This window comes from Silurus meridionalis, chromosome 21 (assembly GCF_014805685.1).
Source record: "Silurus meridionalis isolate SWU-2019-XX chromosome 21, ASM1480568v1, whole genome shotgun sequence".
NCBI classification, from domain to species: Eukaryota; Metazoa; Chordata; class Actinopteri; order Siluriformes; family Siluridae; genus Silurus; species Silurus meridionalis.
The window spans coordinates 1,976,151-2,118,563 of record NC_060904.1 but is presented as its reverse complement, the minus strand read 5'-3'; the positions used below and the strand labels follow the sequence as shown (position 1 = coordinate 2,118,563).

Sequence of the window (142,413 nt, the reverse complement as noted above, 5' to 3'; positions counted from 1 at the left end):
TTGGCAAAGAAAGAGTGTGATTAACACGATTAATGGCTTAAGATCAGACATGCTAAATGGAATAGGATTATTCAGATCTTGTCTTTTGTCAGATGATTCTGTTATGTCAAAATACATCACAATACTCCTGAAGGAATTGTAATAAGTGTTGGTGTTTTTTTTTTTTCATCAAAGGACATACTTTTTCTATTCGCTTTAGGTCTACTGAATTTTATTTGTACAGTTGTTTTTACGCTGCACAGAAATCTGGATGTAGATCAAGATCCCATGAAGAAGGAGAAGAAGAACCAGTTCTGAGCAAAGTTCTGCTGAACACTAGAGAGTGAGATTGCAAATCATTACAGTATGCAGGTGTCAACGAAAAAAAACCAAACAGCTCATGTAATGGAATCTGAACAAATTGTTAGTAAGAGTCCTAGATGAACACAGGACGGTCTTTATGATCACTGCAGCAACTCTAAGTTATAGCAATCTAGGTGAGATGTTCCTCTGAAGCATGTCTTAGATTTGGGTGTAAACTTGCGTATTTCTTTATTTTATTCTTCTTTTTATGGAGATGCAAATCTATGTATATCTATGTGTGTGTGTGTGTGTGTGTGTGTGTGTGTGTGTGTGTGTGTGTGTGTGTGTGTATGTGTGTGTGTTATAGTTTTGCTTGTTCTCCAAATGTTCACATGGATTCTCTAGTTTTTACCCTCTTCCCACCAATGCCAAATTTCTGTGAGTGTTAGGATGAGTGTTCATGGTGTCCTCCTCACACCCAGTATTTCCACAAACCTGAGCAGTATACAGAGTTTACAGAAGATAAATTAATGAATGAGAACGGGGATAATGAGCCATGCAAACTGGCAAAATTAAACTAAGGTACTCTTACACACAATATGAGATGACTCCAGACTAAAGAAAACTTACACTCGCCTTGACAGGTGGACATTTTGTGATACTCATCAAATTAAGTGGACTGTTTATTTTTCACTTGCAAGAAGTCATCAGCGTAAGTGACTACCGTACACTAGACTGACATCTTGTTCTGGCTGTCACAAGACACCCATCAATTAAAGGAAATGTCTAAGCTCAAGTCAAAGCATGCCCTGGTCAGGTTTTATGTATGATTTAAAGACCTCTGTACTTATAAGATGAGTCAGAGCTGGACACATACCTTTACAGCTTATGAGAATCTCTCCCTTGAGGTTGTTTTTTCCACGTTTAACTCCACAACACGAAACATTTTTATTTAAAAACAGAGCAGTATATCAATAAGAAGGACTGCTCCACTTACAAGGAACCGCTTCAGTCTGAGAAAATGAAAGAAATAAATACTGAGGATTGAATTTTCTCTCTGTGCCACATATGTTCCCTGAAAATAAAAATGAAAAAGAATCACTCGATATTAGCAGTTGATATTCTCTGGTATTTTTATTTCATTTATTTTAGTTTTTTTGCACAACACACTGATTGCTTGTACCACCTGAGACTGTTCGGTTGTTAACACCGCTACAGCCAATAGGTTCATTTTCTGTTGCTGTGCACTATGCATTAGTAATACATTAGAAGCCGTTAATCAAATGTTCTTTATTGAGTGTACAATAAACATGTCACAATACACACTAACAAGCAATTTTACCTTGTCAGACATTTGCCCATTATGTGTTAAGTGTTGGTACAAATTAGTCTTAAAATATTAATCAGACCACTACTACCCTGACTGTACTTTTAATCAGACTCAAGTATATGTACTTTTATATATTTATATAAAACTTTTTTTACATTATACATGACAAAGCAAACAGTTTGAAATGGTGATTTTTTTTTCCTTTTTTTCTTTTTTACCATATCCTCTAATTAATTCCTTGTTGTTTTTTTTTTTTTTTTACTAACTACTCATTCAGAAAGACATCTTCAGTGAAGTATCCATCTGTCGTCTAACCTAGTGAGAAGTGTATTTTCAATGTCTACCTATATATAGAAGCTTGGAATTGAATCCATCTTAGATGTACTCCTAAATAGAACTGGCTCTGGTCCATCTGGAATGAAAAAAAAAAACCCTTCTATTAATTCCATTGCAATTTAATGTCCGTTGTCTGCCACATGTCTTTAATGAAGAATGGAATCCTTGGACATCTTATATCCACCTTATATAACACTGTTTTAAAGCTGTATATCTTTATTTTGTCTATAGGATAGGGTTTTAAATAAATAAACAAATATATATATATAAAATGCAAAGCTAATGCGAACAAATAAATAAAATAAAGAGTTAAAATTTCAATATTGCTACGTTTTTTTTCCTCTTACACATAAATAAAGTTACATGCAGTCTAAATCCTTATAGTTTTTAACACAATCGAAGCTCCACTGCTGTGTTAATAAACTGTTCCCTCATTTCCTTAAAGTCCTTCATTATATTCCCCTAGTGACATCTCTGAACTTACAGAGAAGTCCACACCTATCCAAGTAAAATCTATTCTACCCATTTTTTTGCTCACTAGCTATATTAAAGTTCCACATTAAGCTCTCTCGTATGGTGCGAATGAAGTTTGAGGGTCCGCAGTAATTAAAGTGCAGGTTGTCGATTTCACCACATTACTGCAGTTCATTGGGCTGTGCTGTTCACTCCTTTCACCAGTGTGATGAAGGTTGACCAGTCCGAAAAGGCCAAGCCATGACTCATTGCCAAGAAAATTTATCACACTTATTTCACCAAACTTTTTGGTATATAGGGTTTAGTCAGTATATCTGGTGTTTGTTCGTTTTTGTGCTCTGGTCACTGATCTATAAACATCTTTATTCAGCACCCTGTTGTGAGAGATATACAGATTACACATTGAATTAAGGGTAAATTAAAACATTTAACACTTAAAAAACATGTCAATGATTCACTATTTTAAATTAATGTATGGAAAAAGCAATGACATAATTTACACACACACACACACACACACTGCATAATGCAAATACAATTAAAAAGCTGTTTACTTCTTATCCTATTTTCATTTTTGTGTGAAACTGCAATGTACACAAATACGGTTTATATTTAGATTTTATATGGTAGACCTACTTACCAACTGTTACAGCCTTCCTCTAATCCTGTCTAATTCAGGCATCATTTGTTGCAATAAATCTTTTATAAAATGACAGAACAAACTGCAGGTTGGTATTATGTATTGTTGTTTGGACTCTTTTGTTTCATGGATGGTGGCATTTTGCCCACAAAAAAAGAGACTGCACAGAAAAAAAGATTAAACTCACATACTGCCATCTCTGCCAAGAAATTCAGGAGCTTTGAGAATGGAAGCCAATGTCCAATTCAAAACTGCTCTTGAGGGTTCGGAATGACAACTGTAAAGTGGAAACAGAGTTGGCACGCAGTGTTTCTTAACACTCTTCAAAGCAATGAGTCATAGGCTTTTATTTATAGGAAGAATGCAAATGAGGTTCCTCAGCCATCCGCACCATCTATGCTGCACCCTTGACGTTGACTGTGGGGAAATTCATTGCTCTATCATGGTGACACCTGTGAAAGAATTTTAACTTCTTGAGCAAAGCCATGAAGACGGAGATGTAAGAATTTGACATAGCACTTATACGATGTTCAAATTAAAGATTTGTGGGTTTTTGCTTTCGAACATGATAAAATCACTGTTCTGGTGACATTCATAAAAAAGTTTCCTGGCAACTAGAAGTATGAAAACTAACCAAACTAACTACTGACTGAGGCTTATGATTTAGCTACCAATTTAACACATATTAAAGTTTTCTATATAGAGAAAGTAAAGGCAGAATGACAGTGAAAATGAGACTGGGCTGTCAGGAAAATCAATAGTTCCCTCATATATGTTGGAGAGAAATGCCACCCGACAAAAATTACACTATAATTACACTTAGCTCGGGCTGATAACTGAATTTACAGGTTCCTGTAATATTGCTGAACACTGGACCAGAAATATGTGGCCCCAGGCTAAACTAAATGCTGATTGAGGTTGTCGGTTTAGCTAACTAATGCATAGAACAGTCTTCTATATATGTAGACAAAGCTAAACACTGTAACATTATAAATGTGACAGGGTTATCAGGAATATCAACATTTCCTTCAAATCTGTAGGCTAATTTCTTTTGAAAGACTCCATATAACTAAAATTATATTGAATTTACACTATAATAATAAAGGTGTCCAGTGGCACCTGGATAAAAATTCTGCCTGTATTTAACTAATGTAATTATTAGATGAGCCCCACTACGCTAACATTAACTACCTCGCTAGCTTAATTTTCTTGTGCCTGTCTGGAAGTGTGAGCACTAACACCTTTAAATATATACTGTATAGTTTTTTTACACAAATATAATAACAGCTTAGTGATATTTTAATTGCGAGCAAAACTGCTCCTGGCTAGCACAATAAAATGCTTAGATTATTGTTAGCATGAATGCTTAAATAAAAATGCTGGCTAATTATATTGACAATAGCATAGTCAGTTTCAGTGTATGGTTAATGACATTGTTGAGATAGCTTTTTGACATAAAATATAGATGCACACTATTTTTTTTTACAGTCTTGTTTTATTTTTCAATTGAAAAAAATTAAGTAAAGCAAAAGTTACAGGAAGAAGCAAAACTGATGTCTTTTGTGTTCGTTTTGTCCACTTCAACTTCCTTTTACCCTGAAGGAAAAAAATAAATGAAAAAAACATTAAAACCCACTCATTTCTGCAACAATGGTTAAATAATTGTCCATCTCCGTTTTTTTGGAAGGAAGGTTATGAAACCAGGGAAATTCCTCTGCAGTAATTGTCGGGGTGTTAGCTACCTTTTGAGGCAGACAGCATGGCGCTTGAACCACTGGAGCATCACGTTTGTTTTGTGAGATGCCGGTAGAGAAATAAAGAGCGCTAGAGAAAGAGAAAGCGAGAAAGAGAGAGAGAGAGAGAGAGAGAGAGAGAGAGATAGCGAGAGAGAGAGAGAGAGAGAGAGAGAGAGAGAGTTAGGAAAACAACCGGAATCCATTTGAATAAAGGAAGGTAACTAAAGGGTCACAAAAGAGGATTCCATGATTTCATTATGCCATAAGATGTCAAATAAACAAATAACAACAATACTAATAAATCCCATCCAAAAGCAGCATCTAATTTTTGTGTCCGCAGTGGCCTCTATGTGCTTCTTATGATCCTCGAGCTGCCGGCCCAAGTACTTTCAATCATGCGTGTAACCTCAGAAATGCAGTCAGTCTTCTGGATAACAAAGACAAGCATGCTTTGGGCAGCAAGAATAGTTATTTTGCGCAAACATGTAAATTTGAATTATTTATAGCCACCCAGAGCGGCACTGGAATTTACGCAGTTACGCATCTGTCATGTCCAACCAAGTGATAGTTTAGTGAGCGGGGCTCGCAATTAGCAAATGTGGCAGCTGTCAGAGCCGAGGCCAGCGTGCCTCACATCCATCATAGCCCGGCATTGATCAGCGATACTCAGGGTGCCAGATTCAAAGGCCAGGTGACGTAGGTCTATAAACTGAACTTTCATTGAATGTAGCTTGTCTGCATCCACAGGGGAGATAATTGCCCTGTTCTGTGAGTGCTCTTACTTCTGGATTGTGCTTCAACTCATACTAATTGATGTCCATCTTTGCACTTGCTGTGTATATGTGCATTAGAGAGTTTAAATACTCTGAGAGTTTGTCTTGAGTCTACAGCTGACTGTGACACAGATCAGAAGCAATATACATACAATATAGGTCAGGTCTTAATGATTTCTTCTTCGTTTGGAAGGTGCTCTACATGCCATTAAACCTGTTGCATTGGTGATTTATAAATCAGAACACTTTGCCATGGAATTGAAAAAAAAATCGTAGGAATGAAAGGAAAAACAACACAAATAACATGCACCACATTCTGAGAACAAACAAGCACCAATTTTGTCTGGATTTTTCCATCCAAAAAAAAGCCAGAAATTATTGTGTAAATTCACTTTGAGTTACTTTATATTGCGTATTAGGGTTAATGTACGTAAGTTAATTTTTGAAATGTTTTTAGAAATGAATTTAATAAGGGGTATCTCGCTGCTGATATCTGGGGCATAAATTGCATGTGGCTAGGCTGAATGGCTTGGCCCTAAGCGACTGCCCCTTTCAAACCCTGATCTCAGAGCAAACTCCAGTTGGAAGACGTGACCCATTAAAATGTTTTATGATTCATTCATCTTCAGTAAGTGCTTTATTCTGCACAGGGTCTGTAGCTGAAGAATACGCCCTCGATGCCAATCCATCGCAGAGCACACTTAATCAAACCACAGCAGATTAGAGTTGGCAGTCCACTATCAGCATGTTTCTCGGAGGTGGGAGAAACCACAAGGAAACAAAATGGACTCAGGCAGGATATGTAAAACTCCACAAAGGCAGTACCCCCATGACTTTGAAAATACTACCTGCTGCACTATTATGATGCCCCATGTTTAACTAAATAGATTTTGTTATCTCCAGGATGAAACATATATTCCTCTCTATTAAAGGGTTTTTTTTTTTTAAAGTGCTCCAATTCTGAAATTTCTTTCTCTTCTGTACATTACTGCAGGTAACCTGTGTATTCTTCTGACGGAGATTTCTTATTAGTAAGTTAGAAAGTTATCAGACTTGTCTTGGCACTGTAAACCTTCTTAAATGAACTACAGCTGATTGTAACAAAACAAAAATGACTTAATCAAGCAAAAATAAGATTGTCACCAGTGTTTCATTCAGCTCTGCCCCCTTATTAAACGTCTGCATACGCAGTAAAAGGGGATTTTAAACATCAGCGATGGAGTGGCCCTTTGAGATGTTTGAATTTTCATAATAGCCCCAGCATATTTCCCTAAAGGGCTGGTTTGTCACTTGTCAAATGCAGATCTGGTGAAAAGCAACTTGTTTGAGTTGGGCAGATTCCCTGTGGTCCACCCCTGTCACTACTGACTGAGCGTTTGATTTGATGTTAAAAGCTCCCATCTTCTCGATCTGTCACCTTGAAGACGTTGTCACTCAGCCCTAATAAACACTCATTAATGGGACAACGCTGTCAGTGAGAAACTTACATTACAGCCTGTTAACTTACATATCTAAACTAGTGTTGGACTGCTGGAAAATCAGTATTCAGTTGCATTAGATAACATTTGAAAGATTGACAGCTCCATTATGCATGCATTCTTACATTTATTGGCATAATGTCTGTTTTATTGGAATTGATTTTTGAAACTACAATTCTACAACTTTAGGCTCTGTCCTAAATGTGTACAATGAAGCACGAGTTGCGATATTTATGTAATTACGTAACTACTGGTCAGTTAAACTGTATGCCTTCTGTATGTTCTTATATATGTATGTATGTATATATGTGTGTGTCAACTTTTCCATTCAATATAATTCATTTTGATCTGTATAGTGCTTTTTACAGTGGACATTTATACAAATAAAGCAGTTATAAGGTTGTATGAAAGAATGCGTAGGTTTATTGTCTTTTATATGTTAGTGTTGTTTATAGCTGCTATAACGTACGCTATAACGGAAGCAATTTATTTTGCGGAAGTTGTAACAATACATAGTTTGAATCATAATCATTTTTTAAAAAGTGTGACTCGTTAGTTATTATTGAATATTTAAATTATTTGAATAAAATATTAACCTTGTGGAATTGCTGCAGTATAAGAAAAACAAAACAATTCAGGATATACTGAAAAGAAAATTGCCTGATATGATGGGTAACTTATGTGTGTGTGTGTGTGTGTGTGTGTGTGTGTGTGTGTGTGTGTGTGTGTGTGTGTGTGTGTGTGTGTGTGTGTGTGTGTGTGTGTGTGTGTCTGTGTGTGTGTGTGTGTGTGTGTGTGTGTGGTTGTTGTTTTTTCATTATTATTACATATTGTATGTACACATCTTACCTCTTGCCCCAAGACAGCAAAAAAAAGGGGAAAAAAAGTAAGCACAACAGAATGGTTAGCTAAACTTGGCAGGAAGACATTTTTTCAAATTGCAAACAGTATCCACAGGCTAAATAAAGCAACTAAGGAAGATCAGAATCAGCATGCTTGTTCCTACTGTATAATTTTTTGTAGTTTATTAAAGGTCTGAATAGGCCCAAATAGAGATTTTTTGTTTCTAAGCTTTCTGAGGTTTGTATCTAATTGGAGATAGGCTTGGTTCATGTTCTACAAGTGAACAATACCTGAGATTTACATTGCCGAGGTTACAAGGTTGACTGCAATTCCACAGACACACAGTATATTTACCTACATGTTGTTTTCCTGTTTTGTTCTGGATTTAGTTTATGTGGTGTAAGAAGCATGTAATGCAATTGCTTGGGTAATGATAATTACAGGCGGTTTTGTTACCGTTACTGACGCTGTGGATTGTAGTTCGTGTTGAATTTGAGTAGTTTTTAAACAGCAGGGGATGAAAAACGTGGCTAAGGGGCTTCCCTTAGTAAGTAGTGGCACTGGATTTGGTGCATTGCCTTGCATGCTACCCGGGTGAGGGATGACCTCCGTTAGGGCTTACTGCCATTTCTGTTATATTCTTTCCAGACCACAGCGTGAACTACGCGGCTGCTGCCGAAGCATGAAAGAAAAAAGGTAGTGAAAAAAAACCTTACTTTGGAATATCACTTCAAGGACTCTGGCTCACATGCTGGGCCTTTTCTAGGAACGTGTCCAGCCAGTGTGCCTGCTCTCCTCCCACTCTCTGCCTAGACGTCCTCTCCTCAGTGTCTGCCACATCTCCCAGAACATCCAGCACACTTTAGTTGTATTGTACAACCCCTTTGATGAAAAGTACCCTTCACTCCACCACACTGGTTTTGATGGTTTATAATCATTTCTACACAGCACAGCATCATGTAAATCAGCTTCACTACAAATCCTGCATCAGCCCTTCCTTTTTTTTTTTTTTGGAGGGAGAAAATCACAGTTCAAATTCAGGTCAGAAGTGCTTGTATTGGGTGTGTACAAATGACATTCCTGAGAAAAGTCTAAACACACCTCATCCCTCTTTGGTTTTGTCCAAATATAGCCACCTTTGTCTGACTACATCAGAATTTCTTCAGGATGAAAGGAACATCAGAGAAAATAAGATTTAACGGTGGGATGTGTTCAGGTGTTTTTTGGTATTATTGCATGACTGTGCTGATTGGCACCAGCCAGATTTAACTCCACGTTCTTCCATGGGAAGAACTTAAAGGAAAACTCCAGCATTTTCCAACCTAATCAGCATCTGTAGCATGTGTGGGATAAGTTGAGCCAACAATATTCCTTGTAATGAAAAAAGAACAGAAATCCTGTTTACCTACAAATTCACTTCTAATAGAAGTCTAGGGATGGCTTTTGGATCTCGGTGAAAACCTTTTAAAGCAGATGACTGTATAAAGTGAATCTGAACCTATAACGTGCTATATAACAAAGGTTCAAGCATCCAGAGGTTCCATAGGTTCAATCAACCAATCTGTCACCACAAATTATACATATTCAGGGCATATAATTGGCTGAAGTGTTCATGAAAATGTACAAACATGAGCAGTTTCAATTCAGTTCTCAATACATTTTAGTAAACAGGATTTCTTTGTGAAGTTCTCATCTGTAGTAACCGCACTGTTCCTTTAAAACATATGGAAATGAGAATTGAATTTGTAAGCATTCCTCAAAGGTGTGTGTTTATTTTGTTCTAGGAAAACCCTGATGTATGGCATGTCTTTACTCATATAGCGTTGCATTTCAAATTCATAATTAATCACATGCAATGTCATATTTTAAGGTATCTGCTTCCATTTCTTCAGTTCACCTTCTCTCCAACGATTGTTCTTCTTGCCGTTCCTGATATATTTTTAGAAATGTTATATTTCTCATGGTTAAATGCTCCACTGGACAAAAAAATAATAAAAAAATCAACATTATCTCATCCTCTCTTTGGACTTGTTAACATCAATATAAATATACTTAGGCATTTTATCTGTTATCAAATACGTCGTTTTTGATACGGTCTGATCATCCGTGTTGAAATCATTTTTCCTTGACTTGGAACGGGTCAGGGTGAGGGACCAGGGACTGTGTTTCACCTCAAACAACTTGCATAGTAATCTTTAAAATTAACATTAAGGTAGTTAATTGTAATTGTATAAAATATAATTTATTATTAGTTTGGACTCTTGCAACTGCATGTATGTATTTTAACTCATTGCATTCAACAACTCCCTACTTTATGAACACGGCTAATCATCTGCCTGCTGAAAGTGATGTAGTGATATTTAGTCTTTTCTTTATCACTATTTAAAGAAGGCAATGCAGCAATGCTTCATTTTTTGAATCTTTCACCAGCTGTACACTCTGCTCAAACAGATCATGCTTTCAATTCCAGGATCTTTTCCAGTTTGACAATAAAAAGGTGACTGAGAAAATACGTTTTCAGTTTGGGAACTAATTTGTGATGATTTGATACTGTTGCCATTTTTTCCTCCTATTAAATGTGATTGTATTGTGCTAGAACTGGCAGTATGACACAGAACTTGTAACATTTCACAGCAATTATTATTATTATTATTCAGCACAGAAACAAACAAATGCACTAATATCATGAATATTTCAATATAATTAAAAAGTAAACTTTGTTCAGGGGGGGGCTGTCCTTCAGGTGCTGTGACATCACTGATTTTACTGGTTATCGGATCACAATTGGTAATCTATGCTCATCGAAGATCTCACAGTAAGATCCTCTGGAAGACTGATTATCCCATAATCCACACTTTGACAATGTGACCTTTGCAGGGATACATGTATTCCCAAGGCTGATGTGTGACACGTGATATCCTGATTCACCAACTGTTAGGCGATGTTAGAGCTTATATGCAGGGGAGATGTTAGATAACAAACGTGCATGGTTGATATCATGCCTGGGGTGACAATTATGCAATGTCAGGAAGAAAAGTTGTGTGCATATCAGAAGGTAATGCAATCATAAATGTGAGAATTCATTGTACCATTAGAGCTTGGTGCTGTCATCTTTAGGGCATTATTAGTCTTTTATTCTGTAGGTATGTGCCCTCCTGCCATGCAAAAACGTGTCAGTTAACATGCAAAGCAGTCGCTCTGCGAGACGATAAAATGAGGCAAAGGAGCTTTTGTTTGAGCAAATGCACTTGTTCAGTTCTTATTAGGATTTTCACCGTCACCATACCTGCAGGCATGTGGCACAGCGTCATTTCTGCACTCATTTCCACCACCATCAGCAGCCTCAATATTGCCTTTAATTAGCAGGGCTCGAAATAAAACAGTGTCATTCACAAATACGTAGGCATTTCCTAAATGCAAAATCACAGCTTGGCTTATCCTCTAGGCCTCGCTGTGAGTCAATGAATGTTTGCCTTATTTTCTGCAATGCAAATGAAACCCCATGAACCCTCAAGTGGACTCATATAAGGAGCGCGCGACATTGATGTCTTATTTACCTTATGCACGATACAAAGTAGACAAGCAATTTGACGTTTTGCATTGCGATGAACTGAAATGAGCCAAACATTTTGACCCGGAAAAATCACATCGCAAGAGTTCCTGGGTTAAATGATCTGAAAGGTCATAATAGATACCTTTAAATCTGCTTAAGTGGAGCTCATCCAGCATGATATTCCTGTCAATGTGTTTATTTTTCAATCCTTGCATGAACTCAAACCTGCTGTAAATATGCCTATACAACACAGAAAAGCATGGATGCAATTTGCAATTAATTCTGAATACCAGCACGTGCTTGGATTTCAGACATACTGAAGCACTCTTTGTGCTTTTCTGCAGTGTGTGTATATCTTGTAAAATGTGTTCTAATTATAGTACTCAGATATTCAACACACACATAGAAATCATTTCTAAGGATACACAAATCTCTTCATGATTTGATACCATTACAACTCCTTCGAGTGCAGGTGTAACACCATTCCAGCTGTCATATCTACAAATCAGGGAGACCTTCTTCTCTTTAAATCTTTTATTCATTCATATCGTCAATATCTAAATTATCAGATTGCAGTACAACGTGGGGATTTTGGACAATGACAATTGAAAACGTTGCAGCTCTAATCGTTTGAAATAAGTGGACAATTTATTTAGAGGAACTTCCTTTGACCCTCCGAGTCTGTGGGGAGAAACCAGTCAAAGGTTTACTATTCTGGTTAGGGGGAAATGGACCCTATACTAATGAAGGAGAAGAGAAGAAGGAGCTTGCAGAGAAACAAAGAAGGATCAGCTTCCTTCTACCGCTAAGTTCACAAAACGTCCCTCTGCTTCTGTGTGTGCTCCTCAGGTACAGGGGCGAGGCTTCAAAGTGTCTCTGTGCTTTGGCTGGGACTGAATTAATTAGGTATAGACTTAAAATAGGAGTAGGCCTGGTTTTAAAATAGGAAGACAATAAAAATTCAGTGGATGAGCTTTCTGTCTATTCAGGAGTTACAAAATACAGGCAATCTGTCCATAGATATGGCTGTAACAGTGGTTAAAAGTGTGGCTACTAGTTTTGCAATTTAATTTCCCATTTCTGCCATAGAATATTAATTTAACATTTACTCAATGCAAATTCCTTAATTACCCTGTAGGACTGTAGACACCAGCTTCACATTTTGTTATAGATAAATGTCTAAATATATATTGCTCAGCTTGGATTTGTTGCTATGATTATCTTGCGAAATGGTATTTAATTTATCTTCAAGTTTTTTAAATTATTCCTCTGATCTCCATCCCATTTTCTTGGCCGAAGAATAAAATGTAAAATCTATCCAACACCCCCACCTAGCGGATATATTCAAAATTGCAGTAGATAAACCATTAGATGAAAGAATCTGGTTACATATTATACATTCGGATTGATTTAACGCCGCAAATGATAAGGAATGATAACACAATCGATCACTGTTATCAATATCAATATGCAATCAATATTTAACTAATATTTTCAAAAAGATGAGCATTTCAACTTGTTGAGGAATATTTATTCTTAAGATAATCTTTTTCCACCTGCATTTTGATACATGCTTGTGAACTGGTTAGGAAAAAATAAATAAATACATTAAAAACGTTTTAATTAAAAAAATTAAAAAACGGACATTTGCATTGTTGTCCAGTAGGGGGCAACAACAAGCCGTCTAGTTGGCTGTCAACCCCTCGTGTCAAAAAGAAGAAGAGGAGGAACACGTGGGATTCTTGTGTCCAAGATGGCGGCGTGCAGTATTGAAGACGTGCTGGCTAAAGCCGAAAAAGACGAAGCAGAAAGGCTGAAAAGTATCACGGTACAAAAAGAATTAGACCTTGATTTTGATATAGGAAACTTGTTGGCGTTTGATAAGAACGCGATAAACACTCGGGGGTTCAAACAGCAGAATAAGGACGAGTTTCTCCGCTCACTGGCCCGGGACAACACTCAGCTTCTCATCAATGAAATCTGGAAACATCCAAGTGAGAAAGTAGAGGAGGTTGTCGTGGTCAATCTGCCGGATCCAATCACCCGGTTACCCCGAGAGAAACCCGCGCCCAAGCCGAGACCCCCGACCAAATGGGAGCAGTTCGCGAAACTGAAAGGCATCCAGAAGAAGAAGAAGACGAACCTGGTGTGGGATGAAGTGCACAAGGAGTGGAAAAGGCGCTGGGGTTACAAACGAGTCAAAGATGACACGAAGGAGTGGCTCATAGAGGTGCCTGAAAACGCTGATCCAAATGAGGACCACTTCGCCAAAAAGAACCAGGCCAAGAAGGAGCGAGTGGCCAAGAACGAGTTCAACCGCCTGAAGAACATTGCCAGGTCGCAGAAACTGAAAGTGCCCGGTATTGGACTCGCTCCAACCGGCCACCAGTCCAAAGCAGAGCTGGCTAAAGCAGTAAGTGTGGCCAAGAGCTCCACAGCTTCAGTGGGAAAGTTCCAGGAGCGACTTCCTAAAGAGAAACCGCAGAGAAACACAGGAAAGAAGCGACAGTTCCAACCTCTGATCGGTGACTTCGCTGGAGAGAAGCAGAAGCACCTGGAGATGCTCAAAGTGATGGACAGCAAGAGACCTCGTCTAGACATCACCAAAGCGGTGAATAAGCAGATGAGGGAGGAAGACGGTGAAGCTTCAGAAAGGAGAAGAGGGAAGAAAGGACGGAGAGGGAACGTGCCTGGAAAAGGGAGGCGAAATGCTCCAAGTGGGAAAGGAAAAGGAAAAGGCAAGGGGGGACCTTCCAAAGGCAAAGGGCGAAAACCTGCAATGAAGCAGGGCAAAAGATAAATAATGGACTTTTTAAAGCTTTAGTGAAATCTGTGACATTGTATTTGAAACCGGAAAACTTCCCACACTGAAATAAAGTACATTTCCTTGTCCCTGAAGTGCCGTCATCAAGCATGCATCTTAGGGAGCTTTGATTTGGTTGATTTTACTGGGAAAAGGTGCATGCAGCAGAAAGGTCCATGCAGAATACCTGTAATTAGTGCAAAGGTATATTATTAGTGAAAGATGAAAATACTCCAGAGACGAGGAACAGTAACATTTAATGGCATTGTTTTTGAAAAATGTACACACTGATATGATAAATATTGCAATAACATTTCTAGGAATTTTGTAACGATTATTTTTTTCATGTTTTGTGAATGTAATAATCTTATGAACCTGTTTGTCAGCAAGTCATAGCATTCTGAAATATTATAATGTATATCAAGAATCTAATGATATAAATATTTTAGATCTGGTCTAATTGAAAGATGCAGCAGAATAAAAAAATCTCGGACTGGAGATAGTAAAAATATTTTGTCCTGCAGAATGCAGTCCATTGAGTTATTTCAATATTTCACTGTCCAGACTGTTATCATCTGTATATTTAAACTCGATGCAGGAACTGTGCATTCTTGCCCTAAATACTGAGTTTATCCATTTTGGTACTTGGGTATTGGATGTGCATTTATTACCTGGAAGTGCCTTTTGGGGGTTTTTTTGTAGGTATTTGCTGTTTTGGCACAAATAGCTATGTGAAGGTGCTATCAGAATACTTTGTATGTATTACAATATTTGCTTACATTTAAAAAAGGTCCATTTTTACTTTTAAAGTTTTATAGTTTTAGCATCATATCAACCGGCCCGGTTTTTTAAAATGAAAATCTAAAATCGGAAAAGATCAGAATGTATTCACATAAAAAAAAAAAAAAGAAAATACCAAAATGTGTATATATGAAACTTTTCTCTGTGTCATGATTGTACTCAATCAGTATCTCTGATTCTGTCAGCTTTGTGAACAATGATTTGCTTTTCATAAAGGTGTTTAAATAAAAAAAACATTATCAACTCTGAGCTAATGGAAATATTTAATACCAGGCCACAGGCTTCTTTCCAACTGCAAAAGGCTTCACACAGCACCATACTTGTTACCTTTTATTAATTACCGTTTCACTTTTACATTTTGTTTTAATCGCATGCGTTCCTAGATATAATTGCAAAGCATTTTGCATAATTGCTAAGTAAATAATGTAAGGCTTTGGTGCCCCCTTGTGGTTATTCTGTTATAGTGCATTGTTAAGGACAAAATAGAAATTGAGAAGTTTTCTCTTTTTTCCCACGTTACATAAAAAAATTTAATTATTGATAAATATATATAGAGAGAGTAGATATTTTTTTAAGAATTAATATTACACAGTTAACCTTTGCATTTATTTAGCATATGTTTTTAGCCAAAGCTGCTTAAAATTGAAAATTTGGAACTACTTGGCCTCAAAGCCACAAAATAATATTTTTTATACGTTATTTAGCTTTATATATATATATATATATATATATATATATATATATATATATATATATATATATATATATTCTTTCTGGTTTCTCATGTTTGTGGTGCCTAAAATTTTTTATCCATGTTTATTTTTAACTTAAAAAAATGCAATGCAATAAGTTAAACGTAAGTTTGATCAATAAACTAAAACAGTAATTGCATTTTTTTCCCATGCAAAAAAACCCCATGTGCTGTGACAAAAAATGTAGTTACATAATAATATTAATGAAGCACTTTTAGTACATTTTATATTTATATCAGGCAACAAATTGTCTAGTCAGGGGTATTACTGTAAAACTGACAAATACAGAAATTATTGTGACTATATCAGAATTTAGTGCTTTTGTTTATAAATAAATGGAAAATATTTATTTTTGACAGGTAGAAACTGTCTAAAATATTGTCACAGAGATAATAAACCTTTAATTACTACTGTGTAATTCATTACTCAGACCATTTTTTATTCTCGTGTTAATCCTAATCTTTTTGCCCTGTTATAAAGACGTCTGCATGAATCGTCTGGAGCTACTTTTTTTTTTTTTCTTGATGACAGCATAAATCCATTCTTCATTTAGTTGATGGATGTTGTTTGACCACTCACACAAGTGGAGGCTGGGGGGCTCAGAGTGGCCCGAACCATCTGTTGACTGCTGTAAAAACAATCAAAACATTACCATCCCACCTCAAAGCACAAGAATATTCAGGGACACTCACAATCAAAATCAATCAGACTCACTGGGTTGACAGCAGTGCACATTTGAGCATCTCTAATGTGCACTGAGCCAGACGGAGAAAAGGGCAAAGGTCAAACAGATATCAGAGCTGGGGCTTTATATACTGGATTCGTCCAATGATGAAATGAACTCAGAGTAAAGCTAAATGGTATAATATAATCGGTGTGAATGACATGTTTACGTGTATATTATGTATTAATATTTTAAACCTGATGTTTTTTCTCACTCCTGTATATATGTGGTCTGAATTTGTGAATTTCAAAAGGGGATTTTATTGTACATATCGGCTCATATGAATCAGCTGTGTCAGACAAAGAAAACACTAATATATTAAGTTGGCTGGAGCGATGCAATAGAAATCATTGTTGATGTTGAACTTGTTTATTCACCTGCCTGTGTCCCTGTTTCCCCTCTGTCCCCTCCGATTGGTGATTAGTGAGTGGAGTTTATTTTTGGATAGAAAGTACAGCAGAGTGAGTATGTTCTCACAGAATGCAGAACATTTACTTGGAGAGTGATGAACACTTTCAAGTCTTCTCCACTGTCCTCGAGCCTCAGGGTTAATAACATCAAGGTGATAATAATAGACAATTAGAACGTGATTGTGTAAAATCTGACGTTCATCGTGGTCACTGCATGTTGAATGTCTCGGAAAAAGTCATTTTGTTGCATGGATATTTTGAGGCACAGCTTGGGAGAGGATAGAGATTCTGTTCTAGCACAATCTGATTGCTAATAATCATTTATCTATAAAACATACAGTACAGACCAAAAGTTTGGACACACCTTCTCATTCGAAGAGTTTTCTTTATTTTCATGACTATGAAAATTGTAGAGTCACACTGAAGGCATCAAGGGCTATTTGACCAAGAAGGAGAGTGATGGGGTGCTGCGCCAGATGACCTGGCCTCCACAGTCACCGGACCTGAACCCAATCGAGATGGTTTAGGGGTGAGCTGGACCGCAGAGTGAAGGCAAAAGGGCCAACAAGTGCCAAGCATCTCTCGGGGGAACTCCTTCAAGACTGTTAGAAGACCATTTCAGGTGACTACCTCTTGAAGCTCATCAAGAGAATGCCAAGAGTGTCCAAAGCAGTAATCAAAGCAAAAGGTGGCTACTTTGAAGAACCTAGAATATGACATTTTTCAGTTGTTTCACACTTTTTTGTTATGTATATAATTCCATATATAATTCCACATGTGTTAATTCATAGTTCTGATGCCTTCAGTGTGAATCTACAATTTTCATAGTCATGAAAATAAAGAAAACTCTTTGAATGAGAAGGTGTGTCCAAACTTTTGGTCTGTACTGTATATACTGTTCTGCACCTCTGATCTGGCAGTAAGAAGGAGAAGATACAGGGACAGATTTGAAGATCCTGATAAGGTATTGATTATATATTAAGGACATTTCAGTGTGTGTTTTAAAATTATATTTATGTGTACTATATATATGAGAATACTGCCATGTTCAATAAGAAAAAGGCGCAGACATTGTATTAGGCCAGAAATATGCATCTACATGCATTATGCGCTGTGTCCACTAGGCGGCGGTAGCACACAATTACGTCCCTCAGTGGCCAGATGAAGGTAAAGTGACTCATGGTGATATGGTACAAATCCTTGCAAACAGGAGGAATCGAGGTGGTTTGGGCAGCTACAGGGCTACGTTCCTGCCTTATGTGTCATCGAGATGAGTCGTAACACACACTATTTATGAGAAGACAATTTAGGGCTAAATAAAACGTTTATGTATCTCTATAGTAAAAAGGCTGTTATTGGATTAACAGTTAGTTCAACACCGACTGTAATCCTGAAGAACCCCCTGTCTTGCACATTTTTAATGTTTTAAGAATGTGGTTTATTAAAGCAGAGAAAACACTCGAATCTGAAAGACAATAAGGTGCTCCAGATCTATTGGTGGAAGCCTATATTCTAAGGCTATGCCAACTTTCACAATCAGGATCCAACACAGTGTAGTCATGTAAAGAACTGTGGAATTATGCATGTTTTTTTTATAGAGCGGCGGAGCAACTAAAAATGGTCAAGGTTTAGGGAGACACAGCTCAGTTCAGGTTGAATCTGTGGTGATCCTCTGGGAACGTGCCGGGTGAGTGTGTCTTTCCGCCCTGTTGCCTCCTCCAACGTCACTGCTCTCGTCTTCACCGCCCATCCTGCCAAATCCACCCATCCACCCACTCCAAAGCAGCTGCTCCCCCTCCCAAGCCAGCACACCCCAAACAGGTGGCTCATCCCATAGCTCATTAGTTAACAATGCACACAAACAGCATGCCAGATCTGATCAATTGGCACTTGGCTTGTAAGTGGTGTCCCTCTGCATCCATGAAAGGGAAAGAAGTGTATTTTTGAGATATGTATTTTTCCAATATGATGCATAGCGGATTAAAAAAAGTAACCAAAATGTTTGTTAAAGGTGTACAAATGTCATCATTATTGTACTGTATTTATTTGCAGTACTTTTGAAAATATCCATAAGCAAACATTCTGTGCTTGTGTAGCTGTTATGAGACCACACGGAGGTGACTTAGGCCTCATGAGATTTGGGAAGTATCCTAATAGCCTAAAGTGGTGGCAGTGACCAATGCAAGGGCTGCTCTCCCCTCCTTCTCTCTCAAAGTACTGGAATCTGGGTCAGCGGGAATAAACAGCGTCTTTGTGCTTGTTGTTTCCTCTTTGTGTGGCCCAGTGGAGGCAGGCTGCAGGCCTCTAGGGGCGGAGGAAGGGAGGAGGGACCTTTCCTGACTTTGAAGCACAGCGATTAGGCCCCCATCCTCGGCCCACAGCTCGCCCTGCCTGCCACACAGGATCCTGTCCAAACATTGCAAAAAGAGCCAGTGCCAGGGGGCCAGTAACAGGGCAATTGAACATGTGTGATTGGCACCGATCTGCAGCCCACAAAGTGAGAACTGTATCTGTTGTGAGATGCCCGACCCATCACAATGTGCTGATTGTTACATAGATACAGTGAACAAACACTGCTGTTGCTGGAGGTCTGCTCTATCTGTTTAGTGCATTTCCTCCAAGCAGTGTGGTATAATATTCCAGAACTGTTTGCATTCAGGTTGAGAATGTGTGTCTAGACAAAAAATAATAATCACAATTAGTCATTCAAAGTGGTTATTTTCTTTGACATAAAATTGGAAAAAAAGTACACAGTTTTTATTCCATTAAATTATACGGTGGATGGCACTGTTCCTTGTCTGCCTCACAGGGTGCCTTAATGAGCATGAGGCATCGCTGGGCTGCAATAATGGTGGGAATTGCACCCAAGCGTGCCAATACATAAATCATACCAAAAATAGTAATGTCAACTGAAGTCAAGTCAACCTTTAGTGCTTTACAATAAGAAATATACTGAAGTATCCAAAGACACCATCAGCCAAGACAACAATAATAATAATAGCACAATTAAATTAAATAAAAAATATATATTTGTCTAGAGACTAGCTGTAAAACAATTATTTAATAATTATTATTTGGTATTGGGACAATGCACAAAATCATGCAGTTTGAGAGCTTAAGCTGATGTTTAATTTGAACACCATAATAATGTAAAGTGTCATTTAAGTGATCTTTGACCATGCCATTGGTAGTAAATAGACTGGTTTAAGGCTTTGAGAATCTGAGGAATACACGCAATCTACGAAGCAAAATAAAACCTGCATAATTGTATGTTTTGCTACTGCCATACGATTGGCTGTTGGATAATTGCATTGCAAGAGGTTTTAATAAATACAGGGGTCTCTATTAAAGTGAATGGTAAGAGAAGCATGAATAGAATAGACTTTATTTGTCACATATACATTAGAGCACAGTAAAATTCTTTCTTCGCATATCCCAGCTTGCTTAAAAAACTGGGGTCAGAGCGCAGGGTCGGCATGAGCACAGAGGGTTAAGGGCCTTGCTCAGGGACCCAAGAGTGGCATCTTGGAATAGGAAGGAGGTAGGCAGTAGGAGGTTGGAAGAACTTTGGGCTAATCGGAATCAGGGCTGAATTTTGGAACAAATACAAGTATACAAATACATATGAAATATCTACAAAATGTGGGAAAGTTGATTTATTTCCATGTCGTACTGCAATGTCAAGTGGAAAAGTACTATAAGTGTACTTTATACGAAAAAAAATGACTACAGTCCGGTGGCAGCTCGGCTAATATGACCAAATGGAATATCAGTGTATTTGCGGTCAATTTGGGACGTGTTGAAATAAGCCATAAAAGAGCAGATTTATATGCCAGATGCAGGACATTTTGCAAAATGTTATTAGGCTTCCTGTACTGTATAGGCCTATTTTTTAATATTTGCTCTCATGTATTTCCATACTTCACTATGTTTCTCAGTTTATTCCTTTGAAACACTTCAAAAATGACGTAGCAAGTGAAGAAAAATGATCAAATATTTCTCATTATCATAATATTATTTTTGTATTATTATTATTATTATTATTATTATAAATAAATATAAGCTCATTAAACATAATAGGGACTAATCATTTGTTTAAAAACTAAAAGAAGTTTATATGTATTTACTGTATGCTGAGAGATGATGTAATACTGTAAGTATGCATATTAATCATGCTCTGCAAAACTGTCAAATGAACAGCTTTGAGCCGGTCACCTCGTAATATAATGAGATTCAGCTCCTGACACATATCAAACCACTAATGAGGGACCTCGTTATTGGTCGCAAGCGTTTAAGATCACTTTAATGAAGACAACATGCACTAAATCTTGCTTTGCATTCTACTCTTTTCTTTTGTTTCTATAAAGCAGAGCCTTCAGTCAAACCTAATAATTACCTATAACTTGTTTTGGGCTGAGACACTCTTACATGCATGCACACTGTTATCTCTGGGGTATCTTTTTACACACCATCTGTAACTTGCTCTCTCTATATATAGTGCATAAGACTACACAGCATTGTGCGTCATATGTTTATATGTCTAACATTTCTAAATCACTCATCTCTATTTTCAAGTAACTGATTTTTCTAGAGGTTTTTAGGCTACTAAGGTGCCTCGGCCATCTGCTCGATTGAGATTAACCAGCCTAAAAGCTGGGAGCTTTCTCTCTTGGCTTCTGATGGAGGGCTTGCTGAATGCTTTAATTAGTCTTAATCCTAGAGCAAACTCAGCAACTGCTGATGTCACATTGATGTCCTGGTTTGGGGGCCAGAGAAGGGGAACCCACGTACTGCAAGGCCTTTTTTTTCACATCTATGGCAGCTGGTACCTGGAGATAACCTGCAGAGCAGCTGTTAAGCTGGACAGCGAGAGCGTTCACTCATGCCACACCCAGAGAACACCATGGTCACCCGCGGTGTCCCACTCATTCACCAGGTGCTTCTCCTGCAGAATCGGGCCCATGCTGCATGAAAGAAACTATTCCATCTCTGGTTACACCCTTCAATCAACTAACTACAATGTCCAGATGCAGGAAAATCACAACTGGTAAATACCTGCTCCTTAACCTACACCTACTGACAATGTCTCACCTTCTTTATTTCTACACAAAGCCTGTCATGCAGCAACACAACTTCTTGGCTTGCTGTTTATTCATAGCTTCCTCCTCCAAGTTTAAACACTATAGTTATGCGCGTGGTCTGTCTAGTGTCCAAGCTCTCAGCAGGAGCCATGTGCAGGCCAGTGGAAATTCTGACCTAAATAAACGCACAGGCAGGCCTGGCTGAAGCTCCAGCTCCTCGCGTGGATTTCCCGCCCGATTTGAGGGTGCCTGCCAGATGACTAGGGCTGTCACTGCTATAATGGCTGACCATCTGCTGTCTGGCACGCACAAAAGCTGGCAGTATGCACACAGGCGAGGGGGAGGGGCTTCGTGCTGATGAGTTTGCACCCTGCCACATGCCGTTCAGGGACACCTCTAAACACCCATATATTACTAAGCAAGGGGGTGATGCTTGGCTGTTTATGCAATTGTTATTATGTATAAATCATTGATGACTTCCTCCAAAAAATTTATTAATTCAGCAAATTTGACCGAGAACCAACAATCTTTCAATCGTTTAGAGGGAACATTAAGAACTGAGCTACATCTGCCAATCACAAGCATGTGTAGCACTGTAGAATAACTAGAATATTAACTACAAAAATGGTTTCTTAATTTTGTTCATTTGTAAAGCTTCATGAAAGAGGGTTTATAGTCGGAATTTGTAATAAAACTGTAAATACTGTTATATAGTTTTTTTCTCAGCAGAGAATTTATAAAGTGGGACAAGCCAAAGAAACTTGAAAGGTGCCACATGAAACCTATGTGATGTCTTTAATGTCATTTAATGATTAATTATTTTTGCATTTTAATAATTATCATAATGCCCTTCTATGTTACAACATAGACTAGATATACACGTATATAGAATGAGCGAGTTTAACGAATATTCTAAATGGGTTCTAAAAGAAATTCACAAAATAAATTCAACAATAAACAGAAAACCCACTTTTTTTTTTGCTCTAATAACTCTTGCATGTATGTGTGCAGAGCATGTTTATTTTTGTTAAAGGCATCTGCTAAATGCAGTAAATAGAACTGAAATTTTCTGCTTTATAACCTGCAAGAAGAACCCCTTTGGTTGGGTTTTTCAGGTTTAAGGTTTTTTTTTTCAGTTTAAATTTACACTTATGCCATTTGGCAGGTGGTTATTCAGGGCAACTTTCAAAGTGCTTTAAAGTCTCTATCAATAAATACATTCTAATAATGGTTCATTAGGACAAGATCTAAGAACAGCATTCATCTAAAACTCTGCTGGGAAAGTGTTAATTTAAGAACCTTAGAAGGTCATTTAAAGACTGCTAGTGACTCAGCTTTTCAGACATCAAGTGGAAGTTCCACCATTTGGATGCCAAAACAGTGAAAAGTCTAGAAGCATGTCTTCCTTGTACCTTGTGAGATGGTATACCCAGTCAAGCAATGGTTGAAGATTGGAGTGAGTGTGGTGCAGTGTCATGTAAGATAAGAGTTGGAGGGGTTCTGGTCCAGTTTTGGTTTTGTAGGCAAGCACTAGTGTTTTAAATCTGTTGCAAAAAGTTACAGGAATCCAGTGGAGGTAGTGTATCAGTGGGCTGGTGTGGGGGAACCACGAATGACTATGAATCTTTTTACATTCTTCCATCTTTGTGCTTTTAGTTATGTCTCACTGGCTGAGAGTACCTGCCGTTCTCCCTTCTGTTCATGCACATGGAAAATGCAATAATGTTGCATTTAGACACTCTTATGTGCTAAATAATCAGCTTAGTGAGCAACTCTGAAGTATGCGCATCACTGTCAGATCATACAACAGGTGTTTTGGGATCAACCAGCAGGACTCCAGCTGCATTCAAGCACATACTGTACAAAAGCGCCAACCCAAGTTGAGGTCAATGGAGCCTTTGACATCTCTCAAGCCAATGTTTGGCCACTAAAAGACACAATAGCATGAGTCAGAAGGAGAAATGATTTAGAGTGCGTGTGCCATGGGCTTGTAATGGTTTTAGGCAGCAGAAGGCATGTCAGTGGGGCCTACACACTCCTCCATTTGGGGGCAATTGAGTGAATGGGTCTGTAAAACTAACAGACTCAGCGAACAATGGAGCCAAAAGACATTATTTCATGGCCGAGTGGGCCCCTTTAGCTGGAGCAGCTGACCTGCAGAGAGGCCTCTTGTTCAGAAGGGGCATATTTATGATGACCCCCAAATTCAAAAATGTCAGCAATCCCCCACTAACTTTCACCAGAAATTAAAGTTTGCAATCAGCTTCAGTGTAATATGCACCTGTGAGACTCATGGATAACTGGAATGAGTTTGGTAGCTGATAAAAAAAAGACACTGAAATCATAATACATTGAACAAAGCATTTTATTTTTTTCCCCCCTCAATAAATACAAGGGTCACAATGTTTATTGGCAGGATTCAGAGAGGCAGGCGATAATATGCTGAGCAAAATAGTGTTGGAAGTAAAATGTCTTGCTTGTGAAAATGTGTCAGATAAGATGAATGTACGGTTTGTCATGCAAACATATATCTACTTTCCTTCAAAGCCTACGATTAGGTGGTTGAGTGTTAAATAAGATTTTATACACATAAACTTACAGCTACATTAAAAACAAGACAGAAATATACACATATGCCTCACAACTCTGCTGTTACCTGCACTGTTACTTTAAATAATATTGAATCGAATGCTATTAAATGCGGTGAATATTTAAATGAACTCTGGGAATCGCAAATTTTTTTTGTACAAATAAAATCGCAAAAATGCTACCAGATGACAGGGTGTCAGTGTTGGATTAACCAACTGATTTTTAAAAAAGCTCTTAGCACATCACAGAGCCTTGCTTTAATTATAATGCCTTAATGTAGACCCTTTAAAAACCTACTGAATAATTTCACATTAACCGGTATAAAAAAAATAAAAAATTAAAAACATTCTCAATAACCTTCAACACCAAAGTTAGATTCAAGCAGTACAAATGTTCTACATCTCCAAAGGACTGTGCTTGTGTTTCGTTCACTTCTTTTCTGAATCTCAGCTACAGCACAGCCTTCGGTTTCACCTGAAGAATTACTTAGTGAGAGAAAGGAACTCTTATTTTAGTCCATTAAAAATATCAGTGTTTCATTTGTACAAGAAGAAAAAAAAAAAAAACTCGGCCACTTCAATCACCATCACAAAAAGACTGAAAATGTAAACACTTTAGGGGATTTTGTTTAAAAAAAAATTAAAAATTAAGACGCCGAAGAAAAAGACTAAAAAACAGACAACATTTAAAAAGTGCAATTTGCCTACACAAGCATTTAGAAGCTGAATGTTTCTACCTGTAGTATAATTCAACTTGTTTGAACTTTGGAGATGACTAGACTGATGCTAGATTGATAGCAATTAGTAAAGAATGATAACTGGCAGTGTATGTTGTTAAAACTTCTGATGGAAGGTAGCCAAATATTGTAAATAACAGAAATAAAATTCTCTTTATATTTTTGAAATAAATAAATTAGTAAAGATTTAATAAATAGATCCTACAGCCCTAAATGATGGATAAATCCATCTAATCTTGGAACGTGTTACTTGTGTGAGACTGCATATTAAAAATCGGTACCGAATACGACTTCAGTTTGAAAACTAAAGCAGCTAGGATGCAAGTTGTTGGTTTTGCTTTTAGGCTGCAGTCACTGCTGTGTCTGTCAGCAAAAGGTAGGTCTGTTTCAAAAACTGGACAATCCAGGTGCTCAATAAACATCTCAACAACTCGAATTATATCAACCGAATAAATTAGAAAATCAAAAAAAAAAAGAAAAACTTTATTACCCTTTCTAAAATACCCTTCCGTTCGACGCTACTTTAGAAGTTAAACGCTGTACAATACATTCAGTGAGTGTCAAACTCAGCAAAAAACATGGAGCAGAACCCTCATGGGTCGAGCTGAAACAGTCACATTGCAAGTGCTATCCAGTTCCCCTCTACACACTTAGAGCCCCTCCCCTTTACCGTTACCGTTACCCACAATCAGTAGTGCAACACTGCTAGTGCTCTTCGATCCTTAAGACACTATTTTTGCTTTAAAAAAAAAAAACTCTAGTAAAGTAAAATGTTAAAAATCCCAAAAGGACTAACTGGTATGCGCATGCCTTTTTTCCCGTTTTCTTCCAGTGATGACCTCCACCAGAAATCTTTTTCTTTGGAATTTCCTCATTTTTCTGGACCTGACATGACAAGAGGCAAAATAATAATAATAATAATTTAAAAAAAAGGTCATTAATGTGAAATTCTCTACACTCCAGTAACAAACAGCTGAGGCAAAAAAAGATCTTCTTGGCTTCTCCTAATACTCCACACTAAAAGTTACACAAGACGGCCAACGAATCACCTTAGGCTAGATTAACAAATCTAGAATGTTCATCACAAAAGTGTAATCTTAACAGGAAGACTGGTTGCGTTCTTTTAGTGACAAAATCGAGTCATTAATGCGCCTTTTTTTTTTTAAATACTTTGCAATACGCTGTAAGTCTTAAGCACACGTACAAAAAAAGGTGAATGTTTAGTTTCCTACACCAGATTGTCTAAAAGTGAAGTGCCAGGAATGAGGGGGCTGCTGTAGGGAGCAGAAAGGAGCTCTGGACCTCACAGAACCAGAGCTCTGGAGGTGCATGATGGCAGCTGGGAGGAATTCAGGTAGTGTCTTGCTTGCTCAGTCATGATTAGCTGGTCCTGTGTCTTCCCGAACACCACTGTCTCCCACTCACTGCTCACCTAACAAGATAGAGCATCAGGTTTAAGTACACAATACATATCACCAGATTAGAAAAGCCTTTATTAGTCACATATACATGTCAGCACAGTCAAATTCTTTCCTTGCAAATCCCAGCTTGTGCGGAACCTGGGGTCAGAAAGCAGGGTCAGCTATGATACAGCACCCCTGGAGCACAGAGGGTTAAGGGCCTTGCTCAGGGGCCCAAGAGTGGCAGCTTGGCGATACTGGGGCTTGAACCCTCAACCTTCCGATCAGCAACCCAGAGCCTTAACCACCTTAAGCTCCTTCTTTAAGCTCAAGATGTCATACCTGTAAAGTGTCTTACCTGCGTGGAGGCCTGGTAGACTGGGCTTCGCTGTGTAAGGAGCTCCTTTTTTGCCTGAGGGCTGAGAGGGCAGATGGGAAGTTGGGAGTCCATTTTCAGTGAGCCTGGGGAACAGATGAGCTCCTCCTCTCCTTCTGTCAGTGGGGTCATCAGAATTGTGCTGCTCAACATGCCATCGTTATGAGACTGTTGGAAAAAAGAATCTTATGACTACACTTACTTCACAAACATAGTCTACATTAAGCAAATATGTGGCAGGGCTGCTTGTTTTGTTGCTGAGAAATCGGAATCTGTCCTCGGCTCAGACGATTCTCCCATGATGGAAAACCATGATGGATTCCTTCTGGTTTTTTTTTTTGTTATATGTAACAAACATGACTTTAATCCAATCATTATTGGTATTAGATTGTGTGGAATGTCTACCATGCAAGTTGTTACAGTAGAAACTGTCATGGAATGTACTATATTAGAATGAGTGTGTTCATAGTATTATAAAATTAACATATAATTCATGTGAACCTAGGGCTTGTACTGTATTGTATTGCTGCCAAACTACCATTAATCTACTAGATTGAAAAGTATTAATTCAGACAATAAAATCCTGTACTGGTTACATTTTTGCTCTTACCTGTGTGCTACTGCTAATCTGCTGCTGAGGAAACAGTTGCACACTGAGACAGTCTTTTCCCCAACTGTCCAACAGCAAAGACTTCCTCACCTTCCTGGCTGGAGCCTCCACCTATACATCAGACAAACAATGTCAGAAAAAAAGTATTTGTTGAGGTAAACACTACACTGTACAGTTCATAAAGAAAAATGAGCAGCGTGAAAGTCCTGTGTACCTCATACGCTCTTTGTTCAGGCTGTCCATGAATAAAAATATCCGTCCCTGTCTCCTCCTTCAACACTTCCCTAATGTCTTCCTCTAGAAAAGCCAGTGGCTGAGGCTGTGCACAGAAAAAAAAAATTACAAATGCACATATTGTACGCTTGTCTCACACACATGCACTGTATTAACCATTCAATCAAGGTAAAGATACTGACCACCATTTTTAAGGGCCCGTGCATCTTTTCCTGGGCAGCCAAGGCATTTTTGAATGGAGTGGGTGTCCTTGGAGTGTGAACCATTATAGACTTGCGCACTTTGGGTGTCCTGAAACTGCACAAATAAAGATGTATTTATACGCTGCTGAATTCTCATGCACAAGAAGTACTGTTTTATGCCTTGTGATTTCTTGCTAACGTGACAAGCCAGGTTTTTATAGATCTTATACAAGAGAGAGTGTTTCTTATGCAACTTCAATTGAAAGAAAAAGAGAGTATGTGATAACAGGAACCAGATATAAACAGATAAATAGTGTGGTTTTAGTGTTAGTAATACTGCCAATAGTATCATATCTTACCCAGCATTCTCCTTCTGATGTTTGGGTGTGGTTTCTCTCTGCTGCGGAGTGCTGGAGAAGTTTTTCTGTGCGCACACCGGAGTGGAAGTTAGTGCAGGATTGTCCAGGTTTATATGCTCAGCTCCAGATATGTTGAAGAACTGTAAAAGGAGTTGAAATTAGAAAGAGACATGAGAAACACTCTGGGTAAAACAGAGAAACTGTATATGAACAAATACACTTTTGTGGTTATATTCTGGTTCACACTTCATACCTGAGAGGGTGAGAACGGAAGTCCTTTAACTGGTGTGCTTTTCAGAGAATTCCTGTTGTCTGTGAAAGAGCCACAGTTTGCCTCATCACTAGGTGACTGGTCTGCTCTCTCTCTCGTCTTCTTCCTTGATAGGCCAAGTGGAGGAGAGTTGAATTTGCCCACAGTGCGAGTGCTATGAGGAACGTGTTTCTCCTGAATCATTCCAGCACGGGGCCTGCACAGAGCAGGGGCAGGAGTAGGGTACCCAAGATCCTCTGTGTCCTCATCTTGAGCTGAGTATGCGTCATCAAGGACAGGGGGTTTCAGAGGACTGACGGATAGGTCAAAACTTCCCACCTCGCTCCATGCCATAGGATCCTGCATTGGATCCAAAGCGTGTAACAGGTTTGTTAATAATTTGATAAATAGAGAAGCATTTTTGTTGTAAAATTTTGGAAATAGAGAGAAAAAGAAATAAAAATAAACGTTAGTGATTTTGGTGTAAATGAGTGCCTCCTGCTCACCGAGTCGATGAGGTCTATCGTTTCTGCAAACTCAGGAATGGTCTGCAGACTAGAGAGCACAGCGCTAGCCTCCACTGCTAGAAACTTGCTGGGAGAAACATGCAGTGGTACAGGAGTAGCACGGCTCTTCTCTGCTCGTCCCACCTCAACACCTGACTCTTCGGAAGTCCCTGTGGTACTTATGGTATCATCCGCCAGACTCTCTGACCAGGTCGAGTAGCTTTCTGGGTTCTAAACAAGAACCAATCATTGTGAGTCAGACAGGTGAGTACTACAGCCAATAGAATGAGATTGATGACTGATTGATGATAGTTATAATGAAAAATAATGTAGTTTCCAGACTGGTGAATAAAAATAAAAAAATAAAAAAAACCACTAACGGAGAGACAGCAGGCTAATCAGAAACCCATTCCTGCTCTCGGAATGAGTTACTCTGATTTTACTGGTGTGAATGGTAAACATTAATAAGGCCATTATTACGTAACGAGTTAAATTATACTTTAACAGTTCCTAACAAGCTACTCATATTTCAGAATATCTCAAAGGTCTGGATAGAACAACAACAAAAAAAAATAATCACTGCTGCCAAGTTGTAGAGCACAAAAAGAGAAAAGAAAAAAAAGGACAAAGTTTGAGCTACAATGAAAGCAATGACTTTCAAGCAGGTTTTCTTCGCCAGGCGCTCTCATGCTGTGCGCTAAAGGATCTAGTTACTGACAGCAGGCCACTATCAGGTGGAGTAGCAATGAGGGTAAGCGAGGGTCACCAAGCGCAGATGTTGTGAGGGGCAAAAAAGGGGGATAAGGGAAGTATGGAAGGGGTAGGGAAGCCTAAGCGCACTACTCTACGCGCACACACAGTGGTTCTTACACAAGGACCGGACTGTCTTCTGACTTCATTCTCAGCGGACATAAGGAGCAGCTCTAGCTCCTTAATCCGCTGCTCTTTGTCGGGATCGTCATGGCACGGCTGTGAGATGATGAACCGGGAGGAAATGAAGGAAAAGACAGAAGGAGAGACGGAGACAACGATTTTACTGTCAAAAACACAAAACATTTCAACGAAGGTTCTGATCCCAAATTCCACTGAGGTTTTGAAATTGCTTTTTCTTTTCTTTCTTTTTTTCCACAAGGCCAGAATGTAAGATACGATTTGCAGAATACCCATGATGTTATTTAGAATAAGAGAAATTCAGAATCAGAATTTATAACACCAGCATGCAGAACACAACACTGACAGTTGAGAAAAATTTTTTGATTCGAGAGAAAAGTATTGCAGGAAGGGGAAAAAACAGGGAAGAAAAAAACAACACAAAACGAGGAAAAAAAAAAAAAAGCATGAAAGTGGCACTTACCGACATAAAGCTCGAACTCTCTGTCATGCTGTCCATACCCTGTCCATTTGCAGACCCATACATATATCCTGCTACCTACACAGCCAAAAAGAAAACAAATTAATATTTTTTTTGCAAAAATAACTAAATGCTTACTCACCGTTGGAATATTATGTCAGCAAATATTAAAAATGCACATTATAATTAAATAAATATAAACATTTTAAACATTCTAAGTTTGACTATAGCACCTCATGCTTGGCACTATAGCGGTTGTCACCTGTGACTGACTGCTGACTAGCAGATGGCTATCGACATGCGATTGCTCCACAGACTGACAGCCTTTATGGCGTCTCTTCTGTGGCTGTTCAGCACTGAAGCTCCTGTTGCCGTCCTGCAGGTAACCTTCCTGCTCCACCTTCCTGCGCATTGTGGAGTTCCAGTGGTTTTTGATAGAGTTGTCTGTCCTGAAAATAAAATACAGTTACACAAACGTTTTGCTAATACAGGGTTGAAGAACTCATTAGTTATTTAAATAGTTAGTAAACCAGGCAGGTGAAACAACAAACTGCTGACCAATTTTTTGTTCTACTGGTTAAATCTAGGGGTAAATAAAAGGATGTAATAAAGTATATAGGTGCAGGAATTCAGTTACTTTTAAAGCACATTTTCTCTTTTTTGTTTTTTTTAACAAAAGTCAATAGAATGTAAGGCTTTCTTCTTTCTGTAGATGTCTACTGAGTCAATTTGAGTTCAAGGCTACTGATTTTAGATTACAAACACAAAACATTATACCTTCCAGGCAACAACTTTGAGATCTCAGCCCAGCGGTTACCAAGCCGTTTGTGTGCCTCGTAGATAATGCGATCCTCTTCCTGAGTCCAGGAGGACTTCTTCACGTCAGGGTTGAGATGGTTGTGCCAGCGCTCTCGACATTGCTTGCCTATACGGCCCTGTAGGTGCTTAGCGATGACGGACCAGCGCTTCGGCCCGTATTTGTGCACCAGTTCTATTACCTGTAATGATACAGAATATTCATTTGAGAAAAAAACTAAAGTAAAAAATTCATAGCAAAGGTGGAAACTTTTTTTTTTTCTTTTTTAATCTTATTTATACTTCTAAAAACAAATGTCTCAATGTAATACAAGTTGTTCTGGCTTGTTTGAATTTGAATGTATGCAAGCTGAAGTTTTCCACAAATGCTTGCTGTTTTTTTTCTTCCATTTACAGGGAGAGCGGGAATCATATTTGCATAGTGAGACAGCATTTACTGCATTCCTCTGGTGCTGAGGTCACTGAAGCTATTATTATTCAGGGAATGCATTACTCCACCTCTTAGCTATTTGTTCCCAATCGAGCTTTGTGCAGACCTGGCTCTGAAACGTCCTCACAGAAAATGATTATTAGAGAAAGTGTGTCTTAACCTAAAACGTTCTACATTACACAAATAAATGTGGTACAGTATGCAGATCTTATTACAATCTCTTCTCTTATTTTGCAGTTTACTAAAAACCTCTAGAACTATGGTAAAGCTTCAACATATACTTCAGGGTGGGCTCTTACACAAGGGATTTCTGCTACCCTGAAATGTCATTATTTCGTAGCGCCCACCTCCCATGTCATCCCATCAGGCCGGTGAACACCCAGCTCGTCTTACCCTATGATCCTCCTCTTTTGTCCAGGGTCCTTTCACCAGTTCTGGGTTTAGAACTTTCTGCCAGCGGTGTTGACACTGGCCATCTGTCCTCGTCTGTGGAGAACCAACAAAATCCCAGTTTAGCACCTGCAGGTACTCTACACCTGCAATAGAACCTGAAGCTGCTAAAACTAAATGTATTTTAATTTGCTTACACTGTGATTTGCTTTTTTTTTTTTTTTTTTTTAAGTTGTTAAACGTTATTCTCTGTAAGAGCATATAATTAGCTAATAAGAATATATAAATGTTTATATAGTTAAATGTTTCTTCATTTTTCAAAGATTTGACCGATCACAGCACACTTTAACCATTTTCCTACTCTCTGCTCTATAAATATGTATATACATTTCTTTATTTATATCATTCCATAAAAACTGGTTTTGAAGTAATACAAAACAATTGCATGTAACCATCAAATGTATTTACTATTTAAATTGCATTAATGTTTATAAATAATAATTTTATCATTGATTTTTATTACTTACTGGGAAATAATTAGCGATCAATCTCCATGCATCTGTACCGTGCTGCTCGACAAGCTTCTTGAGCCTCTCGTCCTAAACAAAGTTTTAAAAAAATAATCAATGTCTCTTCATTAGTGATTCAGAAAGCATGAGATGGTTCATGCTTTCATTTATCTTTTGAATCTCAGGGAGTTTCCAATTAGCCTAAATTTACAGTCTTAAAATATTGCATCAACAGGGTTTCATCAGTCAGTGCTAAAATCTTAGCTGACCCATAAAACAGAGAAAAAACATTACCTCTTCTCTCGACCACTTCACTTTGCTGAGCAACTTTTTTGAGTTCTTGGGTTCGGTGTCAGTCTCTTTAGACTGACGGTCATCATCCTCATCCTCACTAAAAAAAAAAGGAAGGAAGGAATGAAAGATATTGAGGAGAAGTTTTCAATGCACTATTTTTTTTTTTTTTTACCTGTTGACCACCACCTTGTTTAAACCATGGTTTCAAAAAGAAAAAAAAAAAACATGCAACAAAAAGTCTGCAATCTGGCAACCCAGATTTTTTTTTACGCTGTAAACTATTACTGGTCTAATGAACCCCTAAAAGGTAAGCAAGTGCATTTTTTTTTTTTTTGGAAATGACCACAGAAACCCAGTTGAAATCCGTTCACAGGAATTCCTTGTTGCTTGGTAACATTTCCCCACATGCAGGGATCTGAAGGTTTAATCACGACACTGTGTCTTAAGATACTGAAGTATAAATGTCTCACCAAAGTAAGTCGCATTATCACTAAATCATAACTGGAAGAAAACACTGTATAAGACATAATAACAGTGACATAATCTGAAAATAACAAGAATTTGTGCACTTGTACACACTCCTCAGAGCTGCATGGTGTTCAAGGGTAAACTGTAGTCCAGCTCTGTCTCTTCATGAAAATCCAAAATCCTTCTACTAGGCATGTTTACGGGCCAAAAGCGGCCTCCTGTTGGTTGTAAAATGTTATAACTGTGATGAAAGAGCTATTTCAGCCAAGAAACATGGCAACTGGAGTTCAGCATGAAGCTCCCCCTCTGAGAAAGACTCTAATGGACTCTAAATAAACGGCCTCTTTTACTTTCTGAGGTAAACTGCTCACATCACTTATTCAGGAGGCAGGCCAAAGTCACTTTCAGCCAATGGCAGCACATAATCTGTCAGCCCAGTATATTTGAGGTTTCAAATCTATAACCTAAAGTTCCACAAAAAAAAAATATAAACACTGTCTCAACCAAAACAAAGTGTAATCAGATGTTAGCATCAGCATTTAGATGGCTTATAAACAATCCTGTAAATAAATTAATGCATGATTGAATGTGAGCTGTGTTCTGATCAGCAGTCGCTTTAAAAATAAAAAACAACACGTACAAGTGAAGTACTGTGGTTAAAAATTCAACCCACAACCGACACACACCCACACCCTTTATAAGGGGCACCGAAAAAGGGGCGAAAAAAAAAAACACACAAAAAAAACCACATAAAACACACGTGCAAACATAAAGCTATACATTATTCGACTGTTTGACACAATCTGTTCTCATTTACAAAAATGCATCTTTCTCTCTTTATAAAGGCAGCTAGTTGTTTTTGAGTACTTAATTTAGGTCCTTCTTTTCTCTCCCTGAATGAGAGCAAAGTCTTTGCACATAACCTCATAATGACTAAGTAGTTACATAATGACTTCATAGTCTGGAAATACCTAAGCCCGGCTTTTGCGAGTGCTGAGATCATCCCAACCGTTTCGCACATTTTTGGGGATTTTCAAACGAATTAACCTGTGAACCTGTGAAATCATGTCTGAATAGACATATAATGAATTTATAAGTAGATATTAATTTTGTACTCAATTCTGTATATACTTCACTATTCAGTGCTGTATATATGTCAGTTAAGTGGTAAAGTCCCTTCATCGTTAGTCTGAAATGACAGCGAATTTTGGAAATGAGCTCACTTTTTGTTTGCTGTTAAAATCTTGCACATCCTTTGCACAGCATGTTATGAATCGTTAAATAAGTTTCTATTAGCAACCCGGTGAAAAAGAAGCTCACTTTTTTTCTCAAGGGTTTAGGTCACTTGGCATATAAATGGGCATGCATCATATGTTTTCTGTAACTAAAAAGTCACTGTAATTACTATATATTTACATAACAGATCCATTAAATGGTGAATAAAGACACAATTGCTATAAGGCACCATGTACTTACATAATAACTCCATTTAATATGGCATGAAAAAGTAGCTCTAATCAATCTTATAAAGCTTTATCAATTGGATATGAAAATAAATATATATAAAATCCCTTTGAAAGGTGTAAGGAGTTTATACTGACAGTTTCATGTGTAAAATAAAGATAAGATAAATTACTTTAACACTATCTGGCTAATCAAGTAGCAGGTGATTTAGCTATAAGTGCTTGCTTATTTGTGTACATTGGATTATGGATTACCTCTAAAACCTGTATTATATTTGTATATAAGACACAAATTGCATGCTAGTTTTAATCAAGAAAAGAAATTTGATTAAAAAATAATAATTTATATAAATATAATTTTATATACACACACACACACACACACACACACACACACAGCACACAGCTACTTTGTAACGCTAACAACTATAGTAACTATAGTAACCCTGGTGTTTTAGTGCATATTGTTATATTGAAACGCAGTTAAAATGTATATACATGCAGTACGCCATGTCTATCTGTTATGTGTTTTACATTTTTATAAATACAGCAGGGAAACTTGGCGGAAAATATGCTTTGATCTGTGGCGCAGCTGTCAACAAGTGAAAATCCGTTTATGCAAAGTGCTTCCTTCGCGCTAATATCAGACTCCATACACAACAGATCATGCATCAGTAGATCATACACAACAGATCATGCATCAGTGGATCATACACAACAGATCATGCATCAGTGGATTATACACAACAGATCATGCATCAGTGGATCAAACACACCAGATCATGCATCAGTGGATCAAACACAACAGATCATACATCAGTAGATCATACACAACAGATCATACATCAGTAGATCATACACAACAGATCATTCATCAGAAGCAGATTAACAGTTACATTTGTTGCCTATTTATATGATTAATTGTTGAAGGTGTCTCACCTGCGTGGCTTCATGTTGGCCATGCGGATTGTGGAGCGTCACCCCAGTGACAGGATTCTTCTCCAAAGCAACAGTCAGAGAAATCCACAGTTGTACTTGCGCCTGGAAATCCGCGCGCGCACACACACAGACACACAGACACACACACACCAGAAATCAAACCCACTTCCGTTTATGACCTGTCAGACAGGTGTTCGAACGACTTCCAGTACAACGATGAGCGTCAAAAATCTTCCAGGCAACAACACCAACAACAACAAAACTATCCAAGACGCAGCTAAAAGCAAGTCAAGAAGAAGAGGAACATGCCGTTTTCTCTATGTATGTTTGCCCGCCGTGTCCGGAGCTCACGCCCTCCTCCTCCTCCTATTCCTCCTCTTCCTCTTCTTCTTCCTCCTCCTCCTTTTCTTCTTCTTCTTCTTCTTCTTCTTCTTCTACTACTCCTACTACTACTTCTTCTTCGGCTGATTTGTCCGTCCCGCCGAATCTCGCGCGCAGCCTCACTCCTGCTGCGTTTGAATCCTCGAATGTGATTGGCTAAAAAGGATAGGCGGCGCGCTCTGACACAATGCTCCATTCACAAATCCACCACCAATAACAACAGTAGCACACTGCCCTGACTTCTACATAGAACCTCACACACACACACACACACACTACATGATTACACCACGCAGATCATGCACTGTTTGGACAAAATGAACTTCACTAACATACCCACATTTACTTTATTTGAGCGTCTCACTCAATGGATTTCCCCTTGCCCTCACAATAAATGTCACTCTTCTTCTTCTAGGTTTTGGTTTCATGTGGTGTCCACATACTTTTGAACAGATTTACCATTAAAGACAGCTATAACCCAGAGTATGTATATATATATATATATATATATATATATATATATATATATATATATATATATATATATATATATATATTTTAGGGCTGTCAAAATTAATTATAAACTCGTAAACGCAAATTTGTTTTAACAGAACTCATTTTATTAATGCGCGCTTAACGCAGCGTTGCTGTTTGACCATTTTTATAAAAGATATAAATAATTCAATGCAAAAGACGAGGAATTAAAATCTTTAACGCAACACATTTATTCATACATTTATATATAAAATAAAAAACTCCACCAAAAAAAAAGGATTTTAATCAATAAACTATCTGTTTTACAGTTTAAGTCTCAAATCAAGCACCAAAATCCGCCATGATGCACACATCCGGCAAATAAAACCGTCCGTGTGGAAAAATAGCTAAAGTTCTTTTTGGTGTCCTGATGATTTACGCAATTTAAAAACACCATAATTACTTTAAAACGTTTACAAGAATATTTTGTCTTTATGCTCCATGTTGAGCATGGCTTCGCTTATAATAAACAAACATTTGCATAAAGCATCCATATTTGTCCATGCCCATGGTGATTAAAGTATTGAAAACTTGAAAAGTATTCATTTAAGGTACATTTAGAACAGATAAAATGTGTGATTATGTTGCGATTAATCCTGAGTTAAAATATTTTAATCAACCGATAGCCCTAATTTTTTAGTAGAGTAAAGAAGGCAGGAAACTTTGAAGTATTTGTGAGACTGGTTTAATTTCTAAATTGTAGTATATCGCCCTCTAGTGGCTGAACAGTTTTCTTCTTCTTCATCATCATCATCATCATCGTCATTAAAAATAAAATGATCAAATAGACAGTACTTTTCAAAGCATTATTAAATAGTATTTACTTGATTAATAATGTTTAATTAAATGTAGTTTAATGGTGTATTTAACGCACTCACGTATTTAGAATTTTTTCTAAATTGCTCTGATATCTTAAAAAAAGTCTAGAAGGTCTTTAAATTCTGACAGGTATATAGACTTCTATATATCTCTCTTTCAATTTCCATACACGTATAAGTGAAAATCAGAAAAATACAATAATTTAAGGTCATTACTATATTTCCTAACATGTTATATGATTTATGTAGCATAGGACAAAAATAGGAAAATAATGGGTTGCTGCTGTGTTTTTGCTGCCACAAATACATCAAAATTCACACCATCATCTTCTGTTAACGAGCTTTTTTTATTAGCTTTTAATAAATATAGTACATAGAAGAAGAAGAAAAATAAGAAGAGGAAGAAACAGAAGAATGAAAATAATAACAACATATTATTTTACAGACGTTGTAGAGATGTTGTGTATGCCCACATGTTCACATGTTTATGTGCAGAAGCCACACACACACACACACACACACACACACACATACATTCTCCACTGTATGAACATAAACATTCACATTTCTTGGGAAATAAAAGTTGAAAAACCACACAAACCCTCTTTGCACATTCACATTCAAGGTCATATAACAATTACATTATTTTTTTTGGAAACAATGTTTCAGTCCTAATACTAGAGCCCTATAACAAAATATTTTCATAATTTTCAAATATCCCACATGTATTTAAATAAAGAATGGAAAATATGAATAAAAGAAAGAAAGAAAGAAAGAAAGAAAGAAAGAAAGAAAGAAAGAAAGAAAGAAAGAAACGCTATTTATTTTTTACATTTTTCCCCGTGGCTTGGAGGAAGTGATGTACTCCATTTCCCCGAAAGGTGGCGCTGTTGTGTTGCGTCTACATAGAATATCTTCATTTGAAGTCGGTCCCGTGACAAATAGCTTCAGGAAAAACGTCAGTAAACTTTCGGGACAGCTTTAGTTGGCAGTTCCTTCACAAGCAAACATTATGGATACCGGAAAATCCAGCTTCTGCTCGTTTATCTGTGGAAAAGTTTAAGAGGTTCCACACAACTAAGGTTGGGATTTCTGGTTTGGACTTCCTCTGGATTGTGCTGTGCGTTCTGGGGAAACTTGGTTAAAAGGCAAGTGATAAAACCAGCAGTCATGGAAACTTTCTAACAATCTGCTTGTAGAGGCAACAGTGGGAGAAAAAGATCACAGAATAAGTTGGTTTGTTTTGGTTATTTTGTCTCTTCTTTGCTATGAGACATCTCATGAAATTAAGTTACAATTTTTCGGGCTTTCAGTTTTGTTTGTTTGTTTGTTTGTTTGTTTGTTTTGCTTTCATGTTTGCTTGCATGGCTACTTTGAAGATGGGACTGAAAAACTTTCCGGAAATATCTGAAATAAAAAAGATTTGGAAGCTATTTTTAATATCTTGAATTGAAATTCGGAAAACTTGTCATAATTATTGATTAATTAATTGATTGATTGATTTTCTTTGGTATTTCTTGCATGGGTGGATGATGGGTTATATAAATGAATATTTCAGTTGTCTATGTCCCTGGTTTTTCAATGTGGGGTCCAACATTATAGCACAAGATGTCGCAGGTAAAAAAGGTGCAAAAGGTTCGAGAACCCCTGGTAAACATAGAGTATCATATACTTTTAATTTTTTTGCAGCTCAAACTTGACATTCTATAACTTCGAAGTTAAACATTCACTAAACTGTGAATGTTTTGTAATGTCTTCAAATCAGACATCAACAATAGTCGACACTATGAAACCGTCCAAACACACTTTTGTCATTGCCTCCTGTTCAGGTGTATGAGATCCTGTATAGCATGTTACTACACGTATGTGTGTTGATTTGGAAGAACATCAGATGACTTTTAGAGTGATTAATCCCAAATTGTTATATTTTGGTACATTAACCTCTGTAGGTTATTTTTATATTGCCTAATATCTTTGAATGCCTGGGTGGAACTTTTCCTCTTTTTCATGGTGTTTGCCCAGTAGTAGACTATTCTCAGTTCCTACTTTTACTTTCAGAATTAAATGTCAGACTGTATTTCAGTTGCTAGTCTTAGAACAGACCTTGAATTGTGTGCTCTGCTTCCTTCTAGTGAGGTCTGGACAATAAGGACCTGAGAATCCTTCTACCTTAGATAGCAATTGGGTCAGATATGTAGGTGTATGTGTTCTTGGTTAAAGCTAAAATGTGTTATAAAGACCACTGAAGTGTGGGAAAACTGCTTATACGTTCGAAACAACCATCCAGGCTTGAGTGAAGACCTCATTATGTGTATAAATTGGAAGCATTAAAATGTAAGTGTATGTTGAAAATGATGTTGCTCGTATCTATTGTCACAATTGACAACTTTTTTTCACCTACTAAGCAGAAACCAATGACCAAGATAGATTTGTACTTAAGATCTGCTGCCGCTGCTATAATCATGAAGCCTGTCCTTGTGTGCATACCAGGACTCTTCAATCTGCTCCATACTGAACATACTTTCACATGAACTATTGTCTATCTTCATTCTTCTGTTTAGACCCGTATACTGTAATGCATTAAAATGGAACTATCCATTGTCACCCAGTGTCTGGTTTGCTCGTTAGGGATCTAAATCTGCCTCCGGATTTTTGTAAAGCTGCTTTGTAACAATGTCTATTGTTGGACACACAAAACAAATAGAGTGAAATTGAAAGTTGCACTGCGAGTCATGAGCTGAAATACGCTTAAGTACATTTACATCTTGGGGGGGTTTAATAAGTACTTTTTATAAATATTCAATCAAAACACATGTATAATAGCAATCTAAGGGCAGTTGATGAATTCTGTCATTCTCAATATAATTTTCAATTAATCCCACTAGAACTTCAAACGGGTGAAAATACAACATTAGAGAAAGTTTTAGCAAAGTTGCTATTTGGAATATTTTGTTGGGTATTTTTTGAAATAAGCAATATGGTTCTGATTACACTTTTCTGGATGTTTTTGTGGTATTCCTGTGTCATCAGAATTATGCTGAGGCCATAACCACAAATGCTAACTTCTGAGAATAGGGTCATCCTGCTTCTGAAAGCATTCATTTGACTTCATGAAATTGTTCCAGCAAAATACAGGTTTGTGTTCACAAACTGTCCTTAGACTTCCATTCTAAAGAAGTTTATATTTTCACAGCACAGACTCTCAAAATCGGCTCAATTTCATGGTCCACGACATGCTACAGATGCAGTGTGTAGAGATTATCAGACATAATTCTTGGTTATTTTCCTACCATGTTCCTTGGTCTTTAGTCTTTTTTTTTTTTTTTTTTGCGGTACTACAGTGTCCTATTGTTGTGTTGTGAAGTTGGTGTGTAATCTGTAGTTATTTGCATTCCGTGTAAAAGGTAGCTGAGTGTTTTTTTTCTTTCCCCTCAGGGAGACAGAAATATGTACGGAATGTTAACAAGTGGTTCCTCTTTTTTGTTTTATACCGTTTGGAAGAGTACCAGGACCACCATTACGTTGAAGGTTTTTATATTTAACTATTTGGAGGGCAAGAAAGGATAATCAAGGTTTTTCTACAATTAAAGCTGCAAGGATTAATTTGTAAAGCCTTGCTTTATTCTATAACATTAAAATTAATCCCAATTTACACTGTAGTGCACATTTACTCTGTTTACGTGTGGTGAGACCTGTGATGTATGGTTTAGAGACAGTGGCATTGAGTAAAAGACAGGAGGTGGAGTTGGAGGTAGCAGAGCTGAAGATGTTGAGGTTTTCGTTGGGAGTGACGACGATGGACAGGATTAGAAATGAGTTTATTAGAGGGCTAGCGCATGTAAGACGTTTTGGAGACAAAGCGAAGGAGGCGAGATTGAGATGGTTTGGACATGTGCAGAGGAGGGACATGGGGTATATCAGTAGGAGAATGCTGAGGATGGAGCCACCAGGAAGGAGGAAAAGAGGAAGGCCAAGGAGGAGGGTTGTGGTGAGGGAAGACATGCAGGTTGTTCGGTTGAAAGAGGCAGATTTAGAGGACAGGGGGTTATGGAGACGGATGATCCGCTGTGGGAACCCCTAATGGAAGAAGCCGAAAGAAAAGAAGAAGAAGACGACACAAAGAAATGTTTGCAAGTGGATAGAATATGAGTTTTGAGTAATTTTGGTTTTTTTTAACATGCAAATTTATACAATTCAATATATAATATTTTGAATATTTGGCCTTTTCCCTACATATAGTCTGTATTCTATCATTTATATATCCTTCAACATTCTTTTTTATATTGCGTCTTCTTTTCTCTATCAATGTCAAATCAGTAAAAATATTTTAATATTCAGAAACCCAACACATTTAGCAATTTTTACAATTTTTTTACCAGTTTATTAGAACCTTAAATTTGGTAAATATATGAGACTAATAAGATTGCATTCACAGTTGGGCTGTTTGCTGTGGCACTGAGACAGTGGGAGTAGCAAAATCAAGCTGAAGGAAATAGAGGAGGAGTCAGTCTGGCAGCTCAATGCTTCACACTGTGTGCACTGTGTGACTTAATTAGTGACCCTAATGGAGTCCCGCTGCTGTCATGCCAAGCTTTTCCATTCACGCAGCTCTCTCAAGCAGTATTAAAGAGCTATAATGCACTGTGGTCAGGCAACAGGATTGGTGAACGGTCGCAGCCCTGGTTTCTTACTCTGATCATGTTTTTCCTTTCTATTCATACAATACTAGAATGGACAGCAAGTTGAGTCTTTGAACTGTGCTCCAAAGCGGAGCACTAAGGAACCGCTGTTATACAGAGCTGCCTTCATTGAGTCCGGTCTGGAAGAACCACGAGGATGGACGCTCGTTCAAACTGCCCTAATGTCAGCATCCCCTGCCACAATGAGCAGAGAGACAAGAAAAAACGTTATACTGTAAGTACGTTTTACCTCATTGATTGCTCCTGGAAAAAATAAGTAAAAGTTGTGCCCTTGATGCAAGTTCTCTTTATTCACTACATTGCTCTGGTCTTAGGTTTACAAAGTGATGGTCAGAGTTGGAAGGCATGAGTGGTTTGTCTTCAGGAGATATACAGAATTTGATAAACTTTATAATACAGTAAGTGAAGACACTACATGTATTGACATTTATATGTGTATATTTTACAGTCGGACATGTTAAAATACTGAGATTTCAGAATTGCAAATGAAACCGTGATGATTTTTCCTGGGATCTGGCATGATGTAAAACCCAATGTATTTTACTACAGTTGAGAAAACAGTATCCTGCTCTGAATCTGAAGATACCTGCTAAGAGAATATTTGGTGACAACTTCGACCCAGGTATTAATAGTTAATATTGTACTCATATGAAGTATTTTACAGCCTAAAGTCCATTTAACAAAATAACGATTATTTAATGACAAGACTTTCTTCACAGAACTTTAATTATCTTAGTGCCTTTTTTTTTTTTATGTGCCTTTAAATGTAAATTAAATCGAGAAGGTGTGCAATTGTGGATCTTGGTCTTTTAATGGTTTGAGGTATTGGCGACATAAAACCATGCATTTTTAATTGTAACTCGGTTTTTTAACCAGTTAAATGACAAATGCGGAAGTCAGTCACTGCTCAAGTAATAGAATGCATGCGTTTACAATTTGAACATGTGACAAAGGCTTGAATTAAGTACATACTATCCTCTCAATGTCACTCGCATTCGGAGAAGTTGACGGCTTGAACCCTGTCTACTATGCAATATTATAGGAGATTACATAATCTGCATAGTAGGGCATTGACTGTTTACTCCAAAAGCACTGCCTACCTTCATTTCCTGCGTGGTTCTTGAATAGCTGATCAACCTGTTTACATCCTAACTATAATGAATACAAACATGCATATTTTTTTGTTATTATTTTCCTCAGAGTTTATAAAGCAGAGAAGAACAGGGTTACACGAGTTCATTCAGAAAATCGTGTCCCTTCCACAGCTCAGCAGTCAGTAAGTACATCAGTCAGTTATTTATTCAGTGCTTCATGAACATTATTATTCATGAACAGTCGTCCTGACAAGTCCACCAGACTTATGCAAATTTCTGATCTTCTGGGAGATCAAAATGTCCTAATCATGCAAATATAGCAAAAAAAAAATTTTTTTTATATCTTTCTATTTTATCAGCTGCAGCTGTATATACCTTTTATATGCATTACATTTGTGACTTTACTTTTTTTCGCTTTGTATGATCTTAGTAAAAAAAAGTTTACCATTTGTCACAGCTCTGACGTTCGAGACTTTCTTCAAATGGACAAAACCCAAAATGTCTCAGATATCTCAGAAGATGAAGATGAGAAGGTTTGTCACAATCTACACTGTTCATTTTTTTTTTTTTTTTTTGGTTAACTTGATTGAATTTTGAAAGCCTTTTGGGTTATGAGGTGAAATTACTTCTTTTTATTTCATAAGAACATGAATTAATGTTGTTGAAGTTATAAAGATAAATGATGGCCATGTAAGATATTAAAGAGAATTTATGTTTTGAAAAATATGCCTAAAAAGAGAGAAACATTTTCCTCCAATTAAATAGCAGATGAATCAATCAAAAGGTTTAAATTCATCTTGTTTTTAAAATACAAAGAAAAAGTGCATGTCATTATCTTATGACTTTAAAACACCCACACACACACTCAGGTTTTACCATAAACAAGTGATATGTAAAATTATTTTATCTAATGTTTACCATGTTCTTTAAATACTTGCTTTTCGAATTACTCTTACAGAATACCTCTACCTCCAGAAATATTAACCTGGGACCTTCTGCAAACCCTCAGTATGTACATTTCCAGCACTGCTACTTGTTTATTTTGCTCTTATACTATATATGATGAAGTGAAACTAAAAAAAAAAAAAACCTATCACTGATTTACAGTAATCATCGACTCTTTCAACACTGATTTTTTTTTCCTTTTACTTCCAGAGCAAAACCCACCGACTTTGACTTCCTAAAAGTGATTGGTAAAGGGAGCTTTGGAAAGGTATGTTTGTGCCTAATGTATTCTGTTCATCTGTGTGAATGATTCGTTGTGAAAATGTGTATGTAAACTCTCTATACACTTAATAAAGAACATGGTTATCTATTTATCTATTCTGTCATTTATGTGGCAGAAGTGCAAAAACGCTTATCTTGTGGAAATTTCACACACAGCAGCCTTTAGAGTGGTGTGAAAAGCAAAAAAAAACCCAGTTAGCAAGAATTCTGTGGGTGTGGACACTTTGTTGATTAAAGAGGTCAGAGACTTCATTGATTAGTTATATGAGGTTGTTATGGCACAGGGTCATCAATGCTGTACAGTTGAGGATTAGAAAAAGAAAATAATTTGCTCTTTGTCCAATTTTCAACTATACAGTTTGGGTAAGTCTGTTCCCACATTTAAAGTCACGCAGAACACACATTTTTTTCATTCTAAATTTGGATGTGAGCAGCCAATAAAGTGCTTGTACTTTATCTGCATTGTACTGCTGTCACATGTGTGACTGATTAGATAACTGCGTGAAGGTGCTTCTAATGAAATGGACAGTGAGGATATAATTGTATTTAAAGCTTTAATGCAGTCACCACTACATAAAGTGTGGTGGTATCAGTTCTCCAGGTACTGAAACCTCTTTTTTCCCATAAAGTGTTTTATTCGTTAGGTTTGTGGTAACAGCTAATAAACAACGTGTTTTCCCTCTGAGAATCGAGAGCTTCCAAGTTCTCCAAGATTCATACCGTGTTTCTGTTTAGGTTGGAGCTCTTAACCAAACATGATTTTTTTTATACCAAAAGGTCCTCCTTGCAAAGAGGAAACGAGACGGGAAGTGTTATGCAATCAAAGTGCTTCAGAAAAAAGTCATTTTAAAAAGAAGGGAGGTAAGTGTTTTAAAATGTCAAAACTCAAACTGCACTGCTATTCTTGTGAATATTTGAATTAAAATGCATCACATATCATTCTTCTTATAGTGTCCAAATTTTATTCCCCTTTCTTTATTTTATATACTGATAAACAGCAAAGGCACATCATGGCTGAGCGCAATGTGTTGCTAAAAAACGTGAAGCACCCTTTCCTAGTTGGATTGCACTATTCCTTCCAGACAACGGATAAGTTATACTTTGTCTTGGATTTCGTCAACGGTGGGGAAGTGAGTACTCTCTTTCGTGCAAAAGGCATGCGTGGAATGTCCTTTGATAGATGGAAAGTGGGAGTAGTCCAACATAGGAAGTGGGGCAAATGGACTGTTCTTAGGAACTTCTACCAATAGTCACAAACCATTATCTAGGCGATGAAGACACAGTTTTAAAAATAGACAAGGAAAGAGGAAAAAAAAATCAAGGAAGTGATGAAATCCTGGTAGTTTTTATATGCTTTCATAAAAAAAAAAAAATATATATATATATATATATATATATATATATATATATATATATATATATATATATATATATATATATAAAGGACTTACTCATTATATGTATGTGTACAGAAATTTAGCAGACATTTATTACCTCATTACCTCTATAACTGAAAAACTGGCCCATGAAATGTAAACATTTGAGATGAAAGAATAACGTGATCCTGACCTGAACACTTAGTAGGGCCTGAGTAACGTGGGAGTATGAAATCAAAGGCCATTGAAGACACGTGATTTGTTTTTGTTGTATTTGTATAATCCTTAAATAAAATCCTAAATAATGTTTTAACTTCTGTTTGTTTTAGCTATTCTTTCACCTACAAAAAGAGCGAACGTTTCCTGAGTTCAGGGCGAGGTTCTACATAGCTGAGATGGCAAGTGCACTGGGCTATCTACACTCTCTTAACATTGTTTACAGGTTGGTGCTTATATATAATGTACATTACAAAAATGAGTTAAAGTGAGTAAAATATAAGCTAAATAATGTGGCAAATATATTTACCTGTGAGTATATTTGGGCTGTTAAAATTGATCTCAAATCAAGCACCAAAATCCACTATGTTGCACACATCCGGCAATCAAAACCGTCCGTGTGGAAACAAAGCAAAAGTTCTGTTTGGTGTCCTGATGATTTACGTAATTTAAAATGCCATATTTACTTTTAAACATTTACAAGTATATTTTGTCTTAATGCTCACTGTTTAGTTTGTTTAACTAATAATAAACATTTGCATGAAACATTCATATTTGTCCAATGTTGATTGGAGTAGTGAAAACTTGAAAATATAAATTCAATCATGCGATAAATCGCGCTTAAATATTGTAAATGATTGGCCCTAGAATATATATGATGTATTGTTTAATAAGAACATACACATACACAAGTCATTTAAAAAAAAGAAATTCCACCTCTACAGTACATATTTAATGATTTAAATATTATGAAACCATCAGTGGTAAGATTAAATAAACATTTGTCTATTTTTTTTGTTTTCAATATTTTTTATCATAATATGAATTATTTTTTTCTAGATGTTAATTAAAATTCATGTTAGATAAAAGTCATGTTGGCAATTTCTTTTTCCATAATTAATTTATATTAATTAATGGGTTTTTTTTCCCCCATTTAAATGTCATTTTTATTTGCTGTAAATTGGAGTCTGGTCTTTCTCAATATAGCTCTGATTATTGATATAGTCTCTTATTTACAGCTTTTGGCCACAGCCATTCAAGGCATTCTGACAAAAAAAGAAATCTGATACCATGAAAACAGTTTAATTTACGGAAATTTTCAGAAAGAACAACTGAGGATTATATTTCACATTGTATGTTTTCCTCTAATGTTTTGCTTCATCAAAGCATAATATCGGACAAGTGTGATGTACATGTTGATGTTAGAAGGTTTTCAGTTACCTTAGCAATGTTATGAATCTTGCATGCGAGAATTGATTAAACAGCATGATGCTAATAAAACGCCTTGTTTATTATGGACTCCTCCTCGCTAACCACAAAGAGTGGCTCAACAAGTCCAACAACATGATGTAAACTAATGTTTTTATGTAGAATTGAAGGCACAGCCATTTATATCCAGAGAATTATGTAAATACCATGTTATCTGAATTATTTGTTGAGATAACATTGTACCACACCTAGATTTCAGCTTTCCTAGATGTTTAAACAAATATGACTCTTTTTTTTTTTAGGGATTTGAAACCGGAAAATATCCTGTTGGACTTCCAAGTATGTCTATCAATCCATCAATCAATGTATATTACTGTTGATATGATCATCTTGCTGAGAATGTGGCCTAATGGGCTCATGTCTTAGTCTCTGCTCAGTAGCATTAAAATTCTTTTCAGCTCTGATCAGAAATAGCCTTAGAAACCCTTTTTAAAAAACTGTTTCCTGTCTGTTAAGGGGCATGTGGTCTTGACGGATTTTGGACTGTGCAAAGAGGGAATTTCTCAAGCAGACACGACAACCACATTTTGTGGGACACCAGAGGTAATATTTTTGTGATGAGTAGCATCCATGTTGTTCTATCAACCTATAATAGTGAATTATATATACTCTTGTATATATATATATAACTCTTGTGTCCTATATCAGCTTCAAATATATTTGTTGGTTTTTCCCCCTAGTATCTGGCTCCGGAAGTTTTGAGAAAACAGCCCTACGACAACACCGTGGATTGGTGGTGTCTTGGTTCTGTACTATATGAGATGTTGTATGGCCTGGTAAGAAAACATTATGCTCATGTTTAAAAGCAAATTCGTTATTCTTGTATTCTGTCTAAATTTGGGATTACGTATGTGTTATCAACAGCCTCCGTTCTACAGTAGGGACACGCATGAAATGTATGATAACATCTTGCATAAGGAGCTGCCACTGCGCCCCGGGGCATCTATGATCGCCTGGTCCATTTTGCAGGCCCTTCTGGAGAAAGACAACACCAGGAGGCTGGGATACAAAGACGACTTTGTAAGTCTTTATTGTTGTATTGTTCGTTTAGCAGGACTGCTAGTTTCCGCTAGGAACTGACAAGCTTGGAATCTCAATAAGCAGCAGGTCGGTTCATTTCAACACACAGGTTGACTGTTTGAGTTGTGAATCACGTTTCAAGGGAAAGTGTTTCAAAGGAAATTGGTGCTGGGTTGGGTGGATATAAATTTTGCAAGATTTTTCTTTAAATAAATATTTGATTTATGCAAGGTTCTGCGGAAAGTATCAGAGACACTGAGTAGTTTTGGAGGAGGTGCTAAATCACACACAGAGATTAGGCTGTGAATGCTGTTTATGTACAAACCCCTGGTGGATGAGGTTGTAATATTTTTGTAAATGTCTAGATTTAATTCCTGTACATGAGGCTTTATAGATTACAATGTGAATGGCTTTGTTTCATTATTAAGAAGGGCAGTAATAGTTTATATTCTAGATTAGAATTAGGTAAACAATATATCGGTTTTATGAAAAGTAGTAGACTGTAGGTCGTTCTACATGCTGGTCAAAGACTGAAGACATTCCAGCTTCAGCAACTCTAACCAAAAGAACGTGGCTACACAAGTTAAACAAGATCCCTGGTAGAACTTTCCTTAATGAGACAACAGACAAGTTTTGATGTTGTTATATTTATGTATAAATAATCATTTTTTTGTCAAATGAACAGCCATGCTTAATCTTGAATATCTGCAAATTGTTGTTTCAGAATGAAGTTAAAAGCCATGCATTTTTTTCTTCCATTAACTGGGATGACCTTGTGCAGAAAAAAATCCCACCTCCATTTAATCCCAGTGTGGTAAATATCTTCAAATATATATTTATTTCATTACTTTTTAACAGTCTGCTGTATTATAGTGCATACAAAAAAACCCGCAATGACTTGGAATAAAACACCTAATAACGACCTTCAAATTACTCCAACACCTTTGTTTTTCTGTACAGGAGTCCCAGTATGACATATCAAATTTTGATCCTGAGTTCACAGAAGAAACCGTACCCAATTCGGTGTGCATCTGCAGGGACAACTCCATTGTCAATGCAAGTGTCATGGAGGCTGATGATGCTTTTCTGGGTTTTTCATATGCTCCACCTTCAGATGACTTTTTCCTGTAAAGAACTGTACTACAGCTACTTTATGCTACCAGAAATGACTTCTGTGTTCACCTTCATTATGGAAAACAAAAATTCAATGGCCAAACAAAGTCATTGTGCACTTGACAGATGGACAGACATCTTATGATGCAGGGTTTTTTCACCATTTTTTTTTTTTTTTATATTTCAACAACAGATTTCTATTTTGTATTGTGTATAAACCCGAGAAACTGTTATAGCTCAGGTATTATGTTTCCTCTTCCCTTGATTATTTTCTACAGTGGCAGGTTTTTTTTTTGTCGGGAAAACCGTGTAAGGTATTTTGAATCCAGATATGTACATTCCACATGTAATACCACATAATGAACTTTATTTTTTATGGCACTTATGATTATTGGTTTGTCCTCCTTTGAAAAATGACTCAGAAGAATACATTACAAGGCCATTTTTTCCCCAGAGTATTTTTCCCAGATATCTTTTTTTTTTTTTTTTTACCACCAAAGATATGTTTTGAACTAACATAAAAATGTAAATGTCGTAAATTGTGTAACTGCAGGATTGAAATGTAGTAAATTGTGGATATGTTGACCAACTTTGTTTCCAAAGGTTTTTGTGCATGCATATATATATATATATATATATATATATATAAAACTGTCTTTTTGTTCTCAACCCCTGTTAGCTTATGTATTTATTATGACAATATCTCTAGAAAAATAAACAATATTACAAAAATAAAAGATTATATATATACTCGCAAAAAAATTAAATAGAAAAAAAAGCTTTTGGACCATTTTAATTGCAAATAAAATTATTATTAATCAATTTTTAATAGTTTTCTCTCAGGTATACTTTATCAGAAGTATTTCTTTGAGACCTCTGATGTATTATGAGTTAAGCTGAATAGTACTTTCAGCAAGTTTATTATATATTTTATTATATAAAGATGTATATAAAAAAATTAACTGATTCAGATATATGACACAATTTGAAATCAGTTTTTAATTCGTTTTTTTCTTAGATATGCTTTTAAATCTACATGGGGTTTATTCTTGTTTATTGTAATAAAGGTTATATAATAATAATAATAATAATAATAATAATATATGCATTGTTATAATTGCATTTAAAAAAATCTTGATGTAGGTTTAAGCATGTATTTGGAAATTATATATTGGCCTTTAATCAGAAAGCAGGTTCTCTGACATTTGGGGAAAATGTGGTTAATATTCACACGCATAATAATGAAGAAGGGAAAATAAATGCCACGTGCGCATGTCCTGTTGTCAGACTTTAAAGGCGGGAAAAAAGCGCGCGGGAAAGCAATCACGTGGTTCGTTCTGAGGTAAAGTAACAACGTTGTAGGTGGTGATCCAACATGGAGGAGCTCCTGTCTCTGAAAGAATCCATAGTTACCTACTTGGACAGAAGTGGAGGTCTGCGTAAGCTTGTTGAAGCCTGTCAGTCATTTAAAGGTGTATATTTCATTTCCAAATAAATAAGCTTATAGTTGTTCTGGATTTACATTTAGCTTGATGCTTGTATGCGATTAGCCTGGATAATTAGCCTACAAACATCTCTAGCTTTGATGCCAAACAAATGTATTGTTTAAATGTATATATAAAATATATATTTATATTAAAACTTACTTACACATGATAATTACTTACTAGTCAGCTGATCTGTGAATCATGTTTCATATTATGCTTGTGAATATATTAACAGTGGCCCATTATAAACCACATTTATTTTACCTAAATGCCAGAATTTTTTATTACAAATTATGTAATTATTATAATTATGTATAATCTAAAAACCTACATCAAGCCTTTTTTTATGCAATTATAAATTATTAAAATGTAGCTTGCTTGGATGCACCGACCAAGAACAAACCCAATGTATAAGATTTAAAAGCATATGAAAAAAAAACAATTAAAATATGCCTTTAAATTAAAACACAAATTAATAATGAAGTCTTAATTAATGGTACGTTTTCTTTCGTTCTTTTATTTTAAGGCCATCTTGCTGTCTATAATCTATAATATGTATTATTTTAGATTTTCTAGAGATTTTATCTACATGGGTCATGGATCAACATATACCATGTTGTTGTTGTTTTTTTGTAATTTGTTTAAAAAAATGTTTGACATTTCAGTCATTCATAACTATTTCAGATTCCCAGCAGGTATATCGTTTCAGTTTTGACGTGAACCCTTCTGACATAGTTGAACTGGATGCCAAACTGGGAGATTGTGTATTGCACGACCCCCTGAAAGCCACTGCACTTTTTCAGTCTGTACGTTTTTTTTTTTTTTTTTTTTTTAGTATATTTTAGACATCCAGGTGGGATTATACAGTATGTTTACTATATATGTATATTGATATTTATGTTTTACAGGTTTGTTTTCTCTCAATAAAGACATTGTCACTAATTGAGCACATACACACAGAGAACCAGGTATGTCATTATATTATGATCTCTTATTTACCTGTCTCGCCAAATTGTATTTATTGTCTCTTTGTCATTTTCCAAAGGTTAATGTGGTTTTACTGCCAACACACATGCCACCGTTTCCCAGTTACATTTTGGACTTATCCGAGTTTCCACGTGGCTATTATCTGATGAGGCCTGTAGCATTGGAGGGTCTTGTAATCGCCATGACTTGTGTGACCAAATACACCCAAGGAGCCAGATTCATCTGTACAGAAGAAAAATGTCCTTGCTCAAGAGGTAACTGAATCCGATCTCTTTAGAATGAGCCAGAATAGTGCCTTTGTTGTCTTCAACTGTAGATGTGGTCCACTAGGCTTTCACCATATTAGAGTACATGCACCAGGAGCTACAGAGTCAGCTACTGTCCGGAGTGACTTCATCTGCTTTCTTTGTTCCTCGCCACTTAAAGAGGATGTGAAATCCCGTGTTTTAGGGGGTAAGAAATTAAGGCTGTGATATTACTATTTTAAGGTCATGACACTTTCCTGAATATTGTTACTCACTGCAAAAATGTTGGACAATCTTTCCATGAATCATCTTGACCCTCTACACACATAAGGTTTTCATGCTAAGGTTGAACCGCTAGCACAGTTTACAAAACATTGGAAAACTGATGTCAAAAAGACAAACGTAATAAATAAGGTTTTTTAATATTGCTATTACATGAAAGGAAACATAATAAAGGTCCCTCAGCTACATATCAATATCTCAAGCAACATTACAGAGTACACAAAACTGAATAATTTTCTGAAGCAGTACTTGGTACATTCCTGAAATATTTCAGCTGTTAAACAGCTGGAATAAATTAAGCAGTAGACTTCCATAGTTACACCCAGCATTCAGGAAAATTAATCTGACCTCATATTAGAAAGTGTATGTGGTGCGTATGATGTTTTGTGTGCGTGTGTGTGTTTTAATTGACACTTTTAAATTATGATTAGATAAGCAGCTGGTTGAGCTTACACACATGAAAGCACTGGATGTGTTCGGAGTTCACGAGCCTTCCTCCCTGAGATATCAATCTGTCACTCTATTTTTGAGAGGTATGATAAATAGATTTCAGCATCCATTTTAGCATCTTCTCAAGGTACAATACTATAGAAATGAAACTCGGATATATTTTAGAGTAGACAATGTGCAGATTGTATAGAAGTACTGATTTACCGTCCTCTGAAAATAACTCAACATACAGCCATTATTGTCTAAATAGCTGGCAACAAAAGTAAATACACCCTAAATGTCTATAGCTACATATCTTTTTCATCATGTTCATGCTTTTGTCTGCTTGAAAGGACCATACAAATTTGTGTATCTTGTATTAGAGCAGTTTAAACGTGGTGCTTTGAGTACAATTTTCTCATACTGAGCAACTGGATGTTAATTTTCTGTTCATAGTAAAGACACTGGAAAGAGATATGAACTTTATTTAATGTGTATGTCTAATGCATAAATTTATCAATATACTTTAACATCATTTACCAAATGATAAATCTAAAAAATAAAAAGTACATTAAATCCATATACACAACACACATGAAAACCATAACGACAGTATTTTTGTAATGTGCCCTGATTTTAGATGAACTATGTAACGCTATGAACATTGGCCAGCTCTACCATGTAGTAGGAATACCAGCACATGTGCACCAGAGCGCCAATATTACTTGGGCTATAGAGGCTTGCAGAATTCAAAATCTCATGCCTGAATGTGAGTAATCTGTTTCAGTTTACTAAAAAGATAAAATATTTTCATGTTTTAAGATTGCTATGACAGCTGATTTTGGACTGCTTCCTACAGATCCATCCAGTATAAGTGAAAACTTCCAGGCCCTGCATGCTGCCTCAGCCTGTTCCCCTTGGAGATTTTCTGCCATTGTTGCTAACTCATTTGGTTCTCCAGTACTCCCTCCAGGCCTGTATAATACACTCAAACTGGTGCTGCTTCTTAGCCTGGTGCAGACTAAAGAGGAGAATTTAGAGGCACATAATCATTTGGATGTGCTCGCACTCACTGGCAATACTCTTACTGTTGAGAGGTATAAAAAAATTAATGGATATGTGGATTTGTATGTTTTAGATTTCAGAAATGCCACTTTCAGTATTAGATATATAGTGATAAGGTATTCATTAATAGATGTATATTGATTTGGCTATATAAAAGAAAACAAATCCATATAGATTCTTAGGCAATAATTATCTGTGCACATTCATCGCCAGGTTAATGACATACAGTCTGGGGCTGGCAGCACGGGGTATTCGCCACACAGTTACTGGAGAACTATTTGCCTCCCTATCCAGGGATGAGCATGGGGCAGGAACAGCTAACATCCATGCAGGCTCTGCTTTCCTGGCTGCTGGAGGGGTGTGTCTGCTAGGGGACTTAACATGCTACAAGAAAGACAAGATAGACACCCTCCAGTCAGGTATTATTGGAAGACAAAACGTGGGTGAAAGGGGTATTTTACATGCACAAGCTGAATGCAAAGCATTCATGTGTAATTGATGTGCAGTTTGAGTATCGAAGCATTATCAACAGATGCAATTGTAAGAATTCCTTATTTCACAGTTGACCATGACCAGGTTTATCTTGTATTCCCTGCAGCATTAGATAGCCGAGCAGTCTCTGTGTTTATCCCCGGAAAGAAGTATGGTGAGGATGCTGAGCAGCTTCTTTCCTTCCCTATCAACTGCAACTTTTGGGCCTTGGCTGATGCCTTAACTCCTTCTAAAAAAGCTAATAGGCCTGACAGTGTACTGCTGGGTTCTGTGGTAAGTCCACACCCTGTTATAATATAAAATGTATTTCCTTGTGAGCATTTGCTTAAAATAATGCCCCATAGTTTTTTAATTATATTCAAACTACAGAGTATCTTTTGGCATTTTTACAGCTTTATATGAATTTTACCTAACTAAGATTTGCCTTAGAAATGATACATTTATCAATATCCAATTTTCCACAAAAAAAATTGTATTTAAAATTCTTTGCCTATTTAGGTACAATAAAATGTACCTGAATAAAATTAAAAAACCTTGGTTGAAATGACATTGAACAGTAAACTGTCTTTGAGCTTCATTGCAGGTTCCTTGTTTTGATGTGGCCTTGAAACAATGGTGCACAAACGCACTCAATCCACATTTAGGAACAGGAAGCAGAGAGACAATATATTCATGTTTGGAGAAGTTTGAAGTTACAAATAGCCTGACTAATATGACTAATATTCGTCATCTAGGTTGCCACAGTTCCCTGTATAGTATTACATTATATCTAATGATGTTGAATTAAAATGACATAATACCATTATTTACATGGTCTTTGCCAGGTTTTTATGCTATATTCTTAATCTGGTGCTATTTTGTATACTTGTTAATACCCTGACATCTAAAAGAAAAAAAAAAGAATATAACATGCATGTATTTAGGAGATAGGTCCAGTACCACCACAACTTGTAGATGCATTTGGGCTTGTGATCCAGTGCCGAGAGCCAGTAGGTAACCACCTGCTCAATCCAATGATAGTACACACTCTGAGGCAGGCCATTTCACCAGGAGAGCCCGTGTACCCTGCCTGCATGCAATTTACCACCCAGGACTACAAGGAAGTAAAACTACAGACATTCCTTTAAAATAGGTAATATTTAGTAAAGATTGTACAACTGAAAATAAAGCTTTTTTTTTATATTCACAGCTCCTGGCCTATGCTCGAAATCTAAACGTAGGCTTGAGCACTGAGGCTGAGAAAATGATTCATGGTTACTACATGGCCAGTAGGAGAGTACGCTTTTCAGGATCTGTCACATCCATGAAAGTGCTGTAAGGATGGGTTACAAAATACCTATGTATAAAGAAAATAGGGGCTTAAAGAGAAAGCAAGCTGTTTAACCATGGTCTTAAACCCTAGTTTGTAAGAGGGCAGTTCTGGGGTATACTACAGTTCCTCCTCTATATTAGAATTCAATGCACAGTGGCAGTAATTGGATGGTGATGTTGATCATGTAAATCATATACCTGGAGTAAGATAATTGCAATGCATCAGAGTATAAAAATACACTACACAATACTATAACTTACCACTAGAGGGTAGCCTTATACAGTTTACCCGAACGTTAGGCTTGCTCGTTAAAATGTTTGCCCTCTATAATTTCTAAAGCCTCTCATCTCTAATAGGAAAACCAATACAATTATTTGTTGTGCATCAGATTCACTTAAATAAAACATTTCACTTGCTGGTTTTGGCAGGCTAGCCCTTGCAGAGGCGCATGCTAAACTAAACCTGAGGTCTATCGTTCTGGAAGAGGATGCGGTTATTGCAGTGTTGCTGTGTGAGAACTCCATTACTCTAAGACATGGTAAGTTTATCATTAGCAATTTTATTATTTATTGTGCAATGTCTAGAATAAAACATGCTCTTTGAAACCACTTAAATTTCTATGTTTCTAGAACTTGCAGTTTTACATTTTGAAATAGTATTTAGTGAATAATGTACTACATTGTAGCAACAATAACAAAATGACCAACTTTTATTCACAACTTTATTTAGATATGAATGAACATTAATCACATCATTATTAAATACATTTATTTCTGAGTCAAGAACAAGCTTTTGAGACTGTCTTGGGAACGTAGGTGCCTCTACGCTTGTTATTCCACCTGATGCAGTGTTTCCCTGTGATCTGTGTGACCTGGAGTCCCTGCACAGACGAGACTTGACCTTGAAAGAGTTCCACCAGCAGATCTTGCAGTTTGTATACAACTATGCACCAGGAGCTGCGAACTACATAATGGAAGAATAAGACCTTTAATCTCATTGATATATTTTTAGGCTAGGGCTATGTATATTTATTTTACATTTTGTTGCAATATTGACATCTTTAATGAATGGATTTATAAATCTTACCTTTTTTTAAAATGCATTTTCATGCCAGTCTTCTCCAAAACTCAATCGTTAACTCGCTCCTACATTGTCACAGAAGTCTCTGTAAAGATTATTGGGTATGAGTGCATCCTCTCAATTTGATGCAATTATATGAGTGGTCAAATGATTACACATGCTCTGGCGTGAACTTGGAAGAAAATTAATATAATCTACATTCAGCCACATGCCTTACGTTATCAGTTAATGTACATTACCCCATAGCTGTCTTGTCAGATAGTCACATTATCAACAACCCAATCTGGTCTGATGGGTAAACGGCAAAAATGTGAAATCATCATGAATTCAGCATCTTGGGGACAATTAAATAACAGTAGTAGTAATAAAAAGGTCTTACCATATACTGAAGCGTCCATGTTCCATTTCTGGAGAAAGAAGCATTTCAATTATCAGCAACCCTCATAAAATACTCTACAGTAAATTCTTAATAAAGACCTCTCAGATAATCACATTATCAACAACCCAATATGGTCAGATGGGTAAACGGCAATGAAAGGTGGAAATCATCATAGTCAGTACATAGTCGCATTTTGCGTCCATGAAAAGATGTTTCTTCTTACCTCGACAACACAAACTGTAGCCAATTCAGATCCATGCTCCTCACTCTCCATCTAATACTTAACAAGGGGAAAAATAAAAAAAAATAATGTATTGTTAGGGCTGCTGCTCTAGAATCTTGAACTCGTCATGCTATCCATTATATCTATTTTCTATTATATTCATTATAAAAAGTTCAGCAGCAATCAATTATATCTAGCACAAAACAAAATGAATCGTTAAGGACGAGACGGAGAAACAGCCTATGAGTTTTTTTAGATTTTATTTCAGACCTGTCCTTTAATTGTGAGATAAAATTGCAATCACCTGCTCTTGTTGAAGATGTAGAGGATATTGCTTTTATTATCCTGCCCTCCCCTGTTTAACTTAACTATAGTATATTCAGAGCTGTAGCCTGATCGGTTGTATACAAAAAAAACAAGCTGGCTTTTCAGAGAGTCACATTATCAACAACCCAGTCTGGTCTGATGGGTAAACGGCGAAAATGTGAAATCATCATATGCAGCAGCTCACCAGAACAATTTTAGCTAATACTATAAAGCCTAACACCAATATACCTTGATTATGTCTTGAGACAGCGATGATCAGGTTACTTCTTTCCAGTAGTTCATTTCTGAGGAAAAAACACATCTTTCTCTCATACCATTCATGTAATACTCATAAGTAAATTATTGATGTCAAATGCTCAGGTAGTTACATTATCAGCAACCCAAAATGGTCAGATGGGTAAACGGCAAAAATGTAAATCATCATCGCACAACATAATCAAGAACATGTTTTTTGGTTTATTTTCTTGCAATGAATCAAGGTGTATCCTTGAAAGGAAAGGAGAAGAAGAAAAAAAATAATAAATAAAAGCAGTTGTATTACCTTTTCTAGATCACCCATGACCTTGGTTTTCTGGGTTACCTGGAACACACAAAAGATGCATGAGTTGTTTAAAATGACCAAATTTAACTTACAATTGAGTTGTATCTGTCCATCTGGGATTTGGATAAGACCTCCACCACCCACACAACACCTCAAATAACCACTCCCTAATTAGGTCTTTCTGTCACCACTATTGATTTTACACTGCTTCAGATAAGCAGTACTGAGGGAACATTCAATAAGGTTGTTCAATTCCAGTCTAAAACTTGAATGATGAACCAAAGGTGAAAGGGCACATGTAACACAGCTTGAGAGCACATCATCTCACACCAGCACAAAAGGTCTTAGCACAGCTAGTATAACTCAAGGTCAGGACCTTTACCAAGAGCAAAGGTCCTCAGAGAGAACTAGAAATTCAGAATTTCCCAGAGTAGGTCATGTGAAGCCAATAAGGAGTCACATGGGACAATAGACCAAGTCATAGTCAGCAGACAATCCTACCAACAGCAATGTGAAGAGCAAAAGGGGCAATTTATCAACCCAAGTGAGACAACTGCCAACATGATTTATAACTACTGTAAGTGATAAGTAAAGGTGCCTGTTGAACACACTGTCAAGATACAATCACTTGGTAAAAGTTTAGATATAGCACACCGTAAACTTGTGATGGCAATTATTTTAATAGAAATTAAATATGCAAGAGTGCAGTTTCAATTAATGATATCCTCTCGAAAGTATTTTCTCTGAATATACACTCTTGCAGATCTTGCAATGGTTATGTATGCATACACATCTCTCTCTCTCTCTCTCTCTCTGTATGCATGTATGTATACACATACATACTAATAGATAGACGTTCTATTTGTGTTTATTTTTATTATATATATATATATATAAAATCTCACAAATAGAACGTGTATCCATTAGTGTATGTGTATGAAAGAAAGAAAGACACAAATAGAACGAATATTATAAATAAATGAGAAATTCATTATGAAACATGGGCCACCACGTGGTCAGACCTCGACACAGAGTAGCCCAAATACTCAGTAGTTCATCAGACTCTGTTCTTCCTTTAACACGGAGAACGCATACTTATGTTAAAGAAATATTCGTTATATTAAACAAAACATTATTTAGCAATCTAAAAAAAATCGGCTGGCTATTTCTCCAGTGTGAAAGCTAGGCCACGAACAAGAGATACAAAGTGATACAAACAGCATTCTCTCACTGTAACGCAACGTGTTTCAATAATATCAGAGCAACTAATGAACTCGTATTTTACCTGTACAGGTGCAATTCAACATGTTAAAACATACTGCTTTGGCAATTCCGCAGCTCCTGAAAATCTCCGTGGCAGAACCCATTCTGCAAAGAAAGAAATCTTGCGCATGCGCGTTTTTTTATTCTAGGCCACACGAAAGTGCGCATGCGCACTTGAGCACTGCTAAGAGCAGTGTTGTAAGGAATGTCCGCCATCAAATGAAGTTCAGACTTAAAATAAAAGTACTTTGGAATTTAAGTGTCAGGATGCAATTAATATAAATATTTGGATTTTTGTTTAGAATAACAAGGACGTGAAGGCGGAATTAAATGTGTCCCAATATCCCAATTGTTCTAAGTCAGTTCTGGAAAAAGGTTTGTTGTACTTGCTCATTTAAATGATGCAGAATATACATTACATGCATTTAGTAGGATGAGAATTTTTAAAAAGTGGTGTTTGGTTTTATTGATGGCAACAAAGCTCAGACAAGGTGAGGGGAAAATGTTTTCCAGCTTTCATTTAAGCAGATCAGTCTATAAAGCATATAAAATATTGATATGGTAAAAAAATGTAACTTTCAAATATTTTACTATCAATAGCTGGAAAAGTGATTAATGTAGTTCATAGTATACATTTATACTCAAATCTTACAAATACTTAGCGTTGTTTATTCTGACCATATGAGCAATAGCAATGTAACGCCTAAAATGATCAAGATCTGCATTTAATTATCTCCATGTTGTGGGCAACACTTAAAGAATGAAGAAAACAATATATAACAAAGTGAAGTGAATTCATGCTGTATTTTATTTTATTGTATTTGATGATCTATATAAATTACTAAGACAAAAAATGCAATAGACAATGTGGATGCGGGTTGTTTTTTTGGGTTTTTTGTATCGTGAAGGTGTGTAATTATTAAATCATCCAGGTCTTACTTTAAACTATTGGAATGCAGTACAATTGTTTTTGTATATATCATAAAATGGAAAGCACTTTTAAATTATTTTTTATTAGTCAATTCACAAACACACCGACACCATGAAAGGAAAAGCAAAGTTTCTGCTAGACTTAATCCACACCATTGTTGTGGTCCTGACAGACCTCTTCATTTGACAAATGTTACGTTATTCACACATGCATTTAGTGCAAATGCTTTAACTGAAAGTGCATAGCCGACAAGTCAAGCATGACAGCTCATTATCCCGACATAGCTACACAAAACCTCTAAAAGACTCTGAGACATTGAGTAGAGTCGCTTATATGTTCAGTAAAACAAAAAAATCACTGGGAAATAATATCTACAAATTATTTACAAAATGACAAACAATTAGTTCAAATAACATGTAAGTTAAACAATTCAGCGACACAATTATCATGCAGTCGTGTGTTAACATTTGTACTCATTTCAATATGAAATTGGTGGCGAAAAAATTAAAGGAAATAATAGTAGATTTAACAGAATGTTTATAACTGGACGTGGTCCACATGTTTGGCTCTGCAAACATCCTGAAATGACCATTGAAAGCTTGATTTGAATCAAAAGAAAGTCTTGTGTGCAAAAGGGATTATGTCTGAGATGATGATGATGATGCTCCTTGATTTTCATTCTGGCTGGAGTTACTCAGGAACTGGCCACTGGCACCAATATACAACCTCGAGCGCATGGGCCATTTCTGGAAAAAAAACATATAGTATTAAATATAAAAATAAAAATTAAAAATGAATTATAACACGGATAAACATCAGCTAACATTGTAGATGTCATGCTTAGTGTTTAATAGTTAAGCGATTCATTTTTATTCGACTTTTTGTTTTTATTGCACGATCAAAGACGCGGTTTCAGAGCGCCGAAAATTTAATTGAGTGCTGATTAATTACAAGCAGCTGTTACACTTAATTACATTGTTATTAATTAATTATTAACAAGCAAAAAAATGTTTCTGGTAAACGTTTTATACCTCTTTTTCCCGTAACTCTTGTTTAAAGAGTGAAGGAAAAGAAGGGATAACACGAATGCAAACATGCATTTCCACGTGTCTTACTTTGACGGGATGCAGGTAACCGCCGCCTTTGAGGGAATTTAACGCTTCGCTCCGTTTTGTGTTGTCTCCTTCTTCCATGCCTTCTTCCTGCAGGGTTTTGGTGAGATGAGCGATGTACGTAGTGGCTAATATGAGCACGTCGAGTTTGGACAGTTTCGTGTCTGGAGGTACTGATGGCAGGGTCCTCTGGAGCTCCAGAAACGCGTGCCTGAGGGTCTGAACGCGACTCCGCTCGCGCGCTGCGTTCGCCGCCGCCGGTCGCCCCCTGGTCCCGAGACCGCTGCCGGCAGACAGCACGCGCCCGCGTCTCCTGTCTGAAGGTAACGCGTCGGGACTCGGGCTGGAGCTCGGGCTGGATGTGGGACTGTCATCCATAATTATCACACATCCAGTTCCATCCAGCAGAAATCAATTCCGAACCTAGAAAGTACAAAGATAATCATTTTTCCTAATAACGACCATAAGTGAGTTTATACTTTTCTACATTTCTATAGATTTTCTGTTCTACTTCGCAAGATTTTCTGTTTGGCCTGATCACAAGCTGAACCTCACTGCTTCCTCTATCGTGTAAAAGAAAAAATGGCTTTAATAGCCGATACAAGATCTCTTACTTGATATTAGAATTAATCTATCTATAACCCACTATCTACCAAAATTAGAGGAATATCAATCATACCAATAACCACACACAGAAAACACAAAATAAAATCACAAAAAAATGTTAATTTACGAAACTTCTATCTTTCATAGTCGTCACAAAAATAGACAATTGTTCGGTTAATTGCACTACGCATAGAAACAATAAAACACTGACCTCATTGACCTTTTTAATCCTTTAACATTTTATCTTCATTTTCCATACAAAAACCTCTGTGCAAAAAAATACATTGAGTTAAAAAAATGTAAGGAGCCACAAACATCAGGCAAATAAAGCGTTTAACTTTACAATGTCAAACTTCACCAAATAATTGACTCCATCACCAGAGTAGAGTCTAAATCTTTTAGAAATTAGAAACAAAAATCTGTTTGAATAAAAAAGTAGATATGAGTGAATATCAACACGCACACATACCTTTGCGCAACTTTTCTGTAGAAATGCTTTCTTGGAAAAGCACGCATGAAGGCAGAGGAGATCTCCTACACCAGCACAGATGATCAGTTCCAGTTGGCAAAAGAAAAATATGGTGCAGGCTGTGAAACGGGCACAGTAAGTGAAGATGGTGCGTTTTTAAGTCGCCGTGTCTGTGCCAAGCCTTCACCTGAGCGCGTCAGGTCTCAGGAGCCTCTAATTTATTGGGAAAACAACGAGCTGACAAGTTCTTCACTTCGGTGCAATTAATCACAAGGCTTTAAAATACACGGGCGGCGCTTGAGGCTCCCGTGCTCTCCCTGTTTCCCTTTCCGCCCCTTTCCTCAAACCTTCAGCTATAGGGGAGAGGAGACCAACCTCCAACCCCAGAGGCAGCACTTTTTCTTTCGGCCACACGCATTTACTTTTGTGCAAAACCACAACCGAACAGGAGACATATATAAACATAAATAACCCAGAATAACAAACAGAAATAAGTGTTTCATATTGTACTTTTATGCACCATTAGTTTATAGATGCACTTGGAAAGCTTTACGCGTAAACATTAAGGACTTTAACCTTAAGCTGTAGACCTTATATCCTTTCTAAATCATTTCCAATATATAGCATAATCTCATATTATTTAAATAAATGTGTGTTTTATATTTTATGGGAGCTGGTAGGAGAATATGATATCAGCTGGATATGCTGGTGGTCACTCAGAAAGTTAGATGGTGTGGGATTTTAGCCTGATATTCTACCCAGCAGTCAGCACTTTGATTCACAGCCAATAAATAAACTATAAACACTGCAATCAACAGGCAAGAATGAGGAAATTCTTGTGAGACTCCTAAAATAAATCACCCTGCTTTCCAGAGTCCAAACACGGAGATGTCGGGAATTAATGAATGGAATTATTCATAACTTCTATATCTCAGACTGTTCTTAATACACAATGTTTTTGTAAGGATGAAGTAACAGATTTGCTCCAGGCCACTAATTATGAAGCACTGCAAATAAGGTTAAGTAAGCTCCTCTGCCTAATTACTCCACGTCTTACTCAGTAAACCGCAGCGTGGTTATGGAGGAAAACTTCTTCAATAGACCAATTACAGCATGGGCTTTATTGTAGGTTACAGTGATCAAATGAGAGGTTTGATTGCAGTGTGTTCTTCATTGCTTCACAGTGAATATATTTATGGTAACCTACATTACACACGATGGCTCAATGTGCAACGGAAAACACGTGAAATCGATTAAAATGAAATAAATAAAAAATGCTAAAAAAGTGATGTGAGAAATTGAGCATTTTAAGGTTTGTTCACAGAAAATTTTACAAGTAGCAGAATAATATTTCAAATGCAATTAATAATGCAAAAAAAAATTCCTTTTTAAAAGAAATCCTTTTCAATATTATGACAAAAAACAACAACAACACTAAACTGGCTGTGACTTCAGAAGTGTACACAAAGACACAAAGCAAAGAGAAAAAGTATTAAAAATATATTTTACTTTAAACACTGCCTCAAGAAGTCCTGATCTTCAACAAATATTATATTTATAACAAAAAAAAAAAATAAAGCTCTTGAATTGTGATTAAACCCAGAAATTCTTACTGCCATTGTTTAATCAAGTAGATGTCAATAATCTGATCGAAGACAGGCAGGGTATGAGCACATAGAATGAAATGTGATTTATAGTCCTTGCTGTCAGTGTTACAGCTCTGAATTCTGACATTCTGACATCATGACAGACAATTACTGTGGAGTTGATCTTTTGTGAAAGCTTAGATCCACTCCACATGCACTCGTCATGAACTGTCTGCGTGTGCGCTGCAGGCCATGGGAAACATCTAAGAGGTCCACAAAGTTTCTTCTAGAGGATGCTTAGAGAGCCATGTGAGTCTGAACTACAGTCTCTTGAATATCTGTAATTAGTCCTGCGCTCAGGGGGTCTTCATGATTCTTCGTCCTGATGTGAAAAGCAAAAATGACAGTCACTTAAATGTGGGTTATACATGTGACAATAAAATCACTCTCTGTGCAACCAAGACATATATTTAATATACATAAAAATATACTTGAAAAAATAATTGGGTTAAATGTAATATATGTTCACAAAACATAATATTCATCAAAAAAGTCAACACTAACATTTAGGAATATTTTCATCAATTCAACACATTAGAGTAAATCTTTAAATGATTATCAGATCCTTAAAGTTCAATTTGTACCATAAAAATACGTTATAACAGTAGAAAACATTAAATCTAAAAATTCACACATAACGTACAAATGGTGTAACCATCACATCAGGGGGAAGAAAAAGTGCATTTTTTATTTATTTATTGTAAATCAAACAAAATTTTTTTATAAAATATACATTTCATTAAAAACATAAACTGCTGATTATTAGGATTATTTGTTCAGCATTAGTTACTGCACACAAAGAACATCAATTATTACACAATAATTCCTCTATTAAAGTAAATTAAGTACCCTTAAAATATTTATGGATGGATTCATAAAATATCTCTATTAAAACAGAGTAATGATTAAATCTATTTTACCTTTAAATGTGGTTTATAATGAATTCTTGTTCGATTACTTTGGCAGCTGAGTGATAGATTCATTCTTTCATTAAATCTATCACACCAGGCATGGCGAATCACATCCCTTATCTATGTTCTATGAATCTTGTCAGCACATTTTCTAAAACTATTGGACATGCAGTAGTTAGGGTATGATACTTCTATCCTTCACCCAGAGTAGGAACGCAGTCACTAAATCATTAGAGGATGGCAAGGACAAATGGCACGTGGTCCTAAACCTGAGTTTTTAGGGCAAGCCGGTCCAAATCAGCACTCTGGTGCACCTCTGGGAGTAGTACTTAAGTGGATATGCTCTCAGGGGGGCATATACTTTTTCCTGAAGTTAAACTGTAGCTCATGACCTTACATACAGCAACAAAGCGAAGCAAGCGATATCCTAAGGCTAGCTGCAGGAGGGAAAGTTGTTTATTTGCATGGAGTGTTAAAAATATGAAATGTAACATGACAAATAGCAGGTCATTTATCAACCCAAGAGAAAGGAAGGAAACCGGCCAATAAATGGAGCGTGTTTACCTCGATATTGTTTATACACTTTTTTTTTTAACTATGCCTAAATATTCTGATGAGATAATAAAAACAATATAGATGATATAATCTGTTTATGATCTTAGCAATGTTTTAAAGTGCATACATAAACAGATACATATAAATGAATTAAGTCTTTTTATTAAGTCTAAATTAAGAAAAAATTCGAAGGTATTGCTGATGCTGTTCATACCTCACGCCTCCGCAATCTGTCCGCACTGCGCTTGACCTCGTATTCATGTTGGGTCTCCTAAACTGAAGCGGCTTCCTCTTCCCCAGAATGGCAGCAGTATTGTGGGCGAAGAGATGTTGAGGGCCCATGTGAAAATTAGCTGGAATGAACACAGAATGAGTCACGTCTTGTCACGATCCCGATACACACGACACAGAGGGACTTGAATGTGTTTAGTTACAAGCTGATGACATCTAAAAACACCGCATATGTTTAATACTAATCGTACGAATGTTTCAGGATAGAGAATTGAGAAATTTATTTTAAATGCTACAGACTATAATTAAATGCATTTCGGCAGTCAATACATGTGTGCATTTTGGGGTCAAAACAAAACAAAACTTTTTATCATGAAACCACAAAAAAACAGTCATAAATAAGGGGAAGAATAATTTTCATACCAAAAAATGGATATGTGATTTGTCCTGTTTTGATTCTTCCATCTGTTATATTCTTCTTGGCATCTTTTGAGGCTTTCCATTTGATTAAGAATTGCCGAGACAACTCACTTATCTCTTTCCCATCAAGTTCCTCTATATAAATAAATACAGTTTATTACAGAATATTGTTTTTAAAACAACCTATGCGTGATAGCACATATATAAGCAGAACATTACAATACTTTCAATATTGTATGCACAATTGTATAGATTAGAGAATGATAAAATTAGCACAGACGTTATAATTAATCAGTGCACAAACAAATAGTGAGTTTGAGGTTCTATGCTTTTACCAAGTCTTGTGCATGAAGTTATTATTCTGTCTCGGTATTTGGGTTTACGACAGACAGGGTTTCCCTGCAAATCCATTTGATGCAGTTGAGGCCACTGGCTAAAGACCGTCTCCAATTCCTGAATATAGAATATTAAGTATATGTTTGTTATTGCCTCCAATTCAGTGACATTTTTCACTATTTCAGGTGGAGGCAGCAAGAAAAATCTGTACATTAGCGATTTTAAAAAAATCCGATTTTTTTTCATCAACAAAAAACCTTTAGTTAGCCGCTTTAGTTACTTTATGAAAATAAAAGTGTAAGCAAGACACCGGCTTGTTTTAATAAATACTGTCACTCGGATTAACAAGTTCCCTGGGGCAGTATCCCTCAAGCATGTTGCCCACGGAGTATGTTTATCTAAAGACACATTAATCCAACATGGAAATATGAATACTCTCTGGACACACTTTGATTGTTCGTTGCCTTCCTGCTTGAACCAAAGTGCTTCCACTTTTCAGTCCGCATGCAATCAAGTCTAGTGGGACCCCAGCGAACGGTGCGGCTCTCAGGCTTTGATAAATGATCGTGTCAGGGCCGTCACTCAGAGGGCTTGGCTGGGAACTGCCCAGCACTAAATTGCTCTCCCATGCTGTATGAGTGCTGAATGCACCCCTGACTCGAGTCTTCTCCAGATCCACACTATACTAATGATGGCCAGTTATGAACCTGTATTTGACCAGCGCTTCGATTCCCCATCTGCACCCGTCTGGCCACGCGCCACTAACAGCCTCTGCAGATTCCCATTTGTCACTCGGCTGACTGCTTGTCATAATCTCTTTTAAAAATCCATAATGTTACCTCTGAATTCCCACTGAACTGTGCAAAGCAGCAATCGATCCTTTGGCCCTGTCTATTCTGAATCAATACTGGCCAAGGGGTTGTATAAATTAAATGAGATATCTGCTAAAGATGAAAGCTTCCTTTGACACATGTATCACAATTATCTCAAGTGCTGCCTCTGAGGCCTGGCCTGAAGTTACTGCACAGCTATACTGCAAGACTCTTTACTTTATTTCACACATCTACAACAGCAAGTCCATCAGCCTTGGAAGAAAAAGGTTACATTTCATCCTTACTAGGGCCTCTTAGAAGAGGAAACTATATTTGCAAAGTTATTCTCTCATACAAATCTCTAGTTAGAGTGTCAAATGATGTGGAATAAAATATGTCTAGCGAGGAGGAGGAAAACTTGTGCTTGTTTAAGTTGTCAGCAAAGGTGGTCCCTGGAGACCTAGTTCCCTGATTTGTTGAATAATTTGAACCCTGTGTAAGTCTGTAGACTGGGAACTGCTGGGAGGATTTGCAGGATTAATGTTTAGTACCCCATTTAGTATCATTTCACACGTGATAGTGGATATAATGATGAAACAAACGATAGACGCACACACTCAATGTAATCGTATTCTTTCTTTCACGTGTCATACAAGAATTCTTTTACAAATCAAATAATCTGTGAGTTTGAAAATAAGTGTGAACTAAGAAGAAATTGTACACAAAGTGAAATGTGTTACCTGTATGTCCTCTAACTGGTTTTCTGCAGCATAGAAATGTGTCAGTTTGTTAAGGACGGCCAGATCCTGTACCTCATCAATCTTGTTGTTGCTGATATTCAAAATACATAAAGACTTCTGGGGAAAAAAAAATAAAGTTAGAATCAGCGTCTTTAGATAGAACATTTGAAAACAAGTTGTCAGGTAATGAATCAATGAACATGCAGGACTACTACATGGGAGGCTTTTGGAAGAAGATCTTCTGCGTCCAACTTTGTAGCAATTTTGTCAAAATTATCAAAATAAACCAAATTGGTGTATTTGCAGTTTGTTTCCTGAAGGCTAAGACTGTAAACAGTTTCTGGCCACAGAGACCACTTTTACTATCAGTACACAACACAGCTCTAATACAAAATATATATGTGAGAGAGAGAGAGAGAGAGAGAGAGAGAGAGAGAGAGAGAGAGGTCCAGGTCTCCAGTGTTTGGGCAGTGTTCAACTTTGAGCTCCTCACCGACAGGCTGTGGACAGTCTGAGGGTCAAAGAGAAGCTTCTCTCCTGGTGGGAGCCTCTGGCCTTCGATGTGCAGCTCCCTCAGTTCTCTCAGTTGCTCCAAACCCTCGACCAGTGTAATGCTGTTGCCCCCAAGAAACCTGCCAAAGATAAACAGATAAACGAATGCGCATCGTAAAATTCATCATCACACATTAGTTAATAAACATCAGTATTCAACTTTTCGCTCGATTGTATGATAAAGATTTAAGGAAAACACTTACAATTTGGAGAGCATCTGCAAACCTGCCAAGTTCTCTATGTGAGTGATCTTGTTGTTCTGCATGTACAAGTGTGTGAGCTTGGAAGCAAAATTCAGGTTGCAGATGTGTGTGATTTGATTGTCATACAAGTACAGGACGGTGAGGTTTTTGCACACGGACAGATCATCCTGTGAGATGGCATGAGACAGGAAAATTAGATGGAGGGAGGAATCACATTTGTGGAATCAAATCGTCTATTTCGAGTAAACACTGTAACTTACAATTTTGTCAATGTTTCGATTTGAAAAGTTGAGATGAGTCAAGTTCTGGAGATAATGTTGGGTTGAGAAATTTCTTTTGGTCTTCAGGCGATGGTTAGATCTGGCAATCAGATCTACGGTCAGGTGAACCATGGCAGCTGGGGTGAATTGATGATTCAGTTATTGGTTCATGTATTAAAACATAATAATAATCCAAGCTTTATTACTTATTGCACACACCGTATGTTGACCCTGAGATCAGTGTCAGGCTTAAAAAAACAGCTTAAAGGTTAAAGGTGAATGAAAGACTTGGTCTAAATGTGACCTGAATGCAGCTCTGTACTCTATATAAAGAAAAACTAGCTCAATTCCCGTGAGGTTTTGCATTATTTATCTCTGTGACCCTGGGGAATGTGCTTGTGATGTCTTTTTTACAGAGTTTAGGTCTCAAACGCTCTGGAAATAAAGCAAAAAATCTCGAACTGATTCTTCTTTACAGGGCCAAGAGCTGCTAATTCTCTACAATGTGATTTGGCAAGCCAGAGAAAGAGGTGGATATTATATCCATCACATTGTGACAGCATGTCTCTGCTACACTTGATCTTAGAGTATGAGGTTACAAAGAGAAGCCATGTGAAATCAATAAAAATGGTTCCTCATGGGAAAGCTTGAGAAAAGCACAACACACTGTTAGAAAAAAGGATTACCTCAGACTTTAAGCAGAACGGATAATAATAATAAAAATAAACCAGATCCTCCAGGAGCTCGTTCGTCCTACACGCCAAACCAAATTGTTTACGGAAGTGAGAGCTGCTGTTGCTATGGATACCCCTCCCACCACCACCACCACCACGTGCACGAGCTCGTCGGCGTTCACGCGATTTATAATAAGGTCATGATTATCAGTATAAATCAATCAATAATGTAATTCTTTTCACGAGTTGTTTATTTTCACTATTTTACACGTCATCCTTTCCCCCAATTCATTTATTTTCCCAACCTTTTATAATTATTGAATTAATTAGATCAATTAATTATAATTTTCTCATGTGCTCCTCCACATGATTTTTTTTTTTACGTTATTTCATCTTACATGTAATTTTCCTCCGTTTAGATTTACATATGCATTAGCATTATTTTTATAATATAGCATGATTTAAATTATTTTTTTTTGCACATGATTTATTTTCACACGTGATCCTCCCCTTCACGATTTCTTTAAAGGGTACATGATTCACTTATGCACATTTAATCCTCCCACCATTTTCACATGCTTTTCACGTGATTTTCCCCAAATGACATTTATTTTCACGTGCATTATTTCCCCACTGTATGAATTTAGATCCCTATTCATTCATTTCCACATGGTCACATATCGTTCATATGATGTCATGTGTGTTCTCAGGTTCACACGTGCAATTTTTAGGTCATAATAATCACGCAGTGCCCACATGATCAGATGTTATAAACACACCCTCGTGTGTAATAAGGGGTATTCTTTCCATAAGAGAAACTACAGGCATGTTTCATTTGTATTAAATTATCAGTTAGATGAAAGTTGGCTTGTTGTATTTTTAAGTTGTTTCATTAAAAACACCAACACACAATTGGGAATTTCAGTGTTCATACAGTTGTTATGACTAAATAGATTTAGGTAACTGGATCTATAACAAGCATAACTGTGGATGGATTGCATGTTTGGGGAGAAATGAATTGATTCAGTGCATTAGATTATTGCTTCAGTCAATATTAGAGGTATGAAAACAAACCATTTCCTGTTCATTTAAAAAGTCTCATTATTTTAGCACGTGCACTTGCATGATTGGCCATGACATGTACTTGCATGATTGATATTTCTAGAATGACTGAGTTTTTATTTCAGACTGAGACCTCAGTTTCAGGGGCATGGTGCAGCCTGTATACCTGAAGCTAATGAGATACTGGAGTGGAGGAGGATCTGAATACTGTCATGAAAGTGGAAAAACAATCAGAGTGTGTGTTTTGTGAACACTCTCCTCTCATCATCCATCTTCTCTAACTTTTTAATGAGCGATTTGTCCTTCATCTGTTCTTCATTATCTGCTTCCTACTTTCTTTTTCTTTCTGTCTTGTTTCCCTTCATGTGCATCTTTTGCTCTTATTTATTTTTTCCTTATCATTTAATAAATAAATCTCAAGCTATTTTTCCCCCTTTCTTCCTCTTACCTCCTGGTTTGTTTCTCTTTCTTCCATCTCCATTGTCTTGTTCTTCCATTAATACTTTCCCTTTTTCTTTATTCCCACTCTTTAGGCTTTATTCATCATCTGTCTTATTCATTTATAGTTTTTCCTTTCATTTCACTTCTCTTTATTTTTCTCTTAATTCTACTCTATACTTTTATACTTTTTCTCAGTCTTTCCATTTAATTCATCTCCGCTCCCTCACTTTCTCTTTCTTTTCTTTCATTATTTCTTGCTTTCTCATTTTGTCTTTATTCACCCATCCCATCTTTTAAGACTTCCTTCCTCTCTATTTCTCCTTGTCTGTCTTCTGTATCATTCACTTTCTTTCTCCCTTTTCCCATTTCTCTCATTTCTATTTTTCCTTTCTCACTCATCTCCCACTCTTTGCTCTTTTGTGCTCATTTTTGTGCACCTTCTGTCTTCATCTCCCTTCTATTTCATATTTTTCTTCTTCTTGGCTCACCCTGTTCATTCCTCTATAAGTCTTGTATCACCCTCTCCTCTCTCTCCTTTTTAATTCTATATATGAAACTTTCATTCATTCTTTCAATATCCCTTTTACTTGTATTTTGTCCTTCACTTACCTTCTATGTCTTTATCACTTTTAATTGCATTCAATTTCTTTCTACCCCAGATATTATTTCTAAGTCTTTCCCACCTCTCTCTCTCTCTCTCTCTCTCTCTCTCTCTCCCTCTGTTATAGTAAGCTCAGATTGCATTCTGTAATAATGCGTATCATTCCTAATGGTAAGATGGGGGGAGTGTATGCAGTGACCCGTGTGTTGTTATATAACGTGGGGAATGAGCTTCCTGAGCCTGAGTGACTCGCCACCATTTATGCATGCAGAACGCTTGGCTGGGAGGAAATGGAGCTCCTCGGCTGGTCGAAGTTCTCCCCCCTCTCTCTTTTCAGGCGGTCCTCCAGGGCAGCCAGCATGTTTCAGCCCCTTTACAACCAACATTGGCTCAGAATATTCTGAGCTCCAAAGTAAACATCGGTGCTAACAAATATCTGAGGACCTACACAGGGTCATTTGTCCTGAAGGGGCCCGTCTAATAGGAACCTGGTGATATATAGGCATTCTTAATTAGTTATACTTATCACCCTGATGTCCTTTATGAGCTGCTTTTTTTTTAAAATAGGCATTTTTCCCCCACCGCCTATTTATTATTACATTTTCTTTGAATTCCACAAATGGAGTAGAAATCCACAGTAATTTGAGGAGGCCTTTGTTCATACAAAGCAAGCCATCACTGTGTCTGATACAGGCCACTCTGAGGAGGTCCATTTGTTAAACATAACATGTAAAACACTTTGTTCTGGATTCCTCTTCATTTACATGGTTTCCTCTTTAAGTGAAGCTTATAAATACTCATGTGGTGATGATCACAAGCCTCATTTGGGATTCCAGTGTGTGGATTTAACATGATTCTTTTCAGTGACTGATTTGGATTAATCTTTTTAAAAGTATAATAGATACGAATTTCAACCGAGAGAACATTTTCCTAATCACAATGTGCAGTGGTGTAAAGTTTCAGAGCAGTTTGTAAGCCATGAAGCTGTCTGGACACTTTCTTACACCCTTGATCAGGTATAATGAGGTTATTTTCTTATCTATGATGTGATTCGACTTGAACACGACTGAAATTGCTTTATGCGTTGATACATTTTTTTAAAGAAATATGTATTGTTAATTAGCTCTATATTATTATATTAGTTTTTTATGACTTGGTGGGATGAAAAAATATTTATGGATTTTTTTTCCTAAAAGTGCAATTCAACCAATAAAATATAATATATATATATAAAACATGTAAAATATTTTTTTTAATATTTCTGTATAAATCATATGCTAGTATAATTCTCCATACATCTCTTTTAAAACTTATTACTGTAACAAAATATAATCTTCTTATATATAAATATAGTAGGTTGTATGAATATAATTTTTTTAACAATATGCTTTCATTTATAGTATTTGCTAACTGTTTAAATGTCAGTACGTAGCTGACATTATGATTTTAGGAATGAGGGAGAAAAAAAAAATCATTAGCCAAGAACGGTGCCAGAGCTGTTGTCTAAGAAAAGACAGGATGTCGGGAGTGTCTGCAGAGACAGAGAGCAGACTCTGAGGCTGAATGGATGCAGTGTGTCGAGCTTCTGTTTCTGTGATGCATCACTGACGCACCACAGTCGTCCAGCTCGACCTCCTGAAGGATTGTGTAGCGTGTGAAGACAACCTGCTCAGATCTGTCCTGGCCGAGACGTTTTCTGCAGCCCTGCTCGTGTTTACCTTTGGGCCAAAGCTGCCGTCGAGTTTGTTATTCCATTATGTAATGCTATGACTGGTGAGACCTTAAATGACAGCTCGATTGGATTTGTTGCGAGCCAGTGTACTCATGGTCTTTGTTAAAGTGTTAAACTCACACGCTGAGGCTGTACGGAAAACTGCAGAAGAGTGGAACGGGTCAGAGCTCCGTTTCAGTGAACCTAATAGACAAATGCATTACTGTGAATTTATTATGTGGAAAGACACATATTGTGGTCAAATAGTAAAATTTAGATAACTTGTTTCCTGACTACAGCGACCTGAATATAAACTGAAAGAACACTCGCACATTAACAATATTTATTCATCTATTAACAAGTTCAGATCAGAGAGCCTGTAAAGTCCTTGCTGAGAATACACCATATTACACATATTTAAGGTTGGGTCACTTTCAGTTGGCGGATGTGTTCACTTGATTGAAGAGCTTGTCTTTGATGACTTGGGACATCAATCCGTGAATTGCTTCAATGGTTGTTTTGCAGCTGAGGATGAAATTTTGAAGAGTCAGTCAGCAGAGTATCAAACATAGTAGTGATGACATTTTAGAAAACTAGCAAGTAATACTACACAGCTTTTTCAAATCAATCAAATATTTCGCTTGGATCGAAGAATGCTGCATGTCTTGTACTCGTTATCGCTTTTAGATCGTTTGGTTTAATTTTTTTTAATATTCAGAAAAAAAAATTCTTCCCTTGTTATATTTTTGGTATGCATTTTTTATTTATTTTTTTTTTTTTTAAACGACTACTAAATAATTTCAGTCCTCTTTCTCTCTCAAGACATATCGCCTTACCTGTCTCGTGTGGCCTTGGCTAATTTGTCCTCAGACTTCCTGTCGTGGGTGTCTAAGCCGAGCATAAAGCTTCCTCGTCCCAGCTGAGCCTCGGCCTGCTCCAGCTTCTCGGACAGATCGAACACCTGCCCCGTTGTGTAGTCTGCGTTCTGAACACATCACAGCATCGGGTCAGCGAATCTGCACAGTTACGCCCTTTACACTTTCCTCCCTACAGTTACAATCCTGTTGTGAATCTCAGCCGTGCAATTTCGTACTCGCGGAGAAGTTTCTCCGAGAAGCTGACGTGGTACGTTCCATACAAAAAAAGGTCGTTAACTAAAGCCCAACACAAATCGGCTTCATTTCACAGGCTTTCCATTACAGAAGAACGTAAAGCATGTTAACAACAAGCGCAGGTAAATACATCACTCAAAAGCATTTATCTCTTATCAATACCGGCTTATTTTAAAAGATATCTATTTCATTTAAATAGAACATGTACATATATCTATATAAAGAACATAAGAATGAGACTTACAGTAAGTAGACTTGATGAACTCAGTGTGTTTACCCAGTATTTATTCCACAGGAGCTCAAGAAGTTTACGATCCAGAGAGGACTTAAAATAAGTCACCTCTAGTGCATAGTACCTGGTTGTAAACAAATAAAATCAATGAAATATGCAAAAAAAAAAATTACAATTTAATATAACCAATGCAGACAAAATAATAGTAATATACAAAATTAAAATAGTAAATTACTATTAATAAATAAATCTTACTGTTTGCAGTGCACACCAAAGTCTTCAATTTTATTAAGAGGTATGGTCTGGTACTCTGATGGACCCTCGTCTGGAGGTTTATAGCCCTTATTTTGAAAAATAAATACAAATACGTGAAATTTTCTAAGACTTTTATACAATGTATATAAATTAATAAGCATTATTATGACCATTATTGCTGTTACTCCTTTTCTGGTATGAAAAATATTATTATTATTATATTAATACTATATTATAATACCTTTGGATATGTTCTAAAAGCTCCAAGATTGACTTTTCCTGCAGATATGGTACGTGTAGGATCGATCTGTGATGAAAAGTGAAGACAGGAGCACAGTGGGAGAGGGAAAAGCTATTTCAGTAAGTCATCAGCATTTAAATCATAAAACATACCAATCAGAGTCACCTGATATAACGGAATATCTAAGCTATGAGGCGAATTCCTAATTATGATCTGTCCCTAATGCAATCCCCCTGAAGTGTAAATAACTGTATACTGTTACAAAAGCAACAGCCATTAATCAGACGCCACTACGGACGTCACTCAGGCTATTTGTATCCCAGGAATGGTCATGGATCATTGCCACTGCTCCGGCGAAATGGTGTTTCGTTTTTTTTGTGTCCACCCCCCGAATTCCCGTACAGGAGGAGAAAATGAAAAAAAGAAGAAAAATGCGCATGATATTGAAATATTTAAAAATAATAATAATATTTACCACCACTGCCACAAAGGGCTCCTGGAACTGTTGATTGAGCATCTGAGTGCTGACATCGATCCCTGATAACCAGCAGCCGTATCCGGGGTGACTGTGGTACCATCCGATTGCATTCTCCAACCGTCCCACCTGAAGAAACATGTCATTTCAGCTGATGCTGGTGAGCCTGAATGTGGCATCAACAATGATAAAAAAAATATCTAATATTAACATGCACATTTTTATAGTCTTTTCATCATCTTTCCTACTAACATTTAACACTGATATTCATGCTGAAGAGCTCTATAGTAGGAGATCTTCCACTCCCACCCATGTCAAGCATATCTTCATGGAGCCAGAAAATTCCATGCAACCACATCCAAAGACTTTATATACAATTGTGTCTTTAAGTTTGAGGATGAACGACATATGGCTACAAAGTCGGGTGTCCCAATACTTTTGGTCCATGTAGTGTATATGGTTTATTAAACATTTTAACATTAATATTTATTTTTAATTCTAATGCAAATAATGTTATAAAGAAATCGTGGTTTACGTCGTCAAAACATGTATTGCAAAGTAGTTGGCTGGGCGCTTTTCAATTTATAGACACGTCCCCAATGTTCCCTCGGGTTCCTCATGAATAATTATGAGGAAAAACTGCTTGTAGAGTCACAACTCTGCTTTCAAGCAGTCGAAGGTCCGAGCGCTCCTGCTAATGTCATTGCTGGTTACCAGAGATCTTTTATCTGGATAAGATTACAGACCTCTCATTTGACTCAAGTGTGGTGTGATGATGATGATGATGATGACCTCAATGATGAGATGAGCTGCTCTACCTGTTTGGCATTCTCTATATAAGCAGCCATGTACTCGTACGCAGCAGCCTGGGCGTTCACTCTGGTCTCAGTGCCTTCCACAGGCAGGGCAAAGCTGTCCATGATCATCATGGTTTCTCCGTCCACCTTCCCCAGCATGAGCCCCATCACTTCCAGGTTCCCACCAGAGCGTGCATGCATCACCATCTTCAGCAAGGCCAGCGCGGAGACCTTGCAGTATTTAAAGTAATGATGGCTGCAAAAACAAACGAACATTGTTTTATTAACGTGTGCCGCAGGAATCGAACACAAAACATTTACTAACAAAATGAAAATATTTTTATTATGCATGATATTTAGTATGAGGAGACTTGAACTTGTATCTACTGATCACCAATAAACAATTCAGAAAGCAAGCAGAACATTTAGAGAGGAATAAATGATGAAGAAACTCCAGACTCGAACACACGTGACCTCATTTGTTTTTGTTTTGTTTTTCAAGTAGATGAAAAGGTTTTGGGCTCGTGAAAATTGCAATAGAAATCAGAGTTTGACTCATTAATATCATTGTATTAATAGATCAGTGTGCTGAGAGTCACATTCGAGTCTTTTCACATAATATACTTAAGTACATTTGAAGGCAAAAACATTTCTACTCAAGTGGATCTCTATGGTTTGTGTACTTCGTCCCCCACTAGTGTCAAATGGTGTCCAAAAGTTTGTGGACATCCACACAACCAATTACACACAATAGATACCATATAATTAACAACATGTTAGACATTAATACGTCATAAAGCACTATAATTCGTGGTGTTTATTCAGGACTCTGATTAAAAAACGCAGTGTTTTGAATGCTAATTGCTAATCAGTAAACAAAACACCCTCAGTCCACCTTCTCCTCTGGTACTCAACTCTTTCGTCCACGGTTTGGCTGCCAGGATTTCCTGCTGCTGCTTCTTGTCATATTTGTAGATCTCGTCGATGCTCTGAACCTCTTGGATGCTGTTCGACAGCTCCCAGGTCTTCTGAGCGATACTGCCCCCCGCCATTGCTAGCTCAATGCTAAAGCGCTAAAGCTAAACCCTCCTCCCCGTCTAATGCAGCGTCTGTGTAGCTCGATTTAATTACACAACGCACATAAAACACTCCGAGAGAAATCACAGCAGGAGGAAGAAGCGGATAAACTGCATTAAATTTATTATTCTAGCATTTATACAAGCGTGGAGTTTGCTAGCTGCTAGTTAGCAGCACCTGGTTCTTCTTCTTCTTCTTCTACGGAAAAAATGGCTTGTCTGGTTGAGGTTGCCAGATCCCGCCAATAAATCCCTCACAAATGCACGTTTGATGACTTGCTGTTTTTTTCTTCTAATTCCAATGGTGGATTGACCATGTAGTTGAGTTCAGAGATTTACTCTGTAAAATATGACTTCAGAAACATGAAAAAGTGCTCCCTTTAAACTTAAAGTATTTCCCTTCAAATGTACTTAAGTATCCAAATACTATAAATTATTATATATGTACTGTAACGGTTTCTTATTATTATCATAAGACTCTTCACTCAATCAACTCAGTTTATGTACAAATGTTCCCCTAAACACACCAGTTTATTAATAGAATGGTATTAATGAGTCAAACACTGAGTGATTTTTATTACGAACAGTCACGAACCTTCTTTTTCAATTGCCAAACGAGGCCGTGTGTGTCGTGTCGTGGTGAGTTCGAGTCTGGAGTTTCTTCATCATTTACTCCTCTCTCAATGTTCTGCTTGATGTTGAACTGACGCTGAACTGTATGTTGGTGATCAGTAGATTCACCAAGCGACAATCAGAACGAGTTTAAAACAGAGCGTACGCTTAAACCTGATCGGTGGCTCGCTACGTGTTCGACCGGTTACGTTTTTTATCCTCATAAATAAAAAGCTATGATAATTTCGTAAAATGTAGTCGAGTACATTTGACTTTGAAATGCAGTGAAGTTAAAGTAAAAGCCTTTTTAAATAAAAATACTTTAGTAAAGTACAGACAGATGAAAAAGCTACTTAAGTGCGGTAACAAATGACGCTATAATTTTACTACATCCAATATTAATACTACTACAATTAATAATAATATTTTTACCACTGCTCCTGTTCCTATTACTACTAATTTTACTGCTACTTTATTACTATTACCACTTCTACTAGTACTACTGCTATTACAAGTGCTATTACTACTGCTATTACTGCCACTACTACTACTATTACTTAACATTTTACTACTTCTGTTGATTAATTGTCTAAAAAAAAATGCCTCTGATATTAGCCAATAGCACAAACTGTATATTAATGCAATCGTTTCTACTGTAACAGTTCATTCACATGGTCATATACAGCAGATGATGGACATATGTCTTCCGTCTGCCTTATAATAATAAAAGATTTGAGATTTAACAATATATAATAAACGTTTTATATGGTACAGAATGTAGATTTAAGGTGTAAAGAAAAAAATGAGTAAAAAGGTGGTTTATACTTGTTACATTATGTTTTGCATACTCGAGTGCTGTTTGGACCTCAGGTCAGGGATGTTACAGTGCCCCTGGAGCACTGAAGTTTAAGGGCCTTGCTCAAGGGCCCCAAGAGTGTCAGCTTGGTGATATTGGGGCTTGATCTCCTGACCTTCTGATCAGTAACCCAGAGCTTTGTATCAGAGTGCTTCAGATACTTCCAGACAAAGAGTTTTGTGGTTTCATGTGTCAACATGACAAATAACCTTTTTTTATCCCATAACTTCAAGTGGGAGAGTAAAAAGAGAATGTTGTATAGCAGTAACAATGTGAGTGAGAACAGAAACATAACATGTTTGTTTATGTAACATGTAGAGAAGATGCCAGAAGTGCCCGAGCTTCATAAACGTTTTTTCGGACAGTTAAAAGTTTCTGGTAAAGACCTGGTTGAAAGCTGCTGTAACATAAACAAGATTAGAAGAAACAATTGATCGCGCAGGCATTCTGTATCATTTATCACTGTGATGCTGAGAATACACAAATACAAATCATGATCGATGAGAAGTTTGTTTAATGACACCAATCACCTTGTTGATTTTCCTGGTGTATTATATCCAATTTTTAACAAAGTTTCTAGCATAGTGTGATTTCACCCGAAATGGCAACCTTTTCAGCATCCTGAAGGGGTATATCGCGCCACCAAGCGGCCAAATATGAAAATGTTCTGCACAAGAAAATAAATCTTTAAAAATTATAAATGTTTACAAATCTACATCAAACGCGATGTTTATGTTGTATAAAATATTGTTGGGAAAATTCTCACTATTAACACTATAATAATACTATACGATTAGTACTATTAATAGCTATTAATACTGCAAGTTTCCTATTTTCTACACAAAATAAAGCATGTGCATGTATCATTGCAACGTAACACATTAAAAGAAAAGTTGTCACTGATTAAAAAAATATAAAAATAAAGAAGAAAGATAATGACAGAAAATGCAGTCAGAGGTGTAGCAAATGTGTTTAAGTGTAAATGCGTTATATATTCTTAGTCTTTTTAATAATAATAATAATAATATTAATAATAATAATAATAATAATAATAATAAATTATTATTATTATTATTATTATTATTATTATTATTATTATTAGGAAGGCTCACATGGCCAATCTAATACGTGTTGTTATTTATTTTGGTTAAAGTGCGACATCTAGTGGTTAAAATTGTGAAACTCATTCTTTGAAAAATTCATCGTTTTGTATAAAACATTATTAAATAATAAACAAAAGACCTGTTGTTTTTATTAGATTACAATCAGGCGGATGATAAAAAATATATATTAATGTGAATAAACTATAACAACTGATATGTATATAAGGGAAAACGTAAAAAGAAATAACAAAAAGCACCAGTTATCAGTCAAACTTCATTACCCATCATGCTTTGAAAGACGGTCGCGTTTTGTATGACGTCATCCAGGAAGTGAAGCACTGAAACACACAAGGTGCTTCATAGTGAAGTTATTATTGAAGAACATTTTGCTGGATAAGGTAAGATTAACGAGTTAAATCCCAAATGACTTCCTGTGTCAAATCTAGTGCACTACAGAGGGTGCAGTGTTCGTCCTTATCTGCCCTTTGGAGTGTGTTTATAGAGGGATTAAGGGGTTATAATGGATTCAGCCCATTTGAAAGCAGTCATAATGAAAAGTAAGAGAATGATGAGTAACAGGTGAATTATCAAAGTGAACTAAATAACTTTGTATTTCTCAGGATCAGATCGAGTAACAGGATGAACATGATTACGTTCTTTATCGTGGGTCTCCTGGTCCATGTGGTTTTCTTCATCTCCATATTTGACATCTACTTCACATCACCTTTGGTCCATGGGATGAGTCCTCAGCGTGTCCCCTTACCGTCACCTGCCAAGCGCCTGGTGCTGTTTGTGGCAGACGGATTGAGAGCAGACAGCATCTTTAAGTTTGATCCCAGTGACCCCATCAGGGTGCCTTTTATAAGGTGTGAACTGTGTGTACTATCCATCTGTCCATCTATCTATTCATCCATCCATTCATTCATCCATACTTTCCTTACTTCACTTTTGTTACTGCTCTTACTTTCTTTCTTACCTCTAATACTTCCTTATTTCTGCATTTCCCACTTCCACATAATTCCACCTCCCATCTTTCAGTCTGCACTCCTTTCTAACTTTATTCATTCCTCCTTTTCTGCAATACCCTCTCATTTTCAGCTTTTTCTTCCATCCCTCCCTTAAATCCTCACTTACTTTTTCTTTTCCTTTACCTTTCTTTAAGAGAAGGAATTCTCACCTTACTTACATTCCTAACCTCCTTACATCACTTTTCTCACCCGTTTTCCTCTTTTCCTTCCTTATCTCTTTCTTGTTTATATTCCTTCTTTCCGTCCTTTCCACTTTGCCCAATCTTCCTTCCTCCTCTGTTTGTTTGTTTGTTTGTTTCATCCAATCCATTAGTCCACCCTTTTTTCCTTCCTTTTTTCATCCATCCATCCATCCACCTCCTCTCTCTCTCTCTCTCTCTCTCTCTCTCTCTCTCTCTCTCTCTCTCTCTCTCTCTCTCAGGTCAGTCAGAGTGTCTCTGAGCTCCATCCTGTCTGTTTAATGCTCCTACATGTTGTATGTCTGTAATCCTGTGGTGGTGTTTATGTTTGATGTGATCTATTAGCACCTGAACACAGATTTCCAAAGAACAAAAGTGAACATGGACTATTTTCTAAATGACCTTCAGCAGGTCGACTCGCACACATTCTACAATCTTAAAAAATTTGCTACGTCATCGTCTCATTATTGTGTCTTTACGTCTGTCAGGAGTGTAATTACGGAGAGCGGTTCATGGGGAGTGTCTCACACACGTGTACCGACAGAATCCCGGCCTGGACACGTTGCACTTATAGCAGGCTTTTATGAGGACGTCAGTGCTGTGGCTAAAGGTGATTATATCAATTATCTACAATATCATTTATGTATAATGTAGAAGTAATAAGTGTGTGTGTGTGTATTTGTATATATGTGCGTGTTTGTGTGTGTGTGTGTGTGTGTGTGTATGTGCGTGTTTGTGTGTGTGTGTGTGTGTGTGTGTGTGTGTGTGTGTGTACAGGCTGGAAGGAGAATCCAGTGGAGTTTGACTCAGTGTTTAATGAAAGCAGGTACACATGGTGCTGGGGAAGTCCTGACATCCTGCCCATGTTTGCTAAAGGTACATCATGAGTGGAGCTCATGCGCACCATTGTTGCAGTAAATACAGCAGCTCTGTGTAATTCTGGGTTTGTTGCAGGAGCGAGTGGAGATCATGTGTACACACACACTTATCCCTCTGCGATGGAGGACTTTGCCTCAAAGGACGCTTCCAAGCTGGACACCTGGGTGTTCGATCAGGTGAAGGTGTGTCTCTACTGCTAATGTAAAACATCTTCAATGTTTTTTAAATAATATACAAAATATTTTCACTCTGCCTGACATAAACGTGTGTATCTTCCCATAATGATAGAAAGAGCTTGTGCTTATTCAGCTATAACACACTTAATAAACAAGTAATGAGTCTTAGAAGAAGCCATTCAGTATTACAGGTACATATTGTCTCTTTTTTTTAAATGCAGGATTTCCTGAGGTCTGCAAAAGAAAATAAAACCCTTATGTCCCATCTGCATGAAGATAAGATTGTGTTTTTCCTTCATCTTCTGGGAATTGACACAAACGGACATGCCCACCGGCCCATGTCAAAGTAAGATGAAACCCTGAAGCATTAGCCTGTTATACTCTCCATTACGTGACCTAAGGACCTATTTCTGCATCACACTGAAGAATTCACTTAGAATATACCTGCGAATGACATCAGCTGTGTGGAGTAACCGCAGAGTTCTACATATCAGAGTGTTTTTCACAGCTGAGTTCTTAAGAAAACCCTGTAGGTTTGCATTACATTTCACTAACCCACAGTTCAGTAGCCTAGCTAATCGGAAACCTGGAGAAACACAGACATTACGGTCAGAGCAAACGCTTACAATGATATTTTTCTTGTGTTTGATGTAATTGCACGAACATGTCAAACCAAATGTTTGACTAAATGAATTTGATATCAGTTTACATAACTGGATAATCAAAGTTTCATGTATGTTGAGATTGTTAATGCATTTGATATGATACTATCAAGTTTTGATATTCAAATCAAATAGCCTTTTTGTCTGCCTGTCTGTCTACCTGTCTGTTTGTCTATCTGCTGGCCTGCCTGCCTGCCTGCCTATCTGTATGTCTGTATGTCTGCCTGTCTGTCTGTCTGTCTGTCTGCCTGTCTGTTTGTCTATCTGTCTGCCTGTCTGTCTGTCTGTCCATCTATCTGTCTGCCTGCCTGCCTGTCTGTCTGTCTGTCCGTCTATCTGTCTGCCTGTCTGTCTGTCTGTCTGTCTGTCTGTCTGCCTGCCAGTCTGTTTGTCTGTCTGCTGGTCTGTCTGTCTGAAACATTTTCTTTGTATTTTTCTCTTTGACCAGGGAGTATCTGGAAAACATTGAGCTGGTTGACAATGGAGTAGCTGAGATTGTTTCTGTGTTCGAGGAGTTTTTTGAGAACGATGGGAGAACAGCGTACGTTTTCACAGCTGATCACGGCATGACAAACTGGGGTACGTTTTTTTTTTAACCTGTTTACATTGGAGTTCCTGCTCGGATATGAAAACTCTGAAGGAGAACTATACAGTTCCTGAATACGTTCCTGATCATTACATCAGCAGTAAGAAAACAACAAACATAGTGAAGGCTGAAACTGACGTTTATTTGTTGTGTAAATGAATAGGACGTGAAAAATCAGGAAATTTAAAATATGCCATGCAAAAATATATGTAAATTGATTCCAACATGTTTAGATAATTCATTTTTTTCCTGTTTGTGTCTGACTGTTTGAAAACCCTGTATTGTTAAAAGTCATTCTTAAACCTTTTTATTTTTTATTTTTGTTTGAAACCAACGTTATTACTGTTATAAAGATTGTTCAATAAGAGCAGTTTGCCACTAAGCTCTCATGGCCAAATCAGTGAAATAAAGTAGGGCAAGCTTTATAACAATAGTTCCCATTCCACAGAAAACTCTAGACTGTGGAGCTCGACTCTGCCCTTATTGATCATTTGTTCCAGTTTTCAGATCCTTGTAAAGATTCCTAATGTGTTAATGTACTTCTATATATTAGAGAAGTGCATCTCTATAACTGAAGCCTTGTATCTCAATTCATAGCTAATGATACGATACAATAAAGATATGTATGAAACAGCTACTGATACAATTCACCCCAATTACGATGCAGTCTGATCGATGCAATGGACAGCAAATCGTAAATTTACTTAAGTGTCTTCTGACTTCTTAAACAGGCCTTTGTAGTGCAGAAAAAAGATAAAATAAAACCAGACGTTCTTTTCCTGTTCTGTGTGAAAGAAGATGCAGCTCTACCTCTGCCATGTTAATCTGTATTCTATTTGACTCTCAGGACACGCCTCGGCCTCCGTAGTGTTGCGACACGTCATACAGTCAACTCCCCTTAATTTGCGGTTCGGAACTTGGTGCTTGGGAAAATGTGCGGGTTCTCATTTGGAACCTAACTAACAGAAAGTTCCGGATTCTCAAAAAATTCGCGGGAATCCGTAGTGGGACTGAATGTTCAGGAACGCCAGGAATAACATTTGAAGCGACGTTTTCACTAACAAATTTCAGAACATTTTTAAAACACATTATTGTATTAATGTGCAAACCCCCACCCCAAAGATTGCTTGTTTGGATCTTGTTTTAGGATCTCATGGAGCCAGTCATCCATCAGAGACTCTCACTCCCTTGGTGGCTTGGGGGGCCGGCATTCAGAGAGCTCAGAGAACCTTCACTTTTCAGAATTATGATGATGATTACATCAGAGGTGAGTTTTCATGCATTCGATTGTTTAGTTAATATGTGCAGTAGAGGATATTAGACTGGAGAGAACTGACCAGGATGGTTTGTGAATTGTGATGATCTCAGACTGGGGGCTGGAGACCTACAGGAGGATGGATGTTAACCAGGTAGATTTTTTTACATACCGTTTGTCTAAAATGGACATTGTTTGGCGTAAGAATAAATAAAAAGATGATTCCTTATGTTTTAATGAATGCAGGCTGATATTGCACCGCTCATGTCCTCTCTCATCGGGGTTCCCATTCCACTCAACTCAGTGGTAAGATTGAGAACTAGACATAGTGTTTTACATCCATGTGAAGATGATGATGATGATTGCATATATTTATGATAATTACAGCACAATTAAATGATATAAAATTCATTTCATATGATAGCTATGCAATATTTTAGGAGTTTCTTTGTTTCTCGTTGTGTTGATTTGCAGGGGGTCCTGCCACTGGATTACCTCAATAACAGCCAGCATTTTAAAGCTGAAAGCATGTATGCAAATGCAATACAAATCCTTGAACAATTCAAGGCAAGTTTCACTTTAAAAATAAGTATAACCATAATTATGTTTATTTTATATGCTTACATGCCATTATTGTTATTATTACTATTCTTCTTCTTCTATTATTATTATTAGGTAAAAATGACGCAGAAAAAGGAGACCACATTGTCATTTCTCTTCACACCATACCAGTAAGTGTTGGTCTGTTTTTTAAGGGAATTCAACAATACAAAAAAATCGTGTTTATTTTATTTATATCTCAGTACTGTTTCCTGTTTAGACCTCTGACTGATTCTCAAATGTTCGAGTTTATGAGTCACACAAGATCACTAATCCAGAAAGGCCACTTTGATGAAGCTGTAAGCACCACACTTTTAAAGTACCAAAAGTGTCACTTCCTCTGTCTCTATTTGACGCATCTAAACTTTCGTTTATTGTCTCAGATTCACGAGTGTGAGGTTCTGATTCATCGAGCCATGGAGGGATTATCTTACTACCACACCTACGACCGCTTTTTCCTGGGCTGCAGCGTCGTCCTGGGTTTCATTGGGTGGACGTCTTACGTGCTTTTGGTGATTCTGAAGACTCACGCCAGCCTCCGCAAACCACCCACAAGCAAAGACGCGGTAAGATGAGAGACAGCAATTATGTAAACTTTACAAAATGATCAAATCTAAAAAAAAAAAAAAAAATGTTTAGCCCCCCCGAGATTTACAAATACAAAGCTGTTTTTGGAAAAATCATTAAAAACATGTACATTATTTCGATAAATGCCACCTTTTCAATTTGAGAAAGTGTATCCCCCCCCACCACCTTTTTATTTACACTCTATAAACAAAAGTATTGGGACACCTGACTTTTCCAGCCATATATGGTTCTTTCACAAACTGCCAGCACAAAGTCGGAGGAACACGATTGTACAGGACGTCTTTGAATCCAGTTGCATGAAATTATCCCTTCACTTGAACTAGGAGACGTGAACCCGTTCCAGGAGAAGATCTCCTGCTATAAACCCCTATTGAACATCTTTGGGATGAATTTTTCCCAAACCCCAGGCCTCTTTACCTCACCTACATCAGTACCTGACTTTACAAACACCCTTGTGTAAATAAATTATAACAGCTAATGGCAACCAAATGTAAAATAAGACATTTTATAAAAGCACATAATGTACCAGTCTTATGCTCAGGTGTCCACAAAATTTTGTCCTCTACAGTGAATATGAACTAATATTGGATTTGGCCTTAATTGTTAGTTACAAATAAAAAAATTAAAATGGTCAATTATAACGTGGTTTCTACTTTTTTTATGAAGAAATTGAAGCAAAGCAAAGATTAAAGTGTCACTAATTCTTTCCTTTCTGGTTTCTCATCTTTTGAACATGAAGTTATTCACAATATTACTGTAAATGCATGCACAATTCTACAAGTGCAATACAATAATAGCTCACAGGAACTGAAAAACAAAGTTAAAACATTGAATGAAATGAAACTTGAGCCACTTTGTTTTAAAAAACGCACCACGTCAAATAATATAAATTCTGTATCCTCACATAGACGAGGTGTATGCAAAAGAACCCAACCTTTAAATCTATTTTTAGAGAAAAAAAACCTGCTCTTTTTGTTTTTTAAATAATGTGCGTTGGTACTTTCCATCCATGTAGTTTATTTAAATGATGTGTACTTGAAGTGATGTCATTGACCCTTTTTTTTTTTTTTTTTTTTTTTTTTGTTAGACTGCAGGAAGACATCTGGGCCTGTTGTTTTTGTTTGTGGGCCTGCTTGTGTGTCTCTTCTTGTTTCTGCAGGCCAGTTCCTACACCTACTACATCTACTGCCTCCTGCCTGTACCTGTGTGGTACAGCGTCCTGAAAGAGTGAGCCACCCTCGTTAATGCGTTGTGTTAATAACATGTATGTAAGTGAAAATGCTTCGAAGGCTCTGAGATTGGTATCGGTCATGTGAACATTAGGACAATACCTCTTATGACACAATATTTATCACAGCAACTATGTGTCAACTTCCTGTTTTCTATTGATCTGTTGTACTAGAGAAAGTCTTTGACTGGTCTAAATGACTTCATATGGAATCCTGGTCTTTTGGTGAGATTCTACTGCAAATGCAAATGCAGTATTATTTTTGAGATGATGTCCTTCAGGCTTATTATATCTACTAGGGGTGTAACGATAAATGCATTCTTACCGAACAGTTTCGGTACAGGGTTTTCGTTTCGGTGCACCGAATTCAATCCTTTTTACTCATTTGTTACTGGAAATACGATTTGTGGTGCGTCGGAATACGATATGTAGTGCATAGAAAAAGATTTGTTTGGCGCATGCACGAAATCGCTGCCGCTTTCTGCCATCTTCCGTACATTTTTTTTTTTTTTTTTTTTTTACATCCAGCTTCAAAAATGTTTATGCCCAGCTTCAAGAATTTCTCTTAAACTGCGAAAATGCTGACAGTTCTGCATATCGAGGGAGTGAATAAATGAAGGATGGAAGGAATGAAGACATTTGTTAATGTTTGCTGAAGGAAGTAGAACAGTTAAGTAGATCATACCTTTAAAAAATTTAATATTAAATGTAAAACACACACTTATATACACATCTGTATTATGCAAATGAGGTGTAACCAATGTAAACTATTTCATAAATTTTTTTTATAGATTTAATTTTATTTGATCAATCTAATTTCTGCTAATTTAATTAATTACTCAATTAATCAATAACAAGTGTATTGCATTAATTATTTTATTTGTATATATTTTATTTTTTTATTAAATATTATAAAATATTTGTATATACGGTATTATTTAACCTAGCAAGCATTTTTATTTCAAATTGTTTTACAAATGTAAACAGTTCACAAATGATAATGATAATAAAATGAGTTTTTAACGATAAAAAAAAAACGATCAGCAACTTTATGTTTTAACGGCCCCCCAACCGTACCCAAATTGAACCAAATCGCGACTTTAGAAAAACGGGAAACGTACCGAACCGTACATTTTGTGCACCGTTACACCCCTAATATATACACCACAGACAATACAATAACAGAGCCTGTTAGTACACCAGTTTGCATGGTTTTTTCGGTGTTCTCATGTTCAAAAGTACAAAACATAAATAATATTTCAGGACGACAGAGTAGAGTTTATGTGTTTGGTTATTTACGCATTGAAAACCTTTTTTTATTCATTATTGTGTAGTTAAATTTACAAATATATATATTTTTATTATAAGAACCAAATCTACAGCTTTGTGTTCTAACACTATTGTTAAAGTGCACATTTTGTGTGGTTAATGCTATGATTTGTAGATTCAGGATCCTTATCGAGTTTGCGAGATCAGTTCCTTCCCTGCCGCTGAGCAGATGCTTTGGATATTTTGTTCTTTTAACATTTGGGATAGAGCTACTGGTAAGTAGTGATGAGAACATTGTGCATTAATACCGAAAATACACTCAAATATACTGGTTTTCTTAATGCATAAGAAATAAGCAGTGAGTTTGCTCCAGAAATGGTTTCTTCTCCACTGCTTTGTAGGTTGTGAGTTTCTTCTATCGGGCGATGTTGACTTTGGGACTGGTGGCTCTGGCGCTGTGGCCTGTTGTTTCGGGGCTTTATAGAAAAACCAAGGTGAGAAATGAGAGTATGCTCTGTAGACTGTTTTTACTTTAGCGAATGACAAATTTAAAGCTGAGCATTTGTTTCCTGTGTAAGTTTGCAACACAGAGCTGTTATTCCGGTGACAATAAGCAAATTATATGAATTGAGGTTTTCCCAACGTTATGCAAATGAGGTTCAATGTGGTATAAAAATACAACATGACTATACTGTGGAGTTTCATTTCCATTTTTTTTTTAAATACAAAAGTGATGTGTGTAAGTTATACACATTTTGCATTTGAACTATTTAAAAATAAATAAAAAATTCATGTCATCGTCACGCTATCCATGAGCAAGTAGTGTGAATCAGCAGCGTGGATTATTTCAGAGTGTTTTATTTCTCTTATGCCACATCAGGATGCCAGCAATCATGTGTTTGAAACATAGTTCCACTGCCTGACATATCCTTCCTGTGTTATAGTCCAGGTCACTCAGATGGGTGCTGAGCTGCTTGTGTCTTTCAGTGTTTCCTCTGCTGCCTGTTGTTGGGCGAGAACCCAACACTAATTACGTGTAAGATCCTCCACTTTCAAAATCACAAACTGGAAATGATTTAATTCGTTTTTCTTATACTGTATGTTTGTGTTTCTTTTAATTCAGGATATGTGCTGGAGCTCTAACGATGCTCACGTCATTGATTTACATCTTGTTATGTAGACAGCCCGGCCTGCATTCAAGAGATCGTTGGCTGTTCATTTGCCAGGTAATTTTATGATCGTTAATAACCCTAACACGTTAGCATTAATGCTCCGCCTTAAGTTCACACTTAATTTCGTAATTCGTGCAAATGTGTCGTAATCTGCTCGAGTAGTAACACCGGTGCTGTAATGTGTGTAGATGCTACAGGTGGCGCTGTGCACATATGTGCTTTCCAGCACTCACTCCAGTCTGCAACTCAAACAAGGCCTGCCGCTCTTCAATCAGCTCATCAGCTGGACAACTCTGGGTTCGACGGCTTTATATTTATCTCCCTTGTCATATTCTCAGCGCTCCTTCAGAGCCTGTCAGATGTTCTGAAACACAGAGTGTTTTATGGTTCTTGAGACACGCATGTTCCTTTTGTGTCTACAAAATAATTGATTGTGAATGAGTGGAAGAAAGTTCTGTGGACAGAAGAACTTGTATAAGTCGGAGAACAGGAGAGAAGATGTGATCAGACTCCCTCACAGTCCAACATGGAGGTGGATGCTTAATGGTTTGGGGTTGTTTTGGAGCAGGGAAGGTTCCAAAAAGTAAAAGTGAACCAACATGGCTCCCATTCCAGACTTCATCACCATGCAATTCCTTTTTTGAATGGACCTGCCCAGTCACTGCACCTAAATCCTGTTGAACTGCTCTGGGATGAAATGGATCACAAGTAAGAAATCTCCAACTAGTGAAGAACATCTTTGGTGAGTTTTACAAGAGGCACGGCGAAGTATTTCAGCGGAATGTTCGGAGAAACGAAGTGTCGATTGTGCTGTTCTTCCTGCTAAGGGAGGATTTTTCAATGAAAGTAAAGTGAATCATCATCATACCATTAAATGACCGAGTTTGTTGCATAGAAACAAAAGGAACATGCATGTGTCCCTCAAAAACCACAGAAGACTTGGGGTTTTCAACTCTTTTTGCCAGACTCATGTTGTAAACATCGTATACAAAACGTCTTCATATCAATATAAAGTGTTACAACAAGTGCATTAATAAAAACCTGTGATATGCACAGACCAATAAGATTCAAGAATTCAACAGACTTATGATAGTATTGAACCTGTTATTGGAAATGTGTCTCGCTGTGATCCTCTGCCTCCAGTTTTACGAATCCTGCTCTCTTGTTTAGTCTCATCATTTATGGTGCCGCTGCTGAGTTCGACGCGACTCTTCCACAGGCTGCTGAGTATTCTCCTGTCTCTCTCCAGTGTCTACCTTCTCCTGAGCACTGGGTAAGAAGCAGATGCTCTGAATGCACAGCTAGATATTTCTGCGGATGCATTGCTAACAGTGGTTGGTTGTCTGCCCTCTTAATTCTTGTAGATGAGATTTCTAAAAGTCAAAAACTCTAACCTGTAAGATTGTTGCGTCACACTTTAGGTCATTGACCGTTATTTATTTTAAGACTACGATACGTCCAGTTCGGTTTTGAATGACTTTAATTGGGCACGGGTGTAAAATGCAGTGCAACGTAAAACTCAGAAAGAAGTCATGTTTAACTTTGGAGGACATTTTTGGAGCGAAAACTTTTACTCTGGTGACTTTACTGTGGTACTTTTACAGTCACGGTCTTGTTCTTCTCTGAATTCTTTTCTCGTTTAACTCACCACAAAGATTGCAGCAGCTTATTGTGATACACTGTGGTGGAACTTGGAGGAAGTGGAATGTATGCAAAGCTTTATTTACACCAACAAAGCCTTTTTGTTGCCTGTTGGTACCTTCATATACATACAGTAGAGCTGGAAGATTGGCCCACTGTGCACATTAGGACCTTCTTTGACCAAAAATACAAGACAAAAATTAAAGTTTAAGTTCAGAGGCAGGCATCGATAAAGGCACCCAACCCCACCCCCACCCTGCTTCTGTGAAGCCTGTATCTTCATTTTGAGGTCTGAATAACCTTGTGCACAATTTCTGGGTTTAAACCTTCACTGCTTAATTAATTATTATTAAATGTGAAAGTAAAAATGTTTATTCATAAGGAAGGGAAACCAGTGTTTTGATGAACTACCACCACAATTCTTAAGACAGAGGACTGGCCTCCATGCTGTGTCTGGTTCCTCTCAAGCTACCTTCCTCATCTTCTCAGGGGGATTTCCTTAATATTGCCACCTCTGACTTGAATTCAATTCAATTGAATTTTACTTGTATAGCGCATTTAACAATGGACATTGTCTCAAAGCTGCTCTACACAGATAAAGCGGTAATAAAGTTATATAAAATAATTTGTACGTTTATGGCGTATAAGTTTGTTCCTTATAATAGTTGATCCCTGATGAGAAGATGCCTGAGGAATGGAGAAGGAGTGTGCTGGTGCCGATCTTTAAGAATAAAGGAGTACTACAGACCTGCAGTAACTACAGGGGAATAAAGTTGATCAGTCACATCATGAAGTTATGGGAAAGAGTAGTGGAAGCCAGGCTGAGAGAAGAGGTGACCATCTGTGAGCAACAGTGTGGTTTCATGCCAAGGAACAGCACCACAGTGTGTTGGAGAAGTGAAGAAAAGAGTGCAGGCCACGATGAGTGGGTGGAGAAGAGTGATAGCAGGAGTAATTTGTGATAGAGTATCTGTGAAAGGGAAAGTTTATAGAACTGTGGTGAGACCTGAGATGTTGTATGGTTTAGAGACAGTGGCATTGAGTAAAAGACAGGAGGCGGAGCTGGAGGTAGCAGAGCTGAAGATTTTCATTAGAAGTGACGAAGATGGACAGGATTAGAAACTAGTTTATTAGAGGGACATGTAAGACGTTTTTGAAGGCAAGGTGAGGGAGGTGCAACTGAGATGGTTTAGACATGTGCAGAGGAGGGACATGGGGTATATCGGTAGAAGAAGGATGAAGGATGCTGAGAATGAAGCGGCGAAGACCAAGTAGGAGGCTTATGGATCTTATAGATGATCCGCTGTTGCGACCCTTAATGGGAGAAGCCGAAAAAAGGAGGAGAAGAAGAAGAAGAAGAAGAAGTAAAGTGAGCCAGTGGTGACTGTGGCAAGTAAAAACTCCCTGAGATAGTATGAGGAAGAAACCTTGAGAAGAACCAGACTCAAAAGGGACCCCATCCTCATGTGGGTGGCAACAAATGTCCATTCATTACAGTGCTATTTTTGAGGTGTGTAGTAATAGGTGCATAAATGCAGAACTATTCATGACACCTGTGGTCCTGAGCCATTGTAGTCATTATCAGGAACCGGGTCAAAGGTCATATCTCTTTATTCAGGTCGAAAATAAGAATCGTAGGTGTTATTTTGCTTATTTACAAATGTTCTAATGATCATTGTTTTAAAACATGGCAACAAACTCTACAAACTGACACGGTCCTTCATTCCATCCGTATATATTTTTAGCATTAATGAGTTTAATCTCATCTAATTCTTGGTTTGTAGTTAGTGATTTTTTTTAAAGTTCTGAATAGTTGTTTTTCTAAAGGTATGAGGTCAGAGGTCATTAGTTTGAGGTTATTGGCTGCACCACTAAGAAGCCACTGTTGGGCCCTAAACTCTTATTGCTCAGATTTATTAATGAGATAATGAGATAATTGTTAGTCTGATTTGGATATGGGTGTCTGCCAAATGCCATAAATATAAACAATAACCCCTATAGTTAACCAGAATATAAAAAAAGATATATATATTCAGTTATTCAGCATTAGTGATGTACTGATCATTAGTTTATTTATTAGTTTTTCATGCAATAGAGAAATAAACGGTCCCATCAAGTTTTTATGAACTTGATAGATGATTTTAGTTATTTGTCCATAAAAATGTTCGGTTTCATGATTCTGAAGTCTCGTATACTTTCTCAGACTTTCTTTCAAGCGAATCTAGAAGATGTGATTTGGATATCGCTAGCATCAAAATCCTGCCAAGTGTTTTTTTACTATGAGTACTACAGGATATCTAGATGGATGACATCATCTGCAAGGTTGTGTTTGCTAACATTAGGAGGTGTTTGGTTTGTATAGGTGCGAGGCCTTGTTTCCCCCTGTACTGTCATGGCTGATGTTCGTGTGGATCCATATGGAGCAAGAAGCAGTGGATACACAGGGAATGTCCAACAGAAATGAGGTAACACTCTCTCTCTCTTTCGCTTTCTTTCTCTGGCTGAATTACAGTTTTTTATATTTTTATACTTCTGCTCAAAAGTGTTGGGTTTGTGGGTTTTGGTAGCATTTCTCATGAATTCACAAATAATAAAAAATTGACATGGTTCAGTAACCTCTTTAAGTAGAGCACCATCACATGACTGGTCTGGATACAAATTGGAGAAAAAAAACGTTTTTGGATCTGTACTGAAATAAACGAGGGAATTGATGTTTTCAATACATATATTTATGATTAGATTAGAAATCTGGTTCAATATCTTCTTTTCGAAACAGGAAATCTAAACACCATCACGTAAATGAGATGCTCAAAAACTGATTGGCTCGATGCCATAAATTGCACCGAGAGAGTGAATGAATTCAGTGATTAATATTCAGTCTTAATAGTTTGCAATTTTTTATTCATCTAACGCAAACCTGAGCAGATCTGCAATCAACTGCAAAGTTGACTACCGGTTTTGCTATTTATGAGCAATGAGACCTGTAGGTGTTGCGTTTGCTGCAAGTTTTTATTTTTGTGGATTCTGTGGTTCCTATTATTAGGTTACACAAAATAGCGGTAAAGCACAAAGCAAATTCGGAGCTCCTAGACTCGCGTTGGATAGAATCGTTTGTGCAAAACCTCTTTACTTAGAATCAGGTGCAGGAAGGAAGAACATCTAGCGCAGCGAATTGCTAAAGCAGAACCAGGAGCTGAATTTAACCGCATGTAAAACGTCTGAAATGTCTTAGTATAAATACGGAAATTCATTTTTTTATTTATTTTTATTTATTTTTTTACAAAAAACATCCTACATAGATATTTCATTGTTTACATACAACATTGTGTTTGTGTTTTCCACGATTCCTGGTCATGTCCATCACAACCGATTTGAATTTTGTTAAATTTGGAACATGACACTTTATTTTTTTTAAACTTGATGCATTCAGATAAGATGTCTCGTGTCTTCACAGCTCTCACGCATTGATTTCTCTGAAAATATCGACTTATCCAGAATCAGGCAGTTGAGTTTGGACGATATCAGAAGGTCATACTTCTTTGTATCCTTGTACTTGCACTTGTATTCTTGTGCAATGTTTCATCATTTTCAAAATAATAATAATAATTTCCCTTAATAATGTGCACCAGGTATTTTTTATAATAATCGCATTCTTTGGCACAGGAAACATCGCCTCCATCAACAGGTAAGTTCTATATTATCAGGGCCTTTTCAGGAAGTCGGGTTTATAAAAGTGACTCGAAAAAATAAATCGAAATAAAAACTCCTCTTTTCTGTCTTTTATCGCTCGCAGTTTTGATCCAGCTTCTGTATATTGCTTTCTCACGGTCTTTAATCCGTTCATCATGGGTGGCCTTCTGATGTGGAAGGTACTGCACTCGCACACAAACATGTATCCTAATACCTAAACCAGGAAACTCAACCAGGAAAACACCTAGAACCTAATTCCTGGACTTCGCTCTGTCCACATTCCCTTTCTTTTGCCTAATGCTTTGCACAATTGCACAACTGACAGACTGGTGCAGCTCAGTGACACTAATCTGGACTACTGTTAATATCTCTGTCAAAACCATACACATGCCTTTCTGTCTTATTTTGTACATATTTTATAAAATAGTGTATATTTTTTTATACTTATTTTATACGTTATAGTTAATTCTTTATACTTTTTTAAAACATTTTTATTACATTTCTTCAGTATTGGACAAAAGCATTTCGAACTCCGTATAAAATATAATTTCGATTTGTTTTGACCTTTCTGCATGAAAATGTTTAAAAATATGTGTGTAAATAATAAATAAAGATTGTTTGAAAGTTGACTGAAGAACACAATGTTAGGAGTTTTAATCAGTCTGGAAGAAATTGCGATTTTTTTTTCTTAAATATTCGCGTCTCTTTTTTTCAGGTCCTGATTCCATTCATAATTGTAATGTGCACGTTCGAAAGTGTTCAAGTGTCGACGAGGCTTTCGTCACGAAGGTACGGGGGTTTTACGTTTTCACGTCACAAAATCACTCTGTTCCTCTCTGAAAAATTTCCATTAAGTTTCAGCTTTTATTCTGGACCAACAATTTTTTTTGTTGTTATTTTTTTCCCCCTCATCACATTGATTGAACAGCTTTCTGGTTACGCCTGTATTCATATTTGTATTATTTACATGTTTTTTTTTTTTTCTCTTTTTCAGCCTTTTCCTCATCGTGCTGGTCATCTCTGATTTGATGGCGCTGGTAGGTTTTTTTCAGGCAGGACCTAAAACTTGAAGATATACTTTCAGTTTTTAAACCTCTAACCCACATTTTCATTGTGTCCTGCTTTTCCTCAGCACTTCTTCTTCTTGGTAAAAAACTATGGAAGCTGGCTAGATATTGGCACAAGGTAATTTCTAAACATTTCTTTTTCTCCTTCAACCTCTTAATCTCCCAGAAACCTTTATCAGTTACGCTCATCCCCCCGAGCGCACGTTTCATTTTGCAAAATGTCTAAGAAACGAGTTAGTTCCTGTTCTCACTTGCGTCCAAGAACCCATAATCATTCATTTTCTCACCAGCCTCTGTTTTTTTTTTTCTTTGTCATGCTACAGAGAAACTCCACAGTACTGAATATGTATTCACAGCTTTACTTCTGGCCGTGACAAAGCGCTGACACTGTGGACTGTCGTACTATCGTCTCGATAACGAGCGAGCTCATTCATACGATCCTTCGATTCGCAGATGCGCTACTGTCAGAGCTGCTGTTATAGAACGTTAAAAAAAAGCTTCTGACCAATCAGAATCCAGAGTTCAAGAGCGCAGTGTAATAATAATAAAATAATAATAATAGTGAATAACTAAACAGTAAACTGGGAGTTTAGGAAGTTGCATTGCTTATCTATTCTATAATAAAGATTATACAGACACACCTGATGATTTTGTTTTTGTCTTTTATAGCATTAGTCACTACGTCATTGTCATGTCCATGACCATCTTTCTGATGCTGCTGAGCCTGATGACGCACTTCCTGACTTCCAATAAACTCCAGATTTGGCAAAAAGTGAAAGTGCACTTTAAGTGAAAAAGAGAATGCTCTGTGTTTGGGTGGTGTTGTGGTGGCAATGAGGTCTGTTTGACACCACAAGTACATTTTTTCTTTTTGAGGAAATCAGACATGCTGACAAACACACTATTAGGCAATAGGAGGGGGTGTTGGGATCTGAACACAAAAAAAACAAAAATGATGCAGTGTTTGATGAGATACTGTGCACCTGATAACGCTAACAAACGGGTATTATAAAGCTAGACTCATCTTTTTTTTTTTTTTTTTTTAATTTGTGCTAAATGTGGACTGTTTACATGCGACTGTAATGATTTAAGCTGTACTGGTGACTTTTATTTGACTTGATCTGTTTTGGCCTCTGCTAGCTATTTATTAACTTTGTACAGGGCTGAATAAAGAATGTTCTGGTTCTTCCGTCTTTCTCTGGGATTCCTTTTTAGTTCAGAAAGTTGAATTGTTGAGTAAAAAAAAAAAAGAGTAAATAAAGACTTGTCATTGAAGTGATGACCAGTGATGAGCTTTATCTGGACTTGGCTGAATTCAATATATTTTCCCAAAGAATTAATGATCTCCTGGGCTGAGATAGATGCATTGCAGCACTGTGAAATTCTTTCTTTGCATATCGCAGCCTGTAAGATCCAGTGCCCTTGAAGCAAAGACTTCATGCAAAAGAGCCCTTAAGAGCCTCATGCAAAGGTTCAACAGTATCAGCACAGGGGCTTGAATCCTAAATGTCTGATCAGAAACCCAAGAAACCCTTTACCATTGAGCTACCACTTCCTGTGGTCTACCTTTGATCTCGTTTCATTAGTTTGAGCTTTGCTCAGTCCCAGTCCTAAAAATGACCTTAAATTCTGCAACATAACTAACTTGCATTACTGAACCGATCACCTTCTAGATAACTCTTATTTATACCAATATGCGTACTAATGCTACACAATTTGTTGGACCTTTGTGGCCTCTCAGACCTCTCAGAAACATCAGCTCGGGCTTTTGAAGATCAAACAGGATCGACTTCTAACAGTTATAATCTTTTATTGAATCCATTCTGGGATGATGCAATAGTATTTTTGCTTTTCTTCTTCTTTTTTTTTTTTTTTTTTTTTTTTTTTTTTTTTTTTTTGTTACTTAATTTGAATTTGAGTCTTATTTCAGGTCATGCCATTACTTCCTTCCTCTGTCTGTGGCTACTCAATTGAGACTCAAAACGTTTTCGACTTCACACACATTCTCTAAAGTTTTCAAAAAACAGTTTGAACACAAAGTGATTAAAGCAGAAAAAGGGGCTAAGTGAAAGCTCGAATGCTCTGAGGACGCTGCAGTGAAACTAGAGCTGTTACATGTGCAATAACTGTGAATGACAAAGCAGCTAGTGTTGTAAGACCCTCCCAAATTTTCTGTGTCATCACACACACACACACACACAACCACACACACAGAGACACACACACAGATGCATGCCCACAGTTTAGAGAAACTGCACTGCATATCTAAATGAAGATGGAAGAACTGAGACACCGGTACTTTGCTCTACTTCCTCTAGCGCTGTCTGCACACTCCGGCTTCTGCTTTAACGGTATGTCACGTACGATACCACGTTTTAATTTCGTATAAAAGAAAAGTGCTGAGATCTGAAGAGTATTTGATGTGCTTGTTAGTAAGAGTTCACCTGGTGGTTCCACAGCACGAGCGTTGAAAGTGTTGACACTCATAAAACTTTGCATAAAATGGGAATCATAAATATGATCAGGTCAAAGGTGCTTTATTTTCGAACTGTTATAAAAACAAAACAAGCTCCAAGCTGAAGTTTGGGTACATCTACAGTATACATGGACATGTTGTCTTCTTGGTTTTTGTTGTCCCTTATTGTGCATTAACAGTGGAAAGATTTACAGAAAACTAAAGTCTTCTACAATAGTGTCCAATGAGATTAGTTTTCTAGATTGTGTGTAGAGCGACACTATATTGCCACCCCGTTGTAGTTTTTATAAATAGTTTTAATTTTTATTTGTATTTCTAATATGTACATGCAATAACAAATAATGTATATTCTATCAACATCCTTTCTTATATACACAGTATGTACATAATTAAATATTGAAATGGGGGTTTGCCCGCATGTATTTTTTTCACGCAAACATCACGTACCAGCGAATGTGGCAAAAAAATGTAGTGGACGTTAAACTAAATTTCAATTCTTTGCATCATTTGCATCATAAGAAAGAATAAAATGAATGCTGTTATAGAATGTGGAGCCGAGTTTCTGTGCCCACACCAAAGATGATTCTTCTATTAGTGAACGTTTTACACAAAAACATTGACACTGGAGACTCCTTCCATCAATCTGATATAAAATCTTTATTAAAAAAACTGCACTTTATCAATAAATACACGTTTTGGTTTTTAGTATCCGCTAAACAAACCCTTGTAAACGAGCTGTTGCTATAGAAATGATAACCTATTAGACCTGCACCTGCACTGATGTCAGAGCCGCCGAAACGGAAAATGATTCAGAAATAACCAGTGTTTTGCTGCAAATCTTATACTTGGTCACTAAGTTTAGTTTAGTGCAGGTTATTTTTTTTCACTTGCTTGCAAACTTTCACACTTTTCTGAGGCTTCTCTACCCACAAACTTCTCTACCTTCTCAAACTGTAGTTCACAGCAGAGCTGTTTATAAACCTGCTGCACAACACATATATATATATAGAAAGTGTATTTTTTCATCTGAGTGCCTGGCATTATAAATAAAAACATGTCAGTACATTTACACCAGATGCTTTGTGGTTCGTTTTAATGATGTTTATTTTCTCTGTTCAGAAAGCATCAATCAAACTACAGGAAAAGATGAAAGCGGGATGCAGGGATACAATGTTGCCCTGGTTTTTATCTACTCCGTGGTGCTGGTGGTGGGAAGCATCGGCGTGACCCTAATGACCAGTGTGCTAAAATCAAACCTGCACTCCTGGACCACCATCACCTTCTTCAACTTGATCTTGGTCCACGTCATCTTCTTGCTCACCATCCCTTTCCGCCTCTACTACTATGTGACGAACTACTGGAGTCTGTCTATGCCTTTCTGTAAATTGGTCAGCGGCATGATCCACATTCACATGCACGTGGTCTTCGTCATCTACGTCGTCATCCTCACCATTCAGTTTTTGCAGCACTTTAAAAAAATTGGCCAGATAGAGTTCAATCGGAGTCTCCATGCCATCGGGTTCAGCATCGGCATATGGTCCATCTTAATCATCATCTGCCCCGTGGTCTTATTCCACTATGGGATGAGTGCGAACAAAAATGAGACCAAGTGCTTCCATTTTGCTTCAGAGCTCAAGTCAGGACTGGTGTTTCAGTGCAACATGTTTTTGTCGGTTTCCACGGTAATTGTGTCGTGCATCATTAGCTGCACCCTTGCAGCCATTCTGTACACGATGATCAAAAAACACGGTGCTTCTTCATGGGCTCAGCAGGAATTCTGGGCTCAGATGAAGAACGTCAGCCTCGTGCTCATCATCCTCTTCTGTCTGGCGCCGTATCATCTGTATCGGCTGTACTATCTAAACAATGCTGATAACCTACAGCTTGAGAACGAGGTGTTTTTGGCCATCACATCCCTTACCTGCTTCGACATGATGCTCGTTTTCACAGGGAAGGGAATATGCCATAGGTGTTGGGGTTGAATGTAGAAAACAGATGGAACCTACTGACTAATTGTTGTAGGAAAGGAAGAGAACAACAGTCATGCTTTACTGCCAAGATCAAACCGAGCGACGTCAAGCTAAAGTACAATAAAGTGTTAAACCCATGACTTTTTTTGTAAATGCTGTATTAAGAGGCGAAAACAATATCTCAAATTCTGTGCCCTTACATTTTTAAAAAAAAATTTGTCAGAAACTGCCTGGAAAAAAAGGTGCAATTTAATATTTTTACATTTCCTACCAGCGCAAATGAGCTCTATAAGTATGCAGAACAAGATTTTATTTTTAATTTTTCATCAGTGGCATCTGTACAAGTATATCATCCGGCTTGTATGGTTCAGAATGCTTGTCTGTGTTTACATGTATATCCTGTCGGTCTTTTTATAGACTTTAGAGCAAAGGTTCTCCAAGTGAAGTCTTTGAAGCATAGTTTGTTGGGCTTTTCTTTTTGTTACCATGGTGAAAATCAAAACCTACTATTACTAAAGAAATTATATTTATGAAAGAAAAGTTGTATAGTATTAGTATAACTATACATTTAAATAAAGCAACTACAATTTCAACTATTTTTAAAGGATGTTTGTATGTTTTTTTTTTTTTTTTTTTTTCAGTTTTAAGGAACTCTAGCTTACATTCTAGGATTTGCTGCCCTCTGTTGTTGAACACAGGGAAATGCAAATAATAACTGCAAACGAAAACCCAAATAAATTTTTATTTATTTATATAGAGTGGAGAAACAAATAGGTGAATAAATTATAATTGTTATTTTTTTATTTTGAATAATTAGAAAACAAATAATAGTAATAATAATAATAATAATAATAATAATAATAATAATATTAATAAAATAGACAACAGAACCGAATAAATAAAAAAACAATAAAAATAATTTCTTCGTAAAGAAAAAACTGACTGGTTTCTGTCAAACATGAAAGTGTCTGATTTAATCCTTTAAAAAATAAATGTTTTTTTTGTAAAAATCCTGTATATATTTACTGTAAAATACATTTTTACATTTAATGGAATAATATTATGGTTGTCAGTTGATTAAAACATTTAATCACGATTATTCGCATGATTGTCATGAGTTAGCTTGTGATGAATCGCACATTTTTATATAATGTACCTTAAATTAATACCTTTTAAGTTTTTAATACTTTAATCAACATGGACATATATGGATGCTTTATGCGAATATATGTTGAGTTTGGTTTCATTAATAATAAACATAAAGCATGAAAAATAGACATGTTTCAAAAGTCATAGATGTTTTTTTTTTTTTTAATGTCTATTAGACCCATAAAAAAAAGAACATAGAAATACGGTTCGCATCACTTCTCTTTCTTTGTACTGGGCGATTTAATGCTCAGATGAAAGGCAGCTTGAAAAAATATTCTTGTTAAGGTGTTTTTTTTAAATGATGCCCTTTTAAAGTACTTTTGCTATGTTTCCACACGGACGGTTTTAATCGCCGGATGTGTGCATCGTGCTGGATTTTGCTTGTTTTGAGATTTGGCGCATCAGTAAAAAGTGTTTAGTGATTGAAAATAATTTCTTCAATTTTTTTTTTTTTTTAATCTGAATAATGAAATAATGTCATGAATAAATGTGCATTGCTGCACATATCATGCGATTAATCGTGATTACATATTTTAATTAATTTTAATCGATAGGGGTTTGTGAATTTCACTATTTGGACACTATTATGCATCCATATTAGATTAAATTGTGCATAAAAGAAAATAAATCTGTAGTGCATTTCATGTTTATTAATATTTTTGTTGTAAATGTAATAAACATGAAAGAACAACAACAATACGATTTATAATTTTGTAAACACGTGTAATCTAATAATGTTTTTCTGTAGTATATTGTAGTTTATGGCTACAAGAACAAGCAGGATTTAGTTTTATGAATTCATGTGAATGCTGTGTAACATGTCTGTTAACACACACACACACACACACACACACACACACACACACACACACTACTGATTCATTTCTTTTGGTGCTTTTTTTTATTGGGCCTGGTTACTGTTTAACATCTCCACCCAGCTTCAGTTTGTTTAGTAAATCGATGTAATGAGACTGGCCTGACACTCCTGAGTGTGTCCCTGCTTTGCCCTGAGTTGTTTTTATCCTGTGGACATTCAACATGTCCAACTGCTTTAAAAAACTTCCCCATTTTCCCTTCACCAGTACGATCACAAAATAGCTCCTTTAGATTCAGTGCTATCAATGAAAAGTCATCCGAGGACAGACGAAAGGTAAGAGCCGTTTTGTTTCCCCCTCTTCCCCAGCCAGGCCGTGTGGAGCCGGTGGAAACAATGATGTTTAGAAGTTGTACCCTGCTTTTATGCCTTCCTGTGGACTCCGGGTTTGATTAGCCCGTATGCTAGTATGTCGACTGCTCTGTGTTAGCCTTTTGTACATTGGACTTTATGACGTCAGCAGCCTCGACTTTCATTGAAAGGAATTGGCTTGTTGAAATACAGAGATATTGTGAGATACTGTGAGATATAATGAGGCAATCTGTTAAGTCAAAGAAATAAATCTTCGTTCCTGTCATTCATATTGACAACACGATTTAGTTTCGTGGTTCGAGATGGTTTTAAAAATTTACTTCTACAGTAAAAAAAAAAAGCTACATGTATGAACTTAACCTTTGATTTTTTTTTCGTTTAATTTAGATTTTTTAGATTTATAAGCTTTTATTGTGAGTTTTTATCTACAATTTATCTGCATACAATGCATACAAAAAAAATCTTGACCCATGTTTTTGTACGTTTGTTCATGACTGCTATTTGTAATGATTTACTGCATAATGGTTAGTAAATGTGTTACTATTACAGTACGACAGAATGGTTTCCTGAGCAGATTGAATTATTTTACAGGAGTCCCGGAGTTTGTATCGTAGAATTTATACAATGAATGATGCAGTAGAAGTGGACTTCAGTAACTTATATATAACATATAGAGAGAAGTAGAGAGAAGAAAGCTGAGTGACTGGTTGATTCTTCATGATACTATTACAATTTAGGTTAAGATTCCTCTAGTATCTGTACGTCTTTGGCCATCTGGGGTCCCATTCAGGAGTTTAGGAGCAGTGAAGGGTTTCCGAAATCGAGTTTTATGTGTCTTTGATGTGAATTAGAACTGAATCATTCTTGAAAAAAATCCTTATATTCATTTAGAGGTTATAATATTATATCGTTTTGACCAAAGTGTGTATAAGTGTCCATCTGTGAATTTTGGGCAATAAAAAAAAATCCCACCTATTGCACCGATTATTTTTTATTTTTCAAAGTTTTCGGGTGAAAATAGCGGCTGTGACCTTGAATACAGTGTCGTGAAAATCGAGAGCATTTTCCCTTCGCAAAATGAAACGTTTCTCTTGGCGTTTGGTGTCGAGTTAAAACGTAACTGCTTTTTACTCAGAAATCCGAAGTCAGTTTACATCCTATGAGTTTATTGAGAATCCGTTCCGTTTGTTTTTAATGCGTTTCAGCAGGGATGCATCGATCTATTTTCATTTACTGCATTTTTCAGATCCCCAGAGAAACTTACAATTATCTTATTAATAAGCACTTGGTGTTTAAGGGCCTTGCTGATATCATGGTGGTGCTGGGATTTGAACTCACAACCTTCTGATTAAAAGTTTAACATCATACTCACTTAGTTACCTCTTGAGAAATAATAATATGGTACTGCAGATAGCTAATATTGCTCTGATGCTGAGATCCTCAACCAAAAAGTTTACAACAGCTCATACTCAGAATATATAATGTGTGAGTTATTCTCAAACGTGGTGATGTAATGCAAAGCTTTTTCTCTTGTCCTGATCATTTCGGCTTAATAAGCATGTCTTATATCTGTTATATGAGATGCTTAGTTTTGTCATTTCCGTTTTTTACATGGCAGCTGAGCAATTTATTTGAAACGCGAACATTTCCCTAATTCTGGTTCAATGTCAGAGCAAATCATAAAAAAGATTTTAGGATTTCCCTCGTGGTCCATAGTGATCTTAAGGGCTTGTATATGAGCACAACAGCTGCCGTTTCTACGTCCTCAACAGACATATTAAACGCTTTGACTCTGGATAAAAGCCAGACTTCAGTCCGAGATGCGTTTTTCATATCTTTGTGTTTACCATTCAGGGGATATTCGTTCAACCGCTGAATCAGTTATCAGTTGTGATTAATCAATATATAAAGGTCACAGATGTAACACTATGATGACCAAATAACAAAACAGACATGAACCCCTCTGACTCTTCTCATTACAAATACAGTATTTAAGATATGAAAGAAAAAAAAATCTAAATACAGATTATTATTGACGCCTGAGTTTTGCTGTGACAAGTGAAAATCCTGACATAATACAGTCAAATTAGTAGTTGTTACGTGGAAACTCTCCAAAAATATGGTTAAAATCGAATCGTAAATCTTTCGATGTTTGTTTATAAGATTAAATACCAACATGGTGTTATTTTTATGAAAGGACTGCTCTCTGATTTGATGTACGATGCACAGAATGCCGTTATTTTGTACATTTGTTTCGCCAGATATTTCAGATTGAACATCAGATCAAACGATTTAAACAATACAGATGTGATACACTGAAAAAATACTTTGAGAAGATTTCTGACTGATAGAAATTAGATACACTACAATTGCAAGATCTTTACGTTCCATTCGTCCCCTCTGTGTAATCTCTCACACAGTTAATGGTCATTTTCTATAGATTAAGAACTTTCAATAGGCCCAATATAACTCCGTTTATCACCCCATCCTTATGATAAATCATGGATAAGGAGGAGATAAGTTTCGTGCAAGAACTTGAGGAGATTTGAAAAAAGGCTCCTCCCTTGTCTTACTGGAGAATGCTGACAAATCAGCATTCTGATGAGAAGGCCACTCTTGAGGAATCCATGCTATAGACATTGTCCTGTTCAAGCTTTAGCAGAAATAGTTCAGCAGGAATGAAGTTTTCTCTGACTCCAGAATCCAAATCTCTCCTGGACATGGATGTAGCTAATTACTGTGAAGGTCTGGACCCCACCTATAGCACTCTGGGCTTTGAGAATGCTGATACGCTGTACCAAGTGGGTGAGTAACATGACTGATATCACAGCTGCTGAAACTCTTCATTGTTAAATAGTTTCACTTCTAAGTAGTGTCAGGTCTAATTATTAGATATTTCTGGAGGTCATTTGGAGGTCACAGAATGATGAGTTACTTATTGAAGTTTTGTCGAAAAACAGAACCGATGGATTTGTTAGTTGTGAGACCTCTGAGGGTTCATCTGTTATCTATCAGGACTGAGAAGACACCAAGAAATGTAATGATTGTGGTTCATCAACCAAAAGAAAAAGCTAATTATTAGCTAGCAACAATGGATTTCTAACTTTCTAACAACCTGGATTAAATTTCAACAAAAGTTTCTTCTGAACCAAGTTGAGTCTCAAAAGCAAAGCTCTGAACAGAAAAAGGAGCTCTGATAAGAGTACATAATATTGTTGGTGCAGATTTTATAAATAATAACAATTAATGCTGTATTAATTGCTTAGATTCAAAAGACGCAGGCTGCAGCCTGATGCTGTAAGAAGTGGTTTATCTGTAAGACTTGTTCTTCATTAACTAGATCCTGGCTTAAGATTAAATGATGACAAAGATAGGTGAGTTTATCTTTACTGTTCTGTACTGGGAATCAACTTGCTGAGATAGAGGCCATAAAATAACCCGAATGGAAAACTTCAAATTCAAAGCTATAAGCATATTTTATCAAGCACAAACAAGTCTTCTTATCTCCACACTGATTGTGTTGTTCATGTAAAAGGGTGTCTGGCCTTGCAAGAACTAATCATCACATCACGTTTCACTCAGGAAAAAAATAGTCCCTACCTAATGAAACATATTTTTGCTTACATTAATTAAATGATTATTGAATACACATGGGCGCATGCTGTTACTGGAAAATAATCAACAAGAAATGTGATGTTGTGAAACACAATTTTTTTTGCCAACCTGAAGTTTATCAATTTACAACAACAGCATGTTGTCTAATGTTTTATTTCACTTATACAACAGCAATTTGCAGTTACACTTGTTATATCTGTTAAATATATATATATATATATATATATATATATATATATGTTTGTGAATCTTCTTTGTTAAATATATAAACAGACATTCCTAAATTTGACGTAGCTGAGAAATCAGTGTAGATGGAAACTCCCCCATCCTAAAGATGTTCCTGCTTTAGAAACACTACCGGTTTTTACAGCTGACACTGGAGACTCCTTCTTTTAGAGTCAAAAAAACATCTCCACATCACAGATAATTTTCCCTCTCTTAAAAGTCTATAAAATTCTTTACGAGTTTATAACCAGGCTATGATTATGTGGAGTGTTTGCTGTCCCTGTGAATCAGCTGTTGCTATAGAAACGCTACAGTATGAAAACGTGCGCATTGATAGAATCCTGTGATTCGCAGTTGGACTACTGTCAGAGCTGTTAATTGTCTAAATGAACACATTCTGACAGTAAGTACTACGCATTTACCAGCGCTGTGACCGCTGCTAGAAATTCAGACATATACGCTCTTTTGGAAAAAGGTTACTTAAAGTTAATCAAAAGGGCTTTGCCTTCTAACGAGGTTCTAAAGAGGTTCTCCATAGAAACGTTAAGGTCCTATAAGAGGGACAAGTCAGGAAAACTCTTCAGATGGAAACACTGGACAAACACTTGGACAAAAGGTCCTATCTCACATCACAATGGGGTCTCTGGGTTTTCACTATGTGAGAACATATAACAATAAAAGCTTAAAAGAAAGAGTTTTAAGTTCAGCCCCTTCAGAAATCTTGAACTATCCAAAGAACATCTGAGGAATATCTGAGGAACCCTTTTTGAAAGTGAAGTGTGCACTTTAATTGAGTCCGTTTCTGGGGGAAATAATTTACCCGTTGTGGGGTTTTTTCTTCGCTTGTTTGATTTTAGATGCAGTGAAAGCATAACTTGTTTTTTTTTTTAAATTGAGAGCATAAAACATGTGCTGAAGTCTATTATCCTGTGTCTCAGAAGCTGACAAGGCAAAATTGCTTCTCTACAACAATGGGTGAACGTCTTTCTTTTATTTTTTTTGAATTCTCAAATGAGGATGGATCAGGATGGGAATAGGTAGACGGCCTGATGCGAAAGAGATGGCTTTCAGTGCATTAAAATTCAATGATGAGATGTCAATCTCCATCGAATACGTGTCTGTGAGATAAAACACGAAGGCTAAATCCTAATTAAGTCTGTTCTGCATTAAAGATTTCAATCAGCTCGGGGCGAATAAAAGACTCCGGTCCCCCTTGCTGCAGTTCTTTTGTTGAAATGTTATGATTTTGGATGCACAAAAGAATGATTGATTCTCTTCCTCTGTGAAGGTGAACAGAGGGATGCTGATCTCTATTTCACGAGAGGGTCGAGCACGCTCTCTTTGTTCACTTATGCAGGAACTTCTTTATTGAAATCCTCTGCCTCCTCATTAACAGCGCTGATTGCGAGACAGCAGGCCGAGCCGTTGTGCCATAGATGTATCTCAATAGACGTTTGCTTTGTGGCTCATGCTAACCTCATGCTAGCTCTGCGCACCAGACCTCTTTTGCCACCGGACAGTCTGGTTTTGTTGGCGTGGTATGAATTGTAGCCTGGCAAAGTGTTCTTGCAAGTGATTCCATAAGATTTTTAGCTTCTGTAAAATGCACCTACTGCGTTTTAACCCCCAGTGTGATCAATCGAGAGATCGATAGCTGTGCCAGACCTTAAACCGTTTGAATGGTAATGATGTGTCAGTTTGCTGTGTGATCTACAGAAAGCATGCCAACAGATCCCAGCATCAGCAATGGGGATAATGGCCTGAACTCCAACTGTGCCATCTGCGGCGACAAGGCCACTGGCAAGCACTACGGCGCCTCCAGCTGTGACGGCTGCAAGGGCTTTTTCCGCAGGAGCATCAGAAAGAACCATGTCTACTCTTGCAGGTATCGGGGCGCCCCTCACCCCATCATCGCCTACCCATCGTGTAGATCTAGTGCCTCAAATCCTATTCCTGAAGAAATTCATGTAACCAAGATGTGCACTTTTTTCTTCCATGCTCGATCAGGTTCAGTCGCCAGTGTGTCATCGACAAAGACAAGAGGAATCAGTGCCGCTTCTGCAGGCTTCACAAATGCTTCCGAGCTGGAATGAAGAAAGAAGGTAAACACACTGATTTATAACAGAGTGCTCTCGAATTCTCTAGAAAGTGTCTTTGGTTTGACCAATTTCTTATAACCGCATCTCTGACAGTAGTGCATCTGCAGATCACATGCTTGAATGAAGGTGTTTGCTTTAATGTGTCATTATTTCTACACAGAAATATACAGAATAAAATACTAGATGTTGTTACATTCTTTTTGAGAGGTAACAGGAACTTCATAACACCACGTCACTGTTGATTACAGAATGCCCGGTTGCATGTTATTCCTTAAAAACACTTACAGGCAGAAAGGGATAAGGAAACGCTTAGCACTGAAATAAGGTACGCCATAAAACCCTGCACTGGATACACAAGGAATGTGCAGTTTATTGGATGTATAACCTTGGCTGTGGGTTTTATGACAGCGGATCATGTGCTCTCCGCCTCACTTTCCGCGCGTACGCGTGTTATTCAGGGTTAAACTTTTACCTCGATCTGTTTCTTGCCCAGACAGGTTTTTTTGCTTTCAAAAGTAAAAGCACCCAAATGCAACATTAAGGTTATGAAGTAACAGGATTCTCTACTGCTGAATTTCCTCGTGCACGTGTTTGCTCTTCATACTCTTTGTGCTGCCTACAGATGAGCGTAACCCTGACCAGGACAAAAACCAGATTTCAGCCATCCTGTAGAAATATAACAGCAGTCAGGATTTATCATTATTAACAGGTTTGCACCCCCTGCTGATGTGCCTTTTAATAAATGAAGCACAGGAAGTATTTCTATGGTTCCGGAGTCACTGGTTTAATCTTTAACTCAGATTCCTACCTGTGTACTAGAGTTTCTGTTACCAGTCTTACATTGGTTCTTTTCCTATAACGGATTATTCCAAAAGGCTGCAATCCTCAATACAGACAGCAATTTAAATGCAGCAGATGAACATATTTTCGGAATCTATCCATCGCAGGATCCCAACACGATCAAGGTCAAAGCAAGGGCAAATTTATGATATATACAGTAACCCCCTGTTTATCGGTGGTTACGTTCTAAAATGGCCCGTGATAAACGGATGCCACCCCAAATTCTTTTTTTTTCTTTCTATTTTATGTATACGGTACTCTACTGTATTAACATTTGACTTCATTTTATAATTAATAATGATATTTTGATTCATAAATTTCATTATTAATTTAACATAAAACTCCATTAAACCCAACTCCATTTTTTGGTCTATCGTGCTCTCCGCGAGAGACCGGAAAAATCAGCCAAACTAATTAGTTATGTGGCAATTGCAATTCTGCGATAAACCGGGGCGTGGGTTTCGAAAAAGCGGGGGATTACTGTAATTTTTTCTCAATAACCTCACTGTTCCTATTGAGAATATGTTATATATAGAATATATATTTCAGGGATGCATATTAGTGACAAAAAGCACCACTTGGTTGGTTTTAATGCCTGCTTTGTTTGTATCGAGGTCTACTAGTTTATTAATTAAATAATACAGAGTAATTTTTTCCCCATTAATTCTATGAACATTTGTGAAACATCTCTCACATTATAGCCGCCATAAAAAGCAATTCTCTTATCAGCCACTCTTTATACTTCCTCCTCATAATTCAATAATGTTAATAATATCTATGCGAGTGACTGATTAAATTAATTAAAACCTTTCGACCAATCAGAATCCAGGTCTCAGCCGTGCTCCCGTATCATTTGCAAATTAACATCTTGATGGTTTTATCGTTTTGTAAAGAAAAACAAACTTTTGCACTCGACTGCATTACGACATACTAATTTGTAAATGCTAATTATGAACCTCTTGGCCTTTAATAATTAAAATGACTAGAAAAAACGTTGAAGATTCATGTTATTTCATCGTGACTACACTTTATGAGTCTCGAAGGTATGCAAGCCTGACGAAAAGTCAGACAAACGCCATCATCGGTGCTAATCAGTAATCTTTGCGAGCTGTTATTAGCATTCTAATCAGCTGTGTGGGTTCTTTTGTGTGTGTGTGTGTGTGTGTGTGTGTGTGTGTGTGTGTGTGTGTGTGTTATTCAGCTGTGCAGAATGAACGGGATCGTATCAGCTCCAGGAGAAGCACTCCAGACTCGCATGACCTTCCGCCTATCACTGTGCTAGCGCAGGCAGAGTCCCTGTCACAACAGGTTGGCTGCTGATTGTGTACACGTACACGCTTTGTATTCCACCGGCGTTAACCTAGCATTTCACACGAATGGAATTAACCTCGTGATAATTACGGGCTTAATATCTTAAGTTTATTCAAAAAGACGCTCAATGTGACATTCTTCATAGACTCCAATCGTCCTTAACAAAGCTGATTAAAGATGGAATATACAGAAGAGAGAGCGATATGAATATCTCATTAGAGTTACTCTGAAGAACGTTTCAGATATGCTTGGTTAATGATGATGATGAGAGGCTGCGTTTGTAATTTGCATTAGTCGCCGCTTAAGCATCGGTTAATGTCATCAACATTTCCAATCATCTGCATGAAGACTTATGTGAGTTTACTTTGCAAGGCAACAGCTTGTGTAATAATAAATGGTTTGGAGGACATACTAACTTCACTCCATCTCCTTGTAGATCAGCGTCGCCAGTCCGTCAGGCTCCGTTGATATCTTGGAGAAGAAATCAGCCACCGTTGGGGACGTGTGCGAGTCTATGAAGCAACAGCTGCTTGTTCTGGTAGAGTGGGCTAAATACATCCCGGCCTTCGGCGAATTGCCTCTTGACGACCAGGTAATGGCTATTCGAAAGCCAAACTGCCTGAGCTAATTGGGATGGCACTTAGCTTAAATTGCAGGCCCATTCGCTTGAGCTCAATATTTGCTATTCACATGACTGACTCAATTTATCCCTCTATTCAGCCTTGCTCTTTGCTTCTCCTGTTTTGTGCAGGATTTCTGATCTTCTCTGCCATGTCCTTTGTTATTGTATTGATTGAGTATGCTTATAGTAGGCTGCTGATGCTTTTTAAATGAACTAAATGTTCAGGCCTCTGTTCCGGATTTGCAGGTCAGTTTATTACGTGCGCACGCAGGAGAACATCTTCTGCTCGGAGTGGCCAAGCGCTCAATGGCATACAAAAACGTCCTGCTGCTCGGTAACTATCGATCAGAATTTACATCAGCGCTTTATAAATGCATGTGTACATGGTGGAAGGTCTCAATCATAAATTAGTACAAGTGTTGTTTTCTTCTTATTCTAGGTAATGGCTGTGTTATTCACCGGAATTGCCCCGAGGCAGAGATCAGCCGAGTGGCTAACCGCATCCTCGACGAATTGGTCTTACCTTTCCAAGACATACAGATTGATGACAATGAATATGCAGCCCTGAAAGCCATTGTCTTTTTTGATCCTGGTACAGTCTTATATGCTTCAAATTCAAACAATATTGCATTATGAGTCTCTATCACTACACCTGTGTGTGTGTGTGTGTGTGTGTGTGTGTGTGTGTGAGAGGATAAGGCAGATGAGAGAATCACCATCATGGGTGTGATCACATAACGCTAATAAGTTCACCAGTAAAGTTTTCACGTCTGAAAATTTCATGTGTATCAACTAGACATTAAATACGTGGGATTAGAATGAATGGATGCTGAACTTTTTTGCCACATGCACTGCAAACATAGAGGATTTCAGTTTAAAAAAACTTTAAGGTAGATCTTTTTAAACCAATCTAAACGACTCTTGCTTGTGTGTGTACAACCTTCAGATGCCAAAAGCCTCAGAGATCCTTCAAAGATAAAAAGCATGAGGTACCAGGTTCAGATGAGTCTTGAAGACTACATTAATGACCGTCAGTATGACTCCCGTGGACGCTTCGGAGAGCTGCTGCTGCTTCTCCCCACCCTGCAGAGCATCACCTGGCAGATGATCGAGCAACTTCAGTTCATCAAACTCTTTGGTCTGGTCAAAATCGACAACCTGCTACAAGAGATGCTGTTAGGAGGTGAGATGAGAGAAATTGGGAATTCATTTGGATCTATTTAGAAGGGAGAAAAAACGTATACCCTTTGAGTTCTTTAATGTCACAGTCAGAGATAAAGCTGTTTGGTTTAGATCGAGAAAAAAATAAAGACAGGCTTTTAAAGAAAAACAAGTTTTTATACAAGGCAACGAAATGCAGTTAAACGAGAAGTGCATTGGCAGCAAAACATTTACGTACAGTATGTACAGATCGGTAAGACTATGATATATAATAGATATAAATAATGACAGATTGCTGACCAATATGAAATGAACAATACGAATATAAATAAACAGTACATGGAAAAGCAATTATATGGAATAAATGAGGTATTGCATACAGTGTTTATGATATATGTATATAAGTGTGTGCAACATATGTTACAGTTATTATTGTGCAATCTTTAGTATTACAGAGAGTATAAAGTGTATTATATGCAGAGCAACACAGTGTAAGGTGACGCAGAGTATAGTATTTAGTTTTGCGTGTGTGTGTGTGTGTGTGTGTGTGTGTGTGTGTGTGTCTGAGATGGGGGATGTGGTAGTGAGAGGTAGAGGATAGGTGAGTTCAGCATGGAAACAGCTGTGGGGGAAAAGCTCTTCTTGAACCTGCTTGTCTTGTTCCGGAGGCTCCTGTAGTGCCTCCCAGAGGGCAGGAGGGCAAACAGTCTATGGACAGGGTGAAAGAAGTCCTTTGTGATATTGTATGCTTTTCTGAAACAGTGTTTCCTGTAAATGTCATCAGTTTTTTGAAGTTCCAACAATACGTTCAACAGTTTTCACCACCCTCAGCATCGCTTTCCGGTCTGACGCTGAGCAGTTTCCATTCCAGACTGTAATACAGCTGGTCAGAATGCTCTCCTAATTTAACCACACTAATATAAGTGACAACAGGAAGAGGAACTTGATCTGCTCATGTTCCATGACTGTAAATATAAATAGATAAAATGTGTATAATTATGGTTGTAATCAATCAATCAAAACTGGTTAGCAATGGAAAATTTCATTGGTAAATATTTTGACATAATCAGTATTTTATGTCAATCAAAAAAAAATCTCTTTATATAATGTCAATGGTTTAAAATCAAAATTAATCAAAAATGCCAGGCTTCAGCATAAAAAAATGCATATATATATATTTTTTTTTCTAATGTACATGATTTTCTCTGTGGTTATAATGTGGTTTGTATTTACACTTAATTGGGCCCTTGGCTGCAAAATATCTTATAACCTCCATCCTACAAAACTACAATTCTATAAAAGCAGATTAGAGATGACATGATCAGGACCCAGAGGAGGATATATTATTTCGAGTTAATGATGTCAGAGCATTCTTTGGCCCCAAAGGAAAAGAAATAACCCCTTTAGAATTTAAGATGTCATTCATAATCAATACCTAAATCTATATGTCGATGGCCTCACAGGTCTGACCACAGAGCAGCCTTACTTACACCACCATGGCCACCCCCAGCTCGCCCAGGATCCAATCACGGGCCAGACATTAGTCATCAGCTCCATTTCTGCCCCTCTGCATGCACAGCAAATAGGTGAGATCATCATTTATAGACACTTCACTCATTGAATATTATTGATGTAGTGCCATGCTTGACCCACATGCCTGTACGTAAATGCCCCATTAAAGCTCATGCTTTTTTGTGGATTGTTTTTACAGCTTCTCCAGACACCCCAATCCCATCGCCTCCTCAGGTTCAGACTCAGGAGATCTATAAGGCCTCGTCTAGTCCTACGCTCTTAATGCAGACACAGTCCATCTCCAACAGACCTTCTCCCGAGCCACCACTCTGAGGCACAGCATTGCGTCCTTGCATCGTTTATAATTTAATTTTTTTCTTCAACGGAGCGTTATCCCAGGGTGTGTTTGTAAATTTGTAAATAGCATCATATGGTTAAAAAACGAGATCATTGTATTATTCAAAATCATTTAGACCATTAGACTTGGGGAGGGGGCAGATGGAAGACACACAACGGTGTCTATATTATAAAATAATCAATTGTAATATTTTAGTATTTGTTTTAGCTCTATTCATCACAAATGCTGTCTGAAATCTTGAAATGATGTAAATTTGGTTATCAGCAACAATAAAAATAAATAAATAAGAAAAATAGGGCAGTTAAAGGCAATGTGTGCAAATTATTTAACATTATTTATGTAACCATCATAATTTAAAAATGTTGCTATATTAATGATTCTGTTTTAATAAACCAAACAATAAACCATTCTGATTTGATGGCATTCTCGTAAATGAGACTTTTTTGGGTTTTTTTTTTTTAAATTGTTGTAGTCTTGGAATAAAACAGTTGATTTTCATATCAAATATTACAAAATGATTCCTGCAGGTTTTATTTCAAGATTTAGAGTAAAAAAAAAGAAAAGAATTAAAACTAGAATTAAAAACTGACTTTGACGCAATCTGGCAACCTTGACTAATAAGGTTTGAACTTGCCCATTGCGCATGCGTGTTTGTGATATTGATGAAGCGAAACCTGAAACTGATTAATGGCGTTAAAATTGCTTATTTTCTGGATGAACGCGGACAGAAACCGCCGTTTACCTTCAGTAACTTATTTAGTTTATTTTTATTGCTCGTTTTTTTTGTTTCAATATTGTCGAATGTATAACTTTTTTAAAATGTCAAATAATAATTAACTAAAGCCACCTGGTGCAACATTAGGAGCTTCATGCTAGCAGTCGGCCTGATCGGTCCAGATGTTCTCAGGTAAGTTTGTATACAATATTTAATTGTATTACAGCAAAATATTCACAATTTGACTTTAAGGCTTTTCCAGTAATAAATTTAAATATTAGTATTATATAGTTTTATATGACAATTAAATTTATTTAATGACAATCAAGTGACAATTGACTTAAATGACAATTATAACACGTTTTCCAGAAGGTTCCGTCTTTCAGTGTGGCCCAGAACATAAACACGGGCTTAATAAAGGGAATGCATTATATATAGCATTACATTATTTTCTACATTATAAGGAATTATATAAAAATATTTTTATTTTCTACAATGCATTAGCATTAGAACATTAAATAGAAATTAAATATAAACATAACATTAACATAAAATGCAATTGTATTGCTATGTAAATAATATAATTTAATAATAATAATTAATAAAATATATTAGATCTATAGCAATTTATTTGTAAATTAATTAGCTACACTTTTCTGTTAACGAAAATTTTCTAAATGCATAAGAATATAAAAATAATGTGTGTATTGTATATTCGGTGGTTTTATGTTTTTTTTTTGCGAGAAACGAGAAATCTATACATTTCCAGATGTTCCACATTATTTACAATGAAAATTCCTCTCTTAACATGAATGACGGCTTTAAACAGTCTCTGCATCCGGACAATTAGTTCCTCCAAACATTCAATACTTTGCCTTGCCTCTTGTAAAACTCGCTAAAACTTGTTCTTCACTAGTTGGAGATTTCTTTCTGACCTTGTGATCCAGATCATCTCAGAGCAGTTCAATAGGATTTAGATGCGGTGACTAAGCAGGCCATTCTACGATAGATATCACATGGTGAATTCGGTTCCAATGAGTCGCAGACCAGATGAAATTGGTTGCCATGTTGGCCCGGATTCCTTTCACCATTTAACCTACATGTAGATATTAAGTTCTCCAAATATAAACAAAAACTTGTAAAGTGGAACGTGACACAGCTGTATGTATTTCATCCAGAACCTACTGTTATTAACTAAAGATGGGTGAAAATTGTTACTGTTAAATGCTTCAGTTTATTGCATATAAAAATAGAAATGCATGCGTCTCCTAAAAACCATAAAAGACTTGGTGTTTCCAAACTGTTGACAGACACTGTAGGCATCTCGCCATGGAGCCAGAGTGGTTTGTGTTTCAGAAAAAGCTGATCTTTGTATTTCTCTAGAGTTTACAGAAAGTGGTGTGGAAGGTAAACGTGTCTTATCTGCATGCAGATAAATGGTTTTTATTTAAAGTGTAAAAAGAACCTATGATTATAGTGTCTTAGTAAAATGTTGGGGCACCACAAGTTTCAGTTCAGTTCAGAACAGCGTCAGTTCGCATTCTCATCGATTTGACAAATTTCTGGAAATTCCTGGAACGTGACGGGCGGCTTTATACAAAAAGACCCGTGTTGTAGTGGTGGTATTGAGCGCTGTCTCACACGCTTCTCCCTGAAATCTCCCCTTGGTCCTCTAATGGTTTGAGATGTGTTGACCATGAAGGCCATTTTCATCCTCATCAATAAACCCTCCTGCCCTGTGGACGAGGGTGGAGTCAGCCTGAAAGAAACCACACCGAAAGCGATAGAAATATTTTGTCGTCGGATGAGAAGTATATATTTTTTGTGTTATTTTGTATTAACCTTCCCCTGTCCCAGGTCTACTGGGATAACTCAACCCAAACCTTCACAGCAGAACGTAAATGTCCTTCAAAGTATAACAGAGTCAGCCATTTTTCCTTTAATTTGTCACCTGTCTGTATATACATACATCCAAATAACCTGCTTATTTATGTTTATATCCCTGCTGAAAAAAACAGCTTAGACGAGCATGAAATTCCTGCTGATCTAAGCTTGTATTTTCCAGCAGGAATATAAACGTAAATAGGTATAGATATGTAGTTTTTGGGGAGGGGTTCGAAGGTGAGGTTGGGAAGTAGACTAAAGGATAAAGAGAGCAGATGAGGTTTTGGAGGTTTGATTTCTAACAAGGATTTGCATGTGTACTGTGTATATATAGAGGAATAACCTTTTAAGCATAGTTCATTGGTTGCTGATTCCACACCCTAGTTCTTGCACACACTTTGTGTTTTAGTGTAGTTAATGAGTAATTCGATATAGTAACTGGGTAATATGCTTTAAGGCGCTAAAGCAGGTATTGAGAGCTATTGTTAGAAAGGATCCATGTTATTATATTAAAGTGCCTTTTGGATTTGGTTTAAAGGATCTTCGAACAAGCAGAATGCTAAGTGAAAATAAATTGAATCTAGTACATCGTATTCACTGTAACCCACTGATTATCCTCTGTTCAGAGAGATAATTTAGTTTTAACACTAATTATATTCTACTGAATGGAGTACTAGCCACTAGTAACACGTTTAAATCTTTTTTTTTTTACTATTAAATTGCAATTTTGGTAACAATAAGCATATAACAGTACACATGATTCACAAAATGCCCTTTCAGCCGTAACGATAAAAAGATAAACGTGATATCCAGAGCAAAACCTCAGCAAAATAAAATAATTATTTGGAAGACTATACACAGACTTTATTACAGTTCCAGCAAAACCGTAGTCTGTATTTCTTTTTCCCCCCGTCAATGATACTTTTATTAAGAAGTTGGTTAATGCAAAAAAGGAGTTCTAATGGAACTCCTCTCTCTCTCTCTCTCTCTCTCTCTCTCTCTCTCTCTCTCTCTCTCTCTCTCTCTCTCTATATATATATATATATATATTACATTAAATTACATCAAATACATTTCCGGATTAAACAATCGAATTTATTGATTAATTTATTATTTTGCATGATATTAATTAATAATTATTAAACAATTAATTGATAAAATCAATAATAATAATCAAATTAATGAATTCTGTTATCGATTAGATGGGCTGCTCAAAATATGGTTTAGCATGATGGTACGATACACAGCCGCTTGCGAAATGGCGGAGAGTACGGGGTCAAATGGCAGCAGGAAAAAATGTTTCATCGATAAAGGTAAAACCACAGCACGGTGAGCAAAAACTGTCTAATCCTCATCATGTGGAAATGGTAGTTTAATGAAGTTCAAACTGTTTGTTTATAACTTCAGGACAGTCGCACCGGATCTGTTCTGTCGTGACTCGCGAGCATCAGGTCTGTTCGCTCACGACATCGTGGATTTAATTAAAACGGTGCAAACAAACTAAATTTAAAGGCACCAAATAACAGAAGCAGTAAATTTAATTCTTAGTCACTGTTGTGGTTTTCAGGGAATGATTATGCATTTGTACACCAATGCATATTTTTTCATTTTTTAATCGTGTGTTAACTTGCTGCGTTTCTCCGTTCCGTCATAGCATTTGTCTTCTACAATTAACTAATGTTTTCAAACGTAATTTAATGCGGCTTTACTACGTTCAAATGCTTGTTTTCAATCTTTGTAAATTTAATTTATGCATATTTCATTTAATTATTATACAGAAATAATTTATTATATATTCTAGATGCACATCTTCACAAACGTCGCCAAAGCAATGTTGTTTTATTTATATAGATTTTTTTTTTATAACATGGTTGTCAACTTGCCATCTGGAATTATCATTAAAAACAATATGAATGTTGATTTGTTTACTTTTTACAGAAAGAAAAACGCAGCATGAGTGAATTTGTTGGAGAAATCCCCCGTGCATTTCTCAACAAACAGCCACTATGAGCTTCATAAAATGTCAAAATTACATATAGTAATGCTCAATTTGTGGCTTTTGCATTTAAATTCAAAAGAAATTAAAGTACAATTTTATACATAAATACCCTGAATTAGGGTTTTACATAGTTATAATAACCAAAACATCTAATAATTTTTTTTTGTTTTGTACTATTAGTTCCATAATACCATAAATACCGAAAAAAAATCGTTAGTTGCATCCCTTGATATAAGAATCTTTTCATTTTAAGATACATCATGATGTTGTTATGTATGGCATGTCTTATAATCTTGCTTAAACTAGAGTTTCAGTCACTTCTAGTTTAAATGACTTTTTACTAGCACTATTAGTAGTAATAATGACTCTGTAAGAATTACGTCCTGTGCCTTTAATAATAAGCATTGGGTTCCTAAAATAGGTGAATATATATATATATATATATATATATATATATATATATATATATATATATATATATATAAAGCTGTAGTTTATTTCTATTTTATTGTTTTGACAGGACTTATTTATTCACTCCCAGTCAAATTACCAGGGCTGTGTTATGAACAGGCCAGATCTGGATTGACATCAGCTCAGCGTTTACGGGAAATCTGTAATTAACTTTGGCGTGTGATGCTTTTTTTTTTTTCCCGTCTGGAAAACAAATCTTGTATCACCGAATATGAAAGTGATTCAGTCAGGAACAGTGTAGCTATTACAGTGTCGCGAAGCCGCTAGGAAGACATAGCAGGGGCAAAATAAACACAGCGAACCCCACCAATCACTCCATAATGGAGTAGAGGCTTGCGTGGGGTTAAACTGCAAAGGTCGACATGGGAGAGAGCTGAGCATCCAGTGTTCTTTTAATGAAGAGCCGCCCAGTGCACCGTGGCTCTTATTGGTACACAAAACGTAGTCTTAGTATTCAAGGCACACATCTCATTTCAGGCATGCAGCTTCGTGTGACGGTGTGGTGTTAAGCCTTGATAAGCTGTCTGTGAGCAAACTGGAGTGGGTAAAATAAGCATATCCCTTCTTCTTCTTCCTCTTTTTGTACCGACTTGGCACCCTCGGCGCCTCACCTTTTATCGCCGTGACTGTAAACTATATGATCTATAAGGCGAATATTTTCTCCTTTAGCACAGGGCATAAACGTCAAGCTTGAGCAGATCGTGTTCATTTGAGTGACTATTTTAAAAGCATTCTCATGTCCGAATTTGACAAGCAACTATTGCGAGCTGATTTTGACTTTGATGAAGTTTTCTTGGCACAAAGGATGACGTTTTGGATTTTTCTTCATATTAAAGCTGGTTTATTTTCCATTGTTGCAATATTAAATATTATGCTCTTTTTTTTATTTAATTTTTTTTTTACCTCCATTGTGTTTAGCTCTTGCTGTGCTTCTCTGCTGCCTGTAGGTGTCACTAGAGGCCCATAGTGACTTGGTGATTTGGATTATTCTCTTTGTTGGCTGAGAATTTGAGCCGTCGGTCTTCATAAATCTGCCTTGATCTTTTGTTATGCAAAAGTGAATCTCTTACCAGTTGTGTCGTAGGACTCTATTGAGTTTGGTCCTACTCTAAATTTGTTCCCTTTTATAATATTCCAGGAAGTAAAAAAAAAAAAAAAATCTTGAAAACCTTAATACTTTTTTTTTTTTTTTTTAATGCAGGTTACTAAGATATTAGATTTGGAATTAAGGTTAACATTCTCGAATGGGACCCATATTTTGGATTGAAGATTAGGTTCATTCTCAGGACACTCACACGCAATATATTCGTAATGAAAGCAGAGTATAAAATTAATAGCGTCTGTCTGGCCGAAGTCCACCTTGCTATTCAGTGTGAGATTAAGGGTAAAGATTATGCCCCATCATTTTTCTCATACACATTTATGTACTCATTGCCCTACTATATTAACAGAAATTTCTCTTTGCAAACTGGAGCAGCACTCACAATCTGTTCATTTATTTATTTTTTTTTTTCTTTCATTTATTTTTTTTTTATTTTATGGTTCTTACCCTTTGTTTACCTGGGGCATGTCTTTTTTGATTAAACCTCTGCAGCTTTTGAAGAAAAGGTAAACAAAAAAAAACCATTTAAAGGTAAAGCCTAGAAGCTTATGTTCCTGCTCCAGACTGGCACGTTTCCTTGGACTTGTTTTATACATGCAAGGCTCTGAAAAAAGAAGCAGGGCAGACGGCGGAGAGAATGCGCCCGGCCTTCGTCGACACCTCGCGTTCTTGCATTGTCCGAGACAGGCGCGGGAGAAAGCACTTGTAAAATGTATTCAATTCAAATCAAATTGGTGTAGCCCGGAGTAATCTTTTTCTATTAGATGTGTCACTTTTTGAAATTCTTCCCTAATATCCTTTATGACTCCCAATATAAGATTAGCGCTTTCTGGGCTGCTGCAGTTTCAGTGCCTTACTGAATTATTCACTGAGCCATGACCTTCAGTTATCAGGTTAGAAAGACCTTGATTATAACAGGAAGTCAAGTGTAGAAAATCACTCTCTGCTAAAAGAAGCGTTTCGGAGATTTAAATGATGTACACATAAATAATAATATGAATTTAATTATATGGTCAGAGTAGCAAAGGAGCGCTTGTGCAAGTTGCCATGTAAAAAATTTGATCTGGTGTGTGTTTGGAATTAAAGGTAAATTATTTGCACCCCTGAATCTTGTCATGTTAATAAGAGCGGAGCTAAAGAGCTAAAGAAACCAGGCAGTTTATTCTAATAATTAGCTTACAGTCATATTCCATCCGGTTCAGTGATGGAAGCCATTTGTTGGCGATAGTTTCACATGCCTTAAAAATTGCCCTCCTGTATGCTTTTTGTCCTATGCAGTTAGAGTAAATGGATTTAAGCCCATTAGCTTCTGCCATGCTGAAATAATAGATGTCTCATTATGGCCACTAATAAATAACATTTGCAGAGGACATCTCAATTATTAGTAGCCTATGTGGAATAATACCTCTCTCATTATCTTCCTGGTAAACAAGGCCAGAGGAAGGACATGTAGGACCCGAGTGTGGATCCTGTCCTCTTAGTTGGGATGCTTTATCATAAACCTACCCTCCTTTACAGCATTTACTAGATTTATGATGTTTTGATTGGATATGTTTATGGCCTCTATATGAACAGCTTTTATAGTTTGTCCCTTTAATGTGAACCGTTTATTAAGATCTCGCACGGGATATTAGAGGTATGTCAGTACATCGATTCTGAGCCGATACACTCACCCTATAGGCTACAATGCCTTTAAATGTTTTCAGTCTATTTATATATATATATATATATATATATATATATATATATATATATATATATTTAGACAGAAATCAATTATTTTGATATTCGATTAATCGGATGATTCATTTTTCCTTTTTTCAAATAATCGAATTTACATTTTTTTTAGAAAAGAAAAAAACTGTTTTGCTTATTATAACTATAGAACCTTAATTCAGGGTATTTATGTATAAATGTGTACTTAAAAAATCGCAAACGCCACATAACGAGTTGAACAGTCTTTAATTTTGACAATTTAAAACTTATGGTAGCTGCTTGTTGAGGAGTTTAGACAAAATCACTCATGCTGGGTTGTTTCTTTCAGTAAAACAAACAAATAAATAAAATAATAAAAAGCATACGAGTTCACGTGGTGTAAATCGCTTACATCAACATTTGTATTGTTTTTAACTGTTTTAAAAAAAATGCACAGACATTTTTTCCAGTTGTGAAGATATAGGCATTTAGAATGATATATAATTGATTAAATTTTGTATTATAATTAAATTATATGTGCATAAATTAAACATACAAAAACAAGCATTTGGACGTAGTAAAGCCGCAGTAAATCACGTGAAGTTACTGTTCCGGTGGACAAAAGCTATAAACTGAGAATTCATTGGAGAAACTCAGCAAGTTAACAGGCTTAAAAAGAAAGAAAGAGGAAAATACATTGTTGTACAAATCCAAAAGCATTCGCTGAAAACCACAACAGTGACTTAAAATGTAATCGTTTATGGCTGCTGTTATTGGCTGCTTTCAGATTTAGTGTTTTGATTGACTCCATCACGATGATCCAGTGCGACTGTCCTGAAGTTAGCAAACAGTTTACACAACAGCACTTCATTCAACTACACCATTTTTGCACGTGATGAGGATTATACAGATTTTTCTCATCCTGCTAATGTTTTACCTTCATCCCTGATAGCAGTGTTTTCTTTTTTTTCCCTTTTCTGTGTCATCTTGCCGTCACGCGAACACGTAACTTGATCAGCCCAATTAATCGATACCGGCATTCGTGGACAACGGATATCATTATTGATTATTATTGATTTTATCGATGAGTTTTCCATGTCCAAATATCTGGAATATTAAATCGGTTGATTCTTATATAAAGAATTATATCATTGAACTATTAAATTTAATAGTGTAAGATTTACATTTATACACAAAAATTACAATATTTAGTACAAAAATAGTCATTTATTTTAGTATCTATTTAGTTATGGTCCAAAAACCTGATGATATTTAGAAAGTCATATTCAAAAAATGTTATCATTCTAAATATCTGTGTAGCCTGAACCCTGAAACAACCTGTAATTTCTGCTTATTTAGAGAAGGATGAGAGTGGCATTCATACCAAGTGTAACTTTCTCTTTATTTAAACGAGCAGCGATGCTAATTTAGCATTCAGATGCAGGCTGAGTTTTGGAGAATGCAAGGCGACTTTTAACTGTTTGTGTATTCGACGTGCCGTACCATGGGCCATGTCTCTGGGAAAGATGTCCCTCGTTGCTTGAGTGCTGCAGTGTGTGCTCAGGAGGTAAATAACCACCTGGCAGTGGGAGATTGGAAGCCCAGCATGGCCCCCTGATAAAGTCAAAGCCTGCTGTAACTTTCTCAACGCTGCATTTATTTGTGACCCATATTTCAAGGTGGTGCAGATGTAACAGCTTAATTTGCCACCAATCATATTTCTGCTCACCTACAGGATAATGAGGTGATATTGGTTATTTTAGACTTGGCTGCATGGATGCCTGTGGTAATTTGAGGTGGTGGTGTGGCGGGACGACGAGGCTGCAGCATGACCCGGCTTTGGCTCTAGACTCAAATCAGCAAATAAATAGGAACCAAACAGTATGTCCTGTGGTGCTACCAGTCTTGTGATTTCAGGAGGGAATCAGTGTCCAGCATTTCACAGAGATGTTTTTTTCAGGCAGCACGAGTACTTTTAAAGAAAGCTTTCTGGCCACAATATTTGACTAATGTATTTGAGAGAGAGAGAGAGAGAGAGAGAGAGAGAGAGAGAGAAAGAGTCCAAACCGACAATTCATCTTGGCACATTCCTGGTGATATCCCAGCACATTCTTTGTGTGTTTCAGGCCACCTCTGCAGAAAGCTTTGTTGCCTGCAAGATTTTTATTATTTTTTTTTTTCCTCCTCTCCCTCTTTTTCTTTTCCCAGACACGCGTTCCTCAGGCTGAGTTGTAAATTGAAAACACTGGCAGTGTTCCTCTCTCATCGCACACTTCAGAAATGGACTTCATTCGTTCACATGAACTTCCCCTCACCCCTCACGTGCGAGACACTCATCATCCAGCGTGGGCCTCCGACTGAAGGCCGCTCCATCATGACAATAGCAGAAAGAGCCCCGCCAAATGACACCGGCACCCTTCTACCCTCCCAGATCTGATTAGGTGCCTCCATACAATCTAGCCCAACACAATGCGCTTTCATTATACCACGGATGCTGTCATTTCTCGTTTTCTCAATTTTTATCTTTCTGGTCTTTTTTCTTTTTTATTTATTTATTTATTTATTTTTTTTTTAAAACAAGTGTTCATCTCCAAACTCTGATCAGCAGCCACACTTTCATCAGTCTAATGCATCGTTCTGTCCCGAGCTCACGCTGATGCGGCCTTCTCCTTAATCTCATTTCCTTAACCTCCTCAATATTGCTTCCTCCGCATCATGAAGATCTAAAGCAATTCTTTTCCATATAGTAAATCACCGTACTTGTATTTAAGTGGATGCCGCAGAAGGGGATTGGTCTGATTGGACCTCCTGGTGTCTTCTGTATGAATGACATCACCATACCTGTCCCCTGGAAACGTGACAAGTTATTTACCTGGCCTGCAAGAAACACATAAATATGCGAACATCACCCTGTTTGGATTAAAAGCTGTCTGTAAGAATACATAAATTTTTATTTCATAAGGAATCCAGGATGACTTTATTCACATAGTTGCAATGAGAGTGCTGTTAATATTCAGAAGCCTGAATAACTCTTGTGATTAAATTCACTTGCATTGATTTGCCCACCTTCCGTCCCCTTTTTCATTAAGTCTCGACATGCTGCTGTCGATGAACTCACAAGAAACATCTTCGAAATGTAAAAACGTTCGGTTTTTTTTTTGTGTGTAAAATAGCATCATTCAGATTGCCTGTAAAGAAATGAACTTTAACGTGGTGAATGACCAGGCGGTATTTTAAATTAACCTCAAATGTAGACCAGAGCTGCAGTTTCCTTCAATCTGATTGGTCGGAACAGGTTGAATGCATTGCATGACTGGTGCAACTGCAGAGGACAAGTTTATCAATGTACTTATTTAAATAAGTTCTGTAGTAACAGCTTGTACACATGGACTTTTACAGCAAAAGCTAAAGATAAACAGATATAAAAACATGTGCAGTTATTACTATAGTAAAATATCCTGTAAGGAATATTTATGTAACATTTATGTAAGGAGTCTACAGTTTCAGAGTCTGTTTTCTGAAATCTTCACTACAGGGGAGATTATGCTATTGCAGGTAAAAACGAGAGGGAAAAAGATGCTGGTGAGGGAACGACTGTAACGTAACTATAACGTAATATTTGGACATTCAACAAACGTGAGGTTGAGGTTAAACAAATTAACGTATTTTTCGTACTATAAGCCGCTACTTTTTACTATATTACTATATTTTTAAAATACACTTGTACTTGTAGCACTCCTAGAAATGGTTGTTAGTCCACAAATTGCGCACCGCGGAACGGTTCATTTCTCGCAAGTCTCCGGATTGTATTTGACACGTTTTCAAGAAAGATGTGAACTTATAGATTGATACAAGAGCATGTCTTTTCATTCCTGGAAAAAAATAAATTCTAAACTGAACAGCCTACACTATTACAGAAGCCAATGGAGCTTTGCTTTCTTGTAGTAAACTTTCTCAAAATGAAATTTCATTAAGTTTACGGGAAAAAAAAAACCCTGACACACTGCAATTAGATCTAAACTGATTTTAGGTCTTGGCATTTCACCTCAGCCAAGTTGACCCACATATCCTCTGAGGCGAGCGTCAACGTTACGACCCACCTCCATCCCAGACACCTCAGCTCCACCCGAGGTCCTCGGAGCGCACCTCACTTTTCCCAGGTCAGCGTGTACAATAACATTTACAAAGTTCGTTTGGCCATGTGACCACATGGCCCACATTCATGACCTTTATAAGAATGTGCTGTGTCTGCCTTGGGCTAACATCCAACTGCATTGCTCTGTTGTGTACTCAGCGAATCCCTCGACTATAGCCGCCTCTTCCCACCACGAGCTGGACTCCAACGCTAAAATAAATTAGAAGAGCTCAGCGCTGAGTAATTTGGGTAACTCGTGTGTTTTTAGATTCACAGGTTAAATCTGGTTTGGGTTTGAAATGAATCATTTGCTTACATTTTTATTAAACATTGAGAAATTATAATTGAAAAGAACTTATTTTTTTTATATCATTTTCAAAAATTATTTATTTATATTACTTGTGTGTGTGTGTGTGTGTGTGTGTGTGTGTGTGTGTGTGTGTGTGTGTAAATAAAAATATACAGTGCAACCTTGATACTCACGGGGGTTACGTTCTTTGACCCCTCGCAAGTAACAAAAAACGCGAATGTTTAATAGGACATTTTAAATATTTTATTTACTAAACAATTGTATATATTTGTATACAATTGTAAATATTTATTTACTAACAATTGTATGTAATTTATTAGTACAATCAGATTTTTTGCGAGTTACTCTCAGTCCAGTTCCAAATGAAAAGTCGCGAACTATGGAGGTCGCGAGTTTCGAGGTTTCGTGTGTGTGTGTGTGTGTGTGTGTGTGTGTGTGTGTGTGTGTGTGTGTGTGTGTATATATATATATATATATATATATATATATATATATATCATATTTTTATTGTTGAAAAAAGGTGATTGTATTTTTCCATATTTAACATTCCATCCATCTCTGTTTTGCATTACTACCTGCATTGAGAAGTGTGAATATAAGCACAAGATTCTTGGGTTTAACTTTTATAAATATTAGCCATATTAATAAAATGAAAACGTGATATCAGGGGTATAAAAAAAAAATTGTTTTTTCTATTCAATCGAAAACTTGCTTTCCTCAATGGAACATCAAAATCGTGGGGGTTTAAATGAGGTTTTGCTGCATGTAAAATCTATTTTTCTGCACGTCCTCTGGGCTCACATCAGCCCCAACTATGAGTTGCATGACAAATCTAACTTCATTAAGAAGTCCTGTCCCAGAGGGAGTGTGTTAAGAAATGTTTGTTAAACAGCACGTCGGTCTGTCCTGCGTACACGTTTAACAGCACGGCAATTTAAATAACACAAACAGCACGAGGGAAAAGGGGGTCGAAAGGGTAATGCAGGTTCCAATAATCTGCATAGTCGCTCTGGCAGTCAAATTGCTGCTTGCTGTTCAGGCTGGTGTCCTCAGCCGAGCCTCAGCACGTGGGCCTTTAAATTGTGGTCAGAACGCCTGCAATTGCATGACTCCACCTTTACAGGGCCCCCCTGAGTCGTAGTGTTCATCAGAGCACGCCGTCCAATGGGATTACCGTAAAGCCTCCTCACCCCTGATCAGAAATTCACATCCCCAGATACTAGATTGCTCTCTTCACTCCGTCCTCCTGACGACCAGTTTTCTGTCACAGTGTCAGGATGACAAGGGTGGGGGGGGGGGATTTTTTTTTTTTCTTTCAAACATTTTACACTCCCAAATTTTCCCTTCCTTCACATAATCAGCGGGCGAGCAGTAATTCATTCTGTCAGAAAATGGAAATGGTGACTCCACATTGGTGCAAGATTCGTGGTCAGGAAGACAGCAGAGATTGTGCGAGAAAGGAAATCAGAAGAAAAGATACATGAAAATGTGTAGAGGGGAAAAAAAATTATAATGTATTTCAGTGATGATGGCGTTGGAGAACCTTTTCACCTGAGTGATGGAGTATGTTGTGCTCAGAAGTTCTTCACTTTTCACTTTTATTCTCGCTCGGAGAAAATACAGGTCTTGGAAAGAGAAAAAAAAACAGTTCTGTGCAACTAATAATGGATAAGAAAATATTTCCATTGCTACTGATGCTGAAAGCGTATGAGAAACGTATATGTGGGGTTTTAATGCTGTGACACGTCGGAAACATAATTTAGCTCCAGAAAACAGCCAGTCTTTAGGTCTTAAATTTAATACTATTACATTTTGCTTGTAATTTGCTTGTAATGAATCTATTTCCATTCAAAAGCAAAATTGGTAAACAAAGAGCCTAAAATGCATCATAGCTCGTTACTAGATTTTTATAACTTTTCGATAACTTAAAATGAAACAAAAACAGTGAATGAATTTCAACTCGAGTTCAGACTTGAATTTCCTTTCAGTCAGCGATGGAATAAAATACATTATTCAATGTGAATACGTGGCTTTATTTGATCGTGATTAAGGGTTGATCAGACGTGCAGTATTGTAATGTTTACTAGTGCTGTTAATAATGTTGATTAATTGGTGTAACCGTTAACACTTTTTCAATCAAGGTCAGTTTTGTGTAGTCAGAATAGTCATCTCTCATCTACATGCCTCTTGTGTTAGTGTGTGTGTGTGTGTTAGTGTGTGTGTTAGTGTGTGTTGCATGTTTAATAATAGACATCTGGTTTTTTTTTTGGGTATCAGTAGAGAGGAATTGTGTGCTCACTTCTGTGTGTGTTGTAGTGAAGGGGTATGTGGAAAACGTTTGTAAAGGTTGGGGGGGGTTTTCAGTGTGTGGAGGCACACGTCTCTGAGTCCGCAGTGTGTGAAGGGTTGGGGGAATTAATCACCATGTGGTGTGTGTGTGTGTGTGTGTGTGTGTGTGTGTGTGTGTGTGTGTGTGTGGGAGGAACGTCTGGCAGGAGGTCACCAAACGGCCCCCCGACTATCACTGTGGGTCACGCGTCTCGGGGGCCACGGCTGTGTACACACACACACACACACACACACACACACACACACACACACACACCCCACACACACTCTACACACTCCACACACCCCACCATCTTATCCCCCTTCTGCTTTAGTGGTCCAAGAGGAGGCTAGCTCAACCTCACTCTCGCACACACACACATACACACACACACACTCTCGCTCACACTCAACACACCCAGTGAATAGGGCGGTTGAGAGGACCGAAACACTGGTAAATATATTTCTGAATGTCTTGTCATGATTTGTCAGTCGAGTTCCGACCATCGCTGCATGAATCATATCATACGCATCAGTCTCATTGTCTCGAATCTCATCGTCATTTTTGCAGTTCCAGCGATTCTTTTTTTTATTTTTCTATTTGCGCCTCATCTTTCCATCCCGGGTTATCCTAAACTCAGTGGCGTGACATGACAGGGGAGTGCTGGCTGGTAATTCCACGCACTTGTAATTCTGCGCCGTTCCTGATGAGGGATGTCTTGTTCTAGCACAGTATTCGGCTCTCGAGGGGGGTACGCGGGGTTGTTGTAATATACAGGAGTCGGAGCAGGCTTTAAAGAGACGCCCCGTTATTCCCCTCGGCTTAATCCCGCCACGTTAATTCTCTCTCTCTCTCTCTCTCTTTTATACGTGCGAGCGTGTCATACGGGCTGACGTTTTAAGGTGTGCAAATTTACGAAGGGCTTTTTTTTTTTTTTTTTTTCCAGCCAAGGAGATCCATCATCTTTAATCAGGTGCAGGGCAGGATTGCTTCATCACGCACGCCTATTGGTCAGGCAGGAACGGGACTCGTATTTGCATAAGGGGGAAGAGTGATGCGCCAGACAAATGCAGTCCGGTGATCATTAAGGGATGCAATTTGCAATCGGGGGCGCCATTGGCGTGATGACTCGCATGTTAGGGCGGTGGTGGGTTTAAATCTCCAGCAGAGCTTTTTTTTTTTTTTTTTTCTTTTAAACTGGTGCTTCTGCATAGTAATAAACCCGGCTCACATCGGTTTTAACAAACTCGCAGCTGATTGTATTCCCTTTCTTTTTTTTATACTGCGCTCCGTGCTTGCATTTAATGTACCACTGATGGTGATATGTTGAGTTATAGATTTACACTGAACAGGGATGATCATGAATGATAATGCGTATATTTATATAAAATATATAGGCACGCACTTGTCTGAAAGGAATATTTGCAAGTCAATTTTGAAAAATATGCCCATGTATTTTTTTTCTATGCATTCTTTTTGGACTTTTTTAAGGATTTTAAAGACATATTTCAATAATATACACATGTATTAATGCATATGTTCCAAACCATTTTTAATATATATGTATGTACAAATTTCTTTCTTTTTTACTCTCAGGGTAAAAGAAAAAAAACATCTGGATTTGTTTTTGCACGAACCGAAAAATTCAAGAAGCGTCTTTGTTTAGCCATACCGAGGGACATTTGCAAATCGGCTGAGTGAAAACAGATGGCACCAAAATATACAAAATAACTGTTTATTATTAGTCAGGAATGTGAAAAAATATCGGCTCTTAATTAGATTTGCGATAGAAATATAGGGAAACGGCGTTTGTCTGAAATTAATGCAAGTGTAAAATAAAAGGAAGTGTTTCTTTGATATCAAGGCATGCAAGATGGTAGTGTTTTAAAGCGCTGCATTCTTTTTTTTTTTTTGGGTTCTGTGAACATTTTGAGCCTGACACAAATGCACTTTGGAAAAAGAAATATATAAAAACAACACTAGGCTTTGATGACCAGCTGCATGTGGTAATATGAGATGCAAAGGTAAAAAGGAAAGAAATCTGGTGTCCTCTCTCTCTCTCTCTCTCTCTCTCTCTCTCTCTCTCTCTCTCTTTCTGGATGACATGTGGCTAATGAAAACAGGGTGTGGGTTTCCTTTAGCGTCTTTCATACGCCTTAATAAAAGGTGCAGCCAAAATTTTGTCTGTCTCCCCCACCGTTCCCTCTTTAAATGTGTGTGTGTGTGTGTGTGTGTGTGTGTGTGTGTGTGTGTGTGTGTGTTAATATGGAAATTCAAAACACCTAACTACAGGGGCTTAAGTGTAATCATGGAGTCAGGGTGGAGCGACACATTTGCACTCGTCTGCTAGTTTTTGGTATAATCCTTTGATTATTCCTAAAATATTACAACACCCATTCATCCCCAGACTGCTTCCATATGACAGGGGAGTATACATTTACACTTGTATTTGGCTTTCACGGTCTTTGAGAACGAATATGAACCGCTCATAAACACACTTCATGTGGAATGGACGGGTCTCGTTCGATCTCCGTTTGATCCTCGCAGAACGAATCTCTCCAAAGCTGTCGCTTTCTGTCTTGTTTCTGTTTTTTTTTTTTTTTTCATCTGCATGTAATGCCTGCGCCTGGAGGGATGTGTTACTTAACACGCAGGCCATTTGCATGTTTCCTTGTATGTTTTGAATTTGCAGTTCTGTTTAGTTTGCGTTTTTTCTCCGCCAGTGGGTGGCAGTGTTTGCCTAAGCATTATTCCAAGATGGGTAGAAAAAAAAAAAAAAGGCGTGGAAGAGACTTATTGTTGAACAGTTATATTAAGATCTGGAAATTGTAAACAGGGCATTCTTTTATGCACATTTATAAAAGATTAAAGAGTACGAGACAAGTTTCATGCGCTTTTTTTGAACTATTTGCATTATCATGAAGTGCAGTCATGATTTAAGGCCGTAAATATTCATTGTGATAAGCGTGTGCAAAATCTAATTTTTTTTCCCCCACAGAAAAAAATGCACAGAAATGTGTACATAAAAAATAAATAAAAAAAACACAAATGCAAGAATTAAAAAAAAAATGGCTCAGCTCAAATATATATATATATATATATATATATAAAATGCCATATCTGCTTATTGCATCATTAGGAAATTTCAGGACGTCACAGGATCAATAAAAAAAAAAAATCCAATGCAAAATCTTTCTGACCCTAAACCTTGACATTTAATATTCTTAATATCTAGATTTCATTAAATTTTAATTGTGGTTGGAGCATGTACACTTATTTTTTAATTACAAAGTGTCTTGATTCTTTAAATATCTCGTGTGTGTGTGTGTGTGTGTGTGTGTGTGTGTGTGTGTGTGTGTGTGTGTGTTCAACACGCAGTAAGAATGTGAAAAGCTATAAAGGTGGCATTCTTTGGTCATCTTGGCTAATGAAAGAGGGAGATTATGGAGGCTTTAAGATGGATTAACAGGCCACATGCTGAGCCAATACATCTGAGGGATTCTTTTTTAAAAGGAATAAAACAAAACAAAACAAAAAAATACATGCCAAATGAACACGCACTTAACATCATCATTTGCATAATGCCCAAAACACTGGTGTTAAATAGTTGGAGGATGAACACAGCCTTGTTTTTTTAAAGGAATTGAGGTCTCTGTGCTCTTTTTTTTTATATATGTAACCTTTTGGGTTGTGTTTGAACTGAAAACAGCTGAGACAGAGTTGGACACACACACACACACACACACACACACACGGATTTATTGTGTCATACGTGACTTTATATTTTGTTTTCTGGTTGGTTTCTGTGTCTACTGGCCAGATTGTGCACCATCCATTTTTCAAAACAAACCTTTTGCATGTAGGCAGTTTGTAGACGGATCACAACGCAAACGGTTTTATTTTAGATTAAAACGGTGAATAATAATAAATACAATTATACGCTCCTGTTTATTTCGTGTGTTTTTTTTTTTTCCCATTATGGGCGTGTTGGAGTGACAGCAGCAGCAGAACGTTGGACACCTCAGCTTGAGCGACATGCCGATCAGGCCAGACAGCTGCTTTTTTAAACCCTGCTGATAAGAGCTGCCCTGATGCTGAACATTGCAAATTGGAAGTGAAGATTGTCTTCTCTTTGGACTTTATCTTAAAGCAGTAAAACAAGAAGCTGTGACTACAACTGCAGCTATTGATTTTGCCATTTTAGCAAATTAAGAACAAGACAGCAAAGCCATTAAACCACCTAGTAATTGCCATAGGTAGTTTTTGGTGATGCCGAGGTTGACATTTAAATCGGACCCTGGCGCCCACCCCCCTAGCCAGCACCTGACTGTCAGCCGTCCCCTGATTATTCAGACGGATTGGAGGAAAAAAAAATAAAAAGGTGTACGGACATAAATATGTATGCGTCGGCGTCCTGAATGAGAATTCATCACTCATGCATTCAGAGTATATCACAGACCTCACGCCAGTCCTCAGACTCTAATAATAATATGCCTTGCGTTTTATTTTCCACTGATACGGGCACGTGGCCGTCTACACAGTTGTATCTCACAATATACAGAATTACAAAGAAGTACAGGATTTGATTAGCAAATGGACGATCCTGCGCGATCGGATCGGGAGGTTTTTAAATATAAAATAGCGTTGAGATCGACACGACACAGCTACGTCACCCCGCGACGAAACCGCCGTTTTAAATCGTTATATACATATTACTGTTCTGTGTGTCGGGAAAATGACAGGTTTTGAAATAAAGTTGTGTACAAATGTGATTTTTATTTTGTATAGCAAGAATAATGGAAAGAAAGGAGCAACGCTGTTAATGTAGCACCTGGTCCATGGATTTTATTTAATTTTTTTATATTTTATATATAAATGCTTTGAATAGTGAAACAATAAAACCATAGATTCAGAATACAGCACTAAAAAAAAGAATAAAGGCTAGAAAATGTGTGAAAGGGCCTTCCATTTCACTGGGGGAATATTAGAGCGCCTAATTGGTACAAGTGCAAATGAGTTGTTCTCGCGTACACAGGTGTCAGTCTAAAGGCCTTGGCTGCCTCTGAAAGAGCGGAGTGGCAGCGAGCCTGCACGAGAATCTCTCCAGCTAATTCGTTGATTGCCCCTCGGAACTGATGGCTGCTAATTGTTAGGTGATTAACATGGAGTAGTAATTATGTCGGCCCAAGGGGGCGATTAATGTTTCAACATGTCATATTAGCGCCGAGCGTGGCTGCTCTTTGCCTGTGGATTTGGAGACAGATGGCATATTGTCAACAGCGGTGAGGTTTTGTTTTCCGTCGAGCAGAAAAAAAAAACAGAAGTGCGCCAGGGGAGCTGGCCTTTTGTTTCAGCCTCATTAATAAGATGCTAATTGTCTGCAATTATTTACAACATTACACGCTGAATAGAGACGTCAAGTGGCCGTGTCACCGCCGCGGTCCTGCGTACGCTCAGGATGAACGCGCCGAAATTCGATTTGTTTTCTAATGGTTTGTGGTATTTATTTAATTTTTTTTATGTTGTTTGTTTGTTTTTTCAAAAAATCATTTCACCAATAAGTCTTTCATTTGTATTATATATTTATTACATCTGTCTGATTTAGATATTGGATATTATTTGAGTTTGTACAGTCAGACCAATCAGTCATTGTCAGTTTGGTTAAATTCTGTTAATTCGTCATGCCCCGCTATGATTTATTATTATTTAATATTTTTCTAATGTTGTCATATACAGCACTCGTAGTTGTGGGTCGAGCTTTTGTTCCACACATGAAGACAATAAAATCTGGCATGCATGACTTTCTAAACTCTAAAACGATCAAGCGTGAAGATTTCCCTTTTTCCAGGGCTAAGGGAGTGTTTGCGATCTCCCTGTTATGGGGAACACATGCTAAACTTCAACCCGATTGTACAGCATTAATGGATGCTTTTGTGTCAGAATGATATTTAGAAGGTTATACTCGAGCGTTCCTCTTTGTTAATTAAACTACAGGCGGCTTTGCATCTTGAATTTGATGATGATTTTTTTTTCACATGCAGGTTTAGCTGAGGATTATTAAATAAAATATGGCATGCTGTATGGGGGGGAAAGTGAATTTAGGTCATGCTTTTGCATCAAGATTTTGCTCATTCCTTTCCGAACCCAAAAAAAAAAAACGGTTATGAGGCATCATGAGCTAAAACGATGAGTTTGCTGTGACCCTTCATTTCCTTTCCCAACACAAAGACGTCTACCTTTCGTCACACCGCCGCAAATCCATTTCCTCCCCCCCCCAAAATTGCTCGGGGAGGCGCTTCAGCGGGCGAAAAAAAAAAAAAAAAGAAAATGTTTTTGTTTGATGTACATTTCCATCAGTGTAATCCTGAACTTTGGGAGATTGAATTGCGGCGAGAAAAACGGCAAGCGAAAGATAAGGCCTCCTACATATTCAAGACTTTTACAGTAGATCGCAGGGACTCGGGAGTGTTTCTGCGCCTCACTCAAAGGTGGAATTAATTTCAGCTGGCAGCGTCATGCTGTGGTCATTTTGTGTGGAGAGACATGTTGTTATTTTGATTTGGCCATTACAGCACCAAAATGACCACTCAGCATGCTGGCTTCTTCCAGCATTTAGATAAGCAGAGACAGGGGGGGGGGAGGCAAAAAATATATAAAATTACAGCCATTGAACTGGTTGGAAAAGAATAGAGCAAAAAGCTATTTATTTTTATTAAAATAAGAATGATTGCAAGCTATTGGGATGTTCTGATATGTATAACTCAGCATATAAAATTATTATTATACTGTATTCTACATAAGTTCAAGATTTAAGATGTACGTTTAAATAAAATGTATTTCAGTTACATTAATTGCAATCAAGTTCACCATGTTACATAGTTATTCCCTTCTCCTGGTTTACTATCTGTAATATTATATATTAAGCCTAAAACATCCAGATGTAGAAATATTCTCTTTCTGACACCCGGTTCCTATCATTTGCTATGTCATTAAAATGAAAGTTTTTCTCTGATAGACACCAGGAACTTACCCCGGAGTAGTTTCCGTTTATTTATTTCTTTTTATTTTTCCCTTATTTGGATCACTCATCTTTTTATTTCATCTTATAATTTGCATACAGAATAAAAGATGAATATTTTTCTCATGAAAGCAGAAATTGGCCAAGTAATTAAAATTGAGATTAAAATAAATGTTCCCCTTGATGTAAAAAAGATTGTGGTTTAGAATAATCAGTGATTACATTTTAATCAGCTGGAAAATGTAAAATGTAGAGTCTGGATTTTATTAAAAAATTTTTTTTTATATAAACGCAATACTTTAGTGTAGTAAGAAGCTTAAAGCACAGATGTGTTGATTTAGGTTAAAAAAAGAAATGTAAGGGTTTGATGTGTTTCATGCTGGATTATCAGCACATGTCTTAAAATGTGGAAAAACCAAGGTCACGTTTAAAAGGTTTCATCCTTATATATCTTGATTAGTATCGAAGAGAATTGCTATGATGTTGCTGAATTTAATAATAATAATAATAATAATAATAATAATAATAATAATAATAAGCTTTTTTCCACCCCATTTTTTTCCTGTTCATCAATGTGTTGCTAAATGAATATTATTTGCATATATGCTTAGAAATAATACCAATCTCCAAGTGTTGATATGGTTTAAATAACACACAAGCTTCATTTAGTTACAAATGCAGTAATGCTGAAGGCATTTCGAGGTCTTTTATAGATTTTTTTGTCTTCGCCTCCTTTGTTGTCGAGGAGTTACAAGGGAACACGTCGGTCTTTATGTTTCAAAATTGGTTTCACACTTCCCTAACAGTTTGCTCAGCTAAATCTGCCCATGATGTATCATTATCGCATCTTTTGGAGGAAATCTATAAGATCAATACATTCTCTAGCTAGCGGGCTTTGGCTTGCTTACATGCTGAGCGGCTTGCTGCACCACAAGTCAAGAACATCGAGCCACGGGCAAACCGCAGCCTAACACAACCGCTGCCTGTTCGTCCTCTTCATTCAGAGGAAATAAGGCAAGAAATATCAGGAGATAGCGCCGGTCGATTAGACATTCTGTGGGAGGAAAGCGCACTTTCCACTTTTTTTTTTTTAAGAACCAATTGCTGCCTTTTTAAAGAACGGATAACAGCACGAATCCTTGCGAAATATCAAAATCACCATTTCGGAATCGGATTACTTATCAATTATTAGCCTAATAAGCTGAACATTTTTTACCGTTGCCTCAATTCTGTTAAATATCATTGCATTTAAAGTACAACGGCCAAGCTCAAGGACGGATTGATCAATCAAGCCTGCGACTTTTCTTCTTCCTTTTGTCTTCATTAATGTGCTCTGGTCAGCCCGAGCCAAATGTTGAGCACTTCGCAAGTAATTACCGTCCGATAAACAGGTCAAGAGTGAGCGCGGCCGCAGCTGCTGCCATTCGTGGTGGCAGACACTTCAGCCCGCTAAGCTTCAAGTATTGATTGGCCAGCCTGTGACATCTCCTAAGCCATGTCACCCAAGTGAAAGAAGACTCCAAATTGACCAGTAATAAAGTGTTGGAAGTTGTGGCCGCTTCCTCCTGGGACTTGTTCATGTGGAGGAGAGAAGGCCCCTCCTTTTGGACCATCAATCCTCCCTGAAGGCTCAATATAGTGCTAAATTAGCCAAAGGGAGAGCGGATAGACCACTAGACATCTGTTACAGACCCTTGACACACTTTTCCACCCTGGTCTCTTATTTAAATGGCTCTGTAAAACAGTCAAAAAAAAAAAAAAAAAAAAAAGCCTGGAGGACTGTAATATCAGGATTTACAGCTGAAAAGAGCCAGATTCAGAGAATCGGTTAAATCCTGAATGACAGGCCTTCAAGTGAAGGAGTGGTGATCAAGTCTGCGAGTTCCAGTCATTAACATTATCCTGACCTGATGGGGCATATATTCCTTTTTTTTTTTTTTTTTTACCACGACACGAAATAGTGCAAATACAAAGAACTTGTGAGACGTGTAATGCACTGTATATTGATTAATGATGTCATCAAATCACTACTGCATGTTTTCCAGAGAGGATAAGATTCAATTATTAAAGTCCATGTATATCTTGGAGAGCTGTTTATCTTCACAGTTTGGCAATAAGCCAGCAGCAGAAAAAAATCACAAGCTTGGCTTTGAAATCCGAGAAGTTAACCGAGAAATAAAACACGTTTACCGTCTTCGTCATCAGGTTACATAATTTCAAATTATCAGATATAATCTATCATTGTACATCCTATTATTAGTTTTGTAAAGATCGATTCTTGCTAAGTTTCTGTGCATTTACGCACTAATCTTTTCACACGTTTTCCAGCTAGAGCAAATTCCCTTTTCTGAATTTCTCCAAGAACTGAAAGGCTGCAATTATTTTGTTAAGTGTCATTATGGTGTAGTTATTATGACATTGATTGGATGTAAACAAAATTTATCCCAGCGTTCAAACTGTAGTCAGACGGCTACATTTATAAAAAAAAATAAATAGAAAAGGAAAAACAGGAGGAATTCTGAAATCGTTAAACACAATTGCAGGGTTTGAGAACGTGTTAGAATGACGATAACTTCCCGGGCTGTAGGTACCAACCGTGTAATATTTGGATGGCGGATAAACACTCGCTTTTTGCCACTCAGCTTTGTAAACGTATTGCGAAAGGAAAAATGAAGTATGTCAGTGTTGCATATACAGAACCAAATGTTTGTGCATTTTAGTCTTGCTGGATAGCATTAGCGCATATATAACAAAGAATAAGTAGCTTAGCATGTTAGCATGTTAGCATGTTTAGTTTAAAAAAAAAAAAAAAGTAAATATACTGCACGTACCATCACGCTTCCACTCACGTCAGGCTTGTCATTTCAGACTTTAAAATGAGACTTTGCGTATATTTTTCTGGTAATTTCAACCGTGAAGTTATGGATGATAAATGATTTGACAGGATATACACAGATCAAAACAAGCCTGGCTTTTCTTTCTTTCTTTTTTGTCTTCTCAGCATGAGTGTCTGAATAACGACCTCTAAAAGCATTAGTTTAAATGATATGCTGTTTAAATTATAAAGGACGTGATGGCCACATCATTGACAGACGTGTAAACACAAAGTGACAGAACTGGAATGAGTACATAATCACTTATGGGCATAGTTACTTTCCTGTGCCCTCCACCCAGCGTGAGCGACGTGAGCTCTTCCAGAACACACTGCATTTATATACGCTCTCCTTGTTTCCACCCACCGTGGGGGAGAAGAAAAAAAATGTCAGTAATTGCCGGCTATTTCATGTTGATTCTGGTACTTTTTCTGATTGCGCTGTCCTCCTCGTTCACGGGCCAGTGGTCACGTAAGCGCCTTAGCCGACTCCATATCAAAGAGTAGCGAGCATCGACACTGTCGGTGTAAAAGCGGAGAGGGGCATACAGCATAAATATTTAATCCCGGATGACGGGTGCTGGACTTTTGCTTTGTCTTCCTTTGGATTATGCATTTAAAGCTTCAGGAGATTAATGGAACTGCAAATAGAAGAGGGCTTTTCTCTTTCTTTTTCTCTTCCCCCCCCTCTCCCTTTCTGTCTTTGGCCATATCTCGGAGATAAATGAAAGAATTACCATACATATATCTATTTCAAAACACAGTGGTTTGTTTAGCATTTAGAGCAGCCAAAAGAATCAATGTGTTTTCATTTCGAATCTTTTTTTTTTTTCCTTTTTATTATTTTCTTCCCACAAAACAAAAATAAATAAAAAGTATTTCAGTTCCCATCGAGCAAGGATCCCATTTTTTCTTTTTCTTTTTTTTTTTTGCATTTGGACATATTGTGGATTTAATTAGAAATCAGTAAAAGTAGCAGCTTGCATTGAAGGCGATGATAGCTCAGTTTCTGCTCATTGATTTTGCATTATTGCTAAAGACGTACTATGGTTCCACTCCACACCAGGGGTCTGCTGGGAAAAGTGGGTGAGGGAGTCACAATGTATTAAAATGATTCGCAAAAATCAATTGTTTACTCTTGCATAAAATATGAGGAATATACTGTGTGTGTGTGTGTGTGTGTGTGTGTGTGTGTGTGTGTGTGTGTGTGGGCCTCTTTCTTTTTTTACCGTCAACAGATGTTCAGCTCCAACTTTCTTTTAATGATTTATCTGCATATGGCGTTAGTCTGGTTTCTTCCTCTTACGTGTTGAATTTCTGAGATCGCGTATTTTCAAAAGTATGCTTTACAAATATTAATATAATATTGATTCGAAATTTCCTTTAGCAGATGCATTATAACTGCGGTATAAATCTTCAGACAACACAATATTTCTGAAGAAATAAACATCACCGAATGCTCACTTATCATATTCTGGTGTAGGTTTAAGTGCAAGTCCAACACGGTCATTCAGAGACGTGTTTCAGAGTAAACCACACCACCAGTTTCTTCTGAATGGACGGCGTTTTGGCGGATTATGTAAATCATCCACGTAACTTTGAAGTGTTTAGAGCAACGTTGCAGCAACTGCAGTAATTATCACGGAGACAAGTGCTAAACGCACAATGCTACTAAAGCACTGCAATTACGCACCTCCATGTTAATGAGGCTTTGAGAACAATGGTGCGCTTTAAGTTATAAATCCTGTCTTTGCCTGACTGCACACTTCACTGCACACTTTGTTTAGCGTGTCGTCTTTTTCCACAGGCGGCACAACATGATCCACTGTGCAGCTGCAGACAACAAATTCTTTTTTGATCTCCAGAGTGTCTGCTTTGATGATCTGCAGCTCTGTTTGGTTTGTTATTGGAGCACAAGTTTTTAATACTTACATAAATCTGAGGTTTTATGCAGTTGTTACGGTCTCAGTCTGCTTTAAAGCGAACGCTAGCGTGGTTCGATCGCTGCGAGACGACTCTGAATTGGAAGTGACATAAACAATGAATATGATCAGATTTAACTGCACTTTGTCATAGTACAGAGATGTTGGAATGCAGCTAACCGGATATAGCAATATGTTTAATATGTATGCAATACACACAAGAGGTCAGACGATCAGGTCAGTAGTTGATTGCTGGAACTATCATCTATTTATACAGATAGTTTTTCTGGGTTGAGTTATACTGTACGAGAGCGGCCTCTAGAGGCGAATCTCTGACACCACGTACTGTTTATTTTATTTTATTTTAGATTGTTTTAATCAATTCAATATTTATTAATATATTTATTAATGCGTATTTATTTCATTAGCACATTTTCATGATTCAGTACTGGTCTTATGTTTGTTTTTTTAATCCTCTTTATATGTCGGTTGATAAATCGCTTATCGGCCAATACGATCCGTAATATGCAAAGAGGCATTGGAGAGAATGAGGTACAGTATAAGGCAATTAACATGGAAGTGCAAATTACAACGGACATGCTATTAA

At 37.1% G+C, this 142,413-nt stretch overlaps 10 protein-coding genes and 1 long non-coding RNA gene across 23 annotated transcripts; 6 read left to right on the top strand and 5 right to left on the bottom strand.

Annotated features, from left to right (window-relative positions):
- Positions 1-13,155: 13,155 nt before the first annotated feature.
- rrs1 (ribosome biogenesis regulator 1 homolog) lies at positions 13,156-15,298 on the top strand. The gene has a single exon (XM_046877332.1). It carries the CDS (start codon positions 13,199-13,201, stop codon positions 14,243-14,245), a length of 1,047 nt encoding a protein of 348 aa, XP_046733288.1. The 5' UTR covers positions 13,156-13,198; the 3' UTR covers positions 14,246-15,298.
- Positions 15,299-24,363: 9,065 nt separating this feature from the next.
- On the bottom strand, positions 24,364-36,354 carry mybl1 (v-myb avian myeloblastosis viral oncogene homolog-like 1). Of its 3 annotated transcripts, XM_046833483.1 has the most exons (17): positions 36,228-36,354; positions 35,919-36,020; positions 33,049-33,145; positions 32,773-32,844; positions 32,249-32,341; positions 31,387-31,607; positions 30,872-31,058; positions 30,613-30,687; positions 30,129-30,227; positions 29,259-29,489; positions 28,756-29,112; positions 28,503-28,642; positions 28,144-28,258; positions 27,942-28,046; positions 27,728-27,838; positions 27,100-27,285; positions 24,364-26,773 (listed from the first exon to the last, which is right to left on the bottom strand). In XM_046833483.1, exons 2-17 carry the CDS (start codon positions 35,939-35,941, stop codon positions 26,645-26,647), a joined length of 2,241 nt encoding a protein of 746 aa, XP_046689439.1. In that variant the 5' UTR covers positions 35,942-36,020; positions 36,228-36,354; the 3' UTR covers positions 24,364-26,644. The 3 variants fall into 3 exon arrangements, with proteins under 3 accessions (XP_046689439.1, XP_046689438.1, XP_046689440.1); XM_046833482.1 differs by lacking the exon at positions 36,228-36,354 and having other exon boundaries at positions 35,919-36,217; XM_046833484.1 differs by lacking the exons at positions 30,129-30,227; positions 36,228-36,354 and having other exon boundaries at positions 35,919-36,217.
- Positions 36,355-38,573: 2,219 nt separating this feature from the next.
- sgk3 (serum/glucocorticoid regulated kinase family member 3) lies at positions 38,574-50,255 on the top strand. The gene is made up of 17 exons (XM_046833485.1): positions 38,574-38,799; positions 42,381-42,565; positions 42,666-42,749; positions 42,901-42,973; positions 43,552-43,627; positions 43,903-43,978; positions 44,404-44,453; positions 44,601-44,658; positions 45,450-45,533; positions 45,671-45,802; positions 46,378-46,490; positions 47,776-47,812; positions 47,990-48,076; positions 48,214-48,309; positions 48,398-48,553; positions 49,278-49,367; positions 49,514-50,255. The coding sequence occupies exons 2-17, from the start codon at positions 42,488-42,490 to the stop codon at positions 49,682-49,684; spliced, it is 1,461 nt and encodes a 486-aa protein (XP_046689441.1). The 5' UTR covers positions 38,574-38,799; positions 42,381-42,487; the 3' UTR covers positions 49,685-50,255.
- Positions 50,256-50,779: 524 nt separating this feature from the next.
- mcmdc2 (minichromosome maintenance domain containing 2) lies at positions 50,780-57,067 on the top strand. 5 transcript variants are annotated; one of them, XM_046834000.1, is made up of 14 exons: positions 50,783-51,138; positions 51,838-51,959; positions 52,062-52,121; positions 52,199-52,394; positions 52,471-52,593; positions 53,099-53,200; positions 53,737-53,865; positions 53,956-54,193; positions 54,375-54,580; positions 54,760-54,926; positions 55,577-55,756; positions 55,843-55,967; positions 56,394-56,503; positions 56,781-57,067. In XM_046834000.1, exons 1-14 carry the CDS (start codon positions 51,042-51,044, stop codon positions 56,945-56,947), a joined length of 2,022 nt encoding a protein of 673 aa, XP_046689956.1. In that variant the 5' UTR covers positions 50,783-51,041; the 3' UTR covers positions 56,948-57,067. The 5 variants fall into 5 exon arrangements, with proteins under 5 accessions (XP_046689960.1, XP_046689956.1, XP_046689957.1 ...); XM_046834001.1 differs by lacking the exon at positions 53,099-53,200; XM_046834003.1 differs by lacking the exon at positions 51,838-51,959 and having other exon boundaries at positions 51,018-51,138.
- LOC124375551 lies at positions 56,673-59,927 on the bottom strand. The gene is made up of 7 exons (XR_006923707.1): positions 59,801-59,927; positions 58,516-58,554; positions 58,203-58,258; positions 57,648-57,704; positions 57,425-57,452; positions 57,052-57,130; positions 56,673-56,928 (listed from the first exon to the last, which is right to left on the bottom strand). It is a non-coding gene; the product is annotated as an uncharacterized LOC124375551 (long non-coding RNA).
- An 848-nt stretch (positions 59,928-60,775) lies between these two features.
- Positions 60,776-63,141, bottom strand: LOC124375550 (transcription factor 24-like). Of its 3 annotated transcripts, XM_046834005.1 has the most exons (4): positions 62,897-63,141; positions 62,639-62,694; positions 61,825-62,244; positions 60,776-61,455 (listed from the first exon to the last, which is right to left on the bottom strand). In XM_046834005.1, exons 3-4 carry the CDS (start codon positions 62,197-62,199, stop codon positions 61,348-61,350), a joined length of 483 nt encoding a protein of 160 aa, XP_046689961.1. In that variant the 5' UTR covers positions 62,200-62,244; positions 62,639-62,694; positions 62,897-63,141; the 3' UTR covers positions 60,776-61,347. The 3 variants fall into 3 exon arrangements, with proteins under 3 accessions (XP_046689961.1, XP_046689962.1, XP_046689963.1); XM_046834006.1 differs by having other exon boundaries at positions 61,825-62,694; XM_046834007.1 differs by lacking the exon at positions 62,639-62,694.
- Positions 63,142-63,994: 853 nt separating this feature from the next.
- On the bottom strand, positions 63,995-70,382 carry ppp1r42 (protein phosphatase 1, regulatory subunit 42). 3 transcript variants are annotated; one of them, XM_046833811.1, is made up of 9 exons: positions 70,249-70,382; positions 69,563-69,699; positions 69,303-69,469; positions 69,041-69,179; positions 68,548-68,664; positions 66,995-67,112; positions 66,663-66,794; positions 66,223-66,361; positions 63,995-64,864 (listed from the first exon to the last, which is right to left on the bottom strand). In XM_046833811.1, the coding sequence occupies exons 2-9, from the start codon at positions 69,692-69,694 to the stop codon at positions 64,780-64,782; spliced, it is 1,029 nt and encodes a 342-aa protein (XP_046689767.1). In that variant the 5' UTR covers positions 69,695-69,699; positions 70,249-70,382; the 3' UTR covers positions 63,995-64,779. The 3 variants fall into 3 exon arrangements, with proteins under 3 accessions (XP_046689767.1, XP_046689769.1, XP_046689768.1); XM_046833813.1 differs by having other exon boundaries at positions 68,548-68,661; XM_046833812.1 differs by lacking the exon at positions 70,249-70,382 and adding an exon at positions 69,782-69,900.
- Positions 70,383-74,380: 3,998 nt separating this feature from the next.
- cops5 (COP9 signalosome subunit 5) lies at positions 74,381-78,482 on the bottom strand. The gene is made up of 8 exons (XM_046877352.1): positions 78,079-78,482; positions 77,185-77,419; positions 76,367-76,495; positions 75,892-75,957; positions 75,651-75,736; positions 75,408-75,519; positions 74,888-75,036; positions 74,381-74,576 (listed from the first exon to the last, which is right to left on the bottom strand). Exons 1-8 carry the CDS (start codon positions 78,213-78,215, stop codon positions 74,486-74,488), a joined length of 1,005 nt encoding a protein of 334 aa, XP_046733308.1. The 5' UTR covers positions 78,216-78,482; the 3' UTR covers positions 74,381-74,485.
- Positions 78,483-81,116: 2,634 nt separating this feature from the next.
- On the top strand, positions 81,117-97,753 carry pign (phosphatidylinositol glycan anchor biosynthesis, class N). Of its 2 annotated transcripts, XM_046834054.1 has the most exons (29): positions 81,117-81,208; positions 81,431-81,676; positions 82,506-82,627; positions 82,795-82,893; positions 82,972-83,078; positions 83,294-83,418; positions 84,183-84,313; positions 85,468-85,587; positions 85,689-85,729; positions 85,822-85,881; positions 86,050-86,142; positions 86,251-86,306; positions 86,396-86,474; positions 86,559-86,741; positions 87,851-87,990; positions 89,436-89,535; positions 89,662-89,754; positions 90,205-90,296; positions 90,384-90,486; positions 90,621-90,729; positions 91,603-91,705; positions 94,436-94,538; positions 95,528-95,614; positions 95,703-95,758; positions 95,867-95,942; positions 96,479-96,552; positions 96,758-96,800; positions 96,896-96,948; positions 97,500-97,753. In XM_046834054.1, the coding sequence occupies exons 2-29, from the start codon at positions 81,450-81,452 to the stop codon at positions 97,621-97,623; spliced, it is 2,799 nt and encodes a 932-aa protein (XP_046690010.1). In that variant the 5' UTR covers positions 81,117-81,208; positions 81,431-81,449; the 3' UTR covers positions 97,624-97,753. The 2 variants fall into 2 exon arrangements, with proteins under 2 accessions (XP_046690010.1, XP_046690011.1); XM_046834055.1 differs by lacking the exon at positions 82,795-82,893.
- A 1,266-nt stretch (positions 97,754-99,019) lies between these two features.
- Positions 99,020-101,874, top strand: LOC124375432 (probable G-protein coupled receptor 141). The gene is made up of 2 exons (XM_046833770.1): positions 99,020-99,181; positions 100,426-101,874. Exons 1-2 carry the CDS (start codon positions 99,100-99,102, stop codon positions 101,286-101,288), a joined length of 945 nt encoding a protein of 314 aa, XP_046689726.1. The 5' UTR covers positions 99,020-99,099; the 3' UTR covers positions 101,289-101,874.
- A 1,522-nt stretch (positions 101,875-103,396) lies between these two features.
- On the top strand, positions 103,397-115,767 carry hnf4g (hepatocyte nuclear factor 4, gamma). Of its 2 annotated transcripts, none has more exons than XM_046834053.1 (10): positions 103,397-103,575; positions 109,168-109,336; positions 109,459-109,553; positions 111,592-111,698; positions 112,138-112,293; positions 112,570-112,657; positions 112,763-112,915; positions 113,270-113,506; positions 114,948-115,070; positions 115,196-115,767. In XM_046834053.1, the coding sequence occupies exons 2-10, from the start codon at positions 109,173-109,175 to the stop codon at positions 115,327-115,329; spliced, it is 1,257 nt and encodes a 418-aa protein (XP_046690009.1). In that variant the 5' UTR covers positions 103,397-103,575; positions 109,168-109,172; the 3' UTR covers positions 115,330-115,767. The 2 variants fall into 2 exon arrangements, with proteins under 2 accessions (XP_046690009.1, XP_046690008.1); XM_046834052.1 differs by lacking the exon at positions 103,397-103,575 and adding an exon at positions 103,585-106,416.
- Positions 115,768-142,413: the final 26,646 nt, after the last annotated feature.

What these genes read in the sequence shown, in the direction of transcription:
- rrs1 (XM_046877332.1), top strand. Translation starts at nt 13,199, where the DNA reads ATGGCGGCGTGCAGTATTGAAGACGTGCTGGCTAAAGCCGAAAAAGAC.
- mybl1 (XM_046833483.1), bottom strand. Translation starts at nt 35,941, where the DNA reads ATGGCCAACATGAAGCCACGCAG. An exon ending in CAAAAGAGGAGGATCATAGG is followed by an intron (nt 31,608 to 32,248) that starts GTAAGACGAGCT and finishes GTATCATTACAG; the next exon opens with GTAATAGAACTGGTGCACAA. An exon ending in GAAGACAGTCCGGTCCTTGT is followed by an intron (nt 29,490 to 30,128) that starts GTAAGAACCACT and finishes GTTCTTGTTTAG; the next exon opens with AACCCAGAAAGCTACTCGAC.
- sgk3 (XM_046833485.1), top strand. Translation starts at nt 42,488, where the DNA reads ATGGACGCTCGTTCAAACTGCCCTAATGTCAGCATCCCCTGCCACAAT. An exon ending in GTAAAGGGAGCTTTGGAAAG is followed by an intron (nt 44,659 to 45,449) that starts GTATGTTTGTGC and finishes TTATACCAAAAG; the next exon opens with GTCCTCCTTGCAAAGAGGAA. An exon ending in ATGAGATGTTGTATGGCCTG is followed by an intron (nt 48,310 to 48,397) that starts GTAAGAAAACAT and finishes TGTTATCAACAG; the next exon opens with CCTCCGTTCTACAGTAGGGA.
- mcmdc2 (XM_046834000.1), top strand. Translation starts at nt 51,042, where the DNA reads ATGGAGGAGCTCCTGTCTCTGAAAGAATCCATAGTTACCTACTTGGAC. An exon ending in ACATACACACAGAGAACCAG is followed by an intron (nt 52,122 to 52,198) that starts GTATGTCATTAT and finishes CATTTTCCAAAG; the next exon opens with GTTAATGTGGTTTTACTGCC. An exon ending in AATACTCTTACTGTTGAGAG is followed by an intron (nt 54,194 to 54,374) that starts GTATAAAAAAAT and finishes ATTCATCGCCAG; the next exon opens with GTTAATGACATACAGTCTGG.
- LOC124375550 (XM_046834006.1), bottom strand. Translation starts at nt 62,199, where the DNA reads ATGGATGACAGTCCCACATCCAGCCCGAGCTCCAGCCCGAGTCCCGAC. An exon ending in GTTACCTGCATCCCGTCAAA is followed by an intron (nt 61,456 to 61,824) that starts GTAAGACACGTG and finishes TTTTTTTTCCAG; the next exon opens with AAATGGCCCATGCGCTCGAG.
- ppp1r42 (XM_046833811.1), bottom strand. Translation starts at nt 69,694, where the DNA reads ATGGTTCACCTGACCGTAGATCTGATTGCCAGATCTAACCATCGCCTG. An exon ending in ATCGAAACATTGACAAAATT is followed by an intron (nt 69,470 to 69,562) that starts GTAAGTTACAGT and finishes GCCATCTCACAG; the next exon opens with GATGATCTGTCCGTGTGCAA. An exon ending in AACTTCATGCACAAGACTTG is followed by an intron (nt 66,795 to 66,994) that starts GTAAAAGCATAG and finishes TTATTTATATAG; the next exon opens with AGGAACTTGATGGGAAAGAG.
- cops5 (XM_046877352.1), bottom strand. Translation starts at nt 78,215, where the DNA reads ATGGCGGGGGGCAGTATCGCTCAGAAGACCTGGGAGCTGTCGAACAGC. An exon ending in GCCAAACCGTGGACGAAAGA is followed by an intron (nt 77,420 to 78,078) that starts GTTGAGTACCAG and finishes TTGTTTTTGCAG; the next exon opens with CCATCATTACTTTAAATACT. An exon ending in ATATAGAGAATGCCAAACAG is followed by an intron (nt 76,496 to 77,184) that starts GTAGAGCAGCTC and finishes ATGTTTCTTCAG; the next exon opens with GTGGGACGGTTGGAGAATGC.
- pign (XM_046834054.1), top strand. Translation starts at nt 81,450, where the DNA reads ATGAACATGATTACGTTCTTTATCGTGGGTCTCCTGGTCCATGTGGTT. An exon ending in AAGGCCACTTTGATGAAGCT is followed by an intron (nt 86,475 to 86,558) that starts GTAAGCACCACA and finishes TTATTGTCTCAG; the next exon opens with ATTCACGAGTGTGAGGTTCT. An exon ending in GGCTTTATAGAAAAACCAAG is followed by an intron (nt 89,755 to 90,204) that starts GTGAGAAATGAG and finishes CCTGTGTTATAG; the next exon opens with TCCAGGTCACTCAGATGGGT.
- LOC124375432 (XM_046833770.1), top strand. Translation starts at nt 99,100, where the DNA reads ATGAAGATGGAAGAACTGAGACACCGGTACTTTGCTCTACTTCCTCTA. An exon ending in CTCCGGCTTCTGCTTTAACG is followed by an intron (nt 99,182 to 100,425) that starts GTATGTCACGTA and finishes TTCTCTGTTCAG; the next exon opens with AAAGCATCAATCAAACTACA.
- hnf4g (XM_046834052.1), top strand. Translation starts at nt 106,290, where the DNA reads ATGAAGTTTTCTCTGACTCCAGAATCCAAATCTCTCCTGGACATGGAT. An exon ending in AATTGCCTCTTGACGACCAG is followed by an intron (nt 112,294 to 112,569) that starts GTAATGGCTATT and finishes CCGGATTTGCAG; the next exon opens with GTCAGTTTATTACGTGCGCA. An exon ending in CATTGTCTTTTTTGATCCTG is followed by an intron (nt 112,916 to 113,269) that starts GTACAGTCTTAT and finishes TACAACCTTCAG; the next exon opens with ATGCCAAAAGCCTCAGAGAT.